This window comes from Haliotis rufescens, unplaced genomic scaffold (genome assembly GCF_023055435.1).
Source record: "Haliotis rufescens isolate VD_foot unplaced genomic scaffold, xgHalRufe1.0.p SCAF_2, whole genome shotgun sequence".
Classification (NCBI taxonomy): Eukaryota; Metazoa; Mollusca; class Gastropoda; order Lepetellida; family Haliotidae; genus Haliotis; species Haliotis rufescens.
Genome location: NW_025963890.1, coordinates 24,456,426 through 24,600,604, shown reverse-complemented (window position 1 = coordinate 24,600,604; position 144,179 = coordinate 24,456,426). Strand labels below are relative to the sequence as shown.

The 144,179-nt window shown below is 38.4% G+C and overlaps 3 protein-coding genes across 11 annotated transcripts; 1 reads left to right on the top strand and 2 right to left on the bottom strand.

Moving 5' to 3' along the window:
* The first annotated feature begins 25,498 nt into the window (after nucleotides 1-25,498).
* LOC124146180 (probable ATP-dependent RNA helicase vasa-like) lies at nucleotides 25,499-45,232 on the top strand. Of its 6 annotated transcripts, none has more exons than XM_046516336.2 (17): nucleotides 25,499-25,685; nucleotides 27,250-27,275; nucleotides 28,155-28,609; nucleotides 29,245-29,278; nucleotides 29,401-29,429; nucleotides 30,106-30,189; nucleotides 30,530-30,607; nucleotides 31,183-31,257; nucleotides 31,443-31,523; nucleotides 34,244-34,330; nucleotides 35,241-35,539; nucleotides 39,217-39,501; nucleotides 39,922-40,231; nucleotides 41,081-41,180; nucleotides 43,168-43,438; nucleotides 43,607-43,726; nucleotides 43,953-45,232. In XM_046516336.2, the coding sequence occupies exons 1-17, from the start codon at nucleotides 25,653-25,655 to the stop codon at nucleotides 44,070-44,072; spliced, it is 2,487 nt and encodes an 828-aa protein (XP_046372292.2). In that variant the 5' UTR covers nucleotides 25,499-25,652; the 3' UTR covers nucleotides 44,073-45,232. The 6 variants fall into 6 exon arrangements, with proteins under 6 accessions (XP_046372292.2, XP_046372290.2, XP_048255731.1 ...); XM_046516334.2 differs by having other exon boundaries at nucleotides 31,168-31,257; XM_048399774.1 differs by lacking the exon at nucleotides 30,106-30,189 and having other exon boundaries at nucleotides 31,183-31,259; nucleotides 31,442-31,523.
* Nucleotides 45,233-47,475: 2,243 nt separating this feature from the next.
* On the bottom strand, nucleotides 47,476-68,305 carry LOC124146182 (lymphocyte expansion molecule-like). Its single transcript, XM_046516342.2, has 10 exons — nucleotides 68,067-68,305; nucleotides 65,570-65,657; nucleotides 64,792-64,962; nucleotides 63,287-63,409; nucleotides 61,017-61,154; nucleotides 57,530-57,673; nucleotides 56,368-56,535; nucleotides 55,110-55,238; nucleotides 54,209-54,333; nucleotides 47,476-49,533 (listed from the first exon to the last, which is right to left on the bottom strand). Exons 1-10 carry the CDS (start codon nucleotides 68,114-68,116, stop codon nucleotides 49,413-49,415), a joined length of 1,257 nt encoding a protein of 418 aa, XP_046372298.2. The 5' UTR covers nucleotides 68,117-68,305; the 3' UTR covers nucleotides 47,476-49,412.
* Nucleotides 68,306-79,828: 11,523 nt separating this feature from the next.
* On the bottom strand, nucleotides 79,829-143,662 carry LOC124146183 (nipped-B-like protein). Of its 4 annotated transcripts, XM_046516343.2 has the most exons (51): nucleotides 143,444-143,662; nucleotides 119,476-119,573; nucleotides 115,575-115,743; nucleotides 115,244-115,356; nucleotides 114,271-114,382; nucleotides 113,779-113,903; nucleotides 112,961-113,059; nucleotides 112,068-112,357; nucleotides 111,589-111,744; nucleotides 110,832-110,862; nucleotides 110,520-110,570; nucleotides 109,265-109,426; nucleotides 108,048-108,137; nucleotides 107,742-107,903; nucleotides 107,150-107,256; nucleotides 106,401-106,487; nucleotides 106,034-106,268; nucleotides 105,702-105,856; nucleotides 105,400-105,480; nucleotides 104,592-104,692; nucleotides 103,516-103,657; nucleotides 101,033-101,115; nucleotides 99,611-99,740; nucleotides 99,289-99,432; nucleotides 98,903-98,950; nucleotides 97,510-97,599; nucleotides 96,899-97,104; nucleotides 96,640-96,742; nucleotides 96,083-96,181; nucleotides 92,315-92,461; nucleotides 91,895-92,029; nucleotides 91,488-91,592; nucleotides 91,022-91,075; nucleotides 90,600-90,711; nucleotides 90,292-90,428; nucleotides 88,791-88,931; nucleotides 87,889-87,982; nucleotides 87,533-87,684; nucleotides 87,216-87,306; nucleotides 86,964-87,070; nucleotides 86,355-86,421; nucleotides 86,187-86,241; nucleotides 85,556-85,691; nucleotides 84,433-84,540; nucleotides 83,942-84,148; nucleotides 82,985-83,131; nucleotides 82,693-82,807; nucleotides 82,415-82,529; nucleotides 82,077-82,260; nucleotides 80,700-80,891; nucleotides 79,829-80,536 (listed from the first exon to the last, which is right to left on the bottom strand). In XM_046516343.2, exons 2-51 carry the CDS (start codon nucleotides 119,543-119,545, stop codon nucleotides 80,321-80,323), a joined length of 6,258 nt encoding a protein of 2,085 aa, XP_046372299.1. In that variant the 5' UTR covers nucleotides 119,546-119,573; nucleotides 143,444-143,662; the 3' UTR covers nucleotides 79,829-80,320. The 4 variants fall into 4 exon arrangements, with proteins under 4 accessions (XP_046372299.1, XP_046372300.1, XP_046372301.1 ...); XM_046516344.2 differs by lacking the exon at nucleotides 110,520-110,570; XM_046516345.2 differs by lacking the exon at nucleotides 111,589-111,744.
* Between the last annotated feature and the right edge of the window lie 517 nt (nucleotides 143,663-144,179).

The following is a 144,179-nucleotide window of genomic DNA, read 5'->3' as shown; positions in this document are numbered from 1 at the left end:
GTTGCCAGTCCCCTGAAGCTGTGGCCAGTCCCCTGAAAATGTGACCAGTCCCCTGAACCTGTGACAAGTCCCCTGAACCTTTGACCAGTCCCCTGAACATGTTGCCAGTCCCCTGAAGCTGTGGTCGGTTTCCTGAAGATGTGGCCAGTCCAACTGAAGCTGTGTTCCGTCCCCCGAAGCTGTGTTCTGTCCCCTTAAGATGTGGTTGGTTTTCTGAAGATGTGGCCAGTCCAACTGAAGCTGTGTTCCGTAACCCGAAGCTCCGTTCTGTCCCCTGAAGATGTGGTCGGTTCCCTGAAGATGTGGCCAGTCCCCTGAACCTGTTGCCAGTCCCCTGAAGCTGTGGCCAGTCCCCTGAAAATGTGACCAGTCCCCTGAACCTGTTGCCAGTCCACTGAAGCTGTTGTCGGTTTCTTGGAGATGTTGCCAGTCCCCTGAAGATGTGACCAGTCCCCTGAACCTGTGACAAGTCCCCTGAACCTGTGACCAGTCCCCTGAACCTGTTGCCAGTCCCCTGCAGCTGTGACCAGTCCCCTGAAGATATGGTCGGTTTCCTGGAGATGTTGCCAGTCCCCTGAAGCTGTGGCCAGTCTCCTGAAGATGTGACCAGTCCCCTGAACCTGTGACAACTCCCCTGAACCTGTGACCAGTCCCCTGAACCTGTTGCCAGTCCAACTAAAAGCTGTGGTCGGTTTCCTAGAGATGTTGCCAGTCCCCTGAAGCTGTGACCAGTCCCCTGAAGCTGTGACCAGTCCCCTGAAGATGTGACCAGTCCCCTGAAGCTGTGACCAGTCCCCTGAAGCTGTGGCCAGTCCCCTGAAGCTGTGGTCGGTTTCCTGAAGATGTTGCCAGTCCAACTGAAGCTGTGTTCCGTCCCCGAAGCTGTGTTCTGTCCCCTGAAGATGTGGTCGGTTCCCTGAAGCTGTGACCAGTCCCCTGAACCTGTTGCCAGTCCCCTGAAGCTGTGGTCGGTTTCCTGGAGATGTGGCTAGTTTCCTGAAGCTGTGGCCAGTCCCCTGAAGCTGTGGTTGGTTTCCTGAAGATGTGGCCAGTCCAACTGAAGCTGTGTTCCGTCCCCCGAAGCTGTGTTCTGTCCCCTGAAGATGTGGCCAGTTCCCTGAAGCTGTGGCCAGTTCCCTGAAGCTGTGGTCGGTTTCCTGGAGATGCTGCCAGTTCCCTGAAGCTGTGGCCAGTCCCCTGAAGCTGTGGTTGGTTTCCTGAAGATGTGGCCAGCCCAACTGAAGCTGTGTTCCGTCCCCCGAAGCTGTGTTCTGTCCCCTGAAGATGTGGTCGGTTCCCTGAAGATGTGGCCAGTCCCCTGAAGCTGTGGTCGGTTTCCTGAAGATGTGGACAGTCCCCTGAACCTGTTGCCAGTCCCCTGAAGCTGTGGTCGGTTTCCTGGAGATGTGGCCAGTTCCCTGAAGCTGTGGCCAGTCCCCTGAAGCTGTGGTTGGTTTCCTGAAGATGTGGCCAGTCCAACTGAAGCTGTGTTCCGTCCCCGAAGCTGTGTTCTGTCCCCTGAAGATGTGGTCGGTTCCCTGAAGTTGTGACCAATCCGCTGAAGCTGTGGCTAGTCCCCTGGAGCTGTGGTCGGTTCCTTGAATCTGTGGTCCGTCCCCTGAAGATGTGGCCAGTTCCTTGAATCTGTGTTCTGTCCCCTGAAGCTGTGGCCAGTCCCTTGAAGCTGTGGCCAGTCTCCTAGAACTGTAGTCTGATCACAAACACCATTTGTTCAATACCAGCATTCAAACTTTATCCGCCTAGTTCATTTCCTGTTTTCTGGTAGTCTTTGATGTTTAACGAATAGGGACAGATATTAGGAACCATGGTGTAGGCTGGTACTATAGCATACGTTATGAACAAATTGTCTTAATTATTTAATCGCAAAGATCGTTGAATTTCATTATCAATGTCAGCTATTAAAGGATTAAAATATGTTTTCCGGAACTTTGGAGGGATTTCTGCCATAACACGTAGCCCGATAAAATCAAATACCATAATCAGGTTAAGATAGTACAGTGGCATTGTGGCTTAACCCCAGCAAACGCGTCAACGCATTTGCGAAGATAACACGTCCTTGTAATGAGTTATAAGCGTGAAAAAAATGGAATGAATACACTTTTGCAAATTGGCTTTTACAAAAATAATATAACAACGTAATTTAATGGAAATAAAATATTGATTTTATTTGGGACCTTGGCATTGGCCAATTATAAACTGCAGTACCCAAGTGGTTCAAGACAACAAGACCTTTATCAGTGAACACATACCCTAAATAACGCTTTACAATCCTTTATCACGTGACCACGATTCATTCAACGTAATTGCTTTAAAATGGCCGATGTCTGTATGTGAGGTGAAGCTTTGTTGACATCGTTTTGTCTGGAACATTTGTTGTTTGTTTAACGCCGCACTCAGCTATATGACGGTGGTCTGTAAATAATTGAGTCTGGATTTCAGACAATCCAGTCATTGACATCATGAGCATCAATCAACTCAATTGGGATACAATGACATGCATCAATCAAGTCAGCGAGCCTTACCACCCGATCCCGTTAGTCCACTTCGCCTCTTACGATATGGGTTACTGAAGATCTATTCTAACCCGGATATTTACGGGTCTCACCTAAACGATGAGTCGGTACAATGAAAAGACGTGCGCACATTGCTCGTGAAGAGTAGTACTATTAGTTATGGTGTCATTAGTTGTCGTGTACGGTGTCATATTAGGTTAGCAGAAAACTATTGTGCGAGGCAGACGGTATTCGATGTCATATTAGGTCAGCAACAACCATCTTGGACTTTTACTGACGGTATATTATTAGTTATGGTGTCTTTAGTGTCATAGTAGGCCATCAGCACTATTGAGCGTGGCTGACGGTATAGGGTTTCTTGTTTGTGACGTCATCCTATATTATGTTCTATGACGTTGCTATTTCTAACCAGAGACCATATAATAGATATTATATGGTCTCTGTTCTAACTCAGTGACCTTTTCTTCTCTATAATTTTCATCAATAAAGTCACGAACGTAGTTTCTTTAATAAATAATGTCTTTGCTCATCACAATTAATTATATTAAAACACAAAATCCAAAATGGCTGTTACTGACGGTATTTGGTGCATATTAGGTCAGTAACAACCATCTTGGATTTTTACTGACGGAAAACGGGCTCATATGGGGTTAGTGGCTCTGCTCTCTGATTGGTCAACCTCACTTTTTGAGGCTTAATAATGTGTTATGTGTTTGGTCGTAAAGACAGATGGACAGACAGACAGACATATATAGATAACCGCCTATGAATACAAATTGATCCGCGCCCAACTTAAATATAAACATAAACATAGTTCATTAATGTAACTGACAAATGTATCAACGCCTGTGGTTGTACTTGAGTGAGGTGCACGGACTGGCCTACAAGACGTTGTGTTGGTATGAAATAGACATTACACCAGACTAAATCACTCGTGCACTCAGCACAAAGGATGCATGCACTACCATCTCCCAGTGCACCGATGCCGAACCTAATGTCATTAGCTCACAGCTGCCTCAACTGCGGTCATCCTGTATTGATGGTTTTCGGCAAGGAATAGACAATGGTGGTCCAGTTCGTGAAACGGGTGTGGCCGAGTACAATTGCTCGGTATAACATCGTCGGCTTTCATCTCATTATTTCAGTGCTTGTTATTATCCCTATTCTGACTCAATGTATGGTGTGCACTCAAAACATTGCAATCAACACACATTTGTTTGTATTCTCTGTAAAATTGTAATTTTACTGTTTGCTACACATGTGATTTGTCTTTGCACAAGCATAGAAAATATGCGATTTAAAAGCTGCCATTGACAGTTTATTCCTAATTTAAGATCCAGATAGTGAAAATAATTCATTTTCTCACGTGGTTTGAGAAGCTCAACCCTATCTAGCCTTGGTTCGAGGACAGTATCTGAGTGATGTTTGTCAGAACATTGGTAGCTGGCTGTATCTTATATATTAACTTCACTTCATAATCATTCTGTATTCACATGTTTCATGATTATCCTTCCTTTAAGGGGATAAAACAAGGACTCAGGGTCGGTATACTGTGTCTGAGTGGGGTAGCCATGGTAAACAGCGGCATGGTTTCTCATCACGATTACAAGCAGTCACACACACACGCGCGCACGCATACACACATGCACGCACGCACGCGCGCACACACACACACACACACACACACACACACACACACACATGCACATACGCGCGCGCGCACACACACACATGCACATACACGCGCACACACGCAAAAACACACACATGCACATACACGCGCACACACGCAAAAACACACACATGCACATATAAGTGCGTATGAGTGTTATGATCTTGAACGCGACGTTAAATCCCCGCATCACCTCACCTCACCAGTCGCCCACTGTTGATGCAGTACAAGGTGTTCTTGAAGGAACACACTCACGTAAATGTGTAGATTTGTGAGGCGCTTCTACCACTGTGAACATTTTGAGTAAAGATTTTGGATAATGAAGAGGAGATTTCTACTGCTCCTATAACATGCAGGTGGATGGGCAGCCAGCGTGCAACTTCATAGCACGTTACTGTATGCATAACTGTATGTCAAGAAGACATATCCGAGAGCACATAGAGAGATCAACACACGGGCACAGAGACACATACACGTGTATAGAAATATAGACACACAGATAGAGAGACACATACACGTATAGAAATATAGACACACAGACAGAGTGAGTGAGTGAGTGAGTTGGGTTTAACGCCGCTTTTAACAGTATTCCAGTTATATCGCGGCGTGTCAGCTTAATGTGGGAGGAAAGCCCGAAGTGATGCAGGTCACAGACGTTTACCACTTCGGTGAAACCCACGAGCACGGGTATGGTGCTGACAAACCTAGAAACATAATCAGGGCGAACCGGGATTCGAACCAACAAGCATAGGTTTCTGGCGTTCCCAAGGGGCGCAACTCTGCACAGCGAATCGCGGCGCCTTAGACGACTAGGCCACCCGTGCCCCCCACACAGACAGAGAGACACATACAAGTATAGAAATATAGACACACAGATAGAGAGACACATACAAGTATAGAAATATAGACACACAGATAGAGAGACACATACACGTATAAAAATATATACACACAGACAGAGAGACACATACACGTATAGAAATATAGACACACAGATAGAGACACATACACGTATAAAAATATAGACACACAGATAGAGAGACACATACACGTATAGAAATATAGACACACAGATAGAGAGACACATACATATATAGAAATATAGTCACACAGATAGAGAGACATATACATATATAGAAATATAGACACACAGATAGAGAGACACATACATATATAGAAATATAGTCACACAGATAGAGAGACATATACATGTATAGAAATATAGACACACAGGTAGAGAGACACATACACATAGAGAAATATAGACACGCAGATAGAGAGACACATACATATATAGAAATATAGTCACACAGATAGAGAGACACATACACGTATAGAAATATAGATACACAGATAGAGAGACACATACATATATAGAAATATAGACACACAGATAGAGAGACGTATACACATTAGGAAATATAGACACACAGGTAGAGAGACATACATATATAGAAATATAGACACACAGATAGAGAGACGTATACACATTAGGAAATATAGACACGCAGATAGAGAGACATATACATATATAGAAATATAGACACACAGATAGAGAGACACATACATATATAGAAATATAGACACACAGATAGAGAGACACATACATATATAGAAATATAGTCACACAGATAGAGAGACACATACACATAGAGAAATATAGACACACAGGTAGAGAGACACATACACATATAGAAATATAGACACACAGATAGAGAGACACATACACATATAGAAATATAGACACACAGGTAGAGAGACACATACATATAAAGAAATATAGTCACACAGATAGAGAGACACATACATATATAGAAATATAGACACACAGGTAGAGAGACACATACACATAGAGAAATATAGACACACAGATAGAGAGACACATACATATATAGAAATATAGTCACACAGATAGAGAGACACATACATGTATAGAAATATAGACACACAGATAGAGAGACACATACACATATAGAAATATAGCCACACAGATAGAGAGACACATACACATAGAGAAATATAGATTCACAGTTAGAGAGACACATACACATAGAGAAATATAGACACACAGATAGAGAGACACATACATATATAGAAATATAGTCACACAGATAGAGAGACACATACATGTATAGAAATATAGACACACAGATAGAGAGACACATACACATAGAGAAATATAGACACACAGGTAGAGAGACACATACATATATAGAAATATAGACACACAGATAGAGAGACACATACACATATATAAATATAGACACACAGGTAGAGAGACACATACATATAAAGAAATATAGTCACACAGATAGAGAGACACATACATATATAGATATAGACACACAGATAGAGAGACGTATACACATTAGGAAATATAGACACACATGTAGAGAGACATACATATATAGAAATATAGACACACAGATAGAGAGACGTATACACATTAGGAAATATAGACACGCAGATAGAGAGACATATACATATATAGAAATATAGACACACAGATAGAGAGACACATACATATATAGAAATATAGACACACAGATAGAGAGACACATACACGTATAGAAATATAGACACACAGATAGAGAGACGTATACACATTAGGAAATATAGACACACAGATAGAGAGACACATACATATATAGAAATATAGACACACAGATAGAGAGACACATACAAGTATAGAAATAAAGACACACAGATAGAGAGACACATACATATATAGAAATATAGACACACAGATAGAGAGACACATACAAGTATAGAAATATAGACACACAGATAGAGAGACACATACATATATAGAAATAAAGACACACAGATAGAGAGACACATACATATATAGAAATATAGACACACAGATAGAGAGACACATACACATATAGAAATATAGACACACAGATAGAGAGACACATACAAGTATAGAAATATAGATACACAGTTAGAGAGACACATACATATATATAAATATAGACACACAGATGGAGAGACACATACAAATATAGAAATATAGACACACAGATAGAGAGACACATACACATATAGAAATATAGACACACAGGTAGAGAGACACATACATATAAAGAAATATAGTCACACAGATAGAGAGACACATACATATATAGATATAGATACACAGGTAGAGAGACACATACATATAAAGAAATATAGTCACACAGATAGAGAGACACATACATATATAGATATAGATACACAGGTAGAGAGACACATACACATAGAGAAATATAGACACACAGATAGAGAGACACATACAAGTATAGAAATATAGACACACAGATAGAGAGACACATACACATATAGAAATATAGACACACAGGTAGAGAGACACATACATATATAGAAATATAGACACACAGATAGAGAGACACATACACATATAGAAATATAGACACACAGATAGAGAGACACATACAAGTATAGAAATATAGATACACAGTTAGAGAGACACATACATATATAGAAATATAGACACACAGATGGAGAGACACATACAAATATAGAAATATAGACACACAGATAGAGAGACACATACATATATAGGAATATAGATTCACAGTTAGAGAGACACATACACATTTAGAAATATAGTCACACAGATAGAGAGACACATACATATATAGAAATATAGACACACAGGTAGAGAGACACATACATAAATAGAAATATAGACACACAGGTAGAGAGAAACATACACATTTAGAAATATAGACACACAGATAGAGAGACACAAACGTATATAGAAATAAAGTCACACAGATAATGAGACACATACATATATAGAAATATAGACACACAGGTAGAGAGACACATACACATAGAGAAATATAGACACGCAGATAGAGAGACACATACATATATAGAAATATAGTCACACAGATAGAGAGACACATACGTATATAGAAATATAGACACACAGATAGAGAGACACATACATAAATAGAAATATAGACACACAGGTAGAGAGAAACATACACATAGAGAAATATAGACACACAGGTAGAGAGACACATACATATATAGAAATATAGACACACAGGTAGAGAGACACATACACATAGAGAAATATAGACACACAGATAGAGAGACATACATATATAGAAATATAGACACACAGATAGAGAGACACATGCACATATAGAAATATAGACACACAGATAGAGAGACACATACACGTATAGAAATATAGACACACAGGTAGAGAGACACATACACGTAGAGAAATATCGATATGATTAGTAGACAACCAAGGTGGGGTGTTGGCGGGAACATAATCAATGAAAAAGGAATGGATTGGGTCGACTGTCAAAAGTCTCTGTATAAAAGCAGATAGTCTGTCTTACAGACCCTGATACAAATATATATCAAATACAGCCCATGCAAGTCTATAATGTTTGGCAAGTCTAGATCACTGCAGTATCAGGAAATGAAGAGAGTCACTGGGCTCCTTTTTATTATATTTTTATTAAGATAACTGAACAACTGTTTTTTTTATGTACGATATGTTCATTTCAGAGACTAGATTTTAGCCTAAAAAGCAGACACCACGTCGTTAAACATATCCGACGTTTACAGTGGATAAATGCCACTCAAATTTACACTGATGGATGGAAATGTCTGGTCATGTTGGAACTGGTGTATTCATTAGTAACTAATACAGAGAAATCGTTCTAAGTCACCTTACCATTTGTCAGTATTTTCTGCTGAGGTTAGGGCAATTATTGAAGCATTACGCTGGGTTCATTTTTTTAGGCCTGTGTCGTCTGTTATATTAGTGATTTTTGTCAGCGCTTTACAAGCAGCTCGTCTAGGTTGTTCCTCGACGAGACTGGACTTCTTATCGCAAGAGTCCTACTGAGTAAACATATTTTGCACGTTGAATGCCCATGGGTGCCTGGTCTTGTCGTATCCAGCATGGAGCATTGGAGTAATGTATGTCATCACTGTGAATGCCGGTTTTTCACAGACCACGCAGGAATGCATCTCGTACAACAATAGGACAGTTCCGATCCTTTAGTGGTAAGGACATACCACTGATATGTTGAATTATACTGCGGTTTCGCATCCAGAGCGAGTCGTAGACGTTAGCGTTCCAGGACCCGGCTAAGGGCATTGTGCAAAATATAAACACGACCTGCAGCGGAATGGACTCATCCTAGGGTACCTTTCTGTATTCTGATTTTGGCTAGGGTACATTTCTATATACACAAATGTACCTGCGGTACATATCTGTATTGCTTGTACCGACAACGACCCCTTCAGCGGTCTATTCTGGTTTTGATGTTAGACATTTTGCAAAACAAATATGTATTATGGGCAAGGTGTAAATGGGCTTAGTTGTCTGAACACCTATATAACTTTCAAACGCCAGCCAGTCAGTGGGGAGAAGTTAACATGTTTGTGAAGTGATTATCATGCATAAGTTCACAATTTATATTCTAAATTATCTTGACAAAGGACTCACAAGTCTGTGGAGTCTGTCAACAACTAAAATGCAAGCCAGCTTATCTCTGTCAAGGGTCAAGGTCAGACTAGGCTCAACCACGACCGCAGTGTCACTCAACAGATCCCTAGACAAGTTGTCAGAATCTATGCCACGGAGATATGGGATTTCACCCAAACTCTCTTCCACTCTCTACAGATATATATAGGAAGGATCTTTATTTATACATATTAGACCTCGGATGGTACGTGTCGTTGGTCATGATGTTAGGGCAGTCGGCAGAACGGATGAAGTATAGACGATGTATTCATATTGTCTGGATGTTGTGAGCTAGCTTCCAGCTGCCTGGTGCATGATATTCTCTGTCTTCCTGGGGCAGTTGAGCTATATTTCATTGAGTGCTTATCTCTCTCTAATGGGCCAGTTTGAGACATCACATTTTCCATTCTCAAAGCGAGGCCATGAAAACGCGGGAAAATGAAGGAAATGGGGAAAGCCCTGCTCAGAGTGTAGGCTGACACGGCATATAGTGTTGGGGCTGGAATACTGGTATGGAATTCGGAATGAGACATGGAACATACCCTCTTTACAAACAAGTCTCCAATCTAATAGACTAAGACAGGGTATAAACAGCTGTTACCGATCATGCCGATATATGGCAGATAAGCTGAGGGACGCGGTCTCAGCTTCTCTCCTCAGCCATAGCCCACACCCACCAGTTCTGTGGAGAGGAGTCATGCCTAGATGAGAAAACAGTTTATTCCATACTGTAATCTAATGACTTCTGATATTCTAATGAGGTACACCAGAACACCTTGTGAGAACAAAATATATATTCTGGTTTATTTTGAGTTTTATCATGTTTATTATCATTAAAAAAGTTATCTATAATCCATTTTCACAAATCTCTAGGGAAATGGGGGAGCTGTTTACAAACTGTCAATTCAATTCACGTTCTTGTATCAATAAGGATATGTACAACTGATTCTCGAAGTGAACTCGAAGTGTTCAGGACAATACTAAATAGTTCCAGTTGTCCGTACTACAAGACAAGCAGTGATTTGGAACATATCACTTATATACCAAAGGTTTGTCTGTCGTAGAGACCCTGATACTAATATACCCAATACAGCCCACGCAAGTCTATAATGTTTGGCAAGTCTAGATTACTGCAGTATGAAGAGAGTCTTTGGGCTCCTTTTAATTTTATCTTTATTCAGATAATTTAACATCTGTTTTTTCTCTGAGATATGTTCATTTCAGGGACTAAATAATAGTCTAATCCAAGGTCTGCGGCCCCCTCGGAGCTGTGGGCGCCATCAAAATAAATAGCCATGCCTGTTAGTGACAGGACACTTTGTAACGTCACCCCATGTCAACATTCGGATGTCCCTTCGTTGGGGTATATCCTCATTGTAAAGCTGGATATGTGATACTCCACAGCTGCTCACTGGTACAGAAAGTGGTTTAATTTTCACAATGTGGCTTCGCGAGCGAGATAACAATTATACGAGTTCCAGTAAATGAGATACATTTGCTGCGTGTTTATGATGAGTTATTGTGTAATTGATTCTGTAAATATTTAAAAAAAATAGTTTTCTTTGGCTGTTCCTTTTACTTCGTATAAAAAAACTATGACCACTTTAAACAACAGAATGAGTAGATAAGACAAGCTAGATAATATTTATTGCAATACATTCCATTGGAGAACAGATGCAATGTAATGAATGTGTATGAATCATCCCATGTTTATAAAGAGAACAATGTATAAGCTGTTACTAGAAAACTCATAACTATGCGTATCAAATCACTTGAGCACATTGATTAAAAAAATGAACAGATTTGGAAAATATCTGTCGACGCCCAGTTGGCCTTATACATGCTCTACAAATCCTGCAATCTAACAAATTCGGCACGGCAGTTGCCATGTTGCTTATGAACCGGATGTTAATTTCGTTACGGCATTTTCATTGGAATATGCATAGACGCGTTAGTCCTGCGATATTATAACTCCATAATTCCCAGCCAAGTTTGGCAAGGGTGGAAACTGGACTTTTAAAGTCAGTTAACTCCATTTCCTTGGGAAGAGGGGGATTTGTAGAAGAAAAGGCGATTAATCCAATTATACTTACTTATGTGCCAAAGAAGAAGTGATGTTACTTCGTATAACCCCAAAGCATATGCACCAAATATACATATACTATACGATAAGAGTACATAATTAAGAAATAGCAATTATTAAATGTCAGAAATCACTGAACATGGCCAACATATATGTCGCCACCATTCACGAAACCAGAGACCATAATAAATCTATTATATGGTCTCTGACGAAACTTTACATGTCTCTTATCCTACTGGAATCCCCTGGCGATACCCTTGTCCCCAACACGTCATTGCACTATTGGTACGGTGTTGGAACCGCACGCTGTTCAATGTGAGCACGGTCACAAGAGAAAAGTGTATGTCCGAATACACGGCCTTGTCGCATAACACAGAACTGTTCTGGGCTTGGGCATCGAAGTGAGCGGTGAAATGTTCTGCACACTGCGAGAGTTAGCCTTGCTCCAAGGCTGTACTGAAAGATAAGTCCATGGATGTGTAGTAATTCCATCCTCATAATAGGCAAGTCTAGATAAATGAACAGTCTATCAGATTTTTTTCTCGCTAATCACACGAACAACTATAAAACTTCTCATTCAGTTATAGGAGAAAAGACAAATTTATCTTAAAAACAAGCCATCATCTGAGCACTTACAAGTTCTGTGTGATGCCACACCAAACGTTATAGTGCAAGTATTCGTGATAGAAAACGTATGATGTCCGAAAACCTATGATCCGACTATAATAGTATTGTGTCATGAATAATAATAAAGGCATATATGATGCTGAGAGCGCCGATCGAAAACAGGACAATCTGCGACGGTGGTCCGGAGTCACAATCATATTTTTCGGAGTATTTTTTTTAAATTTTTGATTATATTTTTACGCGGAAGATGATTTTCTTTCCGAGGACTACTGCTTTAAAGAACGCGATTTTCCGCGTTTCCGCGGAGATTTTTCATCCCTGGGCTCTAAGGACGCCAGTCTCTTATAGGGACACCTTGTTTTTATTATTTATATAATCTAGAAATTATTATTAAACTAATAATTATTGCCGTAGAGACTTCTGCAAGTCTATGCGAGAGTGTTCACTGGTCGCTGCCTGGAGGGGTACGCACGCTGTACGCTGATGATTGACGGCTCAGGGGAGACATCATCTACATGTGTAGAGGTCCTCAGTACCTTGACAGATACTGATAACCCCATGCGGCTTGCGGTGTGTTCAGCGACGGACGTCGGGGGACTGTACGTGACTCGCAGCAGGAGAGCAGCCAGCGGGGAAGTGCTCGACACTCCTCCCACCTGAATGGGCTCCGGCATCTTAGTAGTACCAACATCTTAGTAGTACAATACCAAGTTGAGAAAGCATCAATGCATGTAAACATGTAGTCATATTTACTATAGGCATGTGACCTCTTAAGTGCTTGAATGAAGATTGTTTGATTGATTGGTGTAAAAATGTGACACGTTCAGGTAAAACCTCTGCCTGTAAAAACAATTTTATGTAGATAGTAATAGTATTCGGAAATATGCATATATGTGCATAGTTTCGGCATGAGTCAAGTGTCTGGACGACTCATTACAGTTCCCGGGTGTCAGGAAGGATAATATTAAAATAACATCACTAAATACGGACAATATGTCGTAGAAAAACACTTCACCGCAACGGCAGCCGTATAAAAGATAATGACCTACTAACTGACAACATTCAGAAAATGCTTTGCAGTTTAGACCAGAAGAACGAAACATACATAAGTATGTGATGGACTGAGAGCACACTGAAACACAGTGACACCTGACTGGTCCTTATATACTCGCTGTACCAAACCGACAAATGGTTATAACCGTGACACATGGCTGGTCCTTATATACTCGCTGTACCAAACCGACAAATGGTTATAACCGTGACACATGGCTGGCCCTTATATACTGGTTGTACCCAACCGACAGGTGGTTATAACGGTGACACATGACTAGTCCTTATATACTCGCTGTACCAAACCGACAAATGGTTATAACCGTGACACATGGCTGGTCCTTATATACTCGCTGTACCAAACCGACAAATGGTTATAACCGTGACACATGGCTGGTCCTTATATACTCGCTGTACCCAACCGACAGGTGGTTATAACGGTGACACATGACTGGTCCTTATATACTCGCTGTACCCAACCAACAAGTGACTATAACGGTGACACATGACTGGTCCTTATATACTCGCTGTACCCAACCAACAAGTGACTATAACGGTGACACATGACTGGTCCTTATATACTCGCTGTACCCAACCAACAAGTGACTATAACGATGACACATGACTGGTCCTTATATACTCGCTGTACCCAACCAACAAGTGGTTATAACGGTGACACATGACTGGTCCTTATATACTCGCTGTACCCAACCAACAAGTGACTATAACGGTGACACATGACTGGTCCTTATATACTCTCTGTACCCAACCGACAAGTTGATATAACGGTGACAAATGACTGGTCCTTATATGCTCGCTGTACCCAACCATCAAGTGGTTATAACGGTGACAAATGACTGGTCCTTAACAGGTTGTCGAAACAATATATTACAGTATGAGATATTACGTGCAGGAATAACCATTCAGAACAAAGGAACCGTCGCCATCATGCCAGATGCCAGATGGCAAAGATTGAGAGGTCAACACAGCTTTTAACCCGAAGGACAGAGCAGGCTGCCGGCGATATGGAGTATGTCAGAGGAGACGGCAAAACTACAACACAATGTTTGCAGGGACATAAAATCACTTGTCGTGGAGGGAGGGAATCGGGGTTTTTTAAATTTGTCCAGAAATATATATGGATAGTCTGTCTCTCAGACCCTAGAGAATAAATTGGGAGTCCATATCAAGTCTAGAATTATTTGGCAAGTCTAGATTGCACCAGGTCTGAAATGAGGGATTGTCCCCGGCTCCATTTGGATTTTATTTTGTTTATCTTATTTTATATCTTTCCATACGATAAGTTTATTTCTGAGACTAAATGTCAGTCTAATACATGGATTGTGTCGGGGTTTGAATTTGCAAATTCTGGCAATCAAACAGTAAGTAGTAGGCAAGGAATAACTTTGAATACGAAAATTCGTTGATGGATTTCTAGTTGTTTACCTGATATCAGGGGCAAAGGTGAAATCGTGATACCATAATTTCATGACAAGCATCAGATGTAACAAATCGATTTAACTTTTTGACTCTTCGAAAAAGTAAGATAAACACAAGAAATACTGCTGACACGATCAGGAAACACCCATTGAAATAGCTGATTTAAACAAAGAAAATAATGAGGGTGTTTGGAGGCTGTTTTCCAAACCGTTTAACCATCCCTCAGATGCGCACTTGATTTGTTAACTCAACACGCACAAGAAATGAAACCCTTGTGTGATGTTAAATTCCGATTTAATTGGTTGCGTTCGATGGCTCTCAAAATCAACCCAGGCGTTATTCTTTCTCAGTGGTATAAAACTATGATATTAACTTGTAATAATCGCATTCAGAAACGTCCTGCTTGTCAGATTCGAAAATTTAATATCCACACAGTGCGTTGAAACTGTATGAATTCGACATTGACATAAGAATTCATAACTGTGAGAGAGAGACAAAGAACTTCCAAATTATACACTCCTCATCTGTTTCTTCTGTCGGAATTTATCAATTCAAACATAGTAAAACCATTTGAAAGCTAACAGCCTCTTCTTGGAGAACCCGCCTTTAAGATCCTATATTTATTAATTTATGAAAAAATGTTTATAAAATCCACAGAAAGGACATTTATTTCTGATAATTTAATTGATGGTAATTGGATGGATTCGGTCTTAACCAACCATACCGTAGATGGGGACTTAACCAACCCTACGCTAGATGGGGACTTAACCCTACGCTAGATGGGGTTTTAACCAACCCTACGCTAGATGGGGTTTTAACCAACCCTACGCTAGATGGGGTTTTAACCAACCCTACGCTAGATGGGGACTTAACCCTACGCTAGATGGGGTCTTAACCAACCCTACGCTAGATGGGGACTTAACCAACCCTACGCTAGATGGGGTCTTAACCAACCCTACGCTAGATGGGGACTTAACCAATCCTACGCTAGATGGGGATTTAACCAACCCTACGCTAGATGGGGATTTAACCAACCCTACGCTAGATGGGGATTTAACCAATCCTACGCTAGATGGGGTCTTAACCAACCCTACGCTAGATGGGGACTTAACCCTACGCTAGATGGGGATTTAACCTACCCTACGCTAGATGGGGATTTAACCAATCCTACGCTAGATGGGGTCTTAACCAACCCTACGCTAGATGGGGACTTAACCTACCCTACGCTAGATGGGGATTTAACCAACCCTACGCTAGATGGGGACTTAACCAATCCTACGCTAGATGGGGTCTTAACCAACCCTACGCTAGATGGGGACTAAACCAACCCTATGCTAGATGGGGACTAAACCAACCCTACGCTAGATGGGGACTTAACCAATCCTACGCTAGATGGGGATTTAACCAACCCTACGCTAGATGGGGATTTAACCAACCCTACGCTAGATGGGGATTTAACCAATCCTACGCTAGATGGGGTCTTAACCAACCCTACGCTAGATGGGGATTTAACCTACCCTACGCTAGATGGGGATTTAACCAACCTTACGCTAGATGGGGTCTTAACCAACCCTACGCTAGATGGGGACTTAACCAACCCTACGCTAGATGGGGACTTAACCAACCCTACGCTAGATGGGGACTTAAACAACCCTACGCTAGATGGGGACTTAAACAACCCTATGCTAGATGGGGACTTAACCAACCCTACGCTAGATGGGGACTTAACCAACCCTACGCTAGATGGGGTCTTAACCAACCCTACGCTAGATGGGGACTTAAACAACCCTACGCTAGATGGGGACTTAACCAACCCTACGCTAGATGGGGTCTTAACCAACCCTACGCTAGATGGGGACTTAACCAACCCTACGCTAGATGGGGTCTTAACCAACCCTATGCTAGATGGGGACTTAACCAACCCTACGCTAGATGGGGACTTAACCAACCCTACGCTAGATGGGGACCTAACCAACCCATATAACCATAACGGCTATACCATTGCCGCTGGTTTAGCACTATTCCTGTTAATAATGATTCTTTATTTGTTACTGAAAGTTGGACGCTTACATTTTGCCTTGACCTTACTTAAAACAGGTGCTACCCGTGAAGATCCAGGTAAGAATAGGTCTTCAGCAACCCATGCTTGTCGTAAGAGGCGATTAACAGGATCAGGTTGTCAGACTCGCTGACTTGGTCGATGCATGTTATCGTATCCCAATTGTGTGGATCGATGCTCATGGTATCAATCACTGGTTTGCCTGGTCCAGACTCGAGTACTTACAGACCGCCGTCATATACCTGGAATATTGCTGGGAGTGGAGATAAACAAACAAACAAACAATTTAGTTTAGCTTAAAACCTGTTAAATGCTGAACATGTTTAGATTATGGGGATGTTGTGTTTATGTGGCATTCAGGCTGTGAGACATACCTCATTTCATGTGTTCAGGCCTAAATGCGTTTAGATAGAACACATCAAATGTGTAAAACGCTTAGGAGTTAAATACATTCCTAATCACGTTTAGATCTGTTTAGATGTTTCAGATAGAACTGTGATGATATATCTGGTGTAGTCAAAATCGATATCTGTTCGCCTTCGTCGTCCGACAGGGTGAGCTCCTTGTCTGCACAGTTCGTATCAGTAGCGAACAAATAGGGAAGCTCACTAAGTGGATGTCTAACTCCGGTGGGCATTCTGTTGCAGCAAGCGTGACGAGATATCCACGTTCTTGCCCTGTCTACTGAACTGTAAAAGTGAAGTCATCTATTATTTGGGAGGGAGGGATTGTGATGTTTGTCAGGTGCGAACATGACTTTGTTCCGACTCTGTGGTCACCTGCAACAGGTGGTAACAAAGTACCATTTGCCGAGTTAAACCATTTTGAATAGTCAAAGCATAAAAATTGGAATTCACGATAGCGCCTTGCTGTGTCAGGAAATATAAGCCTAAAATCATGAGGGAGACGCTGAATCTGCAACACGTTGAAAACGTTGTTCCATTTGAAAATCACCACTAGTGATGGGAAGTAAAACGTGTCCGAACACTGACACTATATTTGGACTTATCCCTTGAAGAGATAACACATCCGACTTTTGAATAGGGATTTCTTTCCACAGACCTGAGTCAATGAAAACCACAACACTTAAAACGCTAATCACCAATTCCCAGGAAGCAGGTCCAATAACAGTTTATAATTTTCACAAAATGAAAACACATTGCTTCCAGAAAACTCAGTTTTATTGAAACCGCTACCATTGAGCTTATATATCCAGAAAATCCAAGACTCCAACAGCAACTTTAAAAAGGTTACAAAGCTTACCATAATGACCTGGAAACAACAGCTGCCATCACAATATAACGAGCAGACTGACGCATTAGTTTCATGTCATTTGAACACTATTCATAATGATGCTCTTAATCTCTGATCACGCTTCTACTGCAAAATCATAACTTGGAATTTCCATTTTGATTACCAGCGTTATTTTTTTTCCTAGTCAACCTCGCGTATCTTCTGCATGCACGTTCTTTAAAGTTTTTCATGTTTTTACTAAAAGAGGTTATTTCTCGGTTAGCTGTTGCCCTGATGATCATTTTCCTTGACATTGACCTTGTATCACAGTGAGGTATATGTACAATAAGACATCGTGGTGGGTCTTTTGGTGAAGACATTTCATTTCCATATATCTGACTGCTGTAGTCATAGTGGGGTTTAATGATACTAGCCAATGGTTGTTCCTGGCATCCGAGGACATCATCATGTGCCCACGTTTCGGACACGTTTTTCTATTTCTGTCATTTCATCCCCTGTTTCATCCTTCCTATAGCATCCTTTGCACATCTTGTCGCAATTAGAACATACTACGCGCTAACCCCACCCTCCCCCTCTCTCATGTCATGTCAAAATGCGGTTCGCCCCGAATATATTTCTAGGTTTGTCAGCACCGTGCCCGTGCTCGTGGGTTTCACCGAAGTGGTAAACGTCTGAGACCTGCATCACTTCCGGCTTTCCTCCCACATTAAGCTGACACGCCGCGATATAACTCGAATACTGTTAAAAGCGGCGTTAAACCAAACTCACTCATGTCAAAATGAAAACTTGAGACTGACTTCCGGTTTAAATGACAGGACCAGTACGTCTGTTTCCGGTACAACGCTTTAATGTAAACACAAACGTTAACAAAGGAATATATCATGCACTAAATGTGAATGTTTAAACAAGTATTATTGCTGAAAAGGATAGAATTATTATAAAGATGCCCGCATGTTATCAGAAATCTACGTGCCACTGTAACTTGAAAGCAGTCCCTTACGACGGGCTTCTATCTATTCTATTCCAATGTGACGTCATTGGGGTCACGTTTCTTGTTTCAAGACTAGAAAAAGGGAACGTGCAAGGACGCCAGTCTCTTGTTGGGACAAAGTGTTCTTATTATTTATACAAGGTAGAAATTATTATTTAAACTAATATTATTGTCATAGAGACTTGTGCAAGTCAGGGGAGTGATCGAGCTGCCGTCTCGATTGGTGTTGTTGGTCTCGATACGACTGATGTCGTGGAGACTGCCACTGTTGAGTACTGAGGGTGTTGTCTGAGGGGTTGGGGATATTAATTCTGATGTGAGTGAAAGGTCCTTATCTGGTACGACTATGGGGCAAGTTTCAGGGAGAGTGCAGCAATATGTTCCCTCAGAGTATTGATTGCCAGCGTGACCCGTCCTTTCTGTGTTACCGGATGGCCGTGAGGTTTCGCTAAGTCAGTAAGCGAGGGGTCCGACAACCGATGATCCTAACTACCTACCTAGCATTCATGTACCGGGGCACATCCATTTAAGGATTAACGCAACACAAGGTTACTAACTCACATAAACTTCACTACGCCTCAGTCCGTCTCAGAAGACACAATTACTTGGACAGGACAAGCTCGCGGTATAAAAATGAACACGATACCCCTCAGTCTTGCTTCAACAAGATTCGACTTCATCTCAGCGTGCCCAGAACCCCCGCACTGACCATTGTCCACAACAACTCCCTTTGACTCTCACGAGTGGAGAGTTGCTGTGCAGAGTTGCGACATTTATCATTTACATCCTTTTTTCATATTAGATATATCACAGTGAGAACATCATTCAGTAATGCTATGCACTGATTACTGAACCTATATATAGTTATATCGATTCGGGTTACACATCATCTCGGCTTGGACACTCGACCAGACGTGTCCTCCCAAGCTCGATACCACACACAACAATGAGAGATCTCTCCAAATCTCTACCTAGGGAGCTTGTCTCCATCCTGGAGCTCATGCTGGCTTACCGGGTAGGAGACTACTCCCTCTCCATCCCCCTCTCCATCACCTTCGACCTCAACCAGAAGAAGAGGCCTCTAGACAAGGCTCCGGCCAAGTCCAAGCCTAAGGCTAAACCAACCCCGGCTCCGACCCTTACTGCACCACGCCCGGTGCAGAAAGTGAGGGAGAAGTCCCCATCAATCTCCGTCATGGAGATCGAGGAGACTACCCCTACTACCCCTACCCCCGCCATCATCAACGAAGGGAACAAGGTCTACGCCAGCCAACGCAAACAACCACCACCCATGGTCATGGTACAGTTCCTAGGTGAAGAAGGGTTCGAACACCAGATCCACAGCTACCAGGATCTCAACGACTTCCTGTCCGATTGTGAGATGCCGCCCTCCCGCCCCTTCACCAAAGACTGCGCCGCCCGACTGACAAACTCACTCTTCCGAAGTCTTAGATCCAGGGGAACATGCCCTAGCCAACAGGCTCCTCAAGGGACATCTCCAATAGACTGCAACAGACACCAACCGCCACACACGCTCGCCAGCACACGCTCGCCAGCCGACGCCGTGCCTTCAACCGCTTGACCCCCTCCAACCCAAGCCCAACTTTTCCATATTATTGTATATTCTTTTATCTCCCACTCCCACCCAGCCAAACCCCTCCCCCCCCAGCCCTACCTTCCACTCTCCGGGCAGACGCTCTACCCACTAGACCAGGAAGGCGGTCACATCGAGAAGTACAGAGTTAGAACGTATTTTATAATGAAGACTACCTCACTAACATAACTTGATGTATATATAAACTTATAAATGTTCTAAGATGGTTATATTTGAGGATAACAACCCTGGGGCTGTGGTCAATGTATTACTTCTGAATAAACTTCTGAATAGTATGAAACTACCGAAACCTCAGACCCGTGTAGATCCGGGTTAGAAAGGGTCTTCAGCAACACATGCATGCTTGCCGTGAAAGGCAACTATGCTCGTCGTAAGATATGACTAACGGGGTCGGGTGGTCGAGCTCGCTGACTTGGTTGGTGCATGTCATCGTATCCTAATTGTGTGGATCGATGCTCATGATGTCAATCACTGGATTGTCTGGTCCAGACGCGATTATTTACATACCGCCGTCACAAAGCTGGAATACTGCTGAATATAGTAAACTGACGTCCAAAAGAAACTTTACCAGAGTTTGAAATCACTCTTGCTCAAAAACAACAAAACATACATGCATGAAGTAAAGTGTATTGAGAAGATCAATATATTATCATAATCAACACTGAAAATGACAATCATACCGCGACCGAGAATGACGTCAGAGCCCCCCCCCCCCCCCCTAAAGTTGGGTGTGGTACAAAACTCGAGCTTTCAGAATCATGGCCAATAGGCAGTGTACATAAACAATCGCTCACGTTCAATAACAAGTCATTAGTAGCGTGTGTGACCACCAAATGCCTCAATACACGCAAAAACTCTTCGACGCACAGAAAAAGTCAGTCGTCTGATGAGGACACGTTTGATTTGACGCCATTCTTCTTGGAGGGCCAAGATCAGTTCTTGCCGGTTGGCTGGAGAGTGTGGTCGTTGTCGAGCACGGCGATCCATCAAGTCCCAGAAGTGTTCTATGGGGGACACGTCGTACAGTCCGGGCCCATCTCAATCGCAGACGACGATGTTGCGCTGTCAATAGCTGTCCTCTGTATGGTCTAAAAGCCCTGATTCCATGAGCCCTGAGTCTCCTGGCCACTGTCTGTCGACTAACCCTGTGACCTAAGGCATTTGTCGCCGATGACGTCACTGTCAGGAAGCGATTACGGAGGTGCAAGGTACGCAAGTACCGGTCATCATGGGGCGTGGTCACCCTGGGTCTGCCTGTTCTTGGCCTGTCAGCGGTCCGCCCTGTCTGTCTGTAACGTTGCATCAAGTTGGTAACGGCAACACGGGAGCAACCGAAGGTTCGTGCAATATGGGCGCGGGTGGCTCCCATCTGTACCATACCCAAGGCTCGTTCACGTTGTTCGACTGTGAGTCGTGGCATTTCTTTTGTGTTTTTTTATCACTGTGGATGTCTGACTTGCCGTTGCAATCGTTTTATACCCTTACCCGCACGTGCATTTGCAGTTGTGCGTGGTACACGTGTTTTTCACTTTTTCGCGTGTCATCTCGGAATCCTTAAACAGACGATTAACATTTTCTGCATACACTATTGTTGTATTTAGGTTATGTGTTTTGGATAGACTTCATCGAAAAAAAAATTATACTTTGTCTGAAATTTATATTTTCAGTTGGTAAAGTTTCCTTTGGACGTCAGTTTATATATTCTTCAATCTAACTTACCTGTGAACAAGCCAGATATCTACAAAGGTGCAAGTAGAAAAAAACATCTGAGTAAAAGATTTCCTTTGTCAATTTCCATTTTTGTATGGGCTAATTAAGTCGTTAAACAACAAACAAACTAATTAACCAACACCCCAAGAGGTGTGGAGCGGCGAAAGATCTTGTGTCCACAAAGTAGTTTTGACAAGCACAGATATCTGGCCTCTATTTGTTTTTAATTTAATGCTTATACACATGAAGAAATCCCTTGTTTTTATAGACTCGTGCAGCTTTATATAGTATGATTATATAGTGTGTCTACGAGACTGTTGCTGCAACACTAGACAATACGTTTCCTCAGTGACTTTCAGATTCTCCATCAAACCGCTATCCATGCACGCAGGGTACAAAAACATGTTTTGCATGAAAATAACCAACTGTACGGCCAATATGAATGGAGCCATGCCTGGGTAGGAAGGTGTACTTTGATTTAATTATAGGTATCCTTGCAGTTTAGTCCGTGCTATCAACTAACAGCTGCATTAACTCACTCACGTATTTCAGCTTGAAATATTCGGCTGTAACTGAAATGCTCTGTAACATCACACCAGTGACGATCTGAAACCTTTAGTCATAAACGCCTTGCCTGTTGCACAGATGAAAGCATGGCCAGACGATGATATAAATCCCCGCTGACACTCCCTTCTTTCAGGACGCCCATATCTCGTCTAGGTGTTGAATGTTTAATTACTCCAGGCATTGCTACCATGTCAATAAGCCGTCGATAGAAAAATACGTCGTAACATTTTATTTAGGCGTCGATTTAAGTGCTAATTGTTTCAGTTTAATGTATTGAATTCCTAAATAATGACTAGACTTGAGCAAATACATACATGCACAAATATCTGGACTTTCTGTATATTTAATGCTTATACACCTGAAGAAATCCCCTAATACGTGCCTGCAAATGCATATGAACTATATTATTAGGTTTTACAAAACACCACATATTATATGGACATGTGATGGGTAGTACTCTCAATACACTTCAGTCTGCACTACACCTGATAATTGTTCATAAGTGCAGTATCCAGTGATTCACGTGTCACAATGGGGCAATAATGACGTAATCAACCTTACTACAGTCACGCGTGCCCCGAGGGTACACAGGAACAGATGACACCGTATATCCCGAGACTGCATTACGTCACGAGACAATAGCCGCGACACAACACTTCTGACATGCGCGCACGTGGCCAGCAAAGTATCGAACATTCGAACATTTGAAATTGGCAAAGTGTGTTTTAAATTAATTGTATGATGCAACTTATTTACAGTTTGCTCACGACCTGACAACAAATCATTCGACAACCATCCCTGCCCTCGGCTCCCTTCCTTGGAACAGAGACCATAAAATACAATCTATGGTCTCTGGTTGGTAGTAGTAATTAAAACCTGTCTTCTCAACTCATATTTGTGTCAGACTCCTGTTGTTTCGGGTAAATGAGTACAAAAATAATCAATTCGGTCATGGTGTCCTTAACGATTTTTTTAAGAAATAAAATATGAAATACCTCCCTCTTAACTTTTCATGACAAAACGGCATTATCCGATGAGTCAACGGTTTAATTTCTACAGTCTTATAACGGATCGACAAACTGTCTGAGTTATCGGGGACTCTTACCTATCGCTTGAATCTAACTAGCGTGTGAAACAAGTCCCTACATTATTCTTCATGTTCCGCATTATCTTCCGTACTATTGAAACCCCTTTTAATTTGTTTTAATGATTAAAGCTGGATTGATGTTAATGTTTTGTTAAATATAACTCCAGGTTACCGACCAGTTATCGCCATTTCTTCATGTTATTTCTCACATATTCCGTGTAACAATAACCTTCCTTTTTGTGAAACCATGAGCAAATGCGCTTATTTCTGTCCGTGGAATAAGATTCAGTTGATTTCTTTTATAACGCTACGATAGGGAATCAAAACAATGGAACTAGAACCTTTCCGTCGCCCTAGGCCTACTATACCAGTTATCGCCATGGTCCTAACAGCACGTGCACCGCTTCAGTCATACAAATTACATGTTTTAGTATCTTGGGTATCGCACTTAATTTTTTATTCATCAAAATGCCATTTTCAATTTGTCGTCTGCAAACTGGCAAAAAAACAATATTCCCATAATTCGATCTACACATGCTTATCTTTAACCTTATGCACTATGGATTTCGCGATATATACAGGCTATGCATTTTTGGAAATAGAACTCAAAAAGGTTTCCGAATTGTATTTTGGGGAAGAAATGACAGAAAGATAGAAATTGAGCAATGACAGAACAGAAAGTGCACCATCGTGTTGTTGATTTATAGTTTCGCGTGAATTGGTCATGGGACACCGCTCGCGTATCTTTTCTAAAGTTGTATTTGAGCAAGGTGATTATGGTGGGTTTTTTTTAAAATATTTCCTCACAAGAGTCCGTTTTGTACATCATATTCGGAAACATATATTTCTCTCTTTTAATGAAAACGAGCAAATTAAAATGAGATGCGATCACGTGAGCGCTAAAACGGGGAATGGGTGATAATTGGTCCTTGCCGATAACCGATCGCTAGCCGGTATATAATTTGTTTAGTTTATTTAATTGAGAAATTTCAAAGAGAGTATAATATGTCAAAAACAGAGACCATATATACCGATATGGTCTCTGTCAAAAACAACACACACACGGCTGGCTACTCTACCCAAAAGTGAAAAGGTAAAACAGACTCTCTGATGTCTATTGAAATACATAATTTAGAAAGATTTTTTATATCTTATTTATAACCTCTTCTCAAAACTGACGCGCAAAGAAAGACACAATTTCGTTCCGTAAAATAGAAAAATGAAAATGTGCCCTGTAAAGGCGCTGACCAATCAGAAACGCTTTCACATCGCGGTCCATGTGCTTATAAAACTTATGCGCAGCGTGTCTACATTAAGTTTACCATCAGAGAAGGCTGCAAGGAGGTTTGCTCGCGGCGGGAAATCTCCACTACGTCATAACTAGGTCTGGCAATATTGGGTGGTTGTCAGCTGACAAATTAAGGAGAGCTACATCGTTAGTTCTCAAACAAAACACAATGGCGGACGAGTGGGATGATGGAAATACGAGCGTGAGTATTACAGTAGTTCTTCGTGACAACTGTTTGTCACAGTTTCGCACTGTCAACGTGACAAAGTTAGGCTTTTGATGGGGTTGAATCAAAATGTCGGACCTGCAAGGGGACATTTGCATTGTCATTCTCACTCAAAAGTTAAAACGCCTCCTGTATATGTCGATGCCAGTATGGGGTTTTATTATCTATTTCTTGACTTCCATGTATGCAGTCCTGGCATGGCCATCGTGTGTTGGTATGATACCACACGTGTTTTTGCTCAAGGGAAGTGACAAGCAATCTTTGACGAAAAATAGATTCTACTAGCCTAATTTAATTGTCAACTATTTAACCTGACATGGATATAGCATTGTGTGATCTGCTATTGATTTAGGTTGTAAGTATTTATTAATATTTGGGCCACTGTGCAGTGCTTGCTATGTTTGCAAATTTATGTGTTTGTGGTGATATAACTCATGTTCTGACTAAAGGGGGTAGCTTAGCCAGATAGAACAGTAGTCGAGTAGTACAATCATCAATGCACATTTGTTTACATGAACATATATTAATAGTTTACAAATATAGACAACAGTGGTGAGCATGCATAGACTTCTCAGGAACCGAGCCTGTTCCTGGGAGGGCAAGAACTATATGCAACTGTAAGGTCAGCACATCATGCTAGTGGTGTGTTGGAGACCCAGAACACCTTGCCTAACCTCAGCTAGGCTAAGTATGAGACCTTCCTATTTTTCTTCTAACCAAGGCTTGTATATCTATGGTCATAAATATAAACAACTTATACAGCAGCAATGACCTAGTTGCTCAGCTGGTTCAGGATGGCTGATAGTCAATGTACAATCCAATGGGGAAAACGTAAAACTTACGGATAAGAACGGTTTTCTTATTTACTCACCAACTTCTAGAATGCCAATCAAACAGTACAAAGGAGATTAACCAGTTGGCAATTGGCTACATGATAATTAGCCTTTGGAATTAAGTGTTCACTCAGACAAAAGTTGTCCAAACTGATCATAAGACACAACACTAAGTATATAGAACAGAATAGGGCTTTTCATCAAGTAACTACCAGTTGTCGCCATCATTTTAACAGCACATAATCTCATGTATTTCTTCAGTTAATTAAATTACATTTTTCATTATAATGGTTTAATATTCATTATTTTGTTCATTAAATTCTGGAAACAGTTGTAAGCCAATATTCCCCAGAATATCTACACTTGCACAAAACAACACTATGTACTATGGATTTCACTATATAGTCAGGTTATAATTTTTTTTTTTTAAATTGCTTAATTTGAATTTGGGGGAAGCAATCATCTTTCACTGTCCACATAGTGGCTGTTTGTAGCCAAGAGTTAAAGCATTTGCTTGTCACACCAGAGGCCAAGGTTCGACTCCCTGTGTATATCTCATCTTGTCCATGCTATTGCTGGAATATTGCTATTGTCAGGTAAACCCATAAATTCTACATGGATATCAGAAATACTGGTTATGACACAACATGACGTCTTGTTTCTCTTAAAATCCTGACATGGCATTAACTTTCATATATATATTTCAGGCACCCTCCCAGGGATTTGGAGCTGGGTAAGTTAGCAAATCTCTAAGCACTATTTCATACTTTAATAAAATTCAGACACAGCCAATGATGATATGTACCTTTCCTAAACAATAGCTTGTCAATGGGTCCATATGAAGATATATGATAAAACTTGTCTTGCTTGGTCTTTGTCATGGGTCTGGTAAAAGTAGACATGTAGACATAACATTAACTGCTAGTATATATTTTTCAGTCAAACTGACCTTTGAACATCCAAGTTAGAATAGGTCTTCAACAACCCATGCTTGCTGCAAGAGACAACTATGCTTTTCGTAAGAGGCAACTAACAGGTTGGGTTGGTCAGGCTCGCTGACTTGGTTGACGCATGTCATTGTGTCCCAGTTGCGTAGATCAATGCTCATGTCAATCACTGGATTGTCTGGTCCACACTCAATTTACAGACCACCGTCATATGGCCGGAATACTGACACGTTAAACAAACAATTTAACTGACTTTGTCCCTACTGTACCCTACATTTATCATCATTTGAAGCCAGATATCTACAAAGGTACAAGTAGAAAAAATATCTCAGAAATTTTTCCTTTGTCAACAGGACCATTTTTGTATGTTCTTATAAATAAGTCATTTTAACTAGAAAAGCACCCTTTTTTAGGTTGAGGTCAGCTCCTGGAAGCTGATTACATTATCAAAACATTCAAGAGAGTACTGAAACCGACTGGTACTGGCTGTCTTTACTGTTAAGACAACTCATTAATATTATTTAGTAAATGATGTTAACTTGAAGAATTTGGGGGTTGCAAAAGTCCTTGCCTGATCCATACCAAATGGATAAGTATATATGCTCCTTACTTGCCACTTACCATGAGTTGACTGCTTTTGAGCTTGAATGTATTTTATAATGCAGGAGGGGCTTTGGAAGAGGCGGCTTTGGTGTATCCAATGGAACCGATGGTGTCAAGAAAGTGTTTGGATTCCGTGGCCGAGGAGGCTTAGCTAAAGAAAGTGAAAACAGTTCTGGTGACAGCACCAGTAGACCAGGTGGATTCGGGACAAGGAATGGAGACACTCAGAATGGGTTTGGTTCCAGAGGGGGTTTCGGGAGCCGTGGAGGCTCCCGAGGGGGTTTTGGTGGTTCCAGGGGCACATCAGATAATGATGGAGGATGGGGGGATTCAGGGAACTCCGACTCGAAACCAAGTCGGGGTGGTTTTGGTGGTAGCCGAGGTGGTTTTGGAAGCCGGCCACAGGCAAATGGACAGAGTACTGATGACAACAGTTGGGGAGGAGATTCCAAACCAAGTAGAGGAGGATTTGGCAGTAGAGGAGGATCCAGAGGTGGAGGATTTGGAAGCAGGGGAGGTAACTGTCATCTGACACACATGAATAACTAACATTGAAGAGTATTCAACAAATAACTAAATCTATGTCAGTGCAGTGCTGGACAAAATGATTGGCCAACTTATGTGTAAAAGATGTTCACGTCAACTTGCCTGAAATCTTTTGACAATATTAATTATTTTGATAATATGAAACAATGTTGTTACTTTTCCAACTGATCTTGCAGGATACAATATTTCTATTTACTACTCAGCCGCATCATACCAAGATATGTTGAAAAAAGATGGTACTTGTTTACTCTGCTTTGAGCTTGGCATTAAGGGGCTAAAACAAGGACTGGTCAGCTCGGAGTCAGTATGCTGTGTCTCAATGGGGTATTTGTATGAAACTGCCTCGTGGTATTTCAGTGGTCTAGCACCATAAAATCATCATTAGTCCGGACTAGTCCCAGACACACAGACACACACACACACACACACACACACAGACACACACACAAACACGTAAATTGCAACATTCTTGGACGACGCTAGACCCCATTTCATCTCACCTTCTATTTAATATGTATGCAGACTTAAGTAGCTAATTTTACAGACCACAGACAACTTTCAACTCAAACTATCTTGATTCTGTTTAAATTATTTTACATGTTTCAGGTTTTGGATCAAGTGACAATGACGATGCTCCAAGGTAGGTAGTTGAACATGTTCAATAATGATCACTAGCACAAGTGGCAGTTCTAAGCTATTATCACATTAAATAGTAAACAAGATGTGTCAGTGATATTAACCAGATACAATGTTTGTTTTCAGGGGTGGAGGTTTTGGTGGTCGTGGTGGCAGTGAGTATTTGCATCTTATCTTAGTGTTACGTTATGTCTGACTTCACTGTATTCTTGCTGTTGTTGCTAAACAGGAATCAAAGTAGGATTGGAAAGGAAGCAACACAGTAATGATAATGCATTTGCAGAGACACGTTGATGTATTTTTTGTATACTGTGAATGACATCAATGATTGACAATCTATTTTGACTTGGCAGTGTTCAAACGGAAAACATGGAAGTCGTGGGGTTCTTGTCAAAACACTAAGGTTAAAGGGTCCATAGACCAAGACCTCAATCACCTGCATTAATTAAGATCACTGCTTCAGTATATTTCATGTTCACCTTTAAAAAGCCCTGATTTTGAAAACGGGTTTGCTATCCCATACCCACATTCGTGTGTTTCACCAGTGCTACATGTCAGACCCTGCATAATTTCATGCTTCACTTGCCCACTCGCTCACTCAAACATTTCATGATTTATTTCCACTGTTTCTCCTTATTTGTCTAGTTTCCTATGCCTTCAAGATATTTCTTGTCAAGTCAGCTTGTGTTATGCACTTGATTGTCTCTAAGCAGCAGTGTTGTGTATGTGGACCTCCCATGATGATGGATAGCTGTACATGAAACTGGCTGTGTGTAATTTCCTGCATCTATTCATTGCTTATCATGCTTCTGCACCTTCTTGCATCATCAGGTAGCGGCGGTGGCAGCGGGTGTTTTAAGTGTGGGGAGGAGGGGCACATGTCCCGAGAATGTCCTAACGCTGACAGCTCAGGAGGTAAAACTTTGTCAGATGAGTTCAGGGAATTGCCTGTCTGGTTGCTGTCTTGTCAATATCATCCATACTGTAGTTGGCTTGCACACGCCGCCTTTCTTCTCATTTCCTGAATAATGACTTTGATCCATCTGTCATGTCTACAAATGGTGATAGCTTGCATTGAGATAATGCTTGTTGCATTGTTATTATGGAATGTGTATAAGTGTCCTTGCTTGATATTTTCATTTTGTTTACGTCTACATTTCCATCCATACCTAGCCTCACAGTTTATCATGTTGGTTTCACATGAAATGTTACTGCTGAAGCATATATATCTCATATGTTTGTTGTCCACTTTCAGGGCGAGGTGGAAGCCGTGCCTGTTTCAAGTGTGGTGAGGAAGGCCACATGTCCAGAGAGTGCCCCAGTGGGGGTGGAGGTGGGTTATAGTTTCAAGATTGCCCTTCTCTAGGCCCTCAACCCAAAATGCACATTTTAGCTTTTACATGGATGGGCTGCTCAGTTAGTGACTGCATGTTGTAATTTGCTGCCATTCAATGTTCTATATGTTTGCAGTGGTCTGTAATAATCGGGTCTAGGACAGACAAGCCGAGTGTTCGTCTGAGTCCCATTAAGTTGAAACATGTATAAACGAGTCTATGTAAGTACAATCTCGGATCTCTGATGACTGTTGTTTGTCATGTAAGTGAAACTTAGAGGATTTGAGTGGGTTCAAAGATTGTGAGCACAAGTAAGGGTTAGTAAGACACAAATTTGAATTGTTTTACATGCCCTTTGTGCATTTGGACATAAGTATTAAGTTGCATTTTTTAATAATAGGATGCACTAATGCATGTTTTTGGGGCACAGTCGAGCCCTGATAGGTCACAACAATATAGACAGAACTTGGTTTAGAAGTTTGGTTCCACTTCAATATCAGAACAAATGTCAATATTCTTTAATAAATGTGAACTTTTGCAGTTCAACTGTAGTGGATAGTCTTGGTGTTTTCAGGCGGCGGTGGGAGCCGTGCCTGTTTCAAGTGTGGTGAGGAAGGCCACATGTCCAGAGAATGTCCCAGTGGAGGAGGTAGGTCAGATTTCATTTTTTTAGATTGTTCCCAAGGTCTTCAATGATACTGATAGTAATAATGTGTTTGGAAATTGTATGATCTTTACTGATCAATACTTCAGTAGCACACAAGAAAGAAGCTGCATGTACATCTACAATGGGCTCTTCCGAATCTGAATGTGGTGGTGCTTTTGTCATTTCAGGTGGTGGTGGTGGTGGAAGCCGTGCCTGTTTCAAGTGTGGCGAGGAAGGCCACATGTCCAGAGAGTGTCCCAGTGGAGGAGGTATGTCCACTTTGTGAAACTGTACACTCAGGTGTATGCATGTGGTGATTCACCAAGAATCAAGGCAACACGAGTGTCAGTAATAGTGTTATACAGTAAGCCATGTTAACATCCCCGACATGAATGAAGTCTTGCATGCGTATCAAGTGTTGGTCCCGTAAATTGTCTTTTTAGTGTTGTTCCTTGTTATTTAACATGGTGCATAGGGTGTGTAATTGGGATAAGCTTTCTCAGAAACTACTGAAGTTAGTTTGTCTAAGAGATACTTATTAAAACTTGAGGTTTTTTTAAAGAAAAGGTGTCTTTTGTGGTAATTAGTTTTCACATTTAATAGTTTTTTCTGATATCAAGTGGCCCAAGTGCAGGGATGTTAAATCTCCGCGGAAACGCCGAAAATCACGTTTTTTAAAACAGTAGTCCTCAGAAAAAAAATCAACTTCCGAGTAAAAATATAATCAAAGATTTAAAAAAAACAATCCGAAAAATATGATCGATCAGAGCTTTCAGCAGCATAGGTTTTCGGACATCAAACGTTTTCTGTCATGAATACTTGCACTATAACGTGGGATGTGGCGTAAATACTGAGTCAGATGATGGCTTTTTTTTAAAAGATAAAGTTGTCTTTTTAGCCTATAAGTGAATGAGATGTTTTACAGTTGTTCATGTGATTAACAAGAAAACTATGAATGTTTCTTCAGCGTCCCCAAACCCATAACATGGGGATACCGTATTTGACGTAATAAGCTCCCAGGGCGCTCTCAAAATTAGAAATAGGGGGCTCTTATTAGAATATTATTTTGGTGGGGGAAAAAACAGATTTGAAAGAAATTTTTTGTTTATGCTGACAGACTGAAATGTTTATGTACGACAGATATATTATTCCAGAATTTAATTGCCCATGATTAAGGGTGCATATAACACACAAGTGTGTATTATATATGAATAAATAAGTCTTGTGTACATTGATCAATCGGAAGGGGTGCCAATTGGGATTGTTCACTAGCCAATATATTAGCAAATGTCGCCGTGAGCGCTTATTACGTCTAATACGGTATATGTTGTATTAATGTCATATGTTTGCAATGGAGTTTTGTTTGTTCTTTCATCAAAAGGTAAGTAAGTACAAGGTAAGTTGTTCAATATGCTTCAATATGGGGAAAGGGTCAGACATTGCACGCTTGTGACAGTTGTCCTTATGTCTGGGGAATGGGGGGTGAAATATGGCAGTATTGCTCCCAGATCTGGCGGGTAGCAAGGTGCGCGGAAGCTATGCCTGATTTTTGTACTGATTGACTTTTGCCCCCAGACCCCCCCACCCCTAGACTTTTCCTCTTTTTTTTCGGGAAAATCTGCTCACATCCCTGCAAGTGCCCATCTCTGAACTCTTTTCAACACCATAGGCCGCTACACCGGCCAAGAAGCCTTGAGTCCCCATCAAAATAGGTAGTTTCATAAAACTATATACTGTCGTATTATTCATTTATTAAATCTATCACATTTCCCAATGTCTGAAATAGGTATTCCAATTCAATTTATCGTTTTTTATCGATAGATTAAGAAAATTATTCATTATTTCCCATAATGTTATTTAAAATAAAATTCAACGGGTCCACATCCAACATGTCAAAGAGCCAAATAAAGACATTTCAAGCAAGTCTTTTAATATATTTTACAAAGTATGAAATAAAATCAACAAAAATATATCTAAAATTTGTCAAACTTACATCTAAGTTATTATTTCCATCTTTTCGTGCAACGTTTGTTATGTAAGTCAAATGACATCTGTTTTCGTCGCCCTGATTTCTCAGCTCGGACACAATGTTTAATGCCAAAATATATGTATGAAAAATCTTTGTCACAGCATGTAACCTAGCATGATACATCCACGAAGTTCCAGTTTTAATATTGATCATGATCTCATCTTTAATACATTCAGAATAACACGATTTAAGAATAACCTTTTGTCAAAGTCTGAAATTCATCATACACAAGGACAGTACCATTGCTGTAATTTTATTGGCTGCCTTTGGTCACATGCTCAAATTTGACTAATCATGAACCTTGTGGCAGATTTCGGCAAGAAAGCATCATTAGAAACCAATTTTTATCCATTAAAATGTTGCAGCTACGAAAAGACTCCAGGTAGGTTACTATCGTGTAGATAACAAAACAAGCTTTCTAATGGTGTGTCACATGTCAGCCTTTGACGCACATGTTATATTCATTCAAAGCTTAAAAAACGGAGGTATTTCTTAACGGTACTGAGCGGACAGCTGCTGTTATCAGGAAAATGATGACATATATTATTTATGATTCTTTTTAAAATTTTGCGATTATGAAACAATGAAAATAAAAAAGGAATAGATGAGTGAATTTTATGAAATCTTATATTTGCCGAAAATCATCAAATTCTTGCTTCCTTGGTTCTTAATCTGAACGTTATGAATGTGTTGGTGTACATATTTGTATTTACAACAAACTTAGTCTTGAGACTAAAGTTCATGAAGGGCTGTAATAACCTTATTAGCAACATACGTAAATCACGACAATATTGTTACATTACTTGATATTTTTTGCTCGGATTTCTAAATAGTTTTCATTGAACCAAACATGAGAATCATGTCCAATATTATTTAAAAAAAACAATTTTTTGGTAAGATGCCCTCTTTGGAGACCATAGATGTATTGTGTATGAGGCTAAGATATAGTTTGCATTTCAGGAGGTGGCGGTGGTAAAGGTTGTTTCAAGTGTGGAGAGGAAGGCCACATGTCCAGGGAATGTCCTAATGCAGACAGCTCTGGCAAAGGTGATGTATAATATTTACAATAATTTCTAAAAGGTATTCTAAAACTATTGCCGTGGTCCTTAAATGTTTTTGAGTAGTATATTAAAAGGTCACTTAATTATACTCAAGGGATAAACTAAAGACACTTACACTAGCCTTTTTAGCAATGTCATTGAGGGAAGTTTGATTTTGTTGAAGTAACATACTCGGTGCTCCAGTTTAAAGGCCATACAGGTGTATGCACACCTACGAAAAATACAGATACGATCTTCATTGAATGGAGAAGTGTAGTAATGCAGGCCTACATAGGTAAATACACTATGAATTTCAACAGTGTCAAACAAGTTTCAAACGTGCAGACAAATAAGGGCTGCAGTTGTCCAGTTCACAAACGTCGGTCAAACTTGAAACTATGTGCTCTTTAGCCAGAGTGCTCTTTAGCCAGAGTGCTGTTTTTCTGGTGTGACCTTGACAGAGGGAACAATTACTTCCTTGAACAATCAGTGGCACAAAATTATCCCAGAATATCCCAGTACACTACTTCAAAACTTCAGCAGTATATACTCTTCTGGAGCACTTATACTTTTGTATAACATAACTGTATATGTCTGGTGTTCTTCTATGGATGCGTAAAACAGTTACATTGTAATTCTTATGGTTTTGAAACATGTACCGGGTAAGTGCAAAATCATCAATATGTGTCAATTTCACAATCAAACCCCCAAGCCCATCTAAAATTACTGTATTCACATTTAAAGGGAAAGAGTGTGTAAATCATAAGTGGAGTCATCCATTTAACGAAATAGAGGATAAGGCTTCGGCAGACATAACCTGAACAATGTGGTCTCTTCAGATTGTCAGTGAGTTGTCTCCTGTACTAGTCACATTTGCTAAAACTTCCACCATAATTGTACCTTCACGTTTCCTGCAGAGGATCGGCCACCCCCATACATTCCCCCTGCACTGACCGAGAACGAAGACGAGATATTCCAGTCCATAGAGAAGGGCATAAACTTTGACAAATATGACAATATCAGTGTGGAAGTGAGCGGGAGAGACCCTGTTGGTTTCATCAGCTGTTTTGAGGAAGCTGGTCTTTATCCTACGTTTTTGAAGAATGTTCGGAAGGCAAAGTACGAGAAACCAACACCTGTACAGAAGTATTCTATTCCTATTATTGGTGCTGGTCGGGACCTGATGGCATGTGCCCAGACAGGATCGGGCAAAACGGTGAGATTCATATATTATCTTCGTTACTGTTGAAATACATGCTTGTACATACTGCTACCATTGACCCTTTACTTTTTTAGTGGATGGTTGAATCGCTGTGGTCATGCATACCGTATATGACCGCGTATAAGCCAAATTTTGAGGACCAGAAAAAAGATTCCGTAGAAAGGGGTCGGCTTATCCACGGGATACACTTTCATGATAGTATTTTTCAGATCGTGATCTGTCAAAAACATCGCCTGAATGACGGTCCGTTAGATCACAACTTCCCGAAAGTTTGGAAGTTGCCACGACTAGAGCCATTATTGTTATAAATTATCAATAGAGTTATTATTATACACCAATGTTGTCATTATTAAAAAAATGTTATGCATGTTACTACTTCCGATAATAAGTTTTCAATTGAATGTTCAAAGTTTATCGTTCTTCGTAAACTACGCGATCTTTACATGTAACAATATATGTAATTCACAGCTATAATATATAATCCCCAGATGAAATCGCCAATAGCTATTACATACGTTTTGCAAAGTTCATAAATTGATAGTGAACAAGTGTCTACCTTTATTGAAAGAGGCAAATAAACAACTGTATCGGCGAGTTATTCCTTTCGCCATTTGCAAAAACATGTGATCAGCTGTTTCCTGTGACGTCACAAACGGTGACCACTGTGATTGCTTCCTGTTGTTTAAAGCAACACGGTACACAGGGAAATGAGCATTGATAATAACGGGCCGATTGGTATTGTCATGTTGTTTACACAAACAATTTCAAGTTGTGGGTGCTTAGCGATCGTGTTGGGAGTAGGGGCTTAATTCCTTTGTTTTTGAGAGATTAGTTTAATAAACTGGAGAAGCCTGTGAGTAAGTGATGGTCATTCAATGTGTTCATAGTATGATAGTTTATTTAATTCAATTGGATTAACATACAATAGTGGTGTAAAGGGGGTTATTAAAGTTGGTATATTTTTACTGACTGACATTCTCATCATGAGTTTAAAACGAAAACGCCATGCTTACGATGCTGAATTCAAACTGCAAGTCTTCGCTCTAGCCGATATATTTTCTCACGGGTTCATAATTCTATATACACCGATTCACAAAATGGCGCTTCGTTGTTGATGGCAACATATAACGATCATTATGAGATTAAAAAAACCCACGAGAAACAGCTTCCCACATTATGAAAGTGGATGACTGGTTTGTTAAATCTTTATTAGAAATAATAATGACTTTTTCAATATAATTACAACGTTTTTCATCTTATATTTTTGAATATCTGCGAGTACTGGCACATGTCTTGCAGTCCGACTTCGCAGTGTTTTTTGCCTTTCAATTCCTGGTTCGGCTTATCTGCGGGTCATACCATTTTCTTTCGTATTTCAATGGTCAAGTTAACACCTCGGCTTATCTACGGGGTCGGCTTATCCGCGGTCATATACGGTAGTCGTGAGTAATGTACATATGACCAAGGTCTGCTGACACCTTACTTGCTGACCGAGGTCTGCTGACACCTTACTTGCCGATCTTCTTATGGAATATGTTTTGTTAAATTTTGCTGTGCAGAGTTAATTCACTTGTGGTTCTTGGGATTTGACCAAAAGGCTGAAATATCCTCTTCCTCAGAATGGTCCCAAGAAATGGACATGAGTAGTAGTAGTAGTAGTACAGTCAGCGTTTTTGTAACATGTAGTAATATTGTTTTCTGTGGCATGGTTTTCAGTCGAAACATGGAACTTACCATCTTTTTCCTTCATGAATAAGAACAGTAGAGGATGTCCTACAATGGTCTAATTTCACATGGACTTGTAAAATGCCTCTAGAAGCTCAGAAGTCACGAAATGGAAAAAATCTTACCCAAAAGCTTGTACAGTGATCGCTCGCTATTGCACTCTTCGATAAAGCGCTACTTCGGTTATTACGCGCGGTAACGCATGGCTCCCAAAATTTATGTACACTTTTAATACTGAGAGTTTTACACAGACATGATTGTATTGTTGTTCGTTGTTTATTTGCACATAACGCTTCTCATTGCATAATAAACCGTTTATCGCTGAATGGAGTTCTAATAATCTGTTTGAAAACATCCGCGGCAGGTCCCGGAAATACGATTGTTCTACTAGTTAACTTTTCACACTATACATCCTTTGATCTTAGAAGCGCATGCATGCAATAAAAGAGAACCACAAGTGAAGTTTATATTCTTAATTAGTGGGCAATCCAATTTAAGGCTAAACTGTCACACACATGTAGTTGCTGTCACAACACGGCGGTCATTCATTTCGTAATCGCGCTTTCGTAACATCGCCCTGTTTTTTCCCCGTAGTTATAACAAGCGATTTCATTGGATTAAAATTTGTTTCTAATGACGCTTTCTTGCCGAAATCTGCTACATGTTTCGTGATTGGTCAATTTTGAGCACATGACCTCAGGCAGCCAATCAAGCTGTGATACAAAGCTTGTGTTTGATAAATTTCAGAAGTTAGCGAAAGATTTTTTGTTAAATCGTGTTATTCTGAACGTTTTAAGCAGGAAATCACGATATATATTTAAAATATGGAACTTCGCGAATGTATCGTGCTAGGTTACGAGCTGTGACAAAGATTTTTCATGCATATATTTTTGCATTAAACGTTGTGTCCGAGCCGAGAATTCAAGGCGACGAAAGCCCAGATGTCATTTGACTTACATTCCACGCGATCGCACGAAACGATGGAAATAATAACTTAGATGTAAGTTTGATTACTTTTAGATATATTTTTGTTGATTTTATTTATCACTTTGTATAATATATTTAAAGATTTGCTTAAAATAGTCTTTATTTTGCTCTTTGACATGTTCGATGCGGACCCGTTGTCGAAATGTGTGTCCGAGAATTTTATTTTCAATAACATCACGGGAAATAGTGAATAATTTTTTAATTTATTGATAAAAAATGATAAATTAGAATGGAATACGTATTTCAGACATTGTGAAATATGACAGATTTAATAAATGAATGATATTACAGGTAGATCTAGGTCCATAAAAATATATACTATTTTGACGTGACGTGAGATAAACACATAGGCCTATTGATGATTTGAGATTTGCCGAGCATGCTCCCCCGCCTCGGCCTCGGTTAAACGGCTCATCGTCTATAACGCCCACCAATTATTTGGACCCCATTGGTAGCGCAATAGCGAGCGATCACTGTAGTTACTTTCTCTAAAAGTATTTATGCATGCACTTTTTTATTCACAATGTACCATCTCCAGCATGGGGCCCTGCTTTAAAAAGGGTGAGGTTAAAGTAAGGTCAACGTGGTGGTCAAGGTCAGCGTTCAGCTTTTTGTAATACAGATCTATCATTGTCAGTGTCTGAGGCATGAAACTATATATCTTCATGTATCTTTACAACTCCTTCCACAGCTAATGTTTGTGTCATCTTTGTCAAATGGCAAAGTGATCTTTGAGGGTATTGTGCAACGTGCTGTATGATGTCAATCACTGTATTGTCTGGTCCAGACTCGATTATATACAGACCGCCGTCATATAGCTGGAATATTGCTGAGTGCGGCCTTAAACAACAAACATTGCAAACAGCTCTAGTAATGAAATGTATAATAATTAAGGTAGCATAACCTCCCTTGTTGAATAAATATTTGTATATTTATGCGGTATGATTAACTGTTTCCAGGCTGCCTTCTTGTTGCCGACATTAACCTGTATGGTGAAGGAAGGATTGACTACCAGTCAGTTCTCGGAGGTACAGGAGCCTCAAGCCATCATTGTGGCCCCTACCAGGGAGCTGGTGGTGCAGATCCACTCTGATGCTCGCAAGTTCTCCTGGGGGACGGAGGTTCGCCCCGTGGTGGTGTATGGGGGGACGTCTGTGGGGCATCAGCTGAGGGAGGTGGAGAGGGGGGCTCACATTGTAGTGGGGACTCCAGGGAGGCTGCTGGATTTCATTGAGAAGGGCAAGGTGAGAGAGACCTGTTCCCACTGTCGTATCTGCTTCATCAGTCCCAAGAAAAGTATTTCCTTTTTTTACAGTTGCCCAGAAAATAAAGTAATGGTAAAATGTTTTTATTCATGGAATTTGTACTCGAATGCTACCTTCAACACGGGACAGATTGTTTGGGCAAGGGAGTTTTATTTTTTGTTACATCCTGAAGCTCTTGCAAGAAAAAAATCCTAAAATAGTGCCAGATATGTCTGTCTGTGGATGATATATGATTATCTACTGCCAGAAATCTTGACTTACTTTGCTGTAAGCTGATTTCGTATGCACTGTCACACTCGAAAATTTGTGACAATCACACTGTGAGTTGTTTGTCTGACCCAGCCCTGATTGCCCTTGTGATGAACTATTGATGAATGAGGATTGGTGTTTGTTTTTCAGATCGGTCTGGGTAAAGTGAAGTTCCTCATTCTGGATGAGGCTGACAGGATGCTGGACATGGGCTTTGAGCCGTGTATACGCAAGTTGGTAGATCAGCTGGGGATGCCTCCTAAGACCCAGAGACAGACACTCATGTTCAGTGCTACGTTTCCCACCGAGATACAGAAACTAGCTGCTGATTTCCTTAATGATTACCTGTTCCTGACAGTGGGTCGTGTAGGTGGAGCCAACACAGATGTGGAACAGAACTTCTTTGAAGTTGACAGACTGCAGAAGAGGGAGAAACTCTGCTCCATTCTCACAGCATCTGGTGAGATTCTGTTTGCCTGGGAGTTCAAAGCGGCATGAAACACAACTCCGTCACTGTTCCCCTGGGTATCAATGTTAGGGGAAATTTGTTAATTTTTAGGTTTTCAGATTTTGTAAAAAAAAAATTCAAATATTAAAACCTTTTTTATATATATTTCTTCTGATAACTTTATGATGTTTGATGGGACCGCCTAAGTGGTATAGTGGATAGAGTGTCTGCTTGGATAGTGAAAGTTTGGAGTTTCGATCCCCAGATGTTTCATGCCAAAACATTTGTTGTTACCCTGCCTGGCACTGGCATTAAGGGGTATAATGTCTTTGGTTAGGGTGTTCATCTTAAACTTGGCATATCTAAGTGGGCTAGCATTAAGAAACTGGAATAAGCGTGGACTTGTACAATCAGACACGTTAGCATACACATTGTTGTATAAGTGCAGTAATCTTGAATGCGCCATTAAGCCTCATTTCATCTCGCTTTTTCTTTGATGGATCAGGAAAAATTAAGGAACAAAGTTGTTTTTCTTTGAAGTAATTGCTAAAATGCATCACTTATGAAAAATGGAGTGCTCTGACATAAGAAATCTCCTTCAATTTGAATATTACAAGACAATTCTTTCTTTAGTCCTTTTTGCACTAACTGACCAACCGAAATAACATTCAAAAATATATAAATGTTGAGCTACACATTGTTTATTTTTATCCAACTATTTGGTTTGGAAAATCATGTGTAAGCCATAAGATGTGAAACTGGTATGTGAGCAGTGCTTGCAACAGTTCATTCGCTCAGAAGGTGTTTCTATAATTTTGTCAGTTGGCATGTTTGTCAACCAACTCTTATTTGCCCTTTCAGGTTCTGACAAGACCCTGGTGTTTGTGGAACAGAAGAGAAATGCTGATTTCCTAGCTAGTTACCTGAGTCAGTCTGGCTTCCCAACCACAAGTATCCATGGGTAGGTGGCACTGTTGGCATGGTAAATTCAGGAATTTCATGTTAATAGCATGAAGGACTCGGATAGTGCACCAGGACCAGAGTTCTTCTACCCAGTAGCTCATCTCTGAAGTGGCTGAGAGTTTAAATATCCACGAATGCACGCATGCACATATATATTGTTGTATTCATCTTTTGTTGCATTACAGTGATCCCTCGCTATTGTGCTCTTCGATAAAGCGCTACCTCGGTTACTACGCGCGGTAACGCATGGCTCCCAAAATTTATGTACACTTTTAATACTGAGAGTTTTACACAGACATAATTGTATTGTTGTTCGTTGTTCATTTGCACATAACGCTTCTCATTGCATAATAAACCGTTTATCGCTGAATGGAGTTCTAATAATCTGTTTGAAAACATCCGCGGCAAGTCCCCGAAATACGATTGTTCAACTAGTTAACTTTTCACACTATACATCCTTTGATCTTAGAAGCGCATGCATGCAATAAAAGAGAACCACAAGCGAAGTTTATTTTCTTAATTAGTGGGCAATCCAATTTGAGGCGACACTGTCAACTCACATGTAGTTGCTGTCACAACACGGCGGTCATTCCTTTTGATTCGGATCAAGTAACCGTATCAAACCAATTAATCTGGCTTAAATGTGTATCTATATTTGTATGAATGCGCATAGTGCTGGTCAAAACTCTCGTTTTCCGTATTTTAAGCAACATGACCAATCAATGCCAATGCCAATCAATTTGCTCTAATGACGCTTTCTTGCTACAAGTTTCGTGATTGGTCAATTTTGAGCACGTGACCTCAGGCAGCCAATCAAATTATAGCTGTGATACCAAGCTCGTGTTTGATAAATTTCAGAAGTTGGCGAAAGATTTTTGTTAAATCGTGTTATTCTGAACGTTTTAAGCAGGAAATCACGATATATATTAAAAATATGGAACTTCGTTAATGTATTGTGCTAGGTTACGAGCTGTGACAAAGATTTTTCATGCATATATTTTTGCATTAAACGTTGTGTCCGAGCCGAGAATTCAAGGCGACGAAAGCCGAGATGTCATTTGACTTACATTAAACGCGATCGCACGAAACGATGGAAATAATAACTTAGATGTAAGTTTGATTACTTTTAGATATATTTTTGTTTTTATTTATCACTTTGTATAATATATGTAAAGATTTGCTTAAAACGTCTTTATTTGGCTCTTTGACATGTTCGATGCGGACCCGTTGTCGAAATGTGTGTCCGAAAATTTATACATCGCGGGAAATAGTGAATAATTTTTTAATTTATCAATTTATCAATAAAAAATGATAAATTGAAATGGAATATGTATTTCAGACATTGTGAAATGTTACAGATTTAATAAATGAATGATATTACAGGTAGATCTAGGTCCATAAAAATATATACTATTTTGACGTGACGTGAGATAAACACATATTGATGATTTGAGATTTGCCGAGCACGCTCCCCTGCCTCGGCCTCGGTTAAACGGCTCATCGTCTATAACGCCCACCAATTATTTGGACCCCATTGGTAGCGTTGTAGCGAGGGACCACTGTACTTTACATGTGGTGCAAGTTGTATGCAAAATGGCAATATAACTTACACACTCACACTAATTGCTGTGGCTTAAAAAGCCAACTCCCTCACTCACATCCGCCTCCATGGTCTACTGGATGGAGCCAACTCCCTCACTCACATCCGCCTCCATGGTCTACTGGATGGAGCATCTGGCTGGTAAGCGGAAGGTTGGTGGTTCGATCCCTCTTGCGTAATACCAACAGACTTTAAAAAAATGTTGTTTCCCTGCCTGGTGTTTGGCATTGGGGGGAGGTAAAACATGGACTCCTGCGGCTCGGGGTCGGTATTTGACTGGGTATCCATGTTAAACAGCAACATGGTATCTCATTGGACAAGTATGAACGAACACACGCACAGTGTTTGTCAAACCTAAAGTCTCCATGCATTTTCTCTTATCTAGTGATCGTCTTCAGAGGGAGAGAGAGGAAGCCTTGCGGGATTTCAAGAAAGGAACTGCTCCTATTCTTATTGCCACATCAGTTGCCGCCAGAGGGTTGGATATTCCTGAAGTGAAACATGTCGTCAACTATGACCTGCCCTCATCTATTGATGAATATGTCCATCGTATTGGTAGAACAGGTCGCTGTGGCAACTTGGGGAAAGCGACAAGTTTCTACTCCCATGACTCAGATAGTGCCTTAGTGAAGAGTTTGGTTCGAATTCTAACAGAAGTAAGTTGTTGAGAGCTCTTGAGCCATAGTGACTGATTGATGAAAGTTTATTACAGTGTTGAATATATGTGTGCTACCCTCATAGTGACAGATTGATGAAAGTTTATTACAGTGTTGAAAATATGTGTGTGTGCTACCTTATTAAGTTAACTACCCTTTGCTCCTCAGGCTCACCAGATAGTGCCTGAGTGGTTGTCGGACTACTCACTGACCAGTGATGGTATTATCGACAGTGCTGTCCATGGCTTGTCAGGGCAATATGGTGGAAAGGATATCCGAAGGGGGAAGGTAAGCTTCATTATTATTTCACATACTAATCAACAATATTTATTAACCATTGTAAAACGTTTTTGAAGCTTGGGGAATTATGCTTATAACAGTCATAGATATCATCAGTTTGAGAAAGGCGAAATACGTCCCAAGCAAAGCCCAGCTGAAGCACTGTGAGCAATGTAGCTGTTACACCTCCCACTATGCATAAGAAGTTAGGCATTCTCAATCTTTTCTTTTACAGTTCAATTCTGGAGGAGGTGGTGGTGGCAAAACAGGCAATGCTTGGGAGAACAGCTGGAGTGGGGGTGGGGGCAGTGGAGCTGCTGCTTCTGCAGATGCAGACGAGGAAGAGTGGGACTAAATTCTTTGCTGGACATCTGGTCCTCGGAGCACAAAAAACCTTTATGTTCATTTAACTTTTTCATATTTTATGAGGTCTACATCGTTGCTGTTGCTTTTCGTACCTCATTTTGACAGATTTTCGAAGCCTTTTGTGAAATTTGGAAGGCTGTATTGACTATGGATTATCCATTGGCATTTGATGCATCTACAGATCTTATGATGCATTCTGTGAAAGAGACAGTATTATGTGCTGCCACATTGCGTCTGTGATTACACTGATGGGAGAAATCTCTACAAGAGAGGACACTAGTCAGATGACAGTTTACAAAAGACTTGCTATTTCTGTTTCATTTCACTGCAAGATTGCAAAACACATGTATTATTTGGTAAAGTGCTCAGACTTACAAGAGTAGGCAGATCAGTTAGCTGTGTGAAGGCAGTACAATCTGAGAGTTTCCGTAAGGCACACTGGAGTCGATCCATCCCTGGCAACCTTTACCTTCTCATACAGCATATGGGCATTTTATAAATGATATTATTTAGCATGGATATTATTATTTGGTCCAGAGATGTGTAAGTGTAGATCATCTGGGCAACTCTTTAGGGATTAAGGAAGATTGCAGGGATGGATTTGTTGCTGCTAAGAGGGTCTCTATCGTGGTGTCCACTTTAGAGACTCGAGTCAGCTGAGAGCTCAATGTACAGAGAATGGGCATGTGTATTTAAACTTGAAGTGAACTCGTAACAGAATACTGAGTGCAATCACGTACTGTGTAGAAACCTGAAGTCAAAGGTCGACTCATAGGGAAATGGGTCAATCTTGCATGAATCCGTCCTTAATTGGAAACATTCCATGGTTGAAGTGGACACAAGGAATTATTCAATAACATCTGGTGCAAGCTAGTACTACGGGTAAATGAATTAACTTTGCTCAATAGCTATCACTGCCCAGTCCTAAGGGTGCAAGTAGTGCTTCCAGCCTTAGTACCCCTGTACCGGCTCTGAAGGTGTTCGGTGGAGTTGATAGCAGATTCCAAGTGAAATCTCATGTGCCAATAGCTATTGTGATGCCAAATCTTTAAAAGTTTGTATACAAAAAAGGTTTTAGTATGATTTTTGCCGTATGGTGCTGTAATATTGTTTTCATTATGGTTACTTTTAATAAAAAATGTTTTGTAATTAGTGTTTTTTTTAATTACTGGAATATTGCCGGTGTCGTGTCGTTTACAGAGCACAACTTGAAAACTGAAAGACTTTTCATCCAAACCTGTGCATGTATTAACCAAGGGCAGGTTTTTCCTTGTTTCCATCGAAACAAGTTAGACTTGGCTGAAACTAGATAGGTGTCTTTTCCGGAGCAGAACTAAAACTATTTAACATTTTTCATCCAAACTTGTACATGTATTAATCAAGGGCTTAAGTGGTTGGTGCCTTTTGCTATTTACAAATTTTATGAAAAAAATTAATATTTTTTGCTGTTTCCATGGCAACAAGTTTGACTGTTCATAGCGGTGTGTTTGTCCGGACCATATCTCTAAAACAAATAAGTACTCTTTCTTGCAACTGTGCACACACAAAGATCATGTTGTCAACTGGTGCCTACTATTTTTTTTCTCTGTGTCCATGGAAACAAGTTTTGACTCTGTTCATAGTGGTATGTACCGGACATAGAAATACAAAGTTCCGAATCCCAATTCCATGGTTTTGATTTGACACCTCAATAACTACTCTTGTATTGGGACAGACGGATTAGATAGAAATTCTCTCATCAAGTTGGACTTGAAAGTATGTCAGATGATTTGTTCCTTCTAATTTGTGGGGACAAGGGGGGGGGGGGGGGGGTTTGTTATCTTCTGATGACTCTTATTAGTTTAGAGAGGGTGTATTACCGAACTGCCAAAGTCTAGGGTACAATAAATATAACAAAGAAGGTAGGGTTCGTCTCAAGAACAAAACCGGGATGTAAAGGGATATTATACAGCTCCGACACAGGGGTGATTAGGTATACAGTGTACAAGCTTTATGATTGTTGATTAACGTGGCACTCAGCAGTATTCCAGCTATATGAAAGCGGTCTGTAAATAATCAAGTCTTGCCCAGACAATCCAGTGATTGTCATCATGAGCATCGATCCACGCAATTGGGATACGATGACATGCATCAACCAAGTCAGCAAGTCTGACCACCCGATCCTCATAGTCGCCTTTTACGGCAAGCATCGGTTTGCAGAAGACCTATTCTACCCCAGATCTTTACGGGTCACAAGCAGGAAATTAAAGACGCAATAATTGTTTCCCTAATAACATTAATTATTGCTCTTCACAAGATGGGATTTTGATACACTGCATGGGGTGATGACCGAACAATTTCAGGGGAAAATGTTCCCTTCTGTTTAAGAGGTCACATTATCCCTGCACCATTTGTGACTATCAGTCAGAGCTTCCATACCATTTTTCCCTGATGAAACCTGGGTGAATAAGAATGATTCCTCTGACCACGTGGCTACCGTAAGATGGACGAAAAGCATCCATAGTACCATCAGGTCATTGTTGATCTGTGGCTTTTTGAATTCTAGTTTTCAAGGTGTTGTGTTCATAGACTGGGGTTGTTTAGATTTTGCATTAGCTGATGTTCCAATAAGTGTCAATGTCATGGATAACACCAGTTATAACATTGGGAACCAGATAATCTCGCACCACTCAAAAATTTGCCTGAATACGAAACTAGTCAAGTACAAGTCAGATGTCCTGGCGGCACAACACGGTTGAATTGTCTTGAGTACACCATTCAGACATTGTGAGCTCCCTATATAAATAATTTAAGTCCTCTTTCTTGGAAACCCCGAAAGGATGCTACCTATGGCCAGTTTGGCACTCCCATGTTCGTTTCTTGGACACGAAAACATTCAGTCAATCAGAAATCAATTCAGAAAATCCCTATAATGTTGAAGCATTTTGTAATATCCAACACTTAATTTATGGGTTACAAGGGTGGAAAAAGGATATGCGTTCATTCCTGTTTCATCCTTTAGGCCACACATTTTTCATTTTTGGTTTCATGATCCCGCACCTACTGAAAAGCAGCAGGTCCAAGAAATAAATTTATAATAGAAATGTTTATACAAATTATGTCTCCCTTTCATACAATAAAAAGTGTGACATCACTATCAGTGATTAAAGAATCTACTTTCATAAGTAATAAATAAATAATTGACATAGCTACTTATTTTTATTTCAACCAACCTTGAGTGAAACGCTGATTTAAACCCATGAAACAAAATTTAAAAAGTGTGGCCTTTGTATTTGACGTTTCATGTTGAGTCTTCATTCTGATTTCCATGGGAACCCAACATTGATATGAGATGCCTGCATCAGATCCAGTTGACATATCTGCTTGTGATGTAGAAACAAGTTCACTCAAAGTTCCATCACACAGCTGTTTATTTACAAACCGGTATATGACAACAGTGCAACAAAGTGTACAACATGGAAACATAATGTTGGCAGATTACACCATAGTTAATACTGCAGTGGTGACAATCTCACATTTCTACATTTTCTCTTCTGTGGAAATAAGGTTTCAACTTAAAGCATTTTCAGGTTTTGATTCAAAAGGTGTATAGAAAAGTAAATCTTAATACATTACCACCTGAGGTTGAAGTGGAGCAGCTTATGTCCTGTATGAGATGCAGGGACAGACTAAACAGCATACAGTGTATATATATATATATATATTGCACAAACAGGGGGTCTTAGATCTTTCACAAAATAGTTTTGATTATAACAACACCAAAATGCCAACTTCTGTGTACCATAACACGTGACGTGTAGCCCTGCACTGTGACAGGACCATCATGGCTCAGTGCTACTCAACAGGGAAGACGTCATTGGTTAGTTTCTGGTAGTGGTAAAAATATTAAGCTCCTTGAAAACATCTTCTTGCCATGGCAGTGTTCATGTTCTGACTTGCACTGCAAGGTTGGTGTTTATTTTGTAAAATAATACTGGAAATATTTTTCACTGTTACACAAAGTGCTGACCATGGTTTTCTGATGACCAGCGCTAATTACGATCAGATCACCATTGTATTGTGCATGACCACACAGGTGAAGCAGCACGCCATACTTCTATACAAGCTGACCAGCTGCCTAGCTGAATACAGGGCACACAAAATCAACAATAACAACACTAAATGTGACACTAAATCTCATAGGATAATACTGTCGAGTAACAAAGTATAATACAAATATATAAAAGTTAAAAACAATTCAGTGAAAACAGTCCTGCTCAATGTTAATTATTGTGAATATGAAATGGTAAAGTGAAACAATATAAGAAGTTGAGAAAAATACCAAATAGAAATACTGTGTGAAATGCATAAATTTTACAGTAATACATGTATATTTTTAAAGTGAGCTTGCATCCCCCAGTAGGTAGGATACTACAGGTAACAGAAGGTGTAGCAGTATCACCAGGGGCACATGGGGTTTCATGCGTTAGGTCTTCTACCACGATCCGGGGGATCTTGCTACAACATATTTATCTTCCCGACATGTAAGGCAGGTACTTCGGTACATGAGCCAATGTAGAACATGTACTTTGATTCTGTTTGCTTTAAGAATGTTTTTAAAAACACATGCATTCCTTCAACAACCATGAAAATATAAGTAAAAGATATCTAATATAAAAATGCAGTACAAATGTATCTTTATTTGAAAGTAAGCGCCATTGATTGTATCTTATTCTCATGACCGCAGTTATGTGACTTGCATTGTGGAACACAAGTTATCACAGACAGTTTTAACATGACACAACAAGAATATCCTCTAACAGCACCACAGGCCACAACATTACATATACATGAGATATGATCAAACAGTGACTTTCAATATTTACACAATAAGGCCACAGATCCGACTGCTCTCTGCACCACAACCAACAACCGCTGTGTTTAAACTGATGTCAGCTCAGTCTGACCCCTTGTTTTCAGATCATGATTTATATCATTTGTAAATGTGCAAATTTGATTGTTTCAGTAATAATCGCAATAACAAATGAGTGTAGGATTCAAGTATCACAAGTAGGGGGTTTGTTGTATTCCAAACAATCCCAGGTCAGGCTTGGCCCAGGGTGAGTGGCGGCAGAACCCCTATCGTCTATACTATTATTGCATGTATCAAAATAAATGTCAAGATATTGTGAATATTGAGGTTACGTTTTATGTGAAATTAACATTTTTGTTTACCTGAAAAGAAAATAACATTTAATGTTTCTATATTCTGTAATATGCTGCTTTAAACCATCCTCTGCATATATCCATGAACTGTAGTGTACGTCCCCTCCAACAATTGCAGAAAGGGTTAAACCATTGTTGTGGCCCTTTGAGTTGTGTATTGTGCCTGAGAGGACTTCCCAGGGGCCTCGGGGGGGACAATGAAGACACGGTCTTCCAGACGAACATCCTTGCCTCGTATTCTCTCCCTGGAATTTAAGATGATGGCTCATGATGCAGTCTGTCTTTTCAACTTCTTTCCGATACTGGAAATTACCTGAGAGGGTTCTTTGGAAATTTTATAAAACTACAATTGATCACCAATGGTGACTAATGTGGTTCAAACCAGCTACTATAAGTTCTCTTTGGATGGTTGATACTAGCTATAGAATGAGGATATTTGTAAACATTAGATCCATTGTTGGTCACAGATCAGTGGTGTGTTTCATATCTAGAACACTCAATGTAATGAATAGTGCTAACAGACCCAATCCCTTAACCATACTGACCCCAACATAGTAAATGGTGTCTGACTGGCCAAGAAGGTAAAGATCATCCAAAGGCTAATAGAGTAAAGATCATCCAGGGCTAATAGAGTAAAGATTATCCAAGGGCTAATAGAGTAAAGATCATCCAAAGGCTAATAGAGTAAAGATCATCCAAAGGCTAATAGAGTAAAGATCATCCAAAGGCTAATAGAGTAAAGATCATCCAAGGGCTAATAGAGTAAAGATCATCCAAGGGCTAATAGAGTAAAGATTATCCAAGGGGTAAAAGTGTAAAGATCATCCAAGGGGTAACAGAGTAAAGATCATCCAAGGGCTAATAGAGTAAAGATCATCCAAGGGCTAATAGAGTAAAGATCATCCAAGGGCTAATAGAGTAAAGATTATTCAAGGGCTAATAGAGTAAAGATCATCCAAGGGCTAATAGAGTAAAGATCATCCAAGGGCTAATAGAGTAAAGATCATCCAAGGGGTAACAGAGTAAAGATCATCCAAGGGCTAATAGAGTAAAGATCATCCAAGGGCTAATAGAGTAAAGATCATCCAAGGGCTAATAGAGTAAAGATTATCCAAAGGCTAAGAGTAAAGATCATCCAAAGGCTAACAGAGTAAAGATCATCCAAGGGCTAATAGAGTAAAGATCATCCAAGGGCTAATAGAGTAAAGATCATCCAAGGGCTAATAGAGTAAAGATCATCCAAGGGCTAATAGAGTAAAGATCATCCAAGGGCTAATAGAGTAAAGATCATCCAAGGGCTGATAGAGTAAAGATCATCCAAGGGCTAATAGAGTAAAGAACTTCCAAGGGCTAATAGAGTAAAGAATCTACAGGGCTACAGGACAGTAAAAATTTCCAAAGATAGTAGAGCATCCAAGGACCAAGATAAAAAAGAGTGTCTAATGACTCAGGTAGAAAAGAGGTCTAAGGGTGACCAAGGGCAAAGATAGTATGGAGTGTCCAAGGGCTAAGATAGTGAAAGGTGTTCAAGGGTTAAGTTTTGTTTTGTTTGTTGTTTAACGCAGCGCTCAGCAGTATTCCAGCTGTATGACGGCGCTCTATAAATAATTGAGTCAGGACCAGACAATCCAGTGATTGACATCACGAGCATTGATATAGACCATTGGAATACAATGCATGGGCCGCTGAAGACCTATTCTACCCCGGATCTTCACGGGTTAAGACAGTAATGGGTGTCCAAGGGCTAAGATAGTGAAAGGTGTTTAAGGGCTAAGATACTAAGGGCATCCAAGGGCTAAAATAGTTAAGCTTGGCCTCTACTGGGTAATACTTCTTAGTCCACTTCGTAATACTCCTTAGTCTACAGGGTAATACTCTTACTGGGTAACACTCCTTAGTCTACAGGGTAATACTTCTTAGTCCACTTCGTAATACTCCTTAGTCTACTGGGTAATACTCTTACTGCTGATACTCCTTAGTCTACAGGGTAATACTCTTACTGGGTAATACTCCTTAGTCTACTGGGTAATACTCCTTAGTCTACTGGGTATTACTCCTTAGTCTACTGGGTAATGCTCCTTAGTCTACAGGGTAATACTCTTACTGGGTAATACTCCTTAGTCTACAGGGTAATACTCTTACTGGGTAATACTCCTTAGTCTACAGGGTAATACTCCTTAGTCTACAGGGTAATACTTCTTAGTCGACTGGGTAATACTCCTTAGTCTACAGGGTAATACACCTTAGTCTACTGGGTAATACTCCTTAGTCTACTGGGTAATACTCTTACTAGGTAATACTCCTTAGTCTACAGGGTAATACTCTTACTGGGTAATACTCCTTAGTCTACAGGGTAATACTTCTTAGTCCACTTCATAATACTCCTTAGTCTACTGGGTAATACTCTTACTGCTGATACTCCTTAGTCTACAGGGTAATACTCCTTAGTCTACAGGGTAATACTTCTTAGTCTACTGGGTAATACTCCTTAGTCTACAGGGTAATACTCTTACTGGGTAATACTCCTTAGTCTACAGGGTAATACTCCTTAGTCTACTAGGTAATACTCCTTAGTCTACAGGGTAATACTCTTACTTGGTAATACTCCTTAGTCTATAGGGTAATACTCCTTAGTCTACAGGGTAATACTCTTACTGGGTAATACTCTTACTGGGTAATACTCCTTATTCTACAGGGTAATACTCCTTAGTCTACAGGGTAATACTTCTTAGTCCACTTCGTAATACTCCTTAGTCTACTGGGTAATACTCTTACTGCTGATGCTCCTTAGCCTACAGGGTAATACTCCTTAGTCTACAGGGTAATACTTCTTAGTCTACTGGGTACTACTCCTTAGTCTACAGGGTAATACTCCTTAGTCTACAGGGTAATACTCCTCAGTCTACTGGATAATACTCCTTAGTCTACTGGGTAATACTCCTTAGTCTACAGGGTAATACTTCTTAGTCTACTGGGTAATACTCCTTAGTCTACAGGGTAATACTCTTACTGGGTAATACTCCTTAGTCTACAGGGTAATACTCCTTAGTCTACTAGGTAATACTCCTTAGTCTACAGGGTAATACTCTTACTTGGTAATACTCCTTAGTCTATAGGGTAATACTCCTTAGTCTACAGGGTAATACTCTTACTGGGTAATACTCTTACTGGGTAATACTCCTTAGTCTACAGGGTAATACTCCTTAGTCTACAGGGTAATACTTCTTAGTCCACTTCGTAATACTCCTTAGTCTACTGGGTAATACTCTTACTGCTGATGCTCCTTAGCCTACAGGGTAATACTCCTTAGTCTACAGGGTAATACTTCTTAGTCTACTGGGTACTACTCCTTAGTCTACAGGGTAATACTCCTTAGTCTACAGGGTAATACTCCTCAGTCTACTGGATAATACTCCTTAGTCTACTGGGTAATACTCCTTAGTCTACAGGGTAATACTCTTACTGGGTAATACTCCTTAGTCTACAGGGTAATACTCCTTAGTCTACTAGGTAATACTCCTTAGTCTACAGGGTAATACTCTTACTGGGTAATACTCCTTAGTCTACAGGGTAATACTCTTACTTGGTAATACTCCTTAGTCTACAGGGTAATACTCTTACTGGGTAATACTCCTTAGTCTACAGGGTAATACTCTTACTTGGTAATACTCCTTAGTCTACAGGGTAATACTCTTACTGGGTAATACTCCTTAGTCTACAGGGTAATACTCCTTAGTCTACAGGGTAATACTTCTTAGTCTACTGGGTAATACTCCTTAGTCTACAGGGTAATACTCCTTAGTCTACAGGGTAATACTCCTTAGTCTACTGGGTAATACTCCTTAGTCTACTGGGTAATACTCTTACTGGGTAATACTCCTTAGTCTACAGGGTAATACTTCTTAGTCTACTAGGTAATACTCCTTAGTCTACAGGGTAATACTCTTACTGGGTAATACTCCTTAGTCTACAGGGTAATACTCCTTAGTCTACAGGGTAATACTTCTTAGTCTACTGGGTAATACTCTTACTTGGTAATACTCCTTAGTCTACAGGGTAATACTCCTTAGTCTACAGGGTAATACTCCTTAGTCTACTGAGTAATACTACTTAGTCTACAGGGTAATACTCTTACTGGGTAATACTCCTTAGTGTACAGGGTAATACTCCTTGGTCTACAGGGTAATACTCTTACTGGATAATACTCCTTAGTCTACAGGGTAATACTCCTTAGTCTACAGGGTAATACTCCTTAGTCTACTGGGTAATACTCCTTAGTCTACAGGGTAATACTCTTACTGGGTAATACTCCTTAGTCTACAGGGTAATACTCCTTAGTCTACAGGGTAATACTCTTACTGGGTAATACTCCTTAGTCTACAGGGTAATACTTCTTAGCCTACTGGGTAATACTCTTACTGGGTAATACTCCTTAGTCTACAGGGTAATACTCCTTAGTCTACAGGGTAATACTCCTTAGTCTACAGGGTAATACTCTTACTGGGTAATACTCCTTAGTGTACAGGGTAATACTCCTTGGTCTACAGGGTAATACTCTTACTGAATAATACTCCTTAGTCTACAGGGTAATACTCTTACTTGATAATACTCCTTAGTCTACAGGGTAATACTCCTTAGTCTACAGGGTACTACTCCTTAGTCTACAGGGTAATACTCTTCGTGAGTAATACTCCTTAGTCTACTGGGTTATTCTCCTTAGTCTACAGGGTAATACTCTTACTGGGTAATACTCCTTAGTCTACAGGGTAATAGTCCTTAGTCTACTAGGTAATACTCCTTAGTCTACAGGGTAATACTCCTTAGTCTACTGGGTAATACTCCTTAGTCTACAGGGTAATACTCCTACTGGGTAATACTCCTTATATAGAGTAACAACTCTCAGCTTTCTGATTCACTCACTTGAGGAACTTCTCCATGCCAGCCGACAGTTTTCCTGTACGAGACTTGAACATGCTGCTATGACCATTCCTTTGTTGAGCTTCCTCCCACTTCTGGATGTCATAACGTCCGGCCCCCACTGGGTTCTGCAAGCAGCACAACATATACAGGTCATTCCCAACAATCAGATGCAATTCCATATATCATATCGTGGGGAATTGGTGAAGGCCTATGAAATGAGTTCCGTTCAAGTTAAGGTTACCTGACAAGTATTTGACCCAATGTGCCCATGTGTAAAGGCTCTACTCCCTGCACATACAAGTCCACCACTTATCTTGTAGATCTGAATGTTTGTATGGTTTGAATGGACTCTAGTCCACAGCAAGTACACCATCACTTATCTAGTGTAAATGGTGGGGGTGAAATATCTCTGGCATTTGTTTTTTTCAGTCATCCTTTGTCATTTGAATACACACCGATCCAGAGAAATACTGATCTCTTATAAAATGACAATAGATACAAGATGACTGTTTCAGCACACATTCACTCACTATGTTCACTACAAGGACACCATGGCTGGAATATTGCTGAGTGCAGTGTTAAACAACAAACAAACAAACAAACAAGAAGACCAGCTATCCAGACTTCAGGTTCAGAACAAAAAACATTTGTAAACCAGGTTATTCCTCTAAATATGAAATGAAGACAAGATTTTGAAGCAAAGTACAATAAACCAAACCTTTATTTGTCTACATACGGTGCTTCAGATTGCCAGGCACATGGGTCTTTGACCTCTGAAAAGATCATTGATCTTCCATGTCTGTACAATATGGGTCCTCAGTTTTTCACTTCTGGTACCTAACTATCGCTGTCACAGGTAACAGAGTCACAAGAGATGCAGATCGTGGACGTTTCAACTTACAAAATTCCTGGTAAAGAACCTCTGAGACACCCGGTCATTCCTCTGAGCAGACGACAGGAAGCCTGGTGAGTTGGTGGAGGCGGCCTTCACTACAGGCTTTGGGTCATAGTTACCTGGGCCAGGAGTGTTCTGAAACATTGTCACACATCAGTAATTGTACAAGTGACCAATTCCAGGTCAAGGTCAACTGAATGTCTTGAACGTGCATAAAGAGAAAATGAAGTAAACCATCAACAATAATTTCAGTGTGAGGGCAGCATGGAATCTAGAAAAATGACTCTTTGTTTAGACTCAAACATAAACATAAATAACTGCCACTGTCAGTTTCAGACATATCCGCTAGTAGTTTACCCGTGACCCTTTATATGTTGTATTATCTTGTTTACGAATATTGGGACCCAACTTTTCACAAATGTAGAATCAAATGATAACATTGATAATTTGATTTCCTTATAACCATCTTTCCGAGGCAAGGGAGTTAACTGTTTCCACCCTTGCCGAACTAGGCTGGAATTACAGAGTTATAATTTGGCTGGACTAACAAGTCTTTGCATAGTCCAATCATATTCCCATAATGAAATCAACACCAGGTTCATAAACAACATGGCAACTGCCATCCTGAATTAGTTAGATCGCAGGATTTGCAGAGCATGTGTACCATCAACTGGGCATCTACAGATATTTTCCAAATCCTTTCATGTTTTTAATCAAGGTGCTCACATGTTTTGATGCATGTCACGAGTTAAAACCTGTTTTATTAAAATAAAGATCTTTATAATCGATGAGATTGTCTTGACTTGGCGACTTGATTTTGTTCATCAAATCCGAGTGATATGAGAGGTGGAATCTCAATGGTCAGTAGTAGGGACATAGAAGGGACATAACTCGTAACAGCACCTGGTGGCACAATGATCAAGCCCAGAAATTCCAGCCTAGTTCAGCAAGAGTGGAAACTGGACATGTAAAGTCAGTTAACTCTCTTACCTTTGGAAGATGCCTGGTAACATACAAGTTTCAGTAATGAAAAGAAATTCAAAGTAAGTAATTGTGGAAATGGAAGAAAGTCTTTGAATTTCAGTGGCTTTTATTACTTCACCTAAGCAACAATACTATCAATAATCAATTAAAACATTTTCAAAACACCCTTTCAACTATAGACCACACATTTTTTTAAAGAAATCCTTGAAACAAGTAAGAAAAATACAAGATGTTTTGCAGCACAGATCCCAATCCTAACTTCGATCTGACAGTTGTGTACCTTTTGTTTCTGACACTGGGAGAGTGTACTACAGAAGATCCTCTCTGTCGGGGGATCAGGGTACTGAGACACTTTACCAAACCTGCCCTGTCGCTTGCGATGGATTGTGTCCCAGTCGTACAGGAAGGACTTGAGGTCATACTGACCGGGGCCAAGGTCAGCTAGTTTCTACAAAGAGCAGAATAATCATCTGTATTTAAACGTCCTGATCCAATAGGTTCCCCTTGGTCATTTTCACAAACAATCTTTAAATAATCTTTACACACCCCACTAACAGAATTAGTCTTTAGCAACCCAGGCTTGTCATAAGAGGTGACTAACAGGATCGGGTGGTCAGGCTTGCTGACTTGGTTGATGCATGTCATCATATTCCAATGGTCTATATTAATGCTCATGATGTCAATCACAGGATTGTCTGGTCCAGACTTGATTATTTACAGACCGCCGTCACATAGCTTTTATATTGCTGACTGCGGCATTAAACAACAACCAAACAAACTAACATAGCAGAGTCTGCATTTGCTTCTGTATTTTACAGATTTCTTACAGAAAACAGCCAAACAGGGTAGATGAACTATAATCAAAAACATTTTAGTTTCAACAACATTTGAACAAAGTTTGTTCATTACCACTTAATCTCTGAAAACAAATTGAACTAGTGTATGGTGTTAAAGAACAACCCTTTTTTCTTTATTACGGCAAATACAGTATATCAATTTCAGAAAGTGGTATACAATAAGCCACATATCTACTACTCTTGAACATAAAGAGTGAGTGAGTTTTAACATAAGTTCATTTACAGCCGGTCAGCTCAATGTGGGGGAAAATCCCACAGTGACACTAGCTGTTGACATTTGTGGGTATTGCACTGACCAACAGAGGATGAAAATCTGGGCTTCAAATCCAGTGAATCCTGGCACAGCCAAAGGATTTGCACTGCATACCAAATGACCATCTGTGTCTTAACATGAAGTACAATATGTCTGATGTCAACAACACACTGTGCAGTTGGATGTAACATGCAGATGTGCTGCTTCTATCATTCTTATACAATTCCCATAGGATTTGTCAGATAAATGTCTTATAGATATGATGAGCATCGGTATTTCCACATTAGAGAACTGAATACTCATCCATTAGTGTACGGGTGTTTCTTACTAACCGGTGCTGCCAGGTACCCCACTGTGATGGGCTTGTTACGATCCCCGGAGAAGAGGTCATAAGGTCCTCGGACGCTGGTCACCTTGTTGCCCATCTGTTCTGTGAAGCTCTTGAAGTTGTAGGTGCCTGGTCCCAGCACTGACCCCTATAGTCAAACATACACCACCAGATGTAGCAACACACACACCTGGTCCCAGCACTGACCTCTACAGTCAAACATACACCACTTGATGTAGCAACACACACACTTGGTCCCAGCACTGACCCCTTCAGTCAAACATACACCACTTGATGTAGCAACACACACACCTGTTCCCAGCACTGACCTCTACAGTCAAACATACACCACTTGATGTAGCAACACACACACCTGGTCCCAGCACTGACCTCTACAGTCAAACATACACCACTTGATGTAGCAACACACACACCTGGTCCCAGCACTGACCTCTACAGTCAAACATACACCACCAGATGTAGCAACACACACACCTGGTCCCAGCACTGACCTCTACAGTCAAACATACACCACTTGATGTAGCAACACACACACCTGGTCCCAGCACTGACCTCTACAGTCAAACATACACCACCAGATGTAGCAACACACACACCTGGTCCCAGCACTGACCTCTACAGTCAAACATACACCACTTGATGTAGCAACACACACACCTGGTCCCAGCACTGACCCCTTCAGTCAAACATACACCACTTGATGTAGCAACACACACACCTGGTCCCAGCACTGACCTCTACAGTCAAACATACACCACTTGATGTAGCAACACACACACCTGGTCCCAGCACTGACCTCTACAGTCAAACATACACCACTTGATGTAGCAACACACACACCTGGTCCCAGCACTGAACCTCTACAGTCAAACATACACCACCAGATGTAGCAACATACACAAACCTGGTCCCAGTACTGACCCTGATAGTCAAACATACACCACCAGATATAGCAACACACACCCACACCTTGTCCCAGCACTAACCTCTATAGTCAAACATACACCACCAGATGAAGCAACACACACACACACACCTGGTCCCAGCACTGACACCTTCAGTCAAACATACACCGCTTGATGTAGCAACACACACATCTGGTCCAAGCACTGACCTCTACAGTCAAACATACACCACTTGATGTAGCAACACACACACCTGGTCCAAGCACTGACCCCTTCAGTCAAACATACACCACTTGATGTAGCAACACACACACCTGGTCCCAGCACTGACCTCTACAGTCAAACATACACCGCTTGATGTAGCAACACACACACCTGGTCCCAGCACTGACCTCTACAGTCAAACATACACCACTTGATGTAGCAACACACACACCTGGTCCAAGCACTGACCTCTACAGTCAAACATACACCACCAGATGTAGCAACACACACATCTGGTCCAAGCACTGACCCCTACAGTCAAACATACACCACCAGATGTAGCAACATACACACACACTTGATCCCAGCACTGACCCCTACAGTAAAACATACACCGCTTGATGTAGCAACACACACACACCTGGTCCCAGCACTGACCTCTGCAGTCAAACATACACCACTTAATGTCACCCAAACACACCTCAAATATAAGACAGCTTTAGTAAATAATTAACACCTTATTTAACATTACATTAAAAGATTGCATGTATTATCGTTGTTGTATTGACAGCTAGGGTTTCAGACAGGTTGATACTCTCGGACACTGACTGATTCTTATCCAGAATGTCATGAAGAGTCTTTTCCAAATTTGTTCGAATATAGAAGAATATTCCATCAAAAACTGACACAATCATGAAAATGTATAATTGCCATTTGTCTCAAAAACTAACTGTATGATTATGACACAATCATTTCAAGGAGAAAAGGAAGGGTATATTTTGTAAGAATTGTTAAATCAGATTAATTGAATAAATCATGCATATCATTCAATAACTACTTTAGTCTACCCAAATAAGAGAAATTATGTTACAAAGTTGATAATAATAAATTGACAAATGCCCTAAACACTGAGTGTCTCTATCCATGCTCATTCATTAGCCCTTACTGTCAGGGTGTGTCACTGTCACATGCCTAGAGAAAGTAAATAACCTACAAACAAATACAAAAAAAAACACATTATAAATATAAAAACAATATATAAGAGCTAGGTAATACAAATCAGTAGGGCAGTTCCTGCACCTGTTTTAGTCACCTCAGCCATAAGGCATCAGTCCCACAGACCTTGTGTTGTAGAAGAAGAATTTCAGAAAATAAAAGATGGCCATCTGCCAGCAACTTTAACTTTCCAATTTTGATGTCTTGAACAAAACCTAAATTTCCCTTAATGTTAGAAACCCACGCATAAAGATCACTTCCAGCCTTTCTTCATATCTGGTAGTCTTGACAGTTAACAGCTGAGTGACCGATAACTTAAGACTTCTTGGCCGTAAGGTATGAAGACATCGCTAGTCCTGTTTCACTCCCTACACTACTTTACATTGTGCAAACTAGGATTGCAATTCACAGCCAATAAAAGATTACATGTATGACAGGATGCCTGCAATAATTGCAGCAACACAAATACCTTTCTCCGGGATATCTACAAGAGTCAACAATTAGAAAAGCATTCATTTTGAAATTATCTTGACAATGTTATATTATTATTTCAAATGATGTCACTTTATGAGATAACAAAAATATATCATTGAATTTATTGAAAGGAATCCTTACTTGTTGATACACCACTAGTGAGAACAATCTGACTTTGAAGTTAACATCTCGTCTCACGCCATCTGTTAGCAATCAGTAGTTGAAAGAAGTGTTTCCTGCAGTTTGGGGATTGCAAAATAAGTTATATCCCTTCCGCTAAATGTTTCTGATCAGCTACTTTCATGAGGTTCATGCAGTACATGTTGCAGGAAGAAACAGAATACCCTCAACACGTGAGGTACTGGCACAAATACCTGTCTCCGTGATAGCTACAAGATGCAATAGTCGTTGAATCAATCATATAAGAACATTTACAGTTGTGTACATACACAATCTTAAAGTTAATTTGCATTGAATATTTGGATCACAAGTAATACTTCCTATTCTACTGCACTGTGTTAAATACATGGTGATAAATGGGTTTACTGTGAAATATGGGATGATGTACAGAAGCCATTGTCTGATCACTGATCTTAATTATATCTACACTAATAAAGACACCTCAAATGTATTACCGCTACATTTTTTTCATTCACATTATTTTCGAGAGTAAACATTGGATTGGTTATATTCTGTTTTATTGAAAATTGGCTGCAGTTATTCAAGCCACTCCGCAGGTTATAACATGATGGACAGTGATGAATTGCAGTCTTAGTTGATGAATGTGAAGTAATGAGAATAAGCTAGGTTAGCAGGGTAGGGAGAAAGAAGTTTCAATAAATTCATTACGCCCTGACTGAGATGTACAGTAAGTCTATACAGCAGACTTACAACTGTCGGGAGGTTGCGCGGCTTTGACGAGCCAGCATCCAGCATCCCTTTAGTACTGGTTGACCTTTTATCCTTCTCTTCTATAGCTGCGTGTGGTATCCCTCCATTACCATACGTTCCAGGGCCGGGAATGTCACTCTGTGCAACAACAATCTCACAATAAATATATATTCACAATATACGTGTAAAGTTGAATTTGGTGTTTATAAATTTTTAATGGTCCTCACCTGCCTCAGATACCACATGAAATAAATTGTATTCATATTGTTAATGAAAAAAAAGGGGGATCGCCAAGAGATGATTAGGAACAGTTCATATAGTGGTCACATTCAGTGGTACCTGCATGGTGTTATTCCTGGTTGAATGTAACCGAATTAGGGCTAGGATGAGTCCAAAATTACCAAGTCCCGAATACTCAACCCTACCTGGGTACCTGCTGTAGGTCTCAAGAGATGAGTACAAAATGTCTGATTGAGAATGGTTTGAACAGAGCTCTGGCAAAAAGTATTTAGATACACACATATGAAACGATATGGTCACGTATACCTGTACACAGAAGTTGACTGAAGCTGTACCTCTATTCAAACATCAGAAGGAATGCGTTCATTGTCAGAAGGAAATGCCAACATAAGTGATTTGTAGTGTAACCATGGAGTTCTAGATAATGTTTGTCATTGAACAATATATCATGCGACTAATCACAGGTCCAGGTAGTCATGTGGATACTTACTCAGTACCCACGTGACGCAAGAAACCCAGTTACCTCTCCCAGCCCTAAACCAAATACAATGTATTCACGGATAATAATATTCGCCCATGCATCGCCATGTGTAATGTAAGATAAGAATGGGAAATTGTTGCTTTGTAATGGCAGTTATTATGGCTAGACAAAACATGATAGTAGTAGTGCACAAATGGCAATCAATATGCCTGACTCAGTAATGGAGACCTGTGAAGATCCGCAGTAGAATAGGTCTTCAGCAACCCATGCTTGCCATAAACGGTGACTATGCTTGTTGTAAGAGGCGACTAACGGGATCGGGTGGTCAGGCTCAATGACTTGGTTGATGCATTGTATCCCAATTGTGTGGATCGATGCTCATGATGTCAATCACTGGATTGTCTGGTCCAGACTCGATTATTTACAGACTGCCGTCATATAGCTGGAATATTGCTGAGTGCGGCGTTAAACATCAAACAAACAAGTAAAGAAACTCAGTATAACAGGTTGATCTCAAGAAACAAATTGGTGTGGTTTCAATGTTGCAGACTCTGCATGGGCAAGCCAGCGGGGTGAAAATGTGGCATGATGAAAAAAGCAACAGACTATGAAGATTGTGATATAAGATTCATTGTGTTAGGGATAGGTTCAAGCAAACACACTTTCTATAGATCACTCATTACCTGTGGTTATGTCTTATAAGCCACAGAAGCCATAAGCACAAGTCATTAAGTGATCAAACTGTGCGCTATCTGATGAAAGCTGCATGACTGAAATGTGGCACAGTGACTGGCATCAATATAACTGGTAATCACAAATGTTGTGATGTCAAATCATTTCGTAAGATGAATCAAAATTCCTTCTCAAATGTACAGATGATGGGAGAAGTGTATGGAGACATACAGACAATCGCTACCAGCAGTATAGTACAGCACAACTACTATGGTGGTGGTTCAGTGACAGCATGGACCAACCCCACCTTCAGCTACAGAGCAGACCTCATCCATCTTGAAGGTCGAATCATCGGTTTTGGCTATTGTGATTAGTCTATCAAAGCAATGAACAGAGTTGCCATCTGCCTAATGTTTTGTTCTGTTTTGTTGTTTAACGCTGCACTCAGCAATATTCCAGCTATATGACGGCAGTCCTTTAATAATTGAGTTTGGACCAGACAATCCAGTGATTGACATCATGAGCATTGATCCACTCAAATGGTATACGATGACATGCATCAACCAAGTCATTGAATCTGACCACCCAATCCTGTTATTCACCTCTTACGACGAGCATAGTCCCCTGATACAGCAAGCATACTTTCACGGGTCTGCTTTATCGTAAAAGTGGTAGTCCACAAGGAAATGTCACTCGTCCTCCCTGAATTTCAATAATCTTGGTCTTACAGACATTGTTCAATCCCTGGTTCTCTGGGTGAGCTAGAATAAATACAATTACAAATGTGCCAAGAGACGAAGTGCAATCTCTTCCCATTTCTTACTATTGTTACCAGAAACCAATAAAGAAAAAACAGCTTATGTGTAAATCTACTTACCACAGCTCCATCCTTGAACCTAGGTGCCTTGGTTTCACAGATTCCGCGACTGCTCCTGGGCTTCTCGTCGGAACTCTGCAGGAAGTCCTTGATCTCATACGACCCAGGGCCTAGCTTCCTTTGCTGAAATAAACCAGTGATATACAACATAAGGGACATAAGGGACATCTGGGTGCGAGTCAGATACATGCTCACCTTAAATGTCACCTTATTAACTTGAATTCTCATTAAAAAAAATTCATATCATATGCACATCTTTTTATTGGGAGCATCTGAGAAATACCTACACAAATCAATTGACCATAACACTTTTACACATGAAATCATACTAATGGTAGGACTGAGTTATTGCTGCAACCAGTAACAGGACTGCATCTATCATGAATGAGAAGTAAGTCCATTGAAAAAAGTAATTCAGACTTTTATCTGCCATGTGTACTTCTTACATGGCTAAAAACATGATACATTTTTTTTTTTAAATCAACATTCTCAAAGATCTCATTGGTTTTGGAAATATCTTTTTTATCCATAGCACCTAAGGGACCGACCATTTGATATCCTGGAGGGGGCCTGGGATTTTGCATTGAGACCAGATCATTTTTCAGCTACAGCTGGGGCGGTCGGTTAGCCTAGTGGTTAAAGCGTTCGCTCGTCACGCCGAAGACCCGGGTTCGATTCCCGACATGGGTACAATGTGTGAAGCCCATTTCTGGTGTCCCCCGCCGTGGAATATTGCTAAAAGCGGCGTAAAACCATACTCACTCACTCAGCTACAGCTGCATAGCCAGATATTTTGTTGATTAAAACTGAGCATAGATATTTTCTTTTAAAAAACCCCATTGCAACAATGTAATTTTTGTGGCAATAAATTTCTTTTATTTTTTCTAACAATATGAAGCATAATGATTAGTTTCAAGAATTTTCAGGGACAACTTATATTTTTCGATAAAATCCCAGCCCCCACCACACCCCATCCACCCCTTTAACATCAAATGGTCGGCCCATTAGGGTTGGGAAATCTTGATCACTGCGAGCCTCTGTCTCTGATACGTGAACCAACATGGTGATTTGACTGGTACTCAGTATTCATTCATAAAGCCCAGATGCCCGAACAGACTGTATAAGGGCATGAAATGTGGTGACAGCCACACCAGCACGTAACGGTTAAGACATCAATCAACACTATCAGGGTGATGTCAAGTCAAACCATTCCAGGTGTTTTTTGTAAGTGTTGCCTTGATTAAATCTTATCAATGTCCAGTTGGCAAACCTCCAGGACCAAATATAAATTGATCACAATTTTTTAAGATTAATTGTGTCTGGACAGTGAACTATACAAACTACATAAGGCTTCTCTACACCATCACAGTATTTAATATCATTCTAGTTGAAGTACAGAATAGATGATTATTTGATCATATAACTTTTGTCTTATACTAGTGATCAATGACATGTGAAGCAATTTTTGCATCAAAGTTATGTTATGTGTTCCTGGTACCACTCACCAACATCCTCTTCTGCTCCCACTGTTCTTTGTGCAGGAGATGAGGCAGGGCTGCCATCTTCTCCACCTCATACGCCCGCGCCCAGCCAGGACCCCTGGTCTTCTCCTCCACAGACTTGGTGCTGAACCCGCCCAGTTCAACATCATAGCTGCCAGGACCTAGCCGGCGCTTCTGAACGGAGAGAATCCAGTCCAGGTTTAGACAATTTCATATTCAGGATGCTTACTGTCAATCTACATTACTATGGCTTAACAACTGTGATCCATGAAAATTTGAACATTGTCATTTATATTTATAAAAATCGCAAGCTATGATCAAAAGATTATGAAATGTGAAACAAAAACATGTCAAGCATAATTTTTTGATCTTATGAAAAGAAAATACTATATGAATCAAGCTACTCCGAAAAAGGCGCACCTCAATATGTCCGCCACTAAAAGCCCAAACCTGCCACGTCTGGTTAAATTGCTTACATATCACTGAGTAGTCCAGATATACTCCAGCGGCTGGAGTCCAGCCTTATAAAACTACTGTAAGATAAACACACTTCTCCAACCTTCCTTGTCAACTACAACACATGCATCTACAGTAAGAAAATCACTGACTGACACTGAGTTAACTTTTCATCATGTCACTACTTACACTTAGAAATAACATGTGTCATCAACAAGGTGTCTCAAACTTTCCAGAAGCAGAAAAGGCTATTGTTAGGCACTCGCAAAAATTTCATGACGCAAAACTTTTCAGATTTACAATAATCTGCATGTGAACCACTCACCAGATCCTGTGTAAACTTCTTGTCGTATGGTATCTCGGTGAAGGTACCCGGGGTCTTACTCTTCGGGTGCACACCAGACACATCAAACCTGAATAGCAGCAGATGCTGAGCACTGTCAATACTGAATTCACCCTATCAAGTGCGTTAAATAGCAGCAGATACTGAGCACTGTCAATACTGTATTCACCCTATCAAGTGCGCTGAATAGCAGCAGATACTGAGCACTGTCAATACTGTATTCACCCTATCAAGTGCCCTGAATAGCAGCAGATACTGAGCACTGTCAATACTGTATTCACCCTTTCAAGTGCGCTGAATAGCAGCAGATGCTGAGCACTGTCAATACTGTATTCACCCGATCAAGTGTGCTGAATAGCAGCAGATACTGAGCACTGTCAATACTGTATTCACCCTATCAAGTACGCTGAATAGCAGCAGATACTGAGCACTGTCAATACTGTATTCACCCTATCAAGTGCGCTGAATAGCAGCAGATCCTGAGCACTGTCAATACTGTATTCACCCTATCAAGTGCCCTGAATAGCAGCAGATACTGAGCACTGTCAATACTGTATTCACCCTTTCAAGTGCGCTGAATAGCAGCAGATGCTGAGCACTGTCAATACTGTATTCACCCTATCAAGTGCCCTGAATAGCAGCAGATACTGAGCACTGTCAATACTGTATTCACCCTTTCAAGTGCGCTGAATAGCAGCAGATGCTGAGCACTGTCAATACTGTATTCACCCTATCAAGTGCGCTGAATAGCAGCAGATGCTGAGCACTGTCAATTCTGTATTCACTCCTGCTCCAAAAAGTGAACATTGCGATATCAGACTGTCAAAACTCAATTCATTATAAAATAAAGTTTTTAGACAACAGTTGCATAGTCTATTCTTGTATTTCGCATATATTCATGAGTGAGTAAGTGAGTTGTGTTTAACGCTGCTTTTAATAGTATTCCAGTTATATCACCGCATGTCAGCTTAATTAATGTGGGAGGAAAGCCCGAAGTGATGCAGGTCTTAGACGTTTACCACTTCGGTGAAACCCACGAGCACGGGTATGGTGCTGACAAACCTAGAAATGTAATCAGGGCGAACTGGGATTCGAACCCACAATCATAGGGATGCAACTCTGCACATCGAAACGCGGCACCTTAGACGAATAGACCACCTGTGCCCCCCACATATATTCATAGAAATATACCATAGAAATGCAATGTCTGTTACTAAACTTTTAAGATGCCTAACATTCAACTGTAGCCACTAATCTTGTTTTAGAATATTTTTTTATTTAGACTATTTTTGTCTTAAAACAAATTTACTTTCTTGTTTATTTGAATTTTCTTGGTTTGTCAATATGCAAGGAGGTCAAAATATAAAAATCACCTATTTCTTAGGGTTGATTTGAGGTAAAATCCCTAAAAGAAAACCCAATACAATACCATATTTAATTTTTTTAAATTCAACAAAACACATCTTTATTTATTATTTTTTTATTTCTGCACAAATTAGGGTTGGCAGGTCCCTAAAATAAGAAAATAAATTGGTTGTCTCTTCAGCAGAAATAAAATGCTAAAATATCTGTGTGTCTAACCAATGAAAACCCAGCATGTTCATCTTTAACATTGACCATATTCCTGAAGCAGAAGTAATTATTCATGCACAACACAACATGAACATGTGTAAAGGACCAAATAATGACACTGTCCCCGGGTCTGTACACATAGAATGAACAATTACTTTTACTCCTTCTTTATCAATGCCAGACTGAACAAAGTTAATCTTACAGCCATGTCCCATACAGACCACAAGGTCCATGTCATTGAATGTCAAATAATAAGCTAGGCAACCATAAACACATAAGGAGGTTCTTCAAGTTGGTCTGGCTTGTCTATACACACTTTATGATGTTTTATTTAGGACCATTGCCAGCAGATAACCAGTTGTAAAGCACTCATTATATAGTGTGTGTGAAGTAGATAGTCAATAAGATATCACCGGTCACTGACTTCAACACACCTTAAGTTAAACACTTATCAGTAGCTCAAATAACTAACATTACTTTTTGTGATAAAGAAATATCTTTACAATAATAATTTCCTTAATATTTTAACCTTATTATCGAGGTGTGATTTGGTTTACTAAATATGATTAAGTTAATTTTTCTATTTAATTTTATTTGCAGTCTGCAAGATATTGCCCAATTTTGAAAGGCTTATTCAATATGATTCTTTAAGCCACGGTTTAGGCCTATATCGTTTAAAACCTCATTGACGTTTACATCATTTCATTGATTCTCCGACCTTGACGCTAGATAACATTATCATTATCATTTCTTATGCATTAACTTTTGAAAGAGCACAATATCATTAAGGGAATATCGGTAACAGGTCGTTTCAGTACAATAATGGTGTTTACCCGTTGTTGACACCGTGTCAATATGACAAACATTATTGACAATATTATTCTGCCGACAAATATACGAGGCTCACCTTGCTGTTTGTGTTCCAAATGGTGCCCCTGAGAATTTCTTCTCAGCCATTATGTCCTCTTTCAAACTGGTGTAAAGCAAAAAATCGGCCTGTAAAGCCCTTTCTTTCTCAGTTGGAATTATCGCATGTCGTGTGTGCGGTGCATAACAATTACATTCAACGATCTAATTCATACACTGTCGCGAAGGGTTGTCTGCTAGCACCGTCACATGGCAACATGACGCCTACACTAGGACCAAAAACTTACATGAGTTACTGTTAATATGTTTTCATGTTTCTCAATTACCGTCTATCCTTGTGATAAAAATTATATTCGAAAGCATTTGACATACATGTATATGCATTTTGCTGAACAAATATCGTCAATTACAAACCTAATCTAATTGCGTTATGAGTTAGAGACTAAACAGGGGAGGTAAGTCTAATACACGAGGCATTAGAGGCCCAGAAAAGGATTTGTGAATACAGACTTGTTCAGGTCCATCGATCATCGTCCCCATCACAGTTATCCATCCAACAGTTTGTCGGCCATTTGCAACGTCAACCTGATAGAATAATATATACTTAATAAACAATTAAAATTTTGCTCCCAAAGGAAAGAACATAAACCGAATTCACTTTTCTGAAGATAGATATCGTTACACATTACTGAAAAGTGTTTTAATTTATCCTTTGTGATGCCCGTGCTTCTTATACATCGCGACACAACATTAATCGGGTTGTCAGTGCCGGTGACTAGGTTGATTATGTGTCATTGTATCCCGAAGTTGTGGGACGTCGCTCACAATATCAATCACTGTCTGGTCAAACTTCATTTACAGCCAGCCGTCATGCAGCTGCAATATTGCCGAGTGCGCTGTGTTAACAACAAATAAACAATCACCCCAATGCAAATACGCACAAGGTAGAGAGTTTGGTTTAACGCCGCTTTTAACAATATTCCAGTTCAGTATCGCGGCGTGTCAGCACACACACACACACACACACACACACACACACACACACACACACACACACACACACTAAATATGTTGGTTTCAGTTGCTGTAACAAAGTCTCAAATTAACTTGATTGTAATTTACTAAGCTTTGTTTTGTTAACTACCAGTATTTTTATTTCAAAATGTTGAATACACTCCTACAATACTCGCTTCTCCTTCTACAATAAAAGCAATTGTTTTTCATTGGTTAGGGCACGTGTGCCACAGATCACAGACATCTCATGTTAAAACGTTATTTCATTATTGGGTATATTTTTGTCTACTTTGCGGTTTATTTCAATACAACTTTATCAACACACACACACACACACACACACACACACACACACACACACACACACACACACACAGAGGCCAAAATCTGGGCCGTTTTGGCCACGCCGGAAATTGGCATAGACGACTCTTTCTAAGTCCTGCAAACGGATTAACGTAGTTACCATTGCCGTAACTAAATTTTAACGTCCAATTCTGTTTTCAACAGAAAAGCGATCGCTTGTGCTTCAATGCTCCACGTTTTGCTTACTTACAAGTACAATGTATCTCTAACCACAAGATGAACAAAAGGCTTCAAATTTAAGATATTTAAGATGACAATGATTCCTCTTATATGTAACAAAAACTTGAGTTAATGATTTAATTGTGAAAATTGTCGTAAATCTAGTAAGGCAGCAGTATCGGGACTGAAAATTGCGACTGCCACTTGCAATTATTCTAATTCAAAATGTTAGAATTTGAATATGTTCTGTTAACGGTCACGTTGAAATACACCCAGTGACAGGGTAACCGTTTCGCCGACGTATTCCATATAGATAAAAAAAACCCACTCAGGATGAGGACTGTGTTGGCATTTTACCTGCACTCCCAAACATCTTCAGTGTAGAATAGCTTTTTTTATTTTTATTTTTTTAAGTCTGTCCATTCCCTTCTAGATTGTGTGGTTTGTTCTCTTTGCAAACTTAATGTAGTTTTGTTTCATTTGCCTTCTCTCTATGTGTAGCCTTCCCATGCCGTGTCCCATACCCGTTCTCCCGACCTCCTGACTATGTTCACTCAGTACTTGGTCCGCCCTTAACGTCTCTACTCAGTCAGTGCGTAATCGTTTCCGCGAGGCTTGTCACCGGTCACGGAAGGCATGCACGTGCATCCCACTGACCCGACATCAGAGGCACGCACATTTAGATTGGGCCGCAGATCACGTCAATTGGACAGACCAGGAGTCGGCTCCAGTACTTTTTACTGATGAATCGAGAAACTGTCAACACTTCTTAGGTCGTCGTGGCCGAGTGTGGCGTGAATGTCTGGATTCCAACGTAGCCGAACATGACCAACGTAGCCCTATCATGATTTGGGGTGTGACCAACAGAGCTGGAAGAACCGTTAACAGCGGGGCACGATGACAGGTGTGCGCTACAGGGATGACATTCTGGATGTATACGTGAGACCGTATGCTGCTGCAATCGGACCGGACTTCATCTTCATGGACGATAACGCACTACATCGTGTCTGGATCGTTGATGCTTACTTAGAGCAGGAGACCATTGTCCGCATGGAGTGGCCATCCCGTTCACGACTCACCAGACCTCAACCCTATAGAACACATCGCCCTGTCCTTCTGGCAACTAGGCAGTACTCTTCCTGAAGAGTGGAACACGTTTTCCTTGGCAACCAGCCAGACATTGGGAGCATGAGACGACGGTGCCAGGCTGTGATCGCATCACGTGGATCACCTACGCGCAACCGAGAGTTGAGGTTTTTTTAAACAAAATTAATTTGCTTTCGTGATTTTTTTAAGTTTGAGTTTTAGTCAGATACCCTCATTTTGACGTATGATCTGAAGGACCATTGGTCACATATGATTAGTTGGCCTTGAGTGGCACATGACAACGGACTTTAGTTCATTGAACATTGTCTTCACGCAATATTGTCTTTGGCTATTTCTGTAAATACATACATACATAATACATACATACATACATACATACATACAATTGACGTATTACCGTTTAAAGTGGTGATTCTTCGCAAACTTTAAGTAGTATAATACCTCTAAGTCTTAAAAATTATATCCAATTTGTTTGACTTTCAACCCTGACAAGTATTACTGACGTACTATCTAAACTTCAGATAAAGCAGGTGGCCGGTAGCCTAGTGGTCTAAGCGTTCGCTAGTCACGCCAAAGACCCGGGTTCGATTCCCGACTTGGGTACAATGTATGAAGCCCATTTCTGGGTTCCCCCGCCGTGATATTGCTGGAATATTGCTAAAAGCGGCGTAAAACCATACCCACTCACTAATATTTCCTGACGCAGCCTTCCACTTATGGAGGGCTGTTAAAGGATCCACATTAAGACAAAACCATAAATATTTGTTGAGGTGAACATCAGCAAACCGAAAAGTGAGGGTGGGGCGTCTGGTAGACAGTGAGAAGGATGAAGCACGCCGCGCCCTCTTATAACCGCAATAAAGAAGGAGCGAGTACAAAATGTTCTCCAAACTGCTATTGTTCAAAATTCGTTGGAAAACTAATTAACTCTTTTGAAATTAAATCATCACACTATTGTTGTTGCAGCTGTTTCTGAGCCAGGAATTCACTGGCCATTATGAACGTGCATTTTGTGCAAGTAAAACTGACGCAACTACGGGCCATTGTGCCAAGTTTTAGTGAAATTATGTATCAACAATAACATGGTTTTAGTCGGAGAAACCTCTCGAATCTGTTGATTCTCGTGATTTCTCCATTATGAAAATTGGTTTACGAGGTGAAATATGAATATGAAGGGGTGGGAATCACTCAAACCATAAAACCTATAGCAAACCAATACTTGTCAACATCATTTGAAGCACCCAAATATTTTTCTTTTTATCTTAGCGCTGAGAGTTTGACAGTTTGAAATGATCTCATTATGTTGTAAAAATACGGAAGAGGACAAATGTAAATAAACGACAAACTTTAAATATATTGACAGCAATTAAGTTTGTTTGTTTGTTGTTTAACGCCGCACTCAGCAATATTCCAGCTATATGACGGTGGTCTGTAGATAATCGAGTCTGGACCAGACAATCCAGTGATGACATCATGAGCACCGATCCACGCAGTTGGGATACGATGACTTGCATCAACCAAGTCAGCGAGTCTGACCACCCAAACCCGTAAGTCGCCTCTTACGGAAAGCATGGGTTGCCGAAGACCTATTCTACCCCGGACCTTCACGGGTGTGACAGCAATTAAGTAATCGCCTTTATCTAAAGGAAATATATTTATGTAAACTAAATCCAACTAGGGTGGCAACTCAACAAGGCAATGTAGTTTTATATAATCTAAACAAGAGGCCCATAAGGCCTGTATCGCTCACCTGGATATTTACGCAATCATGACAAGATATACATTTGCATTGTACATGTATATAATACTGCAAATATTTCGTAATTTAAAACTCTGTCAGCATTTAAAATGGATGGATGGCAAATCTGACAGCATGAACGTGTATTTCTCAAGATAGCCCCTCCATTTGTACAGTTATGAATTCCCACCACTGAGACTACTTCAAACCAAATATGGTTAATGTCCATCTCTAAGTTCCAGAAAAAAGTCGTTTAAGGCAATATTGCCAAATTACCTTTTCTAGCTCCGCCCCTCAGTCCCCGGGGGTGGGAGTGGGGTTCAAGTCCCTCCATTTCTCCAATTTGAATCCCCACCATTGGAGAATGCTTCCAACCAAATATATTGATATTTATCACTTGGTTCCAGAGAAGAAGTTGTTTAAAGCAATATGACCCCGCCCCTCATCCCCTCCATTTGTACAATTTTGAATCCTCACCACCAAAGAATGCTTCCAACCAAATATGGTTGATATCTTTTTCTTTGTTCCAGAGAAGAAGTCGCTTAAAGCATTTTGCCCCGCCCCTCATCCACTTGGGATGTACAATTTGTACAATTTTGAATCCACATCACCTAGGGGTGCTTCCAGTTTAATTTTCGTTAATTTCCAATTAGTGGTTCAGAAGAAGTCGTTTGAATAAATTGTTGATGTACGGACGACGGAGGGACGACGAAGGCAACGGTATGGCATAAGCTCACCTTGGTCCTTCGAACCCGGTGAGCGAAAACAATGAAACGCAAAAGTGATTTTAGATGTATATTTTATATTCCATATAAATAATCAACAGATGGTAATCGATTGTTCAAAATTGGCATACATAATTGACATTGAACCAGGTTCGATATGACACACATGGAACAGTATATTTTCAAGATGAAGGTCATCTGTTCTCAATATCTTGTATGGCCACCAATAGAGTACAAAACTGACTGGCATCGTCGTCAGATGGAAACAGTCAGTTCCGATCTGTGGCCTGGGGAATGTTCACCCCTCTGCCTGCAGTGCTTGTGCCAACTGTTGGAGTTTCTGTGGTTGTACTGACGTGATCGCAGTCGTTGATTCAGTGCATCCCATAAATGTTCGATTGGACTTAAATCTGGAGACCTGGAGGGCCACGGCAGGACCTGGATGTTGTGATTCCTGATAAAGGCTGTTGTCAGTCTTGCGTTGTCTGGTTGGAAAATGACTTTCGCTAGCTGTCATAATGGGAAGGACGTGTGGTCGAAGAATCTCATCCATGTCACGTTGTGCCGTTACCTTCCCAAGAACCGACACCATGTCTGTTCTAGCAGTGTAGGAGATGGCTACCCACACCATCACACTACCACCATCATTTCACCAAATTTCTGCAGTACCTCTTTCTTTCCACACAATTAATCCCAATCCATGAATTACAATTTATTCTTGGTATTATTGTTTTGTTTATGTCCGCAATACTCAGATATTTACGATTTTACTACTTTTGCGTTTCTTTCTTCTGCTTTTTTTGCAGATCATATATACAAACGGAAAAAAATAACTGCTTCACATAAGGTAAAATAAAAATACATTTATTCTGAAATATAATAATGAATTGTTTAATACATATTCATGAAGACATCTCGACCTTTAGGTCTTGAGTAATAGTTTGAATGTGCATGTTCATGCATGGCGCACAAGTTAGTGTGTTTGTTGGAAGCAAAACGAATTTGCCTGACATTTATTCATCGAAACACAATATCATCTTTCTATATGTTATCTACAGCAGGACAACATTCACGACTTGCCACGGGCTGGTCGTCCATGTGTGACGACAAGTCAACCAGAGAACCAATTTCGGTTGGTGCATCTACATACCAAAACAGCCCCATTAACAATTCCCGGGTTGAAAGCAATTAGTGTCAGAACGCAACCAGTTGAGGGAGCACATCCGACCCGACGTCCAGCGACCTGCGGTTCAGAGGTGAGGTGATATGGGGTTTAAGATAGTCGTTGTTGCACTTATACAGCAACGTGTGTATGCGACCGCGATGCAACCTCCAGGCGACCAAAATATTTTACAATCGCAATGAGGTTTCAAGGGTCTCTGAAAGGTTTCACTGAGGTCGCCACAAGGTTTCAGAACGGTCGCAAAATCCACTCGGTCGCAACCAGTCTTTTGAACATGCACAAAAGACTGGCTGAGACCGATTTGGTCGCTCGGAGGTTTCCTAAACGTCCCCAAGTGGTGTTATTCTAATCGCAGATTGGTTTCCACTATGCGGCGATCGGTTTCGTCTACACAAGGGTGTTGACTCTTTGCAACCTAGTATCGGTGATTGATCAGTGATGAGTAATAAGTCTGCGAATAGTGTTTTGGGGCATTCCACTCTTGACGTGGTGTATCTTCAAATTCTCTCAGGTTCTGTACTTGCGGACGACGTGAGAGGCGTTGACCCAAGTAATCCCATAGATGTTCAATTGGCGATAGATCGGGTGACAGGGCTGGCCATGGAAGCAGAGGCACATTATTGTTCGCTAGGTACTGTGTTGAAACACGTGCTTTGTGCACTCTTGCATTATCTTGCTTGAAGGTGTGCATATCCTGGTGCTGATAAAAGAATGGGATGACGTGATTTGCCAATATGTTATTCCTGTAGTAAAGGGCATTAACTCTTCCACGACAAACATGGAGCTCTGTTCGATGGGTATGACTGATGCCGCCCCACACCAAGACACTCCCTTCCCCCCCCCCCCCCCCCACACACACACACCATCGATCTGTCTGTGCAACGCAGTCATTGTGGTAACGTTCTCCACGTCGACCGTCAGCATTCCGTAAATGAAAACGGGACTCATCCGAGAACAGCACACCATGCCACTGCCGCAATCTCCAATGACGATGCCTTTTGGCCCAACGCAGACGTTCATTTCGATGTCGATCAGTGAGTATGGGTCCAACATATGGACGTCGAGCACGTAGCCCTGCTGAGCGGAGACGTCGACGTGCGGTGTCAGCACTGATCAATTTCGTCGGCCTTGTACAGTAAACTGTTGCTGCAGTCCTGGTAGCCGGAAGTGTACGATCACGAAGATGCCGACGAACAATATGGCGATCCTGACGTGGTGTAGTTACACGATGTTAACCCGGACGTGGTCGATCTCTGGTGGTTCTTGACTGCTGGTATCTGTTCAGTAGCCTGAGGACTGTTGAATGATTGCATTGAAACCGTTGTGCAACGACTCTACTTGACGTACCAACTTGAAGCTTGCCCAAGGCACGTTCACGTTCCTCTGCTGTTAATCTTGGCATTTCTTGTGTCAGTACCCTTTACGTCTGCAGCAACAAGTGATGTGGCTTTTAAAAGTCTGTCTGTTATAGCCCTATTCTGCATGCTTCCCGTGAAACAAAACACGTTTTCCATGATGTGCACGCAATTTGTTGCGTTTTGGCAATTTCGCTCACAAAAAATTTAGGAATGTGTTTTGACGAGCTGTTCTTCTTCATGCTTCGCCCAGAACGTCGTATATTACTCATTCACTTATATATTTTCATATGACTTAAGCCCGGATAAAAATACATCCATTTTCATGGTGGTGCGTTTTCAATGCTGTTCAGTATATTTAAGAAATAAACGACGAATGGGAGTTGTTTATTGTACAATAAAACACTGCAAGGGAGAATAAACCATGAGGGGCGCAGCTATAAAAAAATATTTACCCAAATTTTAATAATGATGACTCCCTGAATAGAATCCGACCTTGGAAATGCCGGACAAGTACATTTTACGGACAGGTGGACTAAGTTTGGTATTTCCCACATATTCTCAGGTCAATTATCTGTACCTTTTCTCCTTAAACCTATTGTCATATCTCTCCCACTTGTGGATGTGATCGTTCAGCCACTGCATTTATCTGCGCATATGGGGAACAACTAACTAGACACTTTCCTCTCAAAACTAAGATCGTCCAATATAGGACATCATCAAGTTGCGAGTGCATATTCGAATCACCAGAAGTGACGTCGTGACAGAACAATGTTTTATCGTGAAATAACCCATGCTTCTTTCTTCAGTGTTCTTTGTGTTTTATCACATAGCTATCTTATATACTGAACAACAAAACTTCCTGTGACACATCTTCGTCTCATGGAATGGACCAGGCGTCACACAAAGTCCTGTGGGATATCTGTCCATATCTGCTGGATCATGTTTCGAAGTTCCTGGAGTGTCTGTGGATTATGTGGTTGACGTCGAAGGCTCCGATCCATCTCATGCCACATGTGCTCGATTGGTGAGAGACCAGGGGAGCGAGCCGACCAGGGGATGACATTCACGTTGTTTTGTTGAAGAGAATCCTGAACAAATCGAGCAATATGAGGCAGGGGCGTTGTCATGTTGAAAGTTAATGCCTGGGCCATGACGACGTAAAAACGGCAGAACAACAGCGCCGATGATCTCGGTAGCGCTGTCCATTGAGATTTCCCTCTACCACAATCAAACGGATCCTCTGTCTTGCTGTAATCCCACCCCATACCATTACGCTGCCGCCCCCGAACCGATCTTCTTCCATGACACAATGATTGACGTAACGTTCACTTCGACGTCGGTACACTCGTATCCGTCCATCGCTGTGGCTGGGGTGAAAACTACACTCGTCAGTGAATAGAACTTGTCCCCACTGCATGGCCTTCCAGCGTAGACACTGTCTGCACCACTGTAGACGTGCTTGACGGTGGTTTCCCCTCAAAATGGGATGTCTTGCAGGTCTTCTGGCGACAATCCCTGCACATCTGAGGCGACGACAAAGGCCAGGGATGCTTCTTGCAGTCACTGATGCTGGCTGGAATCGATTTCGTAGGTATGTTGTTCGAATCCAGTTGTCTTGTCCATTATTGGTTACGTGTGGCCTGCCACTCCGAGGATGGTCTCTGACTGCATTCGTCTGTTGACATAAACACCAAATGGTGTTTCTGTGGACGTCAAATTGTCTTGCAACATCATGTTGACTGGATCCTGCTCATTTTCTGACAGGCATGGCATTTCGTAATGTTGAATAATTGCGTAATTGTGTTGTTTTTCTGAGTGGTTGTGGAATCCCATTATCGCACGTTTTTATACCCAATCTTGGGTGGTGAATTGCATTGGGCTTGCATAAAAGTCAACTTTTGCACGGAATGCATGCTTTTCTGTAGCAGTTGCGTTTTTGTGACTTGATTCCATACATACTTTTGTTTGAAAAATACACTAAAATATTGGTGTCACAGGTACTTTTGTTGTTGAGTATATATATAAATAAAATAGTCAAGATCATCAGTCAGCTTACACAGCACCTTCACAGGATACAGATCAGATATAGGTCATATCCACATAAAGAGACAATAAGGATCAGCAGCTCACAATAGTTAATGTTCAGGGGGATGCAGGTAGCCAGCAATGTCCAAAACATGCATAAGAGTCTTTTGTTGCTGCTGTTTCCTTCTCACAGTAGACTCTCTTCCTCACTTGGGTTGCAGGACCAAAGTCTGGCTAATATATATCGACTGCTTCTGATTTTTGTATGTTTTTTTAAAATTATATCCACAAATCTGAAGATGTTTGGATGATGATAAGGAAGAATCCTGTTCAGTGGTGAAATTCCTCCATGTCGTTGTTGATGCTTTATCCGATGTCGCATTGATGGTTCCACATAGGAATAGTGAATCTGGCATCAACATCTACCCATGCTGTAGTAATGTAGTCGTTGAATGTCTGGGCGTTGCCAACTTCTGGGGTACATGCCTGGCTTCGACCCAGGCATCTTAGACATCTGCTACAGCAAGGAGAACCAGGGCTTAAACTTTCCTGACTGATCTCAGGGTCTTCTTTGTACTTGACAGTCAGTCCTGGTCCTACACTTTCCTCCACACAGCTTGAGTGAAATGAAAATAACACACTCTGACAGCAGGAAACTCCACCTGCATGGCTCTGACTGCAGCTTGTTCAAAGTCAATCTGAAGCGCTGTGGGAGAAAGGTTCCTGTTCAGTTTTTGTTACACTTCTGCGATCAATCCGTTAAAAGTCTACAGTACAGTTTGGCAGACGATCAGTAAGAAGAGAAAACAAAGGGACAAGTCTTCGAATCTTTTCGAGTGGATGATGTTGAGCTGATTCCACAGGGTTAGACATGCAGACTGCAGAACAAGCTCCAAATAAGAGAACACTTGCATCTCATCACATTTACTTCACCACCTGCAAACAACAGGAATGGTTCACTGTCAATGGTCTCAGCCCATATTCCCTCTACCTCTACATCAGCTCTGGTTGTTGTGGTATGGTGTGTCTTCGGTGGATGTTAAGGGCACTACTGACACTGGAATTTGGAGTAAGGTAGCACTAGCAGGAGTGGTACTCGGTCACGATTCCGTCTGGCAACTTCTTTGATAGTCAGCATTTGCATAGTGCCTTATCAGGCTCTCTTCCTTATGGTGCAATCAAATCCTATCATATCAGGTTTCTATGCACCATGATTATGAGGGGTGGTGTTCCTCACATAAATACTGACTGTGGTAAGTCTGCCTCTGCTTGGTCTAACAACACACTTATAATGGATGTAATGTTTCTTTGTGGAATTCTCATTGTAGAGATGTCCTTCAAATAGCACCTGTCACGTACTGGATTGAAAAAACACACAACCCTACATGTTCCCACAACCCTACCATGTTCAAGTGAGAGATGTCAAGGAGACCACACCAATGTCCTTATATACAATAATTCCATTACTTTGTAATTATTCCTACCTAAATAAGTCAACACAATATAATTTGTGTCAACTCCTAGTCTTTACTCAGATTAGTAATTGCCATACTATAAACTCCACAAAGGTATTAAGGGATCGACAATTTCATATTCTGGGGGAAGAGGACTTTGTATCGAGATTAGATATCTTTTCAGCTTTAGATATATTATTATTTAAAACTATGAGCCTGAATATTTATAAAGAAAAACACTGTGCAACAACAATGTCATTTTTGGGGCAGGCATTTTTTTTTTTTTTTTCCCCCTCAAAGGTCTGAAGCATAATAATTTATTTGGATTAAGTGGGCCTTACCTGTCTTTCAAAATCAGTGGACTAATCTCCAATTTGCTCATTCCTGAGTCAAGGGCGTTAGATGACAATAAAAGTCCAGTTTCCAACCTTGCCGAACTAGGCTGGTAGGTCTGGTCAAGATTTTCAACATTTCATTCACTCTATCGTACTACATATCTTCCACATGCACAATCAGCATCAGGGCTCTTCCATTTGTTTCAACATTGACTCTTTTGGTCAAATAGTCAGCATTCCACGTTATTCTTCTGATCTAAGAAGCGACAGGACGATCATGTTGTAATCTCATGTCATTGAACAAATTTGTGCCTTACGAATAAATAACAAGATATCATGGATCTTATTTAAATAACATTCATCTTTATTCATGGCAGACTTCTCTATAAGTGTTAATCCATTTTGTTGTCATGTGGGGATATGAAGTTTAGGATGAATATCTGACAGGATTAAAACAGCATGGACAATGCACTCAAACATGAATTCTTTGAAATATAAAACCTTATCAATAAATATACATGAAAAACCTGAATATACACTAAAAAGGATGACCGGTGAAAAATAATGACAAGATGAGACTTATAAATGATGCGGGCAATTTACATGCTAATGCTTCATAAAATGTCATCCTTTCTTAAAAACACTCCAATCCATCCTTTCAAAAGGTGAGCTTGAAGATAATGTTTTAAATACATCTCATGTAGTAACAGGTATAGCAGCAGCTGAACAGATGAATAACATTATTTTCTACCAAAGTATTTACAATGTAAAACAGTAAAACACGCAATGATAGATAACTAAAACCCTCTACTGGTTGGTGTCAGAAACGATATTTACAACACAAAATCAGGATCGTCATCACTTTCATCATCTTCATCATCACTGATACGCCTACGACGTTTCTTTTTCTTCTTTTCTTTCTTCACTGTAGGAGTTTTTGGTGTGCGTGGTGCCCTTGGTGTATGTGAACGCTTTTTCTTCTCTGGTGGGAGCTTGCTGGGTCGTTGGATGTAGGCATATGAATATGCAGACGAAGGAACTGCTCCCTCCTGTAATGAAACAATTATGTTAGTTTCATATGAAGTGATGTGCATTTGAAAAGAGAAGATTTCTTGCTCTTGCTGCCTTCATAGAGTACAATTTTCTCAACAGGATGCTGAACATTAATGTTTTAAATGCAAGGTGATATAGGTGTTACACCAGTATACTCACATTGCTTCCTGATGGTGTAGTTGCCCCATCACCACCGGGACCAAGGGGTACCCCACCCTCCCCTTCCATAGGAACCACATCTGACCCGTCTCCCTGGCGACCACCTGGTACTGGAGTGCCACGCCCAGAGCTCTTCTCATCACCACTGTCATCATCGTCCATTGGATCAATACTCATCATCAAGTCACGGAACTAGGAGAAATTAAATATTGATTAGGATTGAGGTGAAAAAGAAATTACTCCAAATTGTTTGCTTAGGCTTAAAATAATAAAAGAATTGGTTCTCAAACAATGACTTTTGAAAATATAGTGTATTTGACTTAAGTTGGCCTGCCAGTGTGTGCATAATACATGCATACAATGAGCTTTGATTTTATTTCACAATGTGAAAACGTTACCATGAGCACACAACAAATCCATACTGAAGAACCCAAGTTAGTCCTGTTATTACACTATCTGGCTATACAAGATAGCTACGCGATAAATTGCAAAGAATAATGAGGCGTGGTTTGGAATCCATTATATTACTTTTCTCCATAGAAATTGTGTATGATCTGATCGGCAAATCACATAAACTCACCAAGAACTCGACTTGATATGAACATTAGTCGTTAGAGATACAAAGTTTTCCTATCAATTCCTATGGAATTTCTTTTCAGTTATGATATTGGCCATGACATTCAAGTATTTTTGGGGGAAACAATTACCCCTAGATCGGGAAGAAAATGTGTAAACAGCAGATTTCTATTTCCAGCTTAATTTCCTGAGACAAATGCACATGTAATCTTAATATCTGCATATGAAACATTGCGTCGGCATACAGTACACAAACAACATTGAATTTGTAAATCATCATGTCTTATTGTAAGTTTCATGTTTTCATTGATCAAATTTGCAAAGTGCAAAACAAGAACACTAAGTCCTATTGCCATTATGACCATATCACATGACACAAGATGCGCAGTAAAGCAGTGTGCAAGTAAAGGGAAGTTACTGCACTCTATATTAGATGGCAATGTTTTTAAGTGATGCAGAACATTTAAGAATTGTTTTGGTTGTTTTGAAAATTATATAAAAAACGAAACATGCGGTGGACTTTGTGATGATGCGGCTGTGCCTGAGAACCAAGACTATTTTAATTAAAAAATTTTAGCCTTATGTTAACCATACATCAGAAGAGAAAACAAGAAATATGAATACTTAAACCAATAGGTATTTTGCTTGGGACTATAGGATGAGTACTAGTCTCTACAGTAATGACTTTAGTCAGCTTTGAAAAGTTTCTTATTTTAGTTTTTGCAAAACAGATGTTGTACTCACTGCTTAAGAACTTTTTACATCTTAAAACTTAGCACCCTCAAAAGTTGTAATATATACCTCAAGATAATCATCAACAAGTTTCTGCTTCTTTGCCTCTTCATCCACCTCATCATCCTTCTCTTTCTCCCTGCTTACCAACACCTCCAGGGTGTGGGTTGGGTTGAACTTAACAACCTGCTTGCGGTTCAGTGGCTTGTCATAGGTCTTTGCAGATTCTGTTGGTGAATACTTGTAGATTTTGCTGAGAAGATAGAAAATGTAAAATTAATAAAGCATCTCTTGTGACTCCAGTAGAGCATTATTGGTTACAAAAGAATTCAAACATTTTGAACATGCACTAACTACTAACTTTCAATATCAACGTACACCACAAAGGAAAATGAAACAAATGTTACCTGTCTGTGAAGCCAAACATGTCCTTGAGATGCTGCTTCATGACTAGCAATAATACACAGCCTTGAGACAGATTGATGATATCTTGCAAGGGCTTGATCTCAGGTGGTAATTTCTCTGTAAACACAAATCATAGATGTGTCATAAAAAGTACAAAGACTATCAACACCATCAACTTATCACTTCCCAGATCAATAAGGGTAGATGATCATAACAAAAGGTGCAAATGCTCCTCCTGACATCATTGCCAAAGTTTACATAATGAGCCAAGCATCCTTACTGAGTAACGACTCTGGATCATCATCATCGTCATCTTCTATATGAGGCTTTACTGTTTCTATCTCTTTTTCTGCAGTCTCTTCTCCTTCTGTGGGGGTTTTCTTGGGATTCAATGCCTGCACACATAAAAGAATATACACCAGTCACAGAGAACACAGTTTTAGAACCTCATGTTAAGTTTACAAAACTGAAAAAGAAACTCAAATGTATGATGTGTTAATTGTGTGAGTTATATATTTTTCATAAAGAGTTTGTTTATTCAGCAAATGTATAAATGAATTCAAAATGATTACCTCTCTGAATGACTGCAAGAGATTGGATCCTGTGACTGATACAATGACATCTATGTGGTGAATGATGAAAAGAGGTTCGTCTTGTGTCTGGTAGTTGAAGAATGCCAGGTTGTCTGCTATGTACACTTGCTCCTTCAAACTCACACGCTGCAGACAAACATCAGTCAATCAGAAAACCATGGCACTAAAGGTGTAAAATTGTATCAAACAGACGGTGCACTGCAACTTTTCATGTCCTGATGGCATAATGTGGATGACAAGTAAAAACATCAACAGCTCGCAAACTACTGAATCTAGGAACGATGGGCTTGTTTGGCTATTACACAATGTCAAATAAAGCCATTAAACTACATTTTGAGAAGGTACAGGTACTCCTTATGCTATCCTAATACTATTGCAATAGGGTTTTAATGCCACCCCTAGTCATTTTCAGACTGATAATACACATTCGTAACTAATTGTTTACCGACTTGATTGTACCTGAAGGAAAAATCTTGGTACACCTTCAGAATACCAGATCTATCCGCAATGTTTGTTTGATGCTACAAACATAGCAGCATGCGAAAAAATTGCTCTGCTTGCATTTGTATGGTTTAATATAAGCCGCAAAATTAAATATAAAAAAGCAAATCATGAACATAAAAAATTGGACATCAACAAAGAAATATTACACGAAAACAGAAGTGCCATAGTTAGGTGTAGCTACCTCACAAGTGACATCCATCAGAGACACATTTCAATCAACACAACACACAGTATTTTTGCTAAAAATGACATTAACTTATGACAGCATTTTTTTCAAATCATTGTGTGGGGGTTAAGGCAAGGCAGCTAAAAAACAGAAATTGCTGCTGAAAGAACTTAGAATCACGTGCACATTCCTGAACAATATGGCGGAAGGTATCTGGTATTCTGGATTGTAGCCATAATCTTAAATATGCATATGAAATAACTTACTGCAGAATCATCAAAGAGGTTGAGAAGTGATGTAAGAAGACCACGCCGATATTGTCTGTTGGTGCGGAGAACAGTATAGAGGAATGCATTAAGGCTCTGGGGGTTGTTGTCATCATGGTTTCGGATTCCACGGATTGGACCTTCAGCGTTTTTATTTAGCACCTCCTGCAGCCTGAAGGAAGCCTTCAGTCCCTGAAGAGCTTTCATCTGAAAATTATTGCTGTTGTACAGGATGGGTATACATAAAGATGTACTGTCATTATCATATTACAGACCTTAGACAAATGCTGTTGACACTAAATTGGAGAAAAGTAAGGGGGAGAAATATCCTTTATTGTTACTCAATAGAACACGCATATATTTGTAAAGTCTGTGACATTTATCAAGAAGTGTTACTCTGGGCTTTGATGAAAAGTGGACTGTCTTATCTACTTTACTATGAGACTCTGATATTTATGCAAAGTACATAAAGACCGAAATATGAAACATACATGGGTGAAACCAGGGTACTTCTTCTCAATCTCTTCCAGTTGCTGATCTGCTTTTATTCTTATTGCTGCCTCAGGATCAGAACTCATGCTTATGAGATATGGCACACACTGTAACAAAACAGGTTTAGGTTCATGCCAAAAGAGAGGAACAACCTAACTTACAATGAGCGATTGAAGATTTATAGTCACATCAGCAATATTTCAGCCATATCTTGACTAAATCAAGTTGTACAGTAATAATACATACATATAGACTATACAATCTGTTGACAAAGGACATTAAAAGCACTAGATTTCACAGGTAAAGATTAACAAGAGATTGCCACTAACATGGCTATATCCCCTGCCCCTGTTGCAGAATTTATGACATAATTAAATGTAAACAAACCCTAACCTTTTTTAACCGAGGTGGAACTTGTCATGGAAATTGTAAAGAAAAAGAAGAGTTTGGAACTTAAGTCCATCTTGTTGCCATGGAAACGTAAAAAATAAAAATTTCTAAATTTTCTAAATAGCAAAAGGCATCAGTTCAGCATGTACTTGACAGACCTGCAAAGTTTCATGAAAAAATATTGAACGGTTTCTGAGTTATGCTCTGGAAACGAAACGTGACAGACGGACAGAGCCTGTTTCTGGATAACAACTAGTATTTTACTATAAAAGTAACGATCGTAACGATGCATCATAGAAATGTGCCATAGATCACTTGCAACCATAGTTAGGCCACTATACTAGGGACCATGGGGACTTATGGTACATCTGCTTCCTACATTGAACCCTCACTAATAACTCAGTTTAAAAGTTGGAAACAGCCAGACTAACTTCATTTTTGTTTTACTGATTTTCGCAGGCAAGAGGCCAAAATACAAGATGTCAATTCTAAATAATGACAGTAGATATTAGCCAAGCAGAAATCACTGCCAAATTAATAAAACAACAATTCAACACGTTTTTGCTCAACATGGTCCTGTTTTAATAAAAGTTTGACACAGACAACATAAAACACAAATTAGACCATTATCATCCGACTACTGACTGGGGAAAATGTACAAAGCTTATTTGATAATAGAGTTGTTTCTAATTCCATCTGAAATGTTCAAAATAGGATGAACATGTAACATACCTGAACAGGGTGCACAAGTCCCTGTTTGAGGATGAGAATTACGACACCAAGAGCTGCCAGGCGATTCTGGGCCTGTTCATGGAAGAAGGATTCAAGGACCTGCTTCAAGTACACTTGCATAATTGTACTTGCCATTCTGTAAGAAAATATAACAATGTTCACCTATTCTGAAATACTTGGAGCTCACTGACCTAAAATTTCACAAACAAGGAATCTCAATTTAGAACTTAATCCACTGCCTCTATTAACTAATTACAGTACAGTAAACTACGGTTATAACGAACACGCTTATAACGAACTGACGGATATAACGAACATTTTTTTTGGTCCCGACTTTTTGCTGTAGTTATGCTGTATATATGCTTATAACGAACTACGGTTAAAACAAACTAAAATTAGTAGTCCCTTTGAGTTTGTTATAACCGTACTTTACTGTAATTAAAAATGCATTAAAGTAGGTAAATATGGGAAGTAAAAGTACCCAATCAACAATCCTTATAACAAAACAACATAAAAACCATGTTTTTCAAATGTCATTGTAAAAACTTATTCTGACCACCAACCCGATTCCATCACTCTGAAACATGTCCCAAAATGTCCCTGATCTCAACTCCTCTAGTGGGAGACCTACCCTGACTGGACATCACCCATTTCTTTCAGATCCTCCTCTTTAGCGTGCTTCCTCCCTGGCAGAAAAAGAGAACATTAGGATTTTAATGGAGAGTACTTGGTACAATTATTATTTGAACAATAATTCATTTTATAATCTTGTGTTTCACAGGCTTATGAAGATACTTACATTCAGCATCAGCTTTCTCCATCCTAAATTCTTCCTCTATGAGATAGTTTTGTAGATTTCTTAGTACCTAGAAAAACAAGAATTCATAATACTTAGTTATGCAAAACCTTTTCTATAATCAGTGTATGTATAGGAATTTTATCCAAAAAAGTGTCAGTAAAAGTAAGGAAGATAATTTACGAATGTCAACTTCTGTATTATGAGGAACACAACGTTTCGGTGTATATAGTTACTCCTTCATCTACATTTCGGAGTATATACTTACTCCTTCATCAGGTGATGAAGGAGTAAGCATATACTCCGAAATGTTGTGTTCCTCATAATAAAGATGTTGACATCCATAAATTGTCTTCCTTATGTGTATCACTTTTAATGCAGTCTGTACTAACACTAGGTCATCCAAACCACTGGAGGTGAGGTGAGGTGAATGGTGTTTAACGTCGCGTTCACTGACTCAGAGCCGATCAATTCTTGTTTTCGCTCCTTAATACCATGCACCAGGCAGGTAACAACAAGTAACACCTTTTAAGGTCTTTTGGTATGATGCGACCAGGGATCGGGCCTCCGACCTTTCGCTCTACCAACAAGGAGACTAAAACATAGCATTACCTGACACCTCAGTTTGACAGGCTCATCTTCTCCAGTTAGGAAGCGGTAATACAGATCCCTCATGGTCTTCCCCAGCATGAACTCATAGTGCCGAGACACCATGAACCCTGCAAACAGATAGCACACATCAAACAGTAAGTCAACACAATACATGCATTTAACTACACTGTTCAGTTCAAAAGGAACAAAGCTTACAGTTATACACTCAGGTTATGCTACAGGGAAGATGCCAAAACTCAGGTTTATACTCACCTAATGCTGTGAGAGCTTTGTGAGTCACATCTTCATCCTCATGATACATGAAGTATAACAGTACATTAAACACTCGTTCTTTCACATTCACCTGTAAAGATAATAAGAATTTGTAACAATTGAGACATTGTATTAATTATGCAATAGATAGATAGATAGATAGATAGATAGATAGATAGATAGATAGATAGTATTTGACAGACATTCAAAATTTGAGATAACAGAGACTAAAAACCCACAAGTTGTCAAACATTTTCACATCTTCCAAAACACTACATTGTCCAAAACCTTTTTATAACAATCCAATAAATTTTTACCTTTGTTTCGCCCATATCTGGTGAGTCAAAGTCAAAGTGTTTACACAGCAAGCCCACAGTGTAGAGAGATCTCAGTAACGTTGGACGTCGACTCTTTAATGTGGGGTTGTGAGGATCATCCCTATGATCTGCCATGAGCTTAGTCAACACACCTGTAATGATTGAGCATAACACGATAGAGAGTAGTTCTAAAGATAACTGAAATTTCTTTTACATTGGAAACTAAAGAGGAGTATTCTCATTCTTACATTATAGGAGAAATTATGAAATGTGCCAGGCAACTGAGAATAATATTGAATGCATCTGTTGTCTGAAAAGAAAGCCAGTATAACATAAATAGCAAAAAATATCCTTACCAAAGAACTTTTGGAAACAGTCCTTGACCAGCTGATAATTGTGACTAACATTGTTAACCACTGCACCAAGACAGCTAACACAGCTTTGAAGCACCTACAAAAGAAGAATGTATATCTCCATTTCATTGTTCTACATACACACAATGCATTTTTTTTTAAACAACAAATAAATAAAAACTGCATCCAAATACATGATTTATATCAACAACTGCCAGTGATTTTGATATTTTAGCTAATGGGTCATTTGTCCTGATGAAACCTCTTTTAAGGTCAAAGTGAAAACCTAAATCATCAAATAAAATATTCACAAAATCAATGCTTTTCTTTGTTTTATTGAACCAGCATTGTTTTAGCAATTGACAGCATTGCACTGCTGTTACAGTCATACTTCACTTGAATCAGGTAAACAGGTAAACAATTACAAAATAGCACTAAGTGTATGAAAAGTTAACTTAGGAGCCTTTTTAAGCAGAATGTTGATCCAACAACATGTGAAGGGGTAATTGGCAGCTAAAAATATCCAAATGAAAACAGCATATTTTCTTGTGTATGATGTGCATTTTGCCCCAACAATACATCTGTTTAGAGGGGGTGCGTTATAAACACAACAAGTTTTGATAAATAAGAGATTACTGCTAGTATGCAACACCGAAGAAAGCATGTGTCAATTTAGTCCAGCTATTTGGCTATGAAAAGTATTTATTGCATACCTCATTCTGGCTTATGTACTTAATTGGCTTTAATCAATGTTTTTTACATCGAATAATTTCAGCAAGCATGATCAGATTACTGCTATTGACTGATATATCAGAGTATGGATACCTATATCCTAAAAAACAATACAATGTGTTGTAAAAATAAAGATATGAAAACTTGTCTTAGCCTGTAAGACCACAACATACCATCATGCCATGTTTGAGTACAAGTTTCATCATGTCCTCCTCCAGCTGAGCTAGGAAGGTTTCACTGGGATGATCCATGAGTGGCACCACCAGTTCCAGGATCCGTGCAACGTAGTGCAACACAAGATAGTCTCCCTGAGTCTGAAACACCACAAATACAAACCACTGACTCTACCGTAAGGCTTTAAACTATGCAATCAAGGGTCTAGATACACAACTCAGAAATTATTCTTGATTCACAATTCATAAGATTCTTTGGATGCCCTTAACAACTGTGTAAGATATTAATGTTTTTGGTACCAAGAATTGGGGGTGAGAAATGGGGGTCATACTATGCATGTGGTAGACTATATCACATCTTTTTTCCAGCTGTTTCAGGTTCCACTGGCAACGTCAACCAGCATTCAAAAGCAAGCCTGGCACTGATGTTCACAGTTAAACTTTGCATTTCGTCCAAAATGACTGTTACTAGAATGATTTTTTTATCTAAACACCTGAGATCCTTATTTATACTACCGGTATATATTTTCTGCAAATAAAGTTTAGATGAGCCTTGCCTCCATCTATAGAATTGCCAAACCAGTTGATATGGTGAGAAAAATCAAGCAGTATAGGGCAGCAAGTAAGAATAAGAAGATATCATCTACACATTTGGTATAACAATTGTTTTTAATATATATATCATGTAAATCATCACTGGATTTCCATTATTCCCCTATCTCATTATATGGTTGTATTGAAATAAACCTCAAAGTAGACAAAAATATACCCAATAATGAAATAACATTTTAACATGAGATGTCTGTGATCTGTGGCACACGTGCCCTAACCAGTGAAAACCAATTGCTTTTATTGTAGAAGTAGAAGCGAGTATTGTAGTAGGAGAATATTCAACATTTTGAAATAAAAATACTGGTAGTTAACAAAACAAAGCTTAGTAAATTACAATCAAGTTAATTTGTGACTTTGTTACAGCGACTGAAACCAACATATTTAGTCCATAAGCCCTTATTATAACATATAGCAAAACACTTCAAAATGGCAAGTTTCTACTAGTCCTTAAGATACCTAACTATTGGTTAGTTTGGCAAAGACAACTGGACTAGTGCAAATTTCTACTGCTGAATTGCAAGAAATAGATAGATGAGCATTGTCTCAATAAAGATCAACCCATTGCCTCTTTTTACTTTATTTTACTAGCACCAATCTAAGGATGTACCATGTCAACAAAATGGCGCCATGAGTGGGAGTTATTTAAGCATCGAAGAATAAAAAGCACAGACAAATAGTCTTAAATGTTTACAATTCTGTATGTTCAGCTGTGTGTGTGTGTGTGTGTGTGTGTGTGTGTGTGTGTGTGTGTGTGTGTGTGTGTGTGTGTGTGTGTGTGTGTGTGTGTGTGAGAGAGAGAGAGAGAGAGAGAGAGAGAATTATAGGGAGGTGTATTATAGATGGCAATATACAGTAATTATTGTGAAAACCAACATAAAACATTACTTACACTGCACTTGATATCCAGATATGGCTGCAATGTTGTCGCATGGCTGACCATCAGGTCTGGCTTGATCTTGCTGAATAAATACAATGTTGACAGGCACGCCACTAATCGACTGCTGGTGGTTCGGCCCTCAGTTAATTCTGTAATCATATTGGTTCAAAAACATTGAACTCTAAAGGAACCATTCAACAACAAAAGACAAACTTTGTCCATAGCATTTTTAGATTTCTTTTCATTGTATTGCTAAGTAGATTGATCAAATGTTAAAGCATCTCACTATCAATCAAAGCACATCTTTGCTATTAACTTACCGACACCTTTTTCTTCTATCCTCAACACATTTTCTACCAAACAGTCTACTATCTGTTTACAGGCAAGAAGAGCACTTTTGTTGATCTGACCATTCTCATCCTTCTTCAGCAACTGTGGATGGAAACAGATTTGAGTTGATAAGAATACTGAATATTCATAACCCGGCAAATGGGAGCCATTGCCATTTACTACTTGACATGCTTTGAAATTGTGAAGTGACATATGTGCTAAACATAATGACAAGTACCATATCTTCATGATCTTTGTGAGCACAGTTCGCACCTCTGCTGTACACACATCTACAAGTGATTCAGTACTCTAATGATGAGTACTTGGTACTCTCAGACAGAGTATTTTTAATGCTTAAGTTTTGATTTTGTTAATATAACTTATTACTACTGATGGTTATAAAAACACTCACATTTTCCAACATTTGCTCAAAGAAGTCATATCCTGTATCCTTACAGGCAGCAACCTAAAATAGGAGAAATTATGAATGTTTTCATTGACATATAACATGGTACAGAATTAAACAAGTGCCTAATTAGCTCTGGTAAAAGAAACATTACATTTATTTTGTCCACATTCAGACAGACTTTTTAGGCCTCTCTCTTAGGGGCCAACCACTGAACTACCTATATTTAAGGGTACATTAAACAATTAACTTTCAAACCTATTCATATTCTAGTTTATGGGATCTACATGAAAAATTGCAGCACTTGATATGTCAGATCAATTCTGGTGACCCATCCCCAAAAGTGCTCTATTGTTTTTGATTCCATGACCCAAAAGACTCAAAAGTAGACCCAGTCCAGCTAAATAGAAAGGTTAATATGGATGGATAAAGTGGATGAACAGGCTTTTTACCACTGACAGAAAGTACATACCACATCAGAAATGTTCATCACTCGCTGGACAAGCCGAGTTGGATCCTTTTCTCTTGATGGTAGAGGTGAAAACCACATGCTTTGAAAAACTTCATTGATCAGTTTCTGAAAAAAACATAACATAACACTGTATGAATACATGTATAAGAAAACAATGTCCAATATACTGGTGGTCAACATCTTGTATCGGTATCGGTACTTACAAGATGATTATGCTACAGATCCTATTGTCTAATTAAACTGCTAACTAATAAGTAAAATATTCCCCTGCAAAATGCTTCAGTCATCATGTCTAACTATAGCTATGAGTGAGTACTCAAAACCTTCACCTTGCAGCTTAGTTTGAAACAGACAGTTTATCCTTAAAAAGTTTCCCAATAATTTCTTCTGAACTGACATGTACATACTTTGATTCCTTCTTCATCATTCACCCTGCGGATCATTTTGACACACATTTCAGGTATTTTTGTGTTGTCTGGCTGCTCGATGCAGATGTCCTTGAAGATCTTGATCACTCGCTTCCGTACACTGATACCAGTGTCCTGAAACATAGAGTAGGAGTGAATAGCATGTATTGGAACTGTCTCTGCAACATTCTTTAGATAACATCAACACGGCAAAATAATAATTTATACAATACTAGGTAACTGGGCGTATCCCAAATTTTAAGCCATTTGTTAATTTACTTATTACACTTATTGCTACTTATTTTTTTTACATTTTTAGAAACTGATTTAATATTTAAAAACAGTAAAATATTAAGAATTTCAATAATGCTCCAAAATGTTAGACAATATTTGTATTCTGGCAAGAATGTCCCAACTCACCAGTATTCTTTCTGACAACATGTCATAATATTTTGGAATGAGTTCAGGACGGATAAGGATGAACTTGCCGACAAGTTCAATGGCAGCTTCTCTAACTGATGTTGACTGATCGAGAAACCGACCATGGACACCTCTTTGCATGTCTGACTGAAAACAAGATACAGATCTCTGTTTCACCTGTACAAGTATACACATAAGAAGTCAACACACCCAAAACTATGGGCGGCCATTCAGTCAAAAAATACAAAGTTGAAAAAAGGACAAAAGTGCGCCATTAAGGTCAAATATTACGAATAAAGAACTAAATGTTACTACTAAAGGTCAAAATAAAAACCAAACAGATGAGGGTTAAACATACAAAGTTGAAATAAATGTCAAAAATATGCAATATTAATAGTCAAATGTTACGAAAAGACGTCATAAGAAAAGAAAGAACAATGTGTACAAAAGAACGCCAGATGGCGCTGCAATTTTTAAAACATTCCGAGTTTAACCGGCTTGTTCCGCCGTGTATATGATAACTACATGCCGAGGTGCACAATGTATTACGTCATTCCTCGTGCACTCACCGTCTGACGTCACACATATATTCGTGTATATATAATGTATAATGAACACATTGTGTATAAACATGTTGTGTTTAAGTTTTGTCACCGCTAAAGGGCCTTTTCATAAATACAGTATACTGTGTAATCCAACATCTGCCTAACATTAGTACATGTATTTTGTACACAACCTTAACTCTTTCAACACCAGTCAACCAGAAGTGTTTACTGCTGGGACACCGAGTTCCCAGAGACTCTTGTGTGATAGATGAAGCCAATATTTATCAAAGAAAATACCTGCTTCTAAAATATATTTGCTACTACATGTTATACACCATTTGAAAGGTCTCATCCTATGGTTTATAAATATGAAAGTTATGTTTTTCACATTATTTAAAATAATGCATTTACAACTTAATTAAATTCGTTGTAAATAAAAAATGTACGCTCACACGTTGTTAACATCCAGATTAAGGACCAAGGAAGTGAAAACTTGACGATTTTCGGCAGATATATGATTTCATAATATCCACGTACCTATTTCTGTTTTATTTTCATTGTTTACGTAATTGGAAAATCATTTTAAAAAGAATTATAAATAGTTTCTGTCATCACCCATTTCCCGATAACAGCGACTGTCCGCTCAGTAAAATGAAGAAATACCCCCGTTTTCGAGGTTTCGTATGAATAACACGTTCGTCGAAGAATGGCATATGACACATCGCTGGAAAGCTTATTCCTTCATCTACACGCTCGTAACATCGACTGGTGTTTTTTCGTTGTTATAACAAGCGATTTCATTGGATCAAAATTGGTTTCTAATGACGCTTTCTTGCTGAAATCTGCTACAAGTTTCGTGATTGGTCAATTTTGAGCACGTGACCTCAGGCAGCCAATCAAATTACAGCTGTGATACCAAGCTCGTGTTCGATAAATTACAGAAGTTTGCGAAAGAAATTTGTTAAATCGTGTTATTCTGAACGTTTTGAGCAGGAAACCACGATATATATTAAAAATATGGAACTTCGTGAATGTATCGTGCTAGGTTACGAGCTGTGACAAAGAATTTTCATGCATATATTTTTGCATTAAACATCGTGTCCGAGCCGAGAATTCAAGGCGGCGAAAGCCGAGATGTCATTTGACTTACATTACACGCGATCGCACGAAAAGATGGAAATAATAACTTAGATGTAAGTTTGATTACTTTTAGATATATTTTTGTTGATTTTATTTATTACTTTGTATAATATATTTAAAGATTTGTTTAAAACTTCTTTATTTTCCTCTTTGACGTGTTCGATGTGGACCCGTAGGCGAAATGTGTGTCCGAGAATTTTATTTTCAATAACATCGCGGGAAATAGTGAATAATTTTTTAATTTAAAGATAAAAAATGTTAAATTGAAATTGAATATGTATTTCAGACATTGTGAAATGTGATAGATTTAATAAATGAATGATATTACAGGTAGGTCCATAAAAATATATACTATTTTGACGTGACTACTGGCTTGGCCGGATAACCGGCCTGCGGTGTCTGGGGACTCGATGCTTCTTGGCCGGATAACCGGCCTACGGTGTTGAAAGAGTTAAAAAAACACTCACTTAACGCTAATCTAGGATTCATCTACAATGATCCAATGACACACATTTTCATCTGAAAGATCATATACACGGCGGAACAAGCCGATTAAACTCAGAATGTTTTACAAATTGCAGCGCCATCTGGCGTTCTTTATTGTCAACGCCCTTTCGTGCTCACTGACGTTCTTTATTGAAAACGTCCTTTTGTGCTCACTGACGTTCTTTCGTACACATTGTTCTTTCTTTTTTCTTATGACGTCTTTTCGTAACATTTGACTATTAATATTGCATACTTTTGACATTTATTTCAGCTTTGTATGTTTAACCCTTGTCTGTTTGTTTGTATTTTGACCTTAAGTAGTAACATTTAGTTCTTTATTCGTAATATTTGACCTTAATTGTGTACTTTTGTCCTTTTTTTCAACTTTGTATTTTTTGACCAAATGGCCGCCCATACAAAACAGCATTTCACACCATAACCCTCAGGTGTAAGCACCAGAGATGAGTGAACAAGACTGTAAATTGTTTCTTTCAAAGATTTAGAAGACAGGCTTGAGGTCCTTCTGAGAAGAAAGAAAAAAGAAGTGAGCAAAGCTCACATACCCCCATTATCCCCACTGGTCAACAACAAATAGTAAATAGTTTGTTAAATAATGAAATATTACATATTTCTAACTGATTTTAACTTCAATGTTTTAAAAACTAAGATTGAGTTCAAGTGACAATTGAACACCCCCCCCCCCCAATCTTCCATGTTACCAGTGTTCACTGTACGAGGAAGTAGATCACCATGAACACCTTTGAATAAAAATTTGATTGAGGAGTTACATAAGAAGAATTATCAAAAGGACCAAAAATTGTTGATATAAAACCACATAAAAAATGGAACAATATCATATAAGAAAATCAATAAATTAATAATTTCCATCTAGCCTTAACAGATATGGTAAAGAATTCATAAATTCAAACTAACACAAAGCACAGATACTGATGATGATCTACATGTGTGGAAACAATTTTGGAAAATATATCAGCTATACAAAACCAGTGTTCAAAATTTCTAAATTCCATCATGTTTCCATGAAAACAGCAAAAGAGAAAACTTTCAGAATCTTATAAAAGATAAAAAAAACAATCATAGTGGTTAATGTAGCAAGTTCGCTGAAGCTAGGATACATAATATTGTAAACATGGATCGTACAAAAACTCTACCCAAAATTTATGTTTCACCATGATTCCATGGAAACGGCAAAAATAAAAAAATTCAGAATCTTCAAACTAGCAAAAGGCACAAGTACTCATTGTGGTTAATGTGTGTAGAGAGTTTGGTGAAGCTAGGGTTCATAGTTAAAAAGATATAGGCCGTACAAAACACCCACCCTAAAAGTTTAAGTTTCTTAATGTTTCCATGGAAACGGCAAAAATTAAAAAATTCAGAATCTTCAAACTAGCAAAAGGCACAAGTACTCATTGTGGTTAATGTGTGTAGAAAGTTTGGTGAAGCTAGGGGGCATGATGAAAAATGTTATGGGCCGTACCAAAGCTTGAACAGAAGGACGGACGAACGTAACGCTATATACCCCCGATTTACTTTGTAAAGGGGGGTGTAAAAAGAAACCAGTGGAAAGGTAACTTACTCTAGCTAGGATCCCTGGATCAGCTTCTACTACTGCTGACAAACACTTCATTGCCTTGGTTCTCACAGCCACTGCAGTCTCACTTAACACCTTCAGAATCTGAAACATTTAGCCTTTCTTGTAAAATCCTATGAGTAGGAGATTTCATGTCACTGTCATTAACTTGTTTGTTTTGTTTGTTTGTTTGTGGTTTAACGCCGCACTCAGCAATATTCCAGCTATATGACGGCGGTCTGTAAAATAATCGAGTCTGGACCAGACAATCCAGTGATTGACATCATGAGCATTGATCCAAGCAATTGGGATCGATGACATGTATCAACTAAGTCAGCGAGCCTGACCACCCGATCCCGTTAGTCGCCTTTTACGACAAGCATGGTCGCCTTTTACAGCAAGTATGGGTTGCTGAAGACCTATTCTACCCCGGAATCTTCACGGGTCCTGTCATTAACTAATGCGGTTGATAGATCATGTTGAATTGTCTCTGTAGTTAAAAACAGCAATCTGTTAGGGATAAAAAGAAATGAGTATTGCTTCTCATTCTGTGTCAAACTTACCTGTGTCAAGTAGACATCAAAACTTTGTGCAAAAGGGCGTTTAGATGAGAGGTACCTTGCAACAAGACAGGCACTATCATAGTCAAGTTTGCTTGGCGCAGGTCTGAAAATGGATGTTTCATATTTTAGTCTTTGTAATCAATGCAACAATTATAAAAAAAAAATAATAAAAAAATAAATAAATCCAGTGCAAATCGAAAGACAAAATTGATTTTAATCTGATACTTCTAAATCAAAGCAAACATTAAAAACAACCTACTTGCTATTGGACAAAATTTTGGACATTATTGCAACTTGATTTAGAAGGAAGTTCTTTCTCTTCTCCACATTCTGCATGACTTCAGTTGACCTCTCTGCTTCTGTCTCATCGAAGTCCTCCTCAGCCTTGGCCTGTGTGGCCATGGTTTTTTCTGCTTCCACTGAGGAGTCTCGGAACCACTGAGCCATGTAGAATTGACGAGCAAACTGGAGGGGATTCAATGTATTAGTTTTTACAGGTAGATAAATGTGGATATGATACTCTGAGATTCCCTTTGATTCCCAAGTTGGCTGTTCTTTATTATACAAGGACCTTCTCTCATTACAGAACAGCACATTAACAAATTTGAAGAAAATCAGTAAAAAGATACTGAGCACACACTTTCTTTTCAGTCTTGTATAAGTGCTAGTCATCCCCCTAAATTTACTTGTCAATTTGGAGAAAAAGAAATTAACAGATGGGCAGACTGACAAATTTTAATATGATAATGTCATGACAGATATCCCTTTGATAAATATGAAACAAAGACTGTGAAAATGACAGTAGCCAATACCTGTTGAGATCAACAAATTAAGTTTAAACCTTTCTGCAAAATGATAGAAATTTCTCACCAATAATGAAGGATCATTTTCAGCATTGTGTGCCAGGTACTGCAGCATGGCTTCCTGGAAGCTCTGTGTCGTGTCAACGGGTCCTTTCTGCTGTAGTTGCAACAAATAAATACATAATTACCTGTCATAATTTAGAAGGAAACAATCTACAACGCACATGTTTGGCAAAATATGTATTATGCTAAAAAATACCATATTTTCTTGAGTATAGTGCGCACTTTTTCTCTCCAAAAAACACAGCTGTGTAGAAAGGGATGCGCATTATATACGAATTATGAGTTTGGATGGTTTTTTTCCCCCATGGAAAGACATTACCGTGAGGACGTAACACCGGAAATACCATGTCAACAAATCCATATTGAAGTACGCAAATTAATCATGTAATTACACTGTCTGGCTATAAAAAGTGTTCTTTGTATATCTGGACTTATGTTTTTAACTTATTTCATTAATTTTATTCAAAATTCCTTTTAATATTGTTTAAATTAATTTCGGCGAAATCGTGTGTGAAGCAATCGGAAGTTCACACAACTCACCGTTATTAACAACAACCACGGTCAGATTACCGCTATTGACGCCTTGAAACGAACTTTAGTTGACAGATAATGGATACATATATCATAAATGCCATACTTTGACTCGATAAAAGTCATATTTGTTTTTGTTTGCCGATTCTATGTCAACACGTAATTCTCGCGATCACGCGATCACATGCGCGTGAGCCTTGACGGTGACTGGTCCATGTAAAAAATAATACCCTGGAATAGCGATCAGCTGCTTGGCTTAGGGTTATTACATGTATTATTTTAAATATGTTTAGTAAAAGTTGCATCTAAATTAACAAGATATTGGAATATATTATTCCTGATAAAAAAAATAGTTTCAGATACAATTTTTGCCGATCCTTGCATGAAAATCCTGTAAAGTTATATCATTGGGTGTGTCTTGACCGAATCACCGGTCGATTCCAAGAAAACATGTGTACAGCTGATTGCTGTTTCCGGGTTAGTTTACGAGAAAATACACAAGGTAATCTTAATCCTTGGATATAAAACAATGCCTAGCAGAACAAAAATACTATTTAAACGGTAAATCAACATGTCTGGTGATTTTTTTATCTCAAATTCACCCGTTCGTTTGCCGGACTTTGCTGAAGGGGTACGGTGTAATTTTTTTCTGCGCTTGGTATTCAAATTTTTATTTTTGTAAAATACTGAACCCGCTAGAGGGGGTGCACATTATACATGGGTGCGCACTATACTCAAGAAAATATGGTAAGACAAGATCAAATCATCACAACACAATAAGAAATCAAGTGATACACAATGATAATATGAGCACAAAAGATGTAATTTCAATATCAGTGAGAGTAGAATACTTGGAGGTCTTTTACCTTTTTCTTGCTTCTAGTTGTATGATCTTCATCATCACTTTCATTCACCTGAAACAAAAAAGTTCTTGTCACTAAATGCTCTTAACTTGAAGAGTGAGTGATGGAGAATGTTTTTTACGCCGCTTTTAGCAATATTCCAGCAATATAACGGAGGGGGACACCAGAAGTGGGCTCGACACATTGTACCAATGTGAGGAATCGAACCGGGGTCTTCGGCGTGACGAGTAAATGCTTTGACCACTAGGCTACCCCACTGCTCCTTTTGGACTAGTAGGTTATGTAAAGTAACTAGATTTGGGGTGGAAATAACTTGTCTCTCTAGATTTTCACAAGTCTCGGACTAACAGACTGGTGACCATGTCTAACCCAGCAACATGATAACTAACCTTGTCAACAATATCATCAATCATTTCCTGATTCAGGTGACTAGTGACAGCATCCTTCCGCAATCTGGCAGCAACAATTCCCAGATATTCTAAAGAAGCTACCCTGAGAGACATATCTGTAGATTTGTTGCTGAATTGCTGAACCTGCAATCACAGATATTAACAATGGAAATTCTTAGTTCATTATATTCAATCAATATTCATCGGACCATCACATGAAACTCATTTATCTTTTACAAGACATTTTATGAATTAAGGAAAATTATAACAGGTTTACTCAAAGTCACAAAATACTCCATACATCAGTAATATTTTGACTTACTAGAATTCTACCCAGCAAACTGAGGAGTAACTCTGATGCAGGCCATTCAGGTTTGTTGACAGTGGAGAGCAGATCCTGTACAAAGTTCTCAAACAATGGACGGTAGTCCTCCTCACCCTTTGTTGTACATCTGAAACAAACATCAATCATTCTCTGGAAATAATCACAGGAACAAACCTAGATCCTACGAAAAAGCAAATATTGAGCTTGTTAAGTTTTAACATTAAAATCATGAAAGGAATGCACGATAAGGTAATATGTGGGCTTTTTTCAAAATGCACTGCTCACATTTCTTGATCAGTTATTTTTAACCCCAAAAGCATATGTCAGAAGATACTGTATTTTCTTGAGTATAGTGCACACTTTTTCCAAAAAAATAACACAGCTGTGTAGAAGGGGGTGTGCAACAAGTTTTGATGTTTTTTTCCCCTAATGCAGACATTTCCTTGAGCACATAACACCGGAAATACCATGTCAACAAATCCATACTGAAGTACGCAAATTAATCATGTAATTACACGGTCTAGTTCATTGTATATCTGAACTTATGTTTGTAACTTATTTCAATAATTTAATTCAAAATTTCTTTTAATATTGTTTTAATTAATTTCGGCGAAATCGTGTGTGAAGTGATTGGAAGATCGCACAAGTCACCATTTATTAACAACAACCACGGTCAGATTATCGTTATTGACGCCTTGAAACAAACTTTAGTTGACAGAGAATGGATACATATATCATAAATGCCATACTTTGACTCGTTAAAAGTCATATTTGTTGTAGTTTGACAATAATATGTCAACATGTAGTTCTCGCAATCACGTGGGCGGGAGCCTCAATGGTGACTGGTCAAATTCTTCTATGTGAAAAAAAATATTATTTTAAGTACCGGGTATGTTTAGTAAAAGCTGCAACTAAAATAACATGATATTGGAATATATTATTCCTGATAAAATAAATAGTTTCAGATACAATTTTTCCCGATCCTTGCATCAAAATCCTTTAAAGTCAGTTTGAACCGAAGCACTGGTAGATTCTAATAAAACATGTGTGTACAGCTGATTGCTGTCCCGGCTAAGTTTAAAAGAAAATACACGAGGTAATCTTAATCCCTGCATGTAAAACAATGCCTAGCAGAACACAAAATACAATTTAAACGGTAAATCAACATGTCTGGTGATTTTTTATCTAAAATTTCAAATTTGTACTGACCAAGTTTCTTATCACCCGTTCATTTACCAGAATTCGCTGAAGGGGTACGGTGTAATATTTTTCTGTGCGTAATATTCAAATTTTCCCCAAAAAATACACTGAATCTACTAGAGGGGGCTGCGCATTATACTTGGGTGGGTGTGCACTAAACTCAAGAAAACATGGTATATAGAAATAAAAACAAATTCACAGTGTAACTGAGATACTTACTTCTTCAAGAAAACTGAGAGGAAGTTATAGCCTGTCCGCATGGCAGTTTCATATGAAGTGACAATCACAATTTCCTCATCAGTCTGCAAATATAAATATAAACATGAAATAGCAAAAGGAAAACATTACCCCCAAAAATACTATTTTCAAAACTTCCCTGATGTCATCGAATGTATGTTGTGTAACGCCATAGTTAGCAATATTTCAGCACTTTTACAGAAGCCTGTAAAGAATCAAGTCTGGAACAGACAAACCTGTTTATAAGCATCAATCAGTGCCATTTAGGCATGATGACATGCAATTAGACAAGTCACAGATGCTGACCACCTGATTTATTTAACTAGTCCTTTATGTGTGAGGTTTCAGTTAAGTAGAATTTACACTTTACATGAAAATAACAGCCAATGGATTTGTAGCTAAACTAGATTTATTGCTAACCTCATTCCTCATTATCATCTATTCATACTGAAACAGGAACACTTCCATTCCAACTCGTTTACTTTAATGCCTTGGAAAATTTAGGAACATTTGTCAGTCATTTCATGCACAAACAACAGTCATCAGGAGATGATGACATATCCCATCGGTCTGGTGCAATTCTGCAATGGAGTTTGGATACTTATACCTCATAAATAATGCTGTTCAGTACAGGGGTCCGGAAAATTTAAAATCCCAATCGGACATTTGCATTTAGGCCACGCCCCCTTCAAAATGCATATTTTAGGACGACTTTTCACACACATTACAAGTTGTTACGTATTCATAATATGATGAATTATGAATTGTTTCAATTTAAATTGTTTAATTCAACGGACAATTAATAACAAATAATATCATTTTAGATATACATGGAAAACATACGTTTGTTTCTGTTATAATAACGATCTGTTAACGTAGTGAATGGTCTAATTAATATTCATGAGTTATATTCATGAGTCTGCTCAAGTGTACGCATTGTAACATTTGGATCGAGACTATTATCCCATATTTGGTTATCACGTGACCTCATGGGAAAAGGTTTTTTTAAACTAAAGATTTTTTAAAAACAAGACAGATAATATAATCACAAATACTAAAATATCGTTGATAGCAATAGTTATTTGAATACTTTTTTCATCTGTACTTAATTATTGACCATAAAAAAATGATATCGATCGTCACAGAAAGCAAAATGGCGGTCAATCAAGATTCAATATACGACTAGCTACTGAAAACAATAAAATCTGCAAATCCTCATTGTATGTCAAACAAGTGAAAGTCGTTAGCCCTGACTTACAAATGATCGTCCAGACTTTGAGGGTTTGGCAGATCCGCTCGACTGATCTGCATCAGTCGACTGGCTGTCGTCACGCTTTCGCTTCTTGTCTGAGGTTACGTATCGTAGCATTGTGAGGATAATGAGGTACATCAATGATGCAAGGTATTTATGTACAGTTGTAAACACCTTTCTCTCAAATTAACAAGATGTTCTCAGTAATTAATCCTCGATTAATCAGTGTCAACTCAGTTTATTGCCTATTACAGTGATTGACTGCTTGGACTATCATGTAGGTACGATGTATTTACAGCAATCAAAACAAACAAAGCTTGTCAGTGTAGATAATCTTCATTGTGTTACAACTGCAGACAGAAACTGCTCAGTCCTTACTGTTGATCATGTCCGGTCAAAATTTAAGAATGTCCGGACAATACTTTTTAAAATGTCCGGCCGGGAAAAATTTAAATGTCCGGTAAGCAATATTTTAAACCGGACATTTGAGATTCCCAATCGGACATGTCCGGCGCATATGACGGTTTCCGGACCCCTGGTCCAGTATAAATCATCAAAAGACACTAGTTCACAACCAGACCGATCTGCATAGAAAGTTTCATCTGGAAATATTTCACGGTTTTGGAGTTCTGCTCCAGAAACGAGCACTATCCTCATTTTCAGCCAAGTCTAACAAATAACAACAAATATAAAAACATCCCAAATCATCAAAAAGGCACAAGTTCCCCACTAGACTGATCTATATACAGTAGTAAGTTTCAACAAGAAATATTTCATGGTTTGGATGCTCTGCTCCGGAAATGGAAAACAATCTTGTTCTCATTATGAAAAATCATGAAAACAAAACAAAATACAAATCCCAAACTATCAAAAGGCACCATTTCCCCACCAGACTAATCCATAAGGAAAGTTTCAACAAGTAATGGTTTTGGAGTTATGCGATGGAAACGGAAAAGGGATGGCTGACAGACAGACCAACATAGTGATCCAAATGAACAGTCCTTTTTTGTGTGTTTTTGAAGATCTTTTTTTCAAAAACAAAACGGACAACTTTGATGCCTTGCACAAATTTCAACCTCCCTTACAGTCGGGAACATGTATACCAGGTTTCAGCTTAATCCATCCAGTTCTAGAATATCAGTTTACAGACAACAACCTCTGACACTATCATCAGGTCAAGAAGCTTAAAATATCTATGGAGTGTGACACCAACCTTTCCATTCTTCTTTTTCTTTGCTGTGGTATCTTCTTGTTGATCTTCTTGACTGCTAATCTTGGTAGGAAGTCTCACAACACATTGAATTAACTGCAGAGCAAGGGCTGTTACCATCTGTATAGATTCTTCTGAGTTGAGTCTGTAACAAGCATGAACTTCTCAATGTTCCAGAACATCTTACTTAAGAAATAAATGAGTGGTGGATCGTACAATAAAACACTGCAGGGAGAATAAACCATGAGGGGTGCAGCCCCAAGGGTTTATTCTCCCTGCAGTGTTTTATTGTATCATAAACAACGATCTGGAGTCATTTATTTCTTATATGAGATATCAACAATATGTACAGGATTAAGGATGTTGATAAAATGTGCAAGCTTTAAAAATAGTTACCTGTAATAATTTTAATAATGAATAGAATCCGACCTGGGCAATGTTGGACAAGTCTATTTTATGAACAGCTGGGTTAAGTTTGGTATTTCCTGCATATTCTCACAATCCTCACAGCAGTTATCTACACAATTTCTCCCAATACTGATTATCATATCTCTCGCACTTTTGGATGCGATCATTCGGCCACAGCTCTTATCTGCATACTTCAGCTACATCTATGGGGAACAACTCACTCGACATGTCCCTCTCAAAAATAATGTCGTCCAAAATATGACATCATGAAGTTGCGAGCGCATATTCCAATCTCCAGAAATGATGTCAGAATAGAACAATGTTTTATCGTGAAATAAACCACACACCGTTCCTCATTGCTCTTTGCCAGTTACCGCATAGCTATCTTACACTATGGCATAATGCTTTCTTAGCCCATGGACTATATTTCAAGAGTAGTCACTTTCCTTGTGTGAATGGAATGGGTGATATCCTTTGGACATGTGTGTGATAGATTCCTAAGGATTATGCTCTATTCTCAATCAACTTTGAAAAATTGCAGATGTTAGTTTTCTTCAAATCCTAAAAGTAGTCACTTTTCACAAGGCTTCATATTAAATTGTTTTTACTGTGGCACAAAAACTGGACATCTATTGTCTAAGCTGCATCTGCAAGTAATGATAATAGATCACCTGTAGTTTCGAAGGTTTCTTTTACTAGATGGAAGCCTGGCTAAACTGGCAAAGATGTCTTCTAGGATAAGTTGACGATGCTTTTCATATCGAGAAAATACCTGAAATAAAAGATAATTACTGCATATATGAATAGGGATGAGTATTGACACCTAAATTTGTATTGTGATATGTATCAATACATATTGGATACATGATATAATTTTAAGAAAATATGTTTAATGATTTAAGTTATGTAAATGGAGCTTAGGCTATCAGTGCAAATCTGTACTTCAAACCCACAATCAACGGATCCTACAAGGCTAGGGATTTATGTAGGATCCTGAACTAAGTGCCTCTGGCAGGCAAATTGGGAAAAATTGTTATTTTGTTCATGTATTCTGAGATTGCATTAAATGCATTGATATATAATGAAGCATTAAAACCTTTTCCTATTTATTGACCTTGTTATAAGTGAATACAAATCCAGAAAATAAATTATTAGTTAAATATATTGAATTTTTATTGACATATGCTGCAGAGTTGGGGTCGAATATCGGTCTCTGAGCAGGTAAATCCATGAAGGCTAAGTGATGCATCTCTGCACAGCAAATTCCAACACCTTAAACAACTGTGCCACCTATGCCCCCATAATTACATAGTACTAAACATAGTTGTGGATGTTTTGTTTATTACTGAATTTACAAGAAACAAGCTTAATTTTGTTCTTGCTTTGTTTTGAATAGGGCCACTTTAAACGGACATAATCAAATGTAGCACTGTACACAATTCAGCACATTGTGCCTGTCCACATGGTAAGCATACTCACCGTTGTGACAAGCTTCATAGCACTAAGTTGCAGCTCACTGATGTTTTCCACAAAGAAGGTGGACACACCAAGTGAAGAGACCTGAAAGTAAGCAACACACATTCACATTCACATGATCTTAGTTCAGCTAAACACATAACAAGAATCCACTACTTGACATTTCAGAAAAAACATCTCCCAATACTGACAACCAAAGATCATCTTCAAATCTGTTGAGTTTCTGATTGCTATTACAAGTGATGCTTAAGAAACTTAACCATACTGATCTAGGTAAAACTAAGAAGATCTGATAAAAGCCAAACCTGTAGAATAACAGTATCTGTGAGTTCCTGTATTTCCAACAGTCCAGCAAGATTGTTGACCAGTTCACAGAGCTTATTGTACAGAGTGATGGTTGATTTGTGTTTGACTGTGCCAGCCCGGGCCCTCTTGGCCTTTAAACTACCGTGGTATCCATCTGGCAGAAACACATATAACACACATTTAACTAAATGTAGTTGAACAAAATTTATTAATTCCTATTGCATATAAATCATATCAATAACATCAATACCATTCAAATTCAGACCTTGTAAAACGGTTGTTAACCATGTAAACGACAGTAAATATGAACAATAGGTAAGTACTTATTTACCTTTCGCATTTGGATCAAGTTTGTACACTGGATCAAACTCTGGGTAGACAGTATTAGCAAGCTGGTATTTCCCAAATAGAATGATCCTATCAATGACATCTTCTAAGTACACCTGTTTGGGCATGTCTCTCGCTGTCATCACAAATATAGCAGATAATGATGCATCCATGCTCCTCATTATCCTCTCCATTGTCAGTTCTCGCCACAGTCTTTGCTCATCTTCCCCATCCTCATCCTTGATTGAAAAAAAAATGTTTATTTTCACACAATGCTGATGTAAACGACAGTTGTTATGGACACGAGTCAACTGTTACAGAAAAACAAAACAAATGTGCAGTTTCTTTTGAAATGTGAAGTTTTCACTCACCTGGCTGATGTTTGGTGATACCTTGATACCATCACGGATATTCCACTGTAAGATGGTCAGAAGTTTCACCAGTCTATCAGGAGGAATCTGTAACATATCACAGATTGAAATCATAGTACGAAAGTAAAAAAGATTTTCCTAAAAATAAATGACCATGAAATTCAATTTTGTGCTACAAACATCAAATGTAGTACATGAAAGAACTTTTATTACATACAAATATTTACATACAAACATTTGGCATAATGTGGGGGCTGCCTCGGTTGCCTATGTGAGACCCTGGGGTCGAGGTGACCCGGGTTAACACCCTGGCATCGTGGGACCTGGGTAAGATGACTGAATGTCCTTGGGTCTTAGGGACCCGGACTGTGTAGCTGTGGGAGGGATATGCCAGTCCTGGGGTCCGATGACCCGGACGATCCCTAGGGGTAAACTGGTCCTGGGTCATGCTGACCAGACGGTACCAAATTAGCGTAATGTTCTTTGGGGGCCACAAGCCTTCCATGCTCTGAGTATGGAGTGGCTTGTGACGCCCAAACAAGGTTGACAACCGAGAGTCCCCAAAGAATTGATAAAAGTAATGGGGTGACTGATCTGTAATTGTTAGATTAAATATGACTGAGTAAGTACTGTTGTTGTTGCACAAACTAAAATATTAAATTACCATGTAATAAGTTTGTTGTCACCAGCAGAGTTTCTCAACTAAGTAATACTTTTCAGAGCCATAGTTGCAGATATTCAGTAAGTACCTGATTCATGACCCCCATTGTTTTCAACTTGGCAGCCTCTCCACAGATATCTCCTAATACCCCTTTTGCTATCAGTGATTCCGTTGGACATTCTTGTTCATCATCATCTACAACAAGAAACACATATAAGCATTATATATGTACCATATTTTGTCGTCAATAAAATGACCCCGTAAAACAAAACAACCCCAGTGTTGAGTAGGGTCGGACAAAATTGTCCCATTAGCTTTAGCCCGGTAGATCTTTGTTTTGACTAGTAAAATCAAATGACAACAGTAGTCCGGCTGGCTGGTGTATTTCGCTGCATTATTTTTAAGATTGAATGACGCAAAAACAAAAATGTAAACCATCATGCTGCATGGCACTATCATTTAAAAATTAAAATTTTGCTTTATTTTATCATATTTGCTTTATTTTTTCATTCTTTGGAGTCTTCATACTTCTGAACTGGAAAAATTATTGCCAGAAGCTTGGAAGTTTGATCTCAAAATTTGCACCTCGAAATATGCACATAAAACCATGCAAACATGCTAAATGCAGATTGCAATCCTATCACATGAATTGGAAACTACGCATTTCTTTCTGTACTTACTTGGATCAATACTGGCAAAGTTGACTTCTTCAGCACTGTCAAAGACATAGTCCATACAACTGCTGAATTTTTTGAAGGTCGGACTCTCCAGCAACTCCTCTACAGTCAAGGTGTGGTGTACATGGCGTTTTTGCTTCTTATCCTTCTTCCGCTTCTTCGCAGCTGAAATCACATGACACACACAGTTGTGTTCAAACAATCTATTTCAATCTTAATACCTTTACATTACAATGTCAGCATTATATTTGTATTGTGTAGTATTAAGGTTTACATCATTTATACATTGATAGTTTTCAATATACTAACCATATGTTTCTTCATCTTCCTCTGGAATTTCCATGTATACATCTTCTTCACTTTCAGATTCAGAATACCTTCCTCTTCCTCGTTTTGATCCTAAATAATGAGAAAATGTAACAAAATAATTCTATATAACAACAGAAAAATATTTCATCTTCAACATGGGTGTTTAAACAGTTTCAACAATTCATGACAAAAGACTTATCCACTGTATAAAACATAGACAAAGACAAGAACCAATTGAGTAACATGGCAATCCTGTCATGTGTAACCAGAGGTGTAACCATCGATCAAATAGTCTGTGGTTCTGTGGCAATACAGTTGATGACAAGTTAAAATATTAACAGTTTATTTCAATGCTGTGCTACACTATGGACAGTATTGCTGGACATAAATTATGACAAGATACTGTTTGACATTAACTTGTCAATTCAATTTGCTCCAAAATACACCTTGTTTTAAAAAGTATTTGATATTGTTTCAGAATGTTTCTCAATATTTATCAGACAAAAAAATCAAGTTTATTAATTCCAAGGGCATGGTGGACGAGTAAGGTTTTGTTAGTATGTTGAACACTACATGCAACATACATAATAGGAAAGTTAAGGCACTCATGATACTATTGCAATGGTGTTTTCATTATTTTATCACTGCAATAGTGTTAGAAACTATTCCCAGAGCAAAACTTTCCCTAATATTCACCTCTGTAATGAACACAATCCTATGTCTTAGGAATGAAAATGTTTAATATTCTGTTCATTTGCTCTTTCTTCTTGGGTTGTGCTCAAAAGTTCCCAAATTTTCCTATTAAAGGATTGAGTATTTTCATATTCTGGCTAACAGAACGCAAGTTTATCACCAAGTTTCTGTGTTTGAAATTAAGCATGAAAGTGTCCGTGTCATAAGCCCACTGTTTAATAAAGTCACCAGAAGATGACAAATGCCCCCACCCCCCTACAATAGCAAAAGGCACCACTTCAGCCCCTGGCTAATAAAAGTACCAAGTTTGGATGAAAACCTTCATGGTTTTCAAGTTTTGCTCCGGAAATAGAATATGGACGGACAGACAGACCAGATGACGACTATGTCCCCTGCACAAATGCTAGGAGGATAAAATTGAATTATTGAGGCATTCCCTACATTAAAGTACTTGCTGGAAACATCAAAGACCCCCCACCCCTACTGGTAAAACATCCTTAATTATGCTGAACTGAAAAAGGTACCTCTTTGTCGTTCATCCTCCCCCCCTCCTCTCCGATGACGAGATAATCGTGCTGAAAATCCCCGCTCATCATTTGAACGAGAAACATTAAAGTGTAATCCATCTGCATCTCGTGTCATATTTTTCCGTCTTTTCCGAGAATCTGAATCTGCCACTGCTTTTACTGAAATTTAAAGGTACAACTTGTCAAAATTAATTATCCATTTTATTAAATGCACAATATTTATCAGTCATGTTTGTTACCATTTATGTCATTTAATAGTTAGATCACATATTACATCAAGTTGGTGAAATAAAAACAAACTTTGGTAATAAAATTAAACAATAGACGCAGTAGGAATTTCAATGAATTTTGTTTCATTCAAAAAACTTGCAGCGAGAGAAACTAACAGTTTTAGTCTACTAGTCCGTATAATGATAACATATAGCAAAACCCTTAGAGAGTTCAATTTTCTACTAGTCTTATGATACTTTAACTATTGGGCAGTTTATCAAGGACTAATTGGACTAGTGCCAATTTTTAATGCTGCCCTTGTAGGGAAGTTCTTGATCTAATAACTTTAGGAATCTTTCATCTGTACATGCATCATACTTCAAACATCATGCCTACTGGTCAACAGTTCCCAAGGAAACCAAACATACAGAAATAATTTAGTTACAAGTTTGTTGAATGAAATAGACATGCATTGTTAAAGCTTACACAAGCCAATATATTCAACTATAGAACTGTTCCCAAATGCTAAATGAATAAGGCAATTGAAGACATATTATCTAAACAAGTGATCGAATCATTTACCAGTGCCTAATCTCAGCATATCACTGGAAATAAAATATCTGCTGTTACTAGTTAGCAGTTTCATGCAAATTAATAGTAACTGATGAAAACACATTTAAAATCTGCTTGACAAATACGAGAGTGATGCAATTTACAATGGGAAAGAACAACTAAATCACATTAGCCTCTTAAATTGTTTCATATAAACAAGAAATACTCAAAGTGTTCAACATATACATCATGACCATAATTTATTTTTAAATTTAACAGTTTGATAAAGACCAATCCTTCGAATATGCTGATGATTTGGCACTGCATTATTAATGAAACTTAAACAGAACAAATGATCAACATAAACAACTCATAAACCGCCCATTTCCATTGGTAACTCTGCTGTGCAATTGAACGTATATGAAAGTTGCAGAAAAGAACATCGAAGTGATTGATGTAATCAAATCCAAGTAAGTGTTGTCTATTTCACCTTGTGGATCACTATCATCAGGCTTTCCATTAAAAGGTGTTTCATCTGCAACTGTTTCCAACATTTACATGTAATTTTACATAATGTCAAATCATAATGAAGATAAAATTTAAGTGTGGCTTGTCAATGAAAGCGGTAAAAATCTCACAATTGCAGATCAGTGCAAAATCATGACAAAGACAAATGACAAAGGGAATTGAAATGAAGTGAAGAGCCAGTGACATGCAATATGAATTGCCTACAGTCACATTATTTGATGAAAGGTAGTGTTTAAAATGCTACTAAAATAAAAGTAAGATAGCATGTACTAACCTGATCCCCCTGTGGCTATGGACTGTAATGTCTGAAAATACCATTGTTAAATAGTAAGTATAAACAAAACACTTCATGAAATACATTCACCTTAAAGAGTAAGACTCTTATAGGTAAATCAGTAGATTGTGATTGAAGAATATTGGCAAAGTGTAAACTAAATTCCTCTCAATTCACAAACTATGAAGAATCTTTTCAAAGACTTGTAACCCTTGAATAATACCATGGTAAGCAACTTCAATTTCTTCAAAAATGTTCATCAAAACTAGAAATGTATATGTTAAACATGCAAAACAGAAGCAGCAGCAGATTTCAACAATACCAAAACACTTGAAATATCTCTTAAAAGCATCATCAGTTATCATCCAAAGAGGTTGTACAATATTTTAATAGTGAGGCACCAGTGAATATGGTAAGAGTTCATGAAGTAATAGCAACGGCATCAGTGGGGCAATTCGATCACTAAACAGCCAATGACAGAAATTTACTGTCAATTTCATGTAAGAGCATATTGTAGTAGACATGTCATCAAGAATATTTCCAGGGTTTGTTTGGCAACAGGGTAAACTGAACTGTTAAATATAAGCAAATTGTGCAACTGTAATAAAACATTATTAGGAAAACAAAGCAAGATGTCTATCTGCCTAAAACCCAAATAGAATCATGGATATCTATCCTTGAAACCAATAAATGTTGTTAAACTTGCAATGAAAACAAAAAGTCCAATGTAGGAAATATTAACATTCTAATTATATACCATCACTAAATTGTTTTCAGATTCTTTTGGTTGCTTCACATTCTCTTTTTTCTGAGCAAAAGTTTCTTCAAATTTAACAGCTTTCTTCCTGTTTGTCTTTTTCTTAGTTACAGATTTTCTTGGATTTGTTTTTTTTCCTCTACTTCTTAAGTTTCTCTGAAATAGTTTGGACATAGTTGAGTACAAAATATACACAGGATGATTTCTCTATGAAAAGTAAATTTCATATTAGGTGGTTTAATTACATCTCAGATCAACTTACCCTTTGTCTGTAGAAGACAACGTATTAATCTCTTACAGGGCAAGCAATTGAATGAGTATTTCTTTTTCTTAAATTTAAGAATGCAGTTACATTCTAAAGACATTAAAGAAACATTGATGCAAGAAGTAAGTGATCTGTGATGAGAGAAGGTTCATGGAAGAAAATTGTGAGGTGCATTGAAACTAAGTTGTAATGAACTGAGAAACACTATACATACTTTCATATCAAGCATTTCAAGAAGCACAACTGGTTCATTTTTTCCGGATGTCTTTTTCTGCAACCTAGAATCACCATCCTTATTTATTGATGTCCGTGATGATGACATTATACTTGGTTCTATGTCATCTAAAGAAACAGAAGGTTCAGAATGTCTGCTCGAAGAGCGTCTCCGATTAGAACGTGTTAAATCACTGTCCATATTTGTAATTGGCACTGATGATGAAGGTTGCTGTGTAACTTGTTGGCTGGCTAGTCTGTCTGCTGAGGTTGCTTGAGCAGGGGATGAGACTGAAATAATACACAAAAATAGATTAAATGATCATATTAATTTTCAGAAAAGTTCAAACACCAGTACTGTGATTTTGTTTTTGAAAGGGATACACCATATCCATAACCAAGTTAGCATGTTTGATTCTTTCATAAAAACAACACAGGATTCTTACAATTAATTAATTGTGTGGCTAGTAAAATGAATCTTACTATTAAGCCGATAAGTTCAATTTCTTTCTTTTTCTTTTGTTGCTTTTTAGTTTTTTTAATGTAAAAATAAATGATAAAGCACATGACATAACTTCCATACTGATACTTCAATAACTGTAGGATCTTTCAGACCTATGTACATATTTTATGGATCTATACACAACATGAAAGGTGACAGAACGGACAAAATCAAAATATGCACAAAATGTTTTGCCACTGTAGCATACCTGAACATACAGTCAACAGCTCAAGATCTCAGAAAAGACAGAAACTTGTGTTTCAAAAGAAACATTTATAACTACACATGCTACAAAATGATTGAATACAAAACTTTAATATGGCTGCCTTCCCATGTAGAATGGTAAGTGAAACCGCTGCTAACCTGTGTGTGTATAATCTATGAAATACTACCTGTCATCTTGTTTTGATCTTTGTGGTTTAATCGTCCCCTATGTGGATCAGCAGGATGAAGTGGACCATCAGAAAGATAGCAGTCCCCATTAATTGTTGCTGGAAGAAAAAACATTTCCATACAGCACTTATCAAATTGTTTTCTTGCACAACATACTAGGATTTTCCATATTAAACTCAAAACAATGAGTTGGAATCATAGTAATTAGACATAAGGCTGCAAGAGAATCTTTCCAGTGGGTGAAATGCTTATAAAATACAGGGGTAGATACAACTGGCCATATCTAATTAGCCCCATAGCTCATTTCAGACTAGTGGTTAAGTAAAATAACTAGATTTTGGGATAAAACAAGTAGTATGTCTAGGCTGATACTTGTCCCAGACTAACAGACTAGTGTCCCTGTCTATCCCTGAAATATGAGATGGAAAGTAATGTGCACTAGTCCAAAGCCAGAGTCAACAATAAATAAACTAAAAATTCAATTTGTATGTATGTGTGTATGTGTGTGTGTGTGTGTGTGTGTGTGTGTGTGTGTGTGTGTGTGTTTTGGTGGGGGTGGGGGGTGGGGGGGGGGGGGGGGGGGTGGCACAGACTGTGAGAAGTGATTAAAATTTACTCTGAATCTTGTAAAATTCTACTTTCATCAATGTAAATAAAAATTCCTGCAGCCTGTTAGTCATGATGCGATTCTCTTTCCTGAAGGGTAATTGTCCTGAGTTTATATCAAGACTTTTTTACTTAATCACTGCTCTGCAAGAAACTACTATATGACTAAGGCACAGTTGATGTAAAAATACAACACAAATGGTGGACTTACCTGAATTTGAATATGAGTTTCTTGAAAATGAGTTGAACTCTTGTTGAAAATGGCTGGAGTTACTTGGTGAATATGAATTATTCTGATTCTGATTTGAAAACCGTGATGATTGGGAATTTGAAATTCTGAAAAGAACATCATAACCAATTATCATCACATCGTATGAATTGACAGCAAAAGCATTACACAAATCACATTTTCTGCATGTAAATGTGTAAGTTCCCCATTTCAACAAATCTTGGACAGAAGAATATGATTTCCTCATGTGGTCCAAGAAAAGTGAAGTTCATTATCTGATCATGTTGATTATTGAAAACAGCACATTCCCTAATTAATTCATCAGAGAAATACAAAAGGCAAATCTCACTGAGAATGTATTTACAAGTATGTTAGACAGAACGTGTCAGATTTCCCAAATGATCAACAGTGTTGTAAATATTGACTTTTCCTGATGACTACATGTACAAGGAACTGGATGATAGAAGAGTTCACCTTGATGTATCATTTTGTTGACTAACACGAGATGAAGATGAGGAGTATTGAGATGACTGTACAAAATTTTGTCCATGCTGTTGCAAATCCTGTGACAAGTTAGTATTCACCCCTGAAACAAAACAACATATGTAGATGTTGTCAGAAAAATATCTGTTAAAGTCGGCACCTAACCCGGCTGACAACATTAATAAATGCTTAAGTCTTGTTTGCAATCATAGCAAGCATATGTCTTTTACATATGATGTTCAAGTAATGCTAAAGATATAGATCTATGAAAACAGTGTTTTACAGGTACAGTAGGTGAGAGTGGAAACGTAATATACTGATAGCTAATATAAGACACTCTATTCCAAGTAGGGCTGGCTATTGATATAGATCATAGAGAAAAATAATTATCGATAAATATCAGAGAAGTAACTTTGAGTGAAATATGCAAAAAGATCTCAGAAAGAAAACAACATATTTCATGTCATTGGTGAGTTGTCACACATTTTTGTATGGATTACTTTGTGTTTGCTTGTTTGTTTGTCTGTTGTTGAACGCCGCACTCAGCAATATTCCAGCTATATGACTGCGGTCTGTAAATAATTGAATCTGGACCAGACATTCCATTGATCGACATCATGAGCATCGATCCACAAAATTGAGATAGGATGAGATAAATCAACCAAGTCAGCGAGCGGATTACTTTGTGGACATTTTAGATATAACAAAAAACAATTGCTTTCTGCCTTTGGCAATTGACAATAACAAGTCTGTTTCGGTAAATTAAATCTTTATTTCATCACAATAGTTTATTATTATTAGATATTATTAATGGCACAATTTTTCACATCGATAATAACCGTTAATACCTCTTCCCATCAACAATAATTACGCTTATCAATCCTTTTAGCCAGCCCTAATTCCAAGTGATACATTTATGTTTTCAACTTCTAGTAGTAGTAGTAGTAGTACTGAAACATCTTACCATCATAGAGATTTCTCCCACAAAAAACCTGAGGATCGTTAAGAAAGACAGCTTTTAATAAAGGCGGCACATCTCCCTCTATTGAGTCCCCCACCAAGGTGTCCTTCAACTCTCTGAAATTGTTTGATGACTTTTAATAAAACAAAAATTATTCTCCAAAAAGCAATCAAGCAATGTTTGATTATATCAAATTGTTCTTTTAAATTACGAACATTTCCAAAAGCAACCCTTTATTCAACAGATAAGATAAATAAATACTGGTCTTTTACTGGTTACTTTGTTCAAATTTGGTTTCCTACACACATCATTCCACTATTAATGCAATACTTACATATGATTTGTTGAAGTCTGCCGTAGAGCTTGTGCCAGCTGCTTTGCCAACCCCTCACTCCGCACTGAGATAATTCTCTTTGCATCATCTGCAATCTTGGAACTATACAACAAACTTTTGTTGTGCATAGTCTGCGGAAGGGGTGTTGGCAACGGCAGTTGCGGCAACACTGAAACAGAATAATAGATTTTTGCATTGGATGTTATTTCAACAAATCAGTATTTCCTAGACATCAAATCTAAGGATCTCCAGACCATATGCCTATTTAGAGAATTAGAAAATGATGTTTTAAGATAGTTATGTATAGCTACAATGAATTTGTACATTCTGATTGGGACAGAGCTTGGGCGAAAAAATCGAAACCATTCACTACCAGGGATGAGTATCATTAGTAACACTGTAGTTCAATATTTATTGAAAACCTCACTGTTTAGAATTTTTGTTGATACTATTGTGTAATTCCTTTTTTCAGACCTTGTCTTGTTTGTGTTCCACATTCTATGGAAGTAGAGATATAACCAGAAATTGTTTAAGGTGTGCCACTGTGACATTAAAAATGTGCGCATTTCCATAAGTAACATGGGGTCCTATTCATACTATGAGGTGTTGCAGTTGCTTAGAGTTGGGGTGGGCTATAACACACGAGTGACTTTTCCAGACGTCACGATTAAGGCTGAACAGCAATAGAAACTAACATTTTCAGTCCACTAGTTCTTATAATAACATGAGCAAAACCCTTAAAAATCACAAATTTCTTCTAGTCCTTATGATACCGTATACTGGGCAGTTTGGCAAAAACTAAAAGACTTGCACCAATTTCTATCGCTGATGAAACAACTAATTGACCAGTAAACTATTAGTTAAATATCCTGATTGACGACTGAAAAAATGTACGGCTGACAAGTTGACATACTTCTGTTGCTTTGCATGTTAATTGATGAAAATTATGTCGGCAAGTACTGACATGGCTGTATATCCTTGTAGTTCTGCAAGTTCAATTTCTAACACATTTAAGACAGTCACTATTTCATGTCATCACTTTGAATATATTAAATTACGATCTAAACACACATTGTCAAAGACCTAGAAATTTGATAACTGCAAATTTTTGTCTCCCGTATGCCAATGAAATGAACAGCTGATTGTAGTAAACACGTCGGAAAATGATCTATAATTGTACTCGCAAATAATTCCTCCCAAAGTCGACAATGAACAGAAATACATAAATATTATATCTTATTCCTCCTAAAGTCAACAATGAACAGAAATACAGAAATAAAAATGTAATTAATATTTTATTTCCGTTGACAATGCACATAATCCAGTAATATTCACATATTTATAAATATATTCGCAGTGGAATAATTAATGTTTGAAAGTAGGGTACACATTTTTCTAAATTAAGGTATGCTCATGTCATTTTTGAATCTTCAGACCCCCTGAATTCTTATGTAAAGAAACCCTTGACTCACATACTTATTTTTTGGCACAGCATACACAAGTTTTCACATCATATAACCAATACATTCGTCTTTTTAAGGAAGGCATTTTAGGAAAAATGAAAACCTACTATACAAATGACCTTCACTATGACTGAACAATTTACTTCGGTAGCTTGGATCCTTTTCAGATTGCGGCTCTTCAGTAAAGATAAGTTTCATTGACCTGCACGAATGCTTCTACATATATCATCGGTTTTCGGACTTCATATGTTTTTGGAGGGCCATTACTATCGCAATTACTCCTGCTATAACATGGATTAACATTGTAAATAGTACCAAATTCTCAGAGAGGTGTGTGTGTGTGTGTGTGTGTGTGTGTGTGTGTGTGTGTGTGTGTGTGTGGTGTGTGTGTGTGTGTGTGTGTGTGTGTGTGTGTGTGTGTGTGTGTGTGTGTGTGTGTGTGTGTGTGATTGATATCCCTGAGATGTCCATGAATTGTGTGCTTTCAAAAAGTCCTAAATCTTATAACAAAACCTTTCACCATTCCACTTCAAAGTTACATCCAAAATATGGCATAGGCTCCTCATTGGAAGTACTATTATCTTACAATTTCATTATTTGTAACACATATATGAGTATTCAGAACCTATAACCAGTACATGCCTAAGACTTCAAAATAACTGCCTAAATGTCTGCAGGAAACGGCAAAGTTGCAAAAATTGCATAAATCGCCTTCAGTAAGATTGACAAACATAGGCTTTCAAGTCTGCTGCCCCACCACAAGGATGACAGGTACCAAATTTCGACCTACATAATAGTTTAATACTGCTCCTGTTATCCGAAAAACTCTTGACAGTACTATGACCCTTACCCTTGACAGTATAGTTAATGTCTCAAAAACATTTCCCAGGGATACAGATGAGATGGATCTATACTGAATCACAAAAGAAACGTCACCATGGATACTGGATAGATATATGAAAAACCTTATTTGTCCAAACACTGTAAACTTACTTTGAGACATATTAAAAAGATGAAACTTGGCAAAACTGATCATCAAGGTTGAAATTAAAGTGTCAAATGTTCTTAAAGTGAAACACAACACTAGTCTCTGAGAAAATGGTATCACAAGTCAGTATCTCGTGTGTCCGCCATGTGCATTGATGACTGCCGTGCAACGTCGATACATTGAATGGATGAGGCGGTTGATGAAGGCCATTGGCACTTGAACCCACACTCTGAATTACGCCTGACGCAGTTCAGCTGCTGTTGTCGGCCTTGGTCGGACATCATGCTGAAAATGAGGTATGGCGTGTGGTGTCAATACTTGATAAATGTATCGAGCAGCTGTGACACCATTGCATCTCCCTGAACCGATGTTCTGGAAGACCACAAGGCCGACCATCCGTGCAAGACCAATTCCACCCCACACCATGATGCTCGGACCACCCCACGAGTCTCTCTCAACAACACAAGCATCCAAATAACGTTCCCCACGGCATCGTCAGACTCTCTCCACTTCCCTTCTCCACTGCTGGTGTGTCCCCATGGTCTGTCGAGCAGTTTCCGCAGCAGTAACAAAGCGATCTTGAAGATGCTGTCGCACAACCTGACGATCCTGACGTCGGGTGGTGACCCTTGGTCCCTTGGTACTGTTGTTTAAGCCTGTATATGGTCCTTGCTAGGACTTGAAATGCATTGGCTACTTGCCGGCTTGCAATCGTCCAAGGGCTTGGTGTCGCTGATTTCTTGTCAATCTTGGCACGTGGTAGCAATTCAATAACGAATGAATGTTATCCAATCTGGGTGGTTTTTTTAGGGCAAGAAATGGGGGAGCGCATGTGCATTTCAATCTGCACGGATCTCAAGTGATGCGTTTGGGCAATCGGTTTTATTGTCATCTGCTTTGTTTATCTATCATCAAATTTCATTTTTGCGGACAAGCTAATGTTAAATTTTAGAAGCGTTGACAAAAATTACCCAGATATTTAAATGACAACTTTTCATGCAGTCTTACTTGGGGAGACTTGGGGTTTCTTTTGCCGTTCAGTATCCTTGACATAATACAGTCTGTGACTTAAGCCACTAGTCTGAAGCCCAAGTCTACGAAAATTTCTTTTGGTCTAGTAAGTATGCTAATAAAAGTTCATATATTAACAATAAAATCTACGGAAAACGATGTCAAGAAACATGTTCGGCAGGTAGGCTCAAATGTTTTTGGCACACTCTGATAATATGAAATAAGCATAAAGCATCCCCATTCAGGGTTAGAACTAAACTGAAAAGCTTTACTAGCATGATTAAAGATAAAATGCACTTCTAATGTAAAAACAATGGGGAAATTATGAAATTTGTACTTGGCCCGCAGGAATTTGTACTGGCCCTGGGCTAGTGGACTATTGTTAATTTCTAACCCTGCCTTTTAACTAGTGTATCAAACTGCTTAAATATCAACTTACAGTCTGTTAGACTAGATATGCCTGCCAGGGTGGTTATGGGAACACTGGGAGTCTCTCCGTTCATTTTCATTTGGACCTTTTATGTGTTGGGCTTCATCCTGAAACAAAACAATATAATGAATAGATTCATATATAATTAGATATATGTTTTACATGTCTAAATATAATGAGTGAGTGAGTATGGTTTTACGCCGCTTTTAGCAATATTCCAGCAATATCCGGCGGGGAACACCAGAAATGGGCTTCACACATTGTGCCCATGTTGAGAATCGAACCCGGGTCTTCGGCGTGACGAGCGAACGCTTTAAACACTAGGCTACCCGACCGCCCCTCTAAATATAATGAGCCTTATAAGTGGTTAATGTTTTCAGCTATCTGCTGACATTTCACAATAGGACATGAAAACATTATGTTACTTGGGAGTTCATTGTCATTCTTTCATGGACCCTCATTTCCTTCTCAGCTGACCTTTACTTTGTCCAAGAAAAGTGCTGCAGTGTTTGAAATAAAGCATGAAAATTTAACAGTCCTTGTCATAAACTCTAATGTTAAAAATAAGAGATCTAGCAGGTCCCTCCATTGGAGAACACCTCAAGGATCCCAGCAGCCCCTTGATTTAAGAAACTGTCCTTGAAAAAAATGATATGAAAAGTAATTATCTAAGGCCTTGACATCTTTCTTCAGCCTTGTCAACCAGATTTTCTTAAAACCAATATGTAGCTATTATATTAAGTACTCAATCTGTCTTTTAAATCTCATAATGATTTGTTCCCACTATTCTCAGATATTATTTCCATTTTCTGTAATTAAACGTCATGAAATAAACAAAATCACAAATATGTCCTTTGTTATAAATTCTTGTTCAAAATTTCCGTGGACAGTGGAACCATACAAAATGCTTACAAAATCTACTGTTTTGTAGATAGTTAACAGTTTGTTCCTTCAATACCTCTGCAATATTTTGTGGGGTCATCTTGCAACTGTTGTAAAAAACGTGGCATGACCCATGATCTGGGAACCAGTAAAATTGTGTTTTAATCAGGGGGAGTGATTTTTTAAATCGCACTTGGGTTTTGCAGTACGAATGGCTGTGTGAAACAGAAGACAGAAACAAAGCATTGTGATACTGCTGCAGGAAGGAAATTGATGTGGGTACTATGGGTAAAAGTGCACTAAAGTCCCACAGGCGAAGAAGTCGGCACCAGAAGAAACTGTCAGTCATTGTTGGGATTACATTTACGAGATTTGGGCGTTGTTAAACAAGAAAAAAGTCCTTGAAAACGAACATATTTCATTGAAAAGTGCTTAAATTTAGAATCTAAAGATCAGTATTAACCCTGTAGTTTGTTTGTTGTTTAACGCCGCACTCAGTAATATTCCAGCTATATGACGGTGGTCTGTAAATTATCGAGTCTGGACCAGACAATCCAGTGATTGGCATCATGAGCATCGATCCACGGGATAAGATGCATCAACCCAGTCCGCGAGCCTGACCAAGCGATCCCGTTAGTTGCCTCTTACGACAAGCATAGTCACTTTGTAAGGCAAGCAGGGGTTGTTGAAGACCTATTCTAACCCAGATCTTCAGGGGTCTGCACCATTTGGGTTAATCTGATACGGGCACTACGGCTGGGATGATTCCAAATTTACTACCTGGGTACCCGACCCTCTCCGGGTACCCACAGCAGGTCTCAAGAGCTGTCAAAACTGTTTAGATACATGTATGAAACGATCAGATCATGCGTACACTAAAGTTGACAGAAGCTTTGTCTTTACTCAAACACAAACAAGGCAAAAGGAATGTGCAGTGGTGGAAACTAACGCTCGTCCTATTGGCGACAATAAAATGACAAGGACGAGTTAATTTTCCATTTTCAGTCGTACTGCTGGTGAACTACATTTGTGGTCTAAAATATATATGATCATAAACAGCTGATAAACCAATCTATTTACGCTTTGTGTTGCGAGATTTCGCTTCCAATCCAACCTTGAAACTGAAATAGTTGTCATGATTTTATCGAGTGGTACCAGTCACACCAGATATATATATATATATATCCTCTCATAGATTATCAGAAAAAAAAGGGAGATGACATATCTCTTCTTTCAATTTCATTCAATATTTTTTACATTAGTTTACACAGTTATTTACAGCAACCATGGTCAGATTACCGCTATTGACGCCTTAACACAAATTTATGTGGATAGAGAATAATAATGAGTCCATTTGTATGGTGCCAATCTCCATACCTGCTTGTGTGCTCATGGCGCTTGCATTATTACCCCAGTCAATGGATCAGTGGGCACTCGATTTTCATTCTCAGCTCCTGGAGAGTATACAACCCAAGCTGCCTGTGAGGCGCTAGAAGGTTAACAGCCACATTACCATCTCATCCTAACGGGTATCCACTCACTGCTGGGTGAACAGAGGCACATTTTGAACAAAGTCACTTGCCAAAAGGGTATATATATAAATGACATACATTGACTCGGTGAAAGCCATATTTGTTTTAGTTTGACTATTATATGTCAACATGAAGTTTTTGCAATCGCGAGCCCGGGAGCATAGACAGTGATTGGTCAATTTGTTCCTTACGAATTAATAACTAGTAATAGTGATCAGCTTTATCAAAGTCAGTGTTTGCATTTACGGCGTCCCATATACAAAAATACGCAAAAAAAACAACATACACACGTCCCCTTACGCGTTTTTCATTTTTTTGAAAAAAAGTAAAAAGAAAGTTTGTCCAAAGAAAAATAGGTTTCAAGAAAGTTTGCTTTCAACACCGTAGACCGGTACACCGGCCAAGAAGCCTCAAGTCCCCAGACACCGCAGGCCGGAAGACCTGCAATTATATTATATATATGGCCAAGCCGTAGTCACGTCAAAATAAAGGGTAGATCTATTTAATTTCATGATCCTACTTGTCATATCATTCATTTTTTAAATCTATCACATTTCACAATGTCTGAAATACAATATTCCATTTCAATTAATCATTTTTTTATCGATAGATTAAAAATGATTCACTATTTCCTGTGATGTTATTGAAAAAATAATTCTCTGACACACACTTCGACAACGGGTCCACATCGAACATGTCAAAGAGCAAAATAAAATCGTTTCAGGCAAATCTTTAAATACAGTATACAAAGTAATAAATAAAATCAACCAAAATATATCTATAAGTTGTCAAACTTACAGCTAAATTATTATTTCCATCTTTTCTTGCGATCGCGTGTAATGTAAATCTAACAGCTAGGATACGATGTTTCCAATATGCCTGAAAAAATTTGTCACAGCTCCTAACCTAGCACGAATATAGATCGCAAGTTTCCTGCTTGAAACGTTCAGAATAACAAAAACTTTTCGTCAAAATCCTTAATTCATTATACACGTACCATTGCTGTAATTTGATTGACAGCCTTAGGTCATGTGCTCTAGTTTAACTTATCACCACCCTCGTAGCAGATATCGGCTGGAAAGCACATTACAGCTACAAAAAGACTCTGGGCAAGGTTAGTGTAGATGAAAAAATAAGCTTTCTAATACAAAGCTTCGAAAACGGACGTATTTCTTCATGTTACTGAGCGGACAGCTGCTGTTATCGGGAAATTGGCGATGACAGATACTATTTACAATTATTTTTAAAATACTTTTCCGATCACATAAACAATGAAAATAAAAAGAAATAGGTAGATCTAAGTGGATTTTATGACTGTTTATATTTGACAAAAATCGTCAAATTTTCGCTTCCCTGGTCCTCAATCTGGACGTTTGAATGTGTTAGCTTAGATTTGTTTTTATTTACAACTTACTTAAGTTGTAAATGCTTTATTTGAATAAAGTGATAAACATAAATATGTATAAACAGTAGGATTAGACCTTTCAAATGGTGTATAACATGTAGTTGCAAAGATGTTTTACTAGACTAACATTTAGTCTATGAAATCTTATATTACACAATACCCTTCTCGACTCTAAAAATAAATATATAATTTCCCATATGCTGATTTCCTAGCTAGAGCTGGCTAGACTTGCTTTTTTATACATTTCTAGATTGGTGTTGTTTTCATAAAATAAATATATTCCACAGTCATGGTGCAGGACTAATGTTTTACAAGCAGATAGTTTCCTTGATAAATGTTGGCTTCATCTATCACATGAGTCTCTGGGAACTGGGTGTCACAGCAGTTAAAAGCTTTTGGTTGACTTGTGTTGAAAGAGTCAAGTAGCTAATCTATGAAGATTCAAAGATGTTTTGTCTACACACATAAAAACAGACACTTAAAGATTTTAACCACACACGTATTCATGCTCAGAATGGCCATTTCAGGTCCACATTTAACAAAATTTCTTAGGGGGGCATGCCCTCAAACCCCCCCAAGATAGCTTCGCCCTACAGCGCTTGCGGCTGTCGCGTCTCAGGGGACCCCATTATTTTGGAGAACAACGCAAACACTGAAAGTGCTACGCTTATGGTTATAAATATATTTCAAATATATATAGTAAAGCTACAACTAAAATAATATGATACTGGAACAAATTATTAGAATTATTAGAATTATAGTTTCAGATACAATTCTTCCTAACATTGTATCAAAATTCTTTAAAGTTATATTATTGGGTAATTTTTAACCGAATTACCGGTAGATTCCGAGAAAGGTGTTCACAGCTGATGGTTCCTTCCAGCTTAGTTAACATGACAATTCACATGGTAATCTTAATCTCTGCATATAAAACAATGATTAGCAAAACAGTAAATACAATTTTATCGGTAAATCATCATGTCTAGTGATGTTTTAGCTCAAACTGTAAATTTGTATTGACCAAGTTTAATTGTTATGAGCTGTTCGTTTCCCTGAAATCGTTAACGAGTTACGATGTAATGGTTTTCTACAAAAGACAAACACTTTTGTATTGCAGGATCCGAGCAAGAAATAGAGAGACTTCCCTTTGCTGTACACTCAACAAGGAAAATAGATATTTGGGGGTTTGAATTTTTTATGCATTTTTTAAAGTAAAGATCGGTGGAAATAAAAAAAGGACTAATTATTTATTTTTATTTTTTTCAACATTTGGACTTCTGTAAACCAGCACATCTGTAAACCAAGAAATAAAAAAAATGTTGCCTAAGCTAAAAAATATAGCTTTCTGGAATTATGTCATTTGACAGCCAATGTTCCACTAGCCATGGCACCTCTCAAATTGCACCATTCAATTTGATTGGTTGAGTAAATGTAACAGACCAATCACAATCGAACTTATAAACACTAAGAAAGTTCCGGTATTTCCCATTACACTGTGAGTGAGTGAGTTTGGTGTACTGTGCCACCTATGTTGACAAGTCTCTTTTATACACACATGGGCTGCGAAGAATATCAACAGTTTGATTTCTGATTCAAAAGAACGATTCTATTTGTTTGACTTTGTTTGAAAATGAAGAGTTTTAAAGTCTTACAGGGAAATTTTGTATGGAACATATGCAGCTGTTTTTCCTTTTCACAATTGTCCACGGCATAATATGTGGACTGCACGTTCTAACCAGATATTCTTCAACATGTGTTGTAGCCACTTCTGTATGGTCAATTGAATTAGCACCAATATTGCAGTTGGAGGTTTCCACATTTACAAGACACACTGAACTGCAGGTGACATTCTGGATTCTCAGAGTGACATTTTAAACGTATATGACAAACATGCATAACTGCGATATTGGTCTGTTGTTACTTTAATGACAGGTGTCATTTCAATTTTGGACGTGTTCTTGACACATAATTTTCTAGTTGAATAAGAAAATCAAGTCTTGCTCTCTCACTCCATTTATGAGTATTGTTTCATTGCACAACAGGATATTCATTCTTCCTATCATGTTTTTGTCTGCTTTCATTTCGAAGCACAAGCACAGGGATTAAATGTTACTCAAACTAATTATGCAAAATCTGTAATTAAGGGCTTGAAAACATGCAACTAAAAGCTTTTACTGCTATGACACTGAATTACCTGAGACTCTGGGGGTGATAGATGAACATATATATTTTCAGGTATATGTTTTTGTACAGAAGACTGAAGACACACAATTTCATTAAAATATCCCCCAAAATATTTATGAAAGCTAACATTTTTTTACAATAACAATAATTTAATCATTTTGGAGAACAACTGTTAAATCATGTTGTGTTGTATCATATATTTTCAGCACATGTTCAAGTGTGCTCTTTGTTTTATACTTCGAGGCAGGTACTTGCTACATCTTTATAAACATATTTTTGTGCATCTGCAAATCCAGATTGTAACAGAAGTTGGTCAAATCATGAAAATGTCCTGATACTGTAAGTCTGTAGTGGTGTCTCTGCACATGCCTCTATCTATCTTAATAACAAAGTTATAAGCACTACCAGTTTTATGACATCACTTCTGAAAAACACAAGCCCAGGGTAGTAGAACATTGAAATGTATTATTCTGCTAGCTAAATTAATTACAAAGTTTAATGAACTCCTGATGTACTGACCTTGACACTTAATGTCAGCCATGAGCTCTAAATGAATGTCAAACAGTAAGGATATGTAATGTCACACTGACACTGTAAAGAGAGTTTGAACTTAATTGTTTACATCACTTTCTATATGTCAATAATAGAATGACCTTCGGCTTGGCACATAGGAAACATAGAAGTGGTTATGCAATACTAATCCTTGAAAAATGTTTCGTATTATCCTACAAAAAAACTAAGGGCAACCTCCTAATTGTCAGACAGCTCATACCAGGATTAGTCCAGGATGGTTAGTTAAGTAATAGTTTACCTTTCATTAAAGAGGAACAGACCAAAACACAGACATTTTGAAGAATTTACAGAAAAAGTTTATTCTGGACTTTTTATCATCAAATCATACCAGAATCACACATTTTGACGTATTCATCAGAAATCACATATCTGAATTATTTACAGGATATATTTATTCAACTTAAATGTGGAACATATTTCACTACAACCACTCATACAGCGTACGGAAATTTTATCACTTTACTTAAGAAATAATATTATTAAATTATTAGAAAGACACTATATACACAATATACGCTGAAACGTGTGATATCACACATTTTGAAGTTTTGATATACTTTGTATGATTTCTATTTTCGTATATTGATATAATTTTACTGCAATTCTTGTTTTAACCAAGCCCAGGCTGGGCCATGATCTTGACATTCCAGTAACAAGCGAGCAATGGATTCAGGTTGATTGCAAGATGGGCATACCTAGTCATAGTCCTTGTTGTGGATTCCTCAACATAATATACAGTCAAGTCTCGTTAATCCGACATCGTTGGTTGCACATGATTGTGTCGGATTAACGAGTATGTCGGATCAACGAAATTAATTGATTTGTGATCGAAAATCGGACGTCTTCACGATAGATAATAACCGTGTGTACCTTGTAATAAAATTATTAAAAACGAAATATTAATATTGTTATGTTGTTTATTCATTCATTCCTTAATTTATAATTAATGACAGTGCAAAAATAATAATAATTTTCCCATTTATACATAACAATAGAGACATTACTCACTGAATTTATCACATCAACGACACACGTTTCCTCGTGTAAATGCAAGTGCTACTGTCTTAACAACTTGCTTCATCTACTTAAAATAGTCTGTCAGTGTTTTCTGTTTCTAACATTTTGAAGGCACATTTCTCAAAGTCCCCTGCTCGCTTGACATCTAGGGCTTGTGGTTGCGAGGTGTAATTTCATTTGCTGTTTCTTATAATAAAGCTTGAAATTCTTTATGATCCCGGCATCTAGTGGCTGAATGTGCGATGTGGTGTTTGGTGGTAAAAAGTAACATTTCACATTAGTTATGTCGACAGTAGCATTGGATGGTGCGTTGTCCAACAGCAATACCACCTGGCATTGCTCCAATCGCATTTGCCGATCCAAGATCAGTAGCCAGGCTTTGAATATTAATGAAGTCATCCATGCTTTCTTGTTTACATACCACTCAACCACTAACACAATCATAATCTGGTTAATCTGTATCACTTAACAAGTTGGAGCAGCTTACTCTGCCAACAGTATGGAGCAGCTCACTAATTAGTAGGTAAGACCAGGCAGTTACACTGGTCACCCTTGACTGGTCTATCCGATGATTGGGTCGTCTGACAGTGACAAATGGGATGTCTGACAAGTGGGAGTGAACCAAACAAAGTATTCAAGGATTGATAATTACCCTTTATTGTCATCTACAATATGACCCACCTCTTAAGTGACCCAATCTTTGCCAATCAAGTCAAACAGAAATCACTTCTGAAGACTTCAGGTGCATTACTAATATGAACATGATAAAATCTCCACACTGACAATAATTTGTAAATAAATTGCCTTGACCTTGACATTTGAAATAATCATGACATCTGACGTCTGTCCCCCCAAATACTTGATTCTACTTGACCAAGCATGCATCTTGGCATTATTTTCAACAGATTTTACACACATATATAATGACTACTACTATCAGCTGTTCCAGAGACCAAATTCTTTTTTTACAATTTCAATACAGACTTCAATTTTGACTCAATGACATCCAAGGTTTGCTTATACAATGATTATATGAATACAATAAAGGTCATATTGGATAATTTTATTTGATATCTTTGTATAATTGTGTAAGTCTGTTGATTGCATTACACATGCATGACTTACGAGCAGTCATAAGTATAATCTATTACATTTTATATAATAACATTATTAGAAATATAGCATTTAGACATGTCTGTCAAGATAAACAAGCATGAAATACTCATATCCTCCACCAATATGACATGTCCAGATGTGAGCATGACAAGAACTATTGCACAGTTTTCAAGTTCTGCTCCTGAAATGAGCACTACTGTCATTTTCAGTCTAAGTTAAAGTCGTTGCTATGGAAAATAAAAAAATAATTTAATCAAAAGGCACCTGTTTACAAGTAGTCCTATCTATGTGCCAAGTTTAGTGAAGAAATATTGTACGTTTTTAAGATCTAATTCTGATAGGAGCCATTTTCCATTTAAGTCTTCAGTTGTTGCCATGGAAACTCGAAAAATAAATTTTTGAAACATCCCAAACTATCAAAAGGCACCAGTTCACCAATAGATCTATCTATGTGCCAAGATATCTTGAATGGTTTATTAGTTCTGCTCAGGAAACGACACATGACGGACCAACGGACAGCATCCATTCCTATATCCCCCTTCCACTTTATGTCTAAGTAAATAGACTTAAAACTTCAGGCGTCTTAAAGTACTGATGAATTAAAATCATGATAGGATACTGTTTAACATGTTAAATAAGCACGCCACTCAATCTTCTAAAAATGGAAATAAGTTCAAAGGTGTTTGATTATACCATATAACACTGTGTATAAAGCAAGTTTTTTGTACCTATAATTAGGGGGCTTACAAGGGGGTCGTCTTATACACAGGGTTGAAGAGTTTTGATGCTTTTTTCGCCCAAAACAAAGACACAAGTTACTGTGAGCCCGTAACACCAGAAATACCATGTCAACAAATCCATACTGAAGTACACAAACTAATCATGTAATTATTCTATCTGGTTATAAAAAGTGTTCATTGTATATCTGGATTTATGTTTGTAATCTATTTTAATAATTTTATTCCAAATTTTATTCAATAATATTTACATTCATTTCAGTGAAATCGTAAAGTGATCAAAAGATCGCACAACTCACTCACAAAGTCATATTGGTTGTAGTTTGACTATTACATGTCAAAATAAAGTTTTTGTTATCCTGAGCCCAGCAGCATTGACGGTGATTGGTCAAATGGTTCCATGCGAAAAATTATCTGGCAATAGCTATCAGCTGTACCAAAGTGCTACACTTAAGGTTATTAATTTATTTCAAATATATATAGTAAAGCTGCAACTAAAATAACATGATATTGGAATATATTATTCCTGATAAAATAATAGTTTCAGATACAATTCTTCTGATCATTGTATCAAAATTCATTAAATTAATATTATTGTGTAATTTTTAACCAAATCACCAGTAGATTCAGAGAATGGTGTGCACAGCTGATGGTTGCTTCAGGCTTCATTTACGAGACAAAACACACGGTAATCTTAATCTCCTCATATAAAACAAGAGTCATCAGAAAGATGACATATCCCCCTGGCAGCTGGCAGTAAAGTAAATGTGCAATTCTGTATGTAATGAGTCAAGAGTTTAATGTTCTTTAACATGTTTAAGAAGCATACATTGTTTACCAACAAAAGATCCACCATGGTCGCATCCATATGAAATGGAAAGTAAAACGTGTGTTTCTGTGGGGTTTTTTATGCAAACAAATGACAAATTACAAGAAACAAGAGTATAGTCAACGAAGTCATCTATATCCCCCACCCATTTTAACACATTATGGTCCCAAACCAGGTTACTGACCCAACATTTCTCTTAGCCCATGTCAAAATAGCTGCAATGGAAATTCTAAAATAAACATTTCTAAAACTCCTTAATATCAAATGGCACCTGTTCAGTATGTACTTTATATATGGACATGCAATGTTTGGCAAGGAAATATTTAACAGTTTATTTTTTATACTCCATAAGTGAATCCACCCTATATGAAAACTTAAATCCAACTTGTTGCCATGGAAACATAAAAAATAAAAAAATAAAAATTCCTAAATAGCAAAAGGCACCAGTTCAGCCTGGTAGACATGCAAGGTTTTGTAAGAAAGTATTTACCGGTTTTTGAGTTACGCTCTGGAAACGAACACCACCCTTATAGAACCTAAGTCCAACTTGTTACCATGTAAACGTAAAAATTAAAATTTCTAAAATTCCTAAATAGCAAAAGGCACCAGTTCAGTATGTGCCTGGTTGACATGCAAGGTTTTGTAAGAAAGTATTTATCAGTTTTTGTGTACGCTCCCGGAAACAAACACCACCCTTATAGAACCTTAGTCCAACTTGTTACTATGGAAACGTAAAAAATAAAAATTTCTAAAATTCCTAAATAGCAAAAGGCACAACTTCAGTATGTAACTGATAGATATGCCAAGTTTCAAACAAATACAATGAATTATTTTCGAGTTCTGCCCCGGAAAGGGAAATGATTACGGATGGACAGACGGACGGACAGACTGACTGACTGGCTGATCGCTATATCCCCCCGCATTACATGCCGGGGGGATAACAATACCTTGTAGAACTGGAAATACATTTAATCGGTAAATCATCATGTCTACTGTCTAGTGATGTCTTGTTTAAAAAATTTCAATTTTGGATTGATCAAGTTTAATTGTTTTGTTTCTCTCACATACAAAGTGAGTGAGTATGGTTTTACGCCGCTTTTAGCAATATTCAAGCAATATCAGGGCGAGGGACACTAGAAATGGGCTTCACACATTGCACCCATTCGGGAATCGAACCCTTGTCTTCGGCGTGACGATCGAACGCTTTAACCACTAGGCTAGAAAGGGAGAAAATCGTATTACGTTAGTGGATTTAACTACAAAACAATTTTGGAATGTATTCATACATAATTCATAAATTCATATTTTGACTCATAGAAGGTCATAGTATTGGTTCTCTGGCACTGCTGCATCATCATAAAGTCCACCTCATGTTTCTTTTTTATTTCCATTTTCAAAAGAAATATAATAACGGTAAATATTCCATGTCTAGAACACAAGACCACAGCCCATCATTTCAAACACGATTTTGCCAAAATTGATGTGAACAAAGTGAATGAAATCTTGGATAAAAAAGCAGTATATCCAGAGTGTAATAACGGGACTAACTTGCGTACTTCAGTGTGGATTTTATGACATATGCTACTTCTTGTGTTACGTGCTCACGGCAACATCTTCGTGTTGTGAAATATAATCATAGCTCATTGTATGCATGTATTATGCACACATTGGTAGTCAAATACTGTATTTTACTCAGTATATTTATGTTGAGAGGCCCATTCCTCGACTGATTATACACAACTGTTTATTTGTTTACATACGACTGTAGTTTGAACAACCACAAAAAAATTACTCTCTATTTTCAAAAGCCATTGCCTGAGAACCAATTCTTTTATTTTTTAAGCCTTACTTATAGCACACATGATGTGACAAGCATACCAGTCTAGGACCTTAGTCAAGAGTCCAAAACCTGAGTCTCGTAATATGAAGTTTGGTCTAGTAAGGTTTGCTAATCAGATAATGATGTAGGATTTCAAACTAAGTACCCTTGGCGGACAGATTATTAAAAATTATTGTGTTGGTGTTTTTAAAAAAAAATAAAATTCTTATTTTCTTCGATTCAGAGGTATTTTAACATTAAAATTTAATCTTGCAATCAGTGCAATAATGTTAAACTAAGCATTAACACCTCTTCCCCTATATTGGTCCTGTTATCAGTTAAATACAAGTCACTTCAACAAAACTATTGTTAGTTATAACTATAACAGATAAATTGTTAAATATCAATTTCGAATTATTACTGACATTTGCAGCAGACTTTGGACCTGATATTGGCCTCTAGGCAAGTCAGGATTAATCCTTGCTAATAAAAGATAATCTGATACACTAAAATGTGTTATACAGTGATGTTAACATTTAAGTATCAACACAGCATTGGTACACATTTCCCAACCAATACAGCAGAAGTACTTTTGTCCTTGCCAAACTGCCCAATAGTTCAGGTAGCGTAAGGACTAGAAGAAAATTGACATTTTTAAGGGTTTTGAGATATGTTATCATTATAAGGACTAGTAGACTAAAACAGTTAGTTTCTGATTCTATCGCTGCAATACCTATGATGCACTGTCAGTTTGCCACTAGTCTGCAGCCAGGGCTTTTTGTTCTGTCTGGAAAGTTCAACTAATAAGTAGTAACATAAGTCAATTTAGTAACACTAAGTTGCACTGAAAATGATAACATAGCTAAGTTCAGAAATATAAGCACTGGCTCCACTGTTCATTAAAATAAACTTATAAATGCAAAGGTTCAATTTACTCTAACGGTCTAACCCTTACTGTTTTCTAAAACTTAGTATGAAAATAGAAAAACAAATAACAAAGAGACTCTCAGATATAATTCAATTTGTAATTGCACATGCTACATAGATTCTATCATTAGATCACATGGTTGAAACATGGAAAAACCCAGGCTTCCCTTTTCCCAATGTGAAGAAATTGGTCCACTGAAACTGCTCTTGATACAAGCAGCACTCAGCCACTGCTGAGGCAAGCTGCAGACTGGAGCTATTTTTAGCCACAATCAGTTTCAGGTCAAACCCAGTCAAGCCTAGCAGCATATCATAGCTGTCAGATGTTGTAGCAGCAAGACACTTGAGTCAGCAAAAAAAAAAAAAAATCTTGAAAATTAATGTGTAGTAACAATGCATGTGTACTAGCGCTTATACAGATATATATATATACTACTGCCACATACATTTACATGTGGACTTCTGTCCAAAAGAAGCCAAGTAACCGACCATATATAGAAGGCTGAGAATTAGTTTGTCCAAGACTTTGTCCACATTTTTTTGTTCCACAGTGAATTTGACATGATAAGTCACAAACAAACAAACAAACAAACACAACAAACTGGGTTATATATATGAGTGGTCTGTGACCTTAGTTACAAGGTAAAAGTAAAAGCATAATTTATATTGGAATTGAAAGCAAAGTAGGCTCAGAAGATGAGCCTAGCCTTTAGATAAGACAGAACTGGTTGAAGAGTTTTCATAAACATACCCACCTGCAGAATGGTCACAGTGCAAGAATTACAAATTTTGAACTATTTCTAATGGTCAAACAGCAAGTTGAATTTAGAATTTGCTACGATACTTTTGCTTCAAGATTTGTCCATAAAAATAGAAACATGTAACTAAATCATTCATATGTAAGTAACTTAAACAAAACATCATGAATGTCAACAGTCTTTTCAACTTCTACAGGCTACCGCTCATGACAAACACACCACCTTCTGTGGGAAATAAACATATAAATAAAAACATGACTTAAATGTTGTTAATTAAACAAAAGCGTCAACCTTGAACAAGATTTATTGTATAATGAACATATAATACATTGTCACAACTAATTAAATAACAAGAGTGCTCTGAGAGCACAACATCCACCGCATGAACTTTTTTAACGAGTTTATATTTTCTTATTTTCTTTGTATTTTATGAAATAACAACAGTAGATGGCACTGCATTTGAAACAAATTGTGCAGAACATTTTGTTGGGAGTAATCCAGTCTGAATGCTAATGCCATAAGGATGTAGCTCACCCACAAAAGCCTTATACAAGGAAACTAACTATAGTTATAGTTATAGTTAGATATTGTGATATTCTCTGGAAACTGTAGGAGTTGGTTTCACAAGCTTAGTACACTCTCTCACAATTAGGCAAATGAAGCTCCGTAAAACAGGGGCAGTCACTCTGTCAAAATTAGTCGAAATGAAACTGGACTGCGATATGCGTATCATCAACATGCCACATCTTGTGTGTAGAGTTTCAGGGATATTCTCTGGAAACTGAAGGAGGAGTTGATTTCACAAGCTTAGTACCCTCTGTGGGACAGACTGCGCCACGACATAATCCCCCTTTGGCCATTCTGGCCCGGCGGGGGATAAAAACTCAACAATCTTTCCTTTGATGCAGCACACAATACAGACAGAAATAGACAGCAAAATCACTGTCTCATAAAATATCATTCTCAAATGTAAATAATATATTTTGGCAAGCAAATTGTAATACCATTTACAACAGTCACTATTCATGTCTTATCAATTTGAATATATTCAATTATGATCTTAACAATGAACAGAAATACATAAATAATATTGTAATTAGTATTTTATTTCAGATGACAATGCTCATTACCCGATAAAATACACTCCAAAAAGCTTATTGTTGGACCAGGAGAGATTAAATAAAAAACTTCAGGATAATCCCTGTGCATGTGACTTGCTCTTGTGAAATCAGACATGGCTTTTAGGTTCATTAATACAGACTGATTTAATAAATTACTTAAGTTTTTCAATGAAGTCATGTATGGTGCAGACAGAGTGAATCCGAAATTCCATGATCATCAAATCTTGGAATGACAGGAATGCAACTCAACACAGCAGACTGTGGCACCTTAACCCATTGGACCCCCCATCAAATACTAACAATGCTGACATCAGCAAGGTAAAACTATCATTTAGAAAGATCCAACTGGTCCACCCCTCAATTCTGACTCTAAATAAGAGAAATCTAGGTTATCTTTATGTGAGGAAACGAGAGCTCCCAGATTTTCAATGCTCTCCAGATGATAAATCAGGGATATATATTGGCACTAGTCCTATAGTCCTTGCCTAAGTGGAAATTTGTCATTTTTAAGTTTTCCTATGTTATCATCATGAGGACTAGTGGACAAAAATTGTTAGTCTCTATCGCAGAAAATGGACAAGTGACAGTGTTAAAGCAAGGTCCATCTTAAGCATGATGCGGTCAAAATACAAAATATTACCAATCAATTAAAATTGAGGATTGACCATCTTCAAAAAAGCATGGATATCCTATTAGACCTAATTATATACTAATGATTTATCCCAACACTAGTACTGATCCAGTGGACTGAGAGGCACTGACAAACTGTGACTTGATTTGAGGTTAGCCATTTGTTTGAACACGAGTCTTATACTTAAGCTGACAACAGTCCTTGAAAAAAGTTATGCACCACCCCTTCCCTATTTTCAAATATCCCAAACTACCATGTATCTCTTTGAAATATCTACATCTGGCATTGATACTGTTCTTGATAAATATCTAAGACATCACTGACACCTTCCGTTTGATCTCACCATTGGCCAAATAGTTGATAGTGGTTACATATTGCGACATAGATAAAAATAGAAATGGCGAGGAAAACCTTTATTTAGTTATTTGGTCAAGGCGTCCAAGATGACAATGATTTCAGACGAGTACGGAGTGAGACAGAACAATTGTTAAGGGAACTTGTCCCTTACGCTGCCAAGCTCACTGCAGTGCACACTTCCTTCGCTTGATGTTAGTACAGATGGCACGGAGACGAGCTCACCATCAACAGTTGGCACATCACGAAATTCGTATGTTCATGACGTTGACACACGGCAAAGCAGATGGAATAGTGAGTGGAACAACCATGACTTAAATATTCAATGAGGTGTTCCAGTAGATATTATGATAATAACATAACAAGTGAAAATATGAGCAATATCCTGTGACAAGAGAGGCTTGACCGCTGATTGACAAAGCCTGTCGAAGGTTGGCTGGAACATAAGATTTGATTGTCAACAAACCTATGTCTGCATTCCACAGTTGAGTTAAATTCGTTTGTTCTATTTTGCGCTTGTTTTAACAGGTGCTAAGTACAATATCAACAGTGAATGTTTCGGCAAATTAATATTACTCAAATTAGGGATGTAACAATATGGTGGGGCTGTGATATGATATGTATCATGATACGATTCGTACCCCAATACATCTCTTGATAGTCTTTCTTATTGTACATAGATCATAATCCTGAATCAACTGTTTTTAAATTTCAGAGAGCGAAGATGGGATATTGTAGAACAGAAACATATAGGCTGGGGGGGGGGGCACTGTGAATTAATGCTATTTATAGCCAACCTGGAAATAATTCACAATCTGCATAAGCTGCTTCTTGTACAATAATCACATTGTTAAAAATTACATGTTTCTACAACAAAATAACTTGTAATGTAATGTATTGTATCATGATACAGGGGTTGTAAATCCATGTATTGTATCGTTAGCTTCTTGTCGTGATACAATACTGTATTGCCATATCGTTACACCAACTGTAATGCAAGTCCCTGTTAATAAGTGTTATACATATTAAAAGTAAACCAGATTAAAGGCAAACGAAACTGGCTGATATCATTCTATGCAGCTGGTGTGTTCAGCATGAAAGCCAAAAGATTTTGTCTATTAAGTCTATATCATAAGCCTTTTCATGCCATCTGCCATTTCAAAGAAAAACTTCTTTTCCTTTAAAATAATAAATGTATTATGAATAGGGACGGGTATTGCGATATGTATCACGACATATTGTACAATTCTTAAGTTTGAATTCAGTAGCAATCTGGAACATGAATGAATGAACTGCATAAAATGACCAAAAAAACACAAGATGCTGGTACATGATGTTTACTCATTCAAAAAAAATATGCAGTCATCTTGGGGCTCCAGATACATGCTCCGGGGCAGTGAAGTTATTTGGTAAGTGTATAACAACATACACATTGAAACACACCATTATTTGACACCACTATAAATACCAAGCATGACAAAAATGATTCGTGGATGGAATGAACCTCAATTTACTGACATACCGGTAATATGGTGCCGCCTTAATTATGGATCACGCTTTAAGGGTTTTTTTCCAGGTTTACACAAACAATCGAGTCTATCAAGGTTAAACTGAGAGACAAAACAGAATGCTGTTTGGAAGATATCATGACTGCAAAGAAATCATAAACTATATGGTGCTATAAGCTCTTTGAACAATAAAATATATTCCTTTGAACACTTGTTTAATTGATAGTTCAAAACTGAGGCCAACGTAACCTTATGGCTGTCCGATAGAACATACATGGGAGTTCCCAGTATTATTTTTAGACATCTTTTTCAAATGAATCATGTTATGGGGGGAACCATACACCAGACTTTCTTGACAACATCTTCGTCATACGCCAATTTGTTAGATGTTGCTATGATCACAATGGATGAGTAATAAACACATTATATACAAGCTGGTTGAAAAAAAGTTCCTTTTGTCAATCACAGGAATCAGTTGCTAATTTCATAATTTCAATTTGACTTATTCACTTATGTAAATTTTGCCACAAGATGAAAATATCCAGGATTTTGAAAAATCCTTGGTTTCAGTCGTTTATTATAACAGACATCCAATGGATATCACCAGTAAGTGATCCCTGGCACAAATACAACCAAGAAGGCTTGTTGCAGCAAGAAGGACTTCATTTCCGCGTTAATACTTATGAATGCATCTGGGTTCAGGTAACATATTGTATTCTCTAATGGTTGGCCAGTGCCATTCAAATGGTCGACAATGTCACAATACAGAACTGAAATGAAATATGTATAGGTTTCATATACTGTCTGTTACTATTAGGCGATAGTTTATAGACCCTGAACTGTTAATAATGTCATCTACTAGACAACAAATGATTTCCAGACGGATATTTAATTCATAAACAGAATTCAGATATGACCCACTGGATAACAGAGGGTGCAGAACAAAGTGATGTTCCGAATGATAGATGTGATCAGTGTTTTGTTGGTGTAAGTTTTCAAACCAAGGAATATATCTGAAATTTTAATTTGTGATATTGATTTATAACAAATTATAAGTGTAAGTTCATGATATTCTTTGTTAGAAATTAAGTGGGGGTAGGCTTGTTTTCATCTTATGTCAGGCCCCCCAAAGAATACAAAAATATACTATTTTGAATCATACCATGTCTTAAGTTGAATCAAACAAGTATTTTTCAGGAAACAGAGCATTTTTAACAGCTGAAATGACAAAGCGATACCTCTTACAATCAAAATGTCTTATGTCTTAAACCAAAGGATAAGAAACAATAACAATTATTGTGATGAAAAACATTCAAATACAGCGATAGAAAATAACTGTTTCAGTCCACTAGTCCTTACAATGATAACACATATACCGTATTCGATGTAATAAGCGCCCCGCTCTAATAAGCGCCGGCAGCGATATTTGCTAATTATATTGGGTAGTGAACAATCTCAATTAGCACCCCTTCCGATTGATCAATGTAAGATTTATTTGTTAGTGCATAATACGAACTCGTGTGTTATATGCATCCTTAATTATGGGCAATTAAATCCTGGAAAAATATATGTGTCGTATATAAACATTTCAGGCTGTCAGCATAAACCACGAAATTTACGATCTTTCAACTCTTTCAACCAAAATATTATTTTAATAAGAGCCCCCTATTTCTAATTTTGAGAGCACTCTGGGCGCTTATTACATCGAAAACAGTATAGCAAAACCATTAATAATGGCAAGTTTCTACTGGTTCTTACGCTACCTGAACTATTGGGCAGTTTGGCAAGGACTATAGTACTTGTGCCAATTTCTTACACTGTATTGGTTGGGAAATCTGCATATAACTGGGGAAAAAAAGAATACTTCTACCCTCTGGAGTAAATATGAGCCTGTGACAGTAGGTGAATTTTTCATCACCTAAGAAAATCAGCTTCTTCCAAAGACTTGCTCATGTTCAAACATACGAAAAACACATCCTTAAAACTATTAGAATCAGTTTAAAGTCACCGTTTTCATACAGAGCTCCAGATAACTTTTTGAGTGATTGAGTTTTTACTGTTGACTTCCTTTTTAAATTGGGTTATTCAGAATATTACATTTTTCATTAGGTAACCAATATTTTTTCACTCATCTATTCATCAATCTATTGGGCGTTTTCCCAAAATTAGTGAACATTTTAAAATTTATAAAAACGGAAACGTTTTAGATGTATATAACTGTTCTAAATATATAGGCTTGACTTGGAAAGTAAATTAGCTCGTTATTGTGTTTCGGAAATTAGCCTTTGTACGCATGCTGAAAAAGGTTCATTGGGTATTTATGTGAGCTGTTTTTATACATTTGTGACTTTCATTTAATGCATATGTTTCTGTATGCAAGTTAATTGGAAGTAATTGGGCTTTGAATATTTTTTGAGTGTATTATTTTAGGTAAATATGCTGCTTATCTGTAGCTCTGTTCATACTTGATGGTTTACCGATTTTTTGCTAACCGATTAGCTTGTGTGTCAGTCAAAATATGAATGAAATAGATTTGTTGAACTCAGATATTAACCTTTTTGGTAGAGTTGTTTTAGTTAGTTGCTTAGTATGATTAGTTGGTGGAATAAAATGAAAATTCTATTCTGGATTTAAAGTAAATCCTATTTTTTACTTTTATGTTCAATGTTTACCGCGGCATTCGGCAATATTCCAGCTATAACAAGACGGCTGTAAATAATCTGCACTTGGCAAATCTGTGTGCAAATGACGTTACACATTGTTTACAGATGGATCAAGATTTTATCTCCAATTCACAGATGGCAGGAAATGTTGTTATGTATGTACTATATATAAAGTAGCAGTGAGCAGTATGCCAGGGAAACAATTCTTGACCATGATCAGTATGGGGACGACAGAGCCATGGTTTGAAGCAATATCACCCGACAGTCGAAATAATTTATATATTGTGAATGGACATTTGACTGGCAGCAATATGTTGACAATATTTTGTTCCTGTCATTGTTCCATTCGCTAGTTTTGAAATACAAAATGACAGGAATGCATATGGACACTGACTGGCCCAGTAAGTCCCCGATGTTCATGCAAGAACATAAGTGTTGAACAAAAGCTCCATGTTTCATATGAGCAAAACTACAAACCTTTCCTTATTTCTAACACAAAAATTAATGCATATCCAGTGGACCAAAAAGGTTCCAAATCACACCTTGTTTTTTGTAGTTGTTGATATAATTGAGATATTGTGAAGCACAGCCCAGTGTTCACCCTTGTTCTACCACTAGTACCAGTGACAAAATTGGGGGTCATTTTGAAAGGTGACAGGGTTCAAAATTAAGTAAAGCATGATAAGTCCATGGTGAGGTGACATTTCAACAAACTTGCATACTGCCTATGAATATCCAGACATTGCACTTACAGAAATATTGGCCAAATGATTGAAAAACAATGTATTGTAATTTTCTAAATCATGACAAACATGATTTCTACTACTATTCATTTGAGTTTGGATGACACACCAATTGTGTGATCTGTTGCGCATCACGTTACCTGGCTCACGATCCGATATGTACCCCAATACATGCATGCGCTCTTATCTGTGGTGCTTAAGCCATCTTTTTCAAAGACAGGATGGACAAATACCTAGCAAACTGACAATTAACAGATGGTAGTGTCAAGTATGGTGCAGTGGAGAAAAATCTTTACGTTGCTAATTTTCACCACTAATTAGCATGATTAGTGTTTGGTGTAACAGTTATTAAAGCAAACATTGAAGGTAAGAATCAATATTTTTTATTAAGTGTGTGACTGTTATGGATACTTGTATTGGTAAGTAAAATATTGAGATCAACTGATGCATCGGTGTATCATCCCACTCCTAATATTCATGGTGTATACATACCTACAAAAGTTCTGGAATAAAAGACTAAATCACCATCATGACTATTATGGCAATGCTTCTAAAATTATTTCAAATCCAATTTGATCAGTCCATGACTTAAGCTACTGGCATTTATAAAGTCCAGTAAAACAAATATATTTGTTTGTGGTTATTGCTGCACATTATTCCAGCTATGTGATTTTCAGTCTGTAACATAATTGAATCTGAACCAGAAAACCAATGATATTATGAGCAACGATCCATGCTGTCAGGATACAGTGATACACAATCAACCAAGTCACCAAATCTGGACACCTGTTCCATTAAGTTCCCTTGTACAACAACCATAGATTGCTGATGACCAATTCTAACCTGGAATGACCACAAAAAAAATTATTCTTCAAACCTTGTACATGTAGTAGGCAAACAAAACATAATCTATATACATTGTTTAAAATGATGGTTGGCCCTATTAAAGCATATGCAGTTATGATGCAATGTTGAACTCTCAAAATAGAATGAACACTGAATTTTATACCTAACAGTAAACATAAATCAATCATTGTGGCTCAAACATGTCTTGTCAAAAGTCAAAACAAGAATGAAATTGAAATGGTCCTTGTCCAAGTGTCAGCGCCATTGGTCAAATCTTGGGAGTCTACTGCTCATTTCGGAATAGTGGTTTATGTAAAATATCCAAATTTTAAGAGAGAAAAAACAAGTCCCTCTGGATTTTCACTTGTCTCAGGCTATGTTTATCTATGTGACCATGTTGTCATAAAACTTATGTTACTAGTTAATGGTTCAGGGTGTTTCAAGATTCAAATACTAATTATACTATAGCAGCAAATCTGAAGGATCCACGTTAATGTTGACACTGCATGTTATATTGATTGTTTTATGCATTTCAAAAACAAAAGCACAATTAAAAAAATAAAAGATGCAGGCTCATAACACATGACTTCAGGTCAGAAATCACACACTGACATTTAAAAGTATGACACTGGGCAAGAAATTTCTTTTGTGACTCAAACTAAGATCTCACATCACATGAACCAAAAATTAGTGATTCTAACTTGTTGGACAACAGTGACAATTTGTCATGTTTCATAAGTGAAATCAAACCTGAGAAAAAGACAGCTTACAGAAATGTCAAACTGTGTCATCATACACCTATCTCATATATTTACTTTGTTACACAGTAGCTCTGTACAGTATATTGATCTCAAGCACCTGTCTCCCACCCCCACCCCTCCAGTATTTACCATACTATATCACAAAATTCTATGCTATTATGTTATGTGCCATTCATGACACATGACAGTCATCAGAGATCTTAGCTTTTACTTACTTAGACACATAGTTCTATATGAATTTACATTTCAACTTTGACAGTTTATTGGGGACCAGGGTGCTACCTGGTCATGTCTGGTGCAACTAGCTTTTCATGTCATCAACAACAATCTTTGAACATACCCAACCACAGTGGGATATAAAATCAGTGTTAGAAACTAACACTTTTAGTCTATTAGTCCTTATAATAACAGCATATAGCAAAACCCTTAAAAACGGCAAATTACTACTAGTCCTTAAGATACCTTAACTATTGGGCAGTTTAAAAAGATGATAGAATGTTGATACATATATCATGATATATGTGATATAATACATGAACTGAATTTGTGAGACTTATTTTGCTCTTTTAGAGTGAAATTGCCAATTGTTCTTTTTGCAACACAGAAAGAGGCTGTGGGCGAGGAAACTGTAAATGCTACAGATTATTTACATACCAAAATCATCCAATTGTTAAGTAATAATGTCAGATCATCAGATACAACCTTTCCAGACTATAATTCATAATAAAACATACCAAAACACTAAAAAAGAACAGATATGTTTGAAAGGGGTGTCGTAATGACATGTAAGCACAGAGTTAACCTCCATTCCAAATGACTGTTTGATTTCTTACAATTTAACATTGCACAGGTAACAAAGTCAAATTTACATCCACAATGTCATAGCACAATTTGTGACTAACTTCTTAGAACTGTCAATTAATAACCGTGTAGTGTTCCAAGAGTTACGTCCCTTTATTTAGCCTCTTCCTGTTTGGACTGTCTTTAATAAAATTGTACCGAAATAACAATATTTTAATAACAGGAAGGCACAGTCATACGTAATTATAAAAGTATATTCTATATGAATGAAGCATAACGTAAACATGCGAGAAACAGCTTCGATTTTGTCTATTATTGCCTCATAACATTCACCAAAATGTTGGTCGCCTACTGAGTAAATGGCTTCCAGTCTTGCCTGATAAATCACAATGCATGTCTTACAAAATTACAATGCCAAAGCAGATAAACGTAGGAAAAGACTGACAACAGTAATGAGTAAACCGTTTTCGATCATAATGTACACTGAGATAAAAAATACAGAAGTACGGCTCAAAAACACCTTTGATATCAACACCGGAACAAACTGTAAACAAACGGGACACTCGGTCAGGAAGGAAACCATACATTTACATTCAAAATCAGCATTTGACAGTTACCGATGGCTTTGCAAAGGTCGGCAGTGATACGTATATGATCAAATAATACTATTCAACACGCATACCATAAAATGTAAGCAATATTTCTTGAATAACAAACGAAAATAAGGAATTGAAAAGCATCACAACCATTGTAAATGACATGGTACTCACCTGTCTTATCGGTGTATCAGATTAAATCGTGAGAGATTTCGAGTATAAATCCTTGATGGATATAATCGGAAATGGTTATCCGATAGATCCCGTCCCCATTTTAACTGTTATGTGAGAAATAGCTCTTGAATTTCCGTGTTTAGTGCCATGATCGTAACAATAACCCGCGCCAAAAATTACTGTAACCGAACAGCTTCCATGTTGACCGAAGTATTACACAAAATATAGGTCCACCTTTTTTTCAGGATCTGCTTATAACAGCAAGCATCAAGAAATTAATAGTCTCGATCGTTTCATTTAAAGTATATGCATCAATCAAATGTTAAATTTATAGCGTTTATTTGTAATAAAGCCTTCTGAAAGCGTAGTAATTGACAAGGTGCCCTAAGTGCGTCTTTGGAAGTAGTGCACTGTCCATCAGACGAGGCTTACAATGATAGTACATCCGTAACAGCTAATTTTGTATTGGAGATGGCAATTTGAAAAATAGAGTGACAACATATATTCATACCATATACGTCAAAAGTACCACCTTTAATGAATGACACTCTAAAACATATATAAATAATCGATTAAGACTACCTCAAAATTTGGAAATTATCTGAACTTATTATGTCAAGATGTACACTCTAGAGGAGACCGCCTCCGTGGTCTTGTGGTAGAGCGTCCGCCCGGGCCGCGTCATACAAAAAGACGTTAAAAGATTGTACTTGTTGTTACCCTGTCTGGCGCTCGG

What these genes read in the sequence shown, in the direction of transcription:
- LOC124146180 (XM_046516334.2), top strand. Translation starts at nt 25,653, where the DNA reads ATGGCGGACGAGTGGGATGATGGAAATACGAGC. An exon ending in GACAATGACGATGCTCCAAG is followed by an intron (nt 29,279 to 29,400) that starts GTAGGTAGTTGA and finishes GTTTGTTTTCAG; the next exon opens with GGGTGGAGGTTTTGGTGGTC. An exon ending in ATTTCATTGAGAAGGGCAAG is followed by an intron (nt 39,502 to 39,921) that starts GTGAGAGAGACC and finishes TTTGTTTTTCAG; the next exon opens with ATCGGTCTGGGTAAAGTGAA.
- LOC124146182 (XM_046516342.2), bottom strand. Translation starts at nt 68,116, where the DNA reads ATGGCTGAGAAGAAATTCTCAGGGGCACCATTTGGAACACAAACAGCA. An exon ending in AGAAGTTTACACAGGATCTG is followed by an intron (nt 64,963 to 65,569) that starts GTGAGTGGTTCA and finishes CTCTCCGTTCAG; the next exon opens with AAGCGCCGGCTAGGTCCTGG. An exon ending in GGTTCTTTACCAGGAATTTT is followed by an intron (nt 54,334 to 55,109) that starts GTAAGTTGAAAC and finishes TGCTGCTTGCAG; the next exon opens with AACCCAGTGGGGGCCGGACG.
- LOC124146183 (XM_046516343.2), bottom strand. Translation starts at nt 119,545, where the DNA reads ATGAAAATGAACGGAGAGACTCCCAGTGTTCCCATAACCACCCTGGCA. An exon ending in AGTACCCTGGTTTCACCCAT is followed by an intron (nt 84,149 to 84,432) that starts GTATGTTTCATA and finishes AATAATTTTCAG; the next exon opens with ATGAAAGCTCTTCAGGGACT. An exon ending in CTACACCATCAGGAAGCAAT is followed by an intron (nt 80,537 to 80,699) that starts GTGAGTATACTG and finishes GTTTCATTACAG; the next exon opens with GAGGGAGCAGTTCCTTCGTC.